This window comes from Pyrus communis, chromosome 3 (genome assembly GCF_963583255.1).
Source record: "Pyrus communis chromosome 3, drPyrComm1.1, whole genome shotgun sequence".
NCBI lineage: Eukaryota > Viridiplantae > Streptophyta > Magnoliopsida > Rosales > Rosaceae > Pyrus > Pyrus communis.
The window spans coordinates 14,080,377-14,189,268 of record NC_084805.1 but is presented as its reverse complement, the minus strand read 5'-3'; the positions used below and the strand labels follow the sequence as shown (position 1 = coordinate 14,189,268).

At 36.3% G+C, this 108,892-nt stretch overlaps 5 protein-coding genes, 1 long non-coding RNA gene, 1 other non-coding gene and 1 pseudogene across 9 annotated transcripts; 5 read left to right on the top strand and 3 right to left on the bottom strand.

The window, feature by feature from the left end:
- Positions 1-7,594: 7,594 nt before the first annotated feature.
- Positions 7,595-7,984, bottom strand: LOC137728235 (uncharacterized). Its single transcript, XM_068467081.1, has one exon. The coding sequence runs from the start codon at positions 7,982-7,984 to the stop codon at positions 7,595-7,597; it is 390 nt and encodes a 129-aa protein (XP_068323182.1).
- Positions 7,985-23,134: 15,150 nt separating this feature from the next.
- LOC137729118 (uncharacterized) lies at positions 23,135-26,611 on the top strand. 3 transcript variants are annotated; one of them, XR_011067966.1, is made up of 4 exons: positions 23,135-23,423; positions 23,528-23,722; positions 23,811-23,895; positions 26,303-26,611. It is a non-coding gene; the product is annotated as an uncharacterized lncRNA (long non-coding RNA). The 3 variants fall into 3 exon arrangements; XR_011067967.1 differs by having other exon boundaries at positions 23,519-23,722; XR_011067965.1 differs by having other exon boundaries at positions 23,136-23,722.
- Positions 25,793-25,897, top strand: LOC137730374 (small nucleolar RNA R71). Its single transcript, XR_011068135.1, has one exon. It is a non-coding gene; the product is annotated as a small nucleolar RNA R71 (small nucleolar RNA).
- Positions 26,612-31,242: 4,631 nt separating the features above from the next.
- LOC137728234 (uncharacterized) lies at positions 31,243-32,596 on the bottom strand. Its single transcript, XM_068467080.1, has 2 exons — positions 32,422-32,596; positions 31,243-31,622 (listed from the first exon to the last, which is right to left on the bottom strand). Exons 1-2 carry the CDS (start codon positions 32,594-32,596, stop codon positions 31,243-31,245), a joined length of 555 nt encoding a protein of 184 aa, XP_068323181.1.
- A 3,997-nt stretch (positions 32,597-36,593) lies between these two features.
- Positions 36,594-41,057, top strand: LOC137729117 (disease resistance-like protein DSC1). Its single transcript, XM_068467948.1, has 4 exons — positions 36,594-37,168; positions 37,298-38,396; positions 38,584-38,880; positions 38,973-41,057. The coding sequence occupies exons 1-4, from the start codon at positions 36,594-36,596 to the stop codon at positions 41,055-41,057; spliced, it is 4,056 nt and encodes a 1,351-aa protein (XP_068324049.1).
- A 6,002-nt stretch (positions 41,058-47,059) lies between these two features.
- On the top strand, positions 47,060-49,810 carry LOC137728971 (uncharacterized). Its single transcript, XM_068467788.1, has 6 exons — positions 47,060-47,476; positions 47,984-48,183; positions 48,554-48,694; positions 48,790-48,870; positions 49,309-49,433; positions 49,539-49,810. The coding sequence occupies exons 1-6, from the start codon at positions 47,254-47,256 to the stop codon at positions 49,585-49,587; spliced, it is 819 nt and encodes a 272-aa protein (XP_068323889.1). The 5' UTR covers positions 47,060-47,253; the 3' UTR covers positions 49,588-49,810.
- A 14,737-nt stretch (positions 49,811-64,547) lies between these two features.
- LOC137730120 (cyanogenic beta-glucosidase-like) lies at positions 64,548-67,526 on the top strand (annotated as a pseudogene).
- Positions 67,527-95,491: 27,965 nt separating this feature from the next.
- LOC137728011 (5'-methylthioadenosine/S-adenosylhomocysteine nucleosidase-like) lies at positions 95,492-99,724 on the bottom strand. Its single transcript, XM_068466890.1, has 8 exons — positions 99,534-99,724; positions 99,354-99,417; positions 98,792-98,883; positions 97,859-97,965; positions 97,484-97,558; positions 96,448-96,522; positions 96,096-96,188; positions 95,492-95,941 (listed from the first exon to the last, which is right to left on the bottom strand). Exons 1-8 carry the CDS (start codon positions 99,625-99,627, stop codon positions 95,744-95,746), a joined length of 798 nt encoding a protein of 265 aa, XP_068322991.1. The 5' UTR covers positions 99,628-99,724; the 3' UTR covers positions 95,492-95,743.
- Between the last annotated feature and the right edge of the window lie 9,168 nt (positions 99,725-108,892).

Below are 108,892 nucleotides of genomic sequence, written 5' to 3'. Positions count from 1 at the left end.
CTTCGGGTTCCGTAGGAACTCCGAAGTTAAGCGAGAAGGGAGCTAGAGCAATCCCATGATGGGTGACCCACTGGGAAGTTGCTCGTGAGTTCCCAAAAACAAAACCGTGAGGGAATGGTAAGCCAAAGCGGACAATATCGTGCTACGGTGGTGGAGCGGGCCCGGGAAGTGATCCGTCCCGGGCCGGGATGTGACATGGCATATCTCCTAGCATGATTTATATATATGTATATATTCTATTTTTCTGGGAAGTATACAGGTTTTACGGTGAGGGGTTAGAACTTTGTTTATGAAATGGTTTTTAAAAAGCTTTGTTTTTGCCCACTCACGTTTTCTGTTCTGTGCCCCTCTAGGTTCTAGTTGGCTAGCACTTTTGGTGGCTCCCCAGAGGATTTCCCCGGCATATCTGACAGATTATCACCAGTGTAGGACCACCTTTGGGTGTGTTTTTGTAGTGTTGTTTCTCCCGGACTGCATTAGGCCTTCGTGTTCTGAACTTTGTTTTCACACTTACGCTTGCACATGTATGTTTATACACTGTGTATAGCTGGTTTTTATTTATTCGTACACTGTGTATAGCTGGTTTTTATTTATTCGTACACTGTGTATAGCTGGTTTTTATTTATTCGTACTTTTATTATTATTTTATTAGCTTCCGCACTGTGCACATGAGTACGTCACTTCCACATGACGGCCAGCATGCCCTGATCTCGGTCGGGGTGTGTCACTCCCCCTTAGTGTAGATAATATCATTTGTTAAAAAAAAGAAAACAATCATTTGACAACTAATTTAATCACATTATTATCCGTGTGCGAAAGATCTTTTTTATAACCGGCATTACATGCCTCTTAAGATGTTTTGAACGTGTTTAAAAATAGAAAAAATAATATTTAATAAACAATTGGTTGAATCTTATTATTGCTAGCCCATTGTGAAGCTAAGCCCACCCCCTCCCCCTTAGTTTAAATAATATCGTTTGTTAAAAAAAGAAAAAAAATCATTTGACAACTAATTTTAATCACATTATTATCCACGTATGAATGACCTTTTTTATAACCGACATTACACGTTTCTTAAGATATTTTAAACGTGTTTAAAAATAGGGAAATTGAATCACATTATTACTAGCCTATTGTGAGGTACTAATTAAAAAAGTACTGTTAAAATGATGAAAATACCCCTGCCTTATTTGATGCATTATTTCGGGACGCCTTTGAAGTTTTTTGTCATGGGGGCATTTTTGTCTAAATATTTTTGTTGAAGTTTGTTGACACCAAAATTACTATTCACTTTTCCATTTGGCTTTATATATAGATAATGGGGGAGTGAATGTTTTGGTGGCGTATGAAGTCATTTCTCTTTATTTATAAATTATTAGCTCACACATATAGAAAAATAATCATTAAAAAGTAAAGGAAACTATTATTAGCATTTTAAAATTTTAACTCTTTCAATTTTTTTATAACGAGAAAAAAAATACTCTTATGAAAAGTGTACAATTAGATTTTTAGAGTGCGACTAACAATTCTCAAAGTACCGAAAGTTATGTATAAATTGTTTTTGTTTTGTTGTTGAATTTTTTTAATAATAAGAATTTGAATTTTTATTAAATTTTTATCTATTAATATGATTGGAGCACAAAAAAAATACATTTATTATGGATGGGTAAAGAATTTTGAATGGTAACATAAATAATAAATGTGCTATAACTTCTTATATGGTAAATTTTAAAAATAAAGAATGTGTCAACAATGTGATCAATCTAATATATTTGCGAAATTTTTACTTTGAGAATTGTTAGTCGCACTTTAAAAATCTAATTGCACACTCTTCATAAGATTTTTTTTTTCTAGTTATAAAAAAATTGAAACAGTTAAAATTTTAAAATGCTAATAATAGTTTCCTTTACTTTTTAATGACTATTTTTCTATATGTGTGGGCTAATAATTTATAAAGGGGTGTGTTATCCACACACCCATTTTTTACTTCTCACAAACCCCTTGTTAATTTTTGTCTGTTGATTTTCTTTAATTCATTCGATCCAACAGCCGAAAACCAAAAAAGTGTGAGAGAAGTAAAAAAGGGTATGTGGATATTACATCCCTTTATAAATTATTAGCTCACACGTATAGAGAAATAGTGACACACCCCGACCGAGATCCGGGCGTGCTGGCCGTCACGCGAAAGTGACGAAGCCACGTGCACAGTGCGGAAGCTAATAAAATCGTAATGCAAAAAGTACGAATAATTAAAAACTAGCATACATAAGGTGATAGAAATAAGTGCTAGCGTAAGTGAGACACAAGTTCAGAGCAATAAGCCTACAGCAGTCCAAAAGAAAATGATACGACAACAGTACACCCGAAGGTGACCCTACGCTGGTGATCGTCTGTCAGAAATGCCGAGAAAGCCCTCTGGGAAACCACCGAACCTGTTAGACAACTAGAACCTGGAGGGGCGCAAAACAAAAGCGTGAGTGGGCAAAAACAAAGTTTTTCGAAAACCATTTAATAAATACTTTCTAACCCCTCTCCGTAAAACCTGTATACTTCCCAGAAAATAACCATATGTACATGTATATAGATATACCAATTATGCTCAAGAATATGCCATGTCGGAACCTCATAATGAAATGCAAGTGCTCAGGTATAAATCATATCAATAACATATAATCTGGCAGCCGGAGTCACCTAACGTGACCTGTACGGCTGCATATAGAGCTCAAATCTCAATCTCAATACTAAACCTGCCCATGAGTCGGAACCACCTAAAGTGGTCTGTACGATAGGCATGAGTGTAATACATATAAACGCTTTAGTGCTACGATCACGTGAAGGCTGTGCGAATAATCGCAGGTCACCTACGAGTCGGAACCACCTAAAGTGGTCTGTACAACAGGACTGTGCACCTAACTTGGATCCAAGCTGAGCGTGTGGTGCGGGAGGTAAACATCACGTGAAGGACTGTGCCCTACTCTGGGCGGGAGCACTAACACCGGGGGTGCAGGTTATGAGCTCTCTACGCATCTCGAATCGCTACTGAATGTAAATATGAATAACACTTACCTAGCACTTACCTATGCGTCCACAGCACCCGATATGCATATGTGTGTGTATATATATATATATACACACACACAACTAATAATGCACGTAATGATGCATAAACAATGATAATATAGTGCATGGCATGAAACACATAACTCTTTCAATCAATTTCTGGGAAAATAAATGTATATAGGTATATACGGAAAACCAAAAGCCCACTCACTAGTATGTGGAAGGGTCGTAGCCCCCTGCCTCGAGTGACCACGCTCGTCCTCGGGATACGTATCACCTATATGCGAAACAACTACAAAAACGTTAATTTTAAAGCACATAACCAACCTTTCGTAATAATTTCTTATACAATGCTCAAATGGGGCAAATGAATATACCAACGTGCTCTACTCAACCTCAGGATCACACCCAAATTTTTAGAAAAATTTTCCACTGCCGCACTCGCCCCCACACGCCGGCCAAGGCACAGCCACGCGCAGGCACGTGCCTGGCACGCTGACGGCGTCAACTGACGCCGTAGGGAATATTCCGTCAGTTTTGACAGATTCCGTCAACGGCATCAGGAATATTCCGTCAGACTTGACGGAATATTCCGTCTCCTTCTCCGGCGAGCCTCCGGCGCCGTCGCCGGCGCCGGAAAATTGGAAAATTTTCAAACTTCGATATCTTCCTCGTTTTTCACCCAAATTTGACAAAATTGGTACCAAAATGAAGCTTAGAACTAGAGGAACACAATTATACTACTTTCAAGGGTTAAAAACCACGAAATCTCACCTGTCAAAACAACCCAACTCCGGCCAACTTCGAATCTATTGATCCCGACGTCCAAATCCTTCAAACGAACCACTCCGAGCCTCCTTGGGACCCCACCAAGCTTCCTACAAGCTTGAAATTTCCTAAAACGTGAGAAATCACGTGTGCATGAACAGTACCCAAAATCGGACGTTGTGGATTCGACGTGAAAACGATGATGTTCTTACCTGGAAATGGTATAGTTGCACTCCTGCAAGTCTCACGAGCTCGAAAATGTGCTTGGTTTGTTCGATCTGTGGAGGTTTAGTGTGCTTGTGTGTGTGTCCGTACGTTTTCAAAGGAAATGGGAGGAATGGGGCTCGGGACAATCACAGGGAAAGGGACAGAAGGGTATGGAGTGTGGGAGTGTGAGTGTGTGGTCCAAAACATGCCAACACCACACAAAAACAACCAATAAACGTAAAGAAAACGAACTAGGGGCAAAATTGTCTTTTCACACGTACGTTAAAATGTTTTTGGGACGGGCTGTCACAAATAGTCATTAAAAAGTAAAGGAAACTATTATTAGCATTTTAAAAATTTAACTGTTTCAATTTTTTTATAACTAGAAAAAAAATAATCTTATGAAGAGTGTACAATTAGATTTTTAGAGTGCGACTAACAATTCTCAAAGTAAAAATTTCGCAAATATATTAGACTGATCACATTGTTGACACATTCTTTATTTTTAAAATTTAACATATAAGAAGTTATAGCACATTTATTATTTATGTTGCCATTCGAAATTCTTTACCCATCCATAATAAATGTATTTTTTTTGTGCTCCAATCATATTAATAGATAAAAATTTAATAAAAATTCACATTCTTATTATTAAAAAAATTCAACAACAAAACAAAAACAATTTATACTTAACTTTCGGTACCTTATTTTATTTATAGGTGTGGAAGTATCGATACATAAGTTTTGGTACAAATGTATCACTACATAACTTTAGGTACCTTATTTTACTCATAGGTATAGAAGTATCAGTACGTAAATTTCGGTACAAATGTATCAGTACATAACTTTCAGTACGAATATATTGATATAAATGTGTCAGTACAAATGTATCGATACGTAACTATAGTATCTAAATATACATATGTACGTAATATGCATATACATAAATATAAAGAAATTTACGCACAATGAAAAATATATGATAATATATGATGAATAACATTTTTAATATGGGAATTAATGTATAACCTATATGTCACATCCTGGCCCGGGGCGGGATCACTTCCCGGGCCCGACTCCACTACCGTAGCACGATATTGTCCGCTTTGGGCTTACCATTCCCTCACGGGTTTGTTTTTGGGAACTCACAAGCAACTTCCCAGTGGGTCACCCATCATGGGATTGCTCTAGCCCCCTTCTCGCTTAACTTCGGAGTTCCTACGGAACCCGAAGCCAGTGAGCTCCCAAAAGGCTTCGTGCTAGGTAGGGATTGGAATATACATTTAAGGATCACTTCCCTGGGCGATGTGGGATGTCACAATCCACCCCCCTTAGGGGCCCGACGTCCTCGTCGGCACACACGTGGCCAGGGTTAGGCTCTGATACCAAATTGTCACATCCCGGCCCGGGCGGATCACTTCCTGGGCTCGCTCCACCACCGTAGCACGATATTGTCCGCTTTGGGCTTACCATTCCCTCACGGTTTTGTTTTTGGGAACTCATGAGCAACTTCCCAGTGGGTCACCCATCATGGGATTGCTCTAGCCCCCTTCTCGCTTAACTTCGGAGTTCCTACGAAACCCGAAGCCAGTGAGCTTCCAAAAGGCCTCGCGCTAGGTAGGGATTGGAATATACATTTAAAGATCACTTCCCTGGGCGATGTGGGATGTCACATATAAACTAAATAACTATCACAACCTATTTAATATTCAAAAATTACAATTAAATTATAAGGATTAGAATTAGTTTTTAATCTTAGACAAGGTTTTATTCAAAAGCTAATCTTACACAAGGATTAAAATAGAATTTTTCATAAATAATAATGTCATTTAATAAAAAAAATCTACCATTTTGTAGGGTCCGATGATTGAGGCAACAAATCAAATGGTTGAAAACATAACAACATTTACTAGATATTATATTAATCTATTAAAAAAAATCATTTAATCAATTGGACATGTGTTGTTAAATTTGATAGTAAAAAATTTTGCCTTCAATTGACTCAGAGCCACGTAAGAAATTAAAAGATCGGTTGAAAAGAGTTTGCTATTATTTTTTACTGTTGTAAGTCTACATGGTAGTTTTGAAGTCCTCTTTGAAGATGTTCTAAATGTTATTATTGTTTCTTTTTTAAGTCGATATGATTAGATATTTGATTTTAAGTTTTTTTGTTTCTATTGCTTAGTGAAGTTGTTGTGGGGTTTTGATGGGTGAAGTGGAGGGGAATGCATGGGGCCACAAGAAAAAGAAGACCCGTAAGATAAGAAGACCTCTTTTAACTTATGCATATGTGGATACCTGCACCGGCCGAAAAGAAATATCCTAAAGGTAAAAATCCAGTGATTGATAAGAAATATATAGTTTATTTTACATAATTTAAGCTTCTACCACTTATTATTCAACAAAATAGGACATAATGTTTGACGATTTTAATTGTTGTTTTAAACTTTCATGATTAGAAATGTCTTGGAGGATTTTGTTTGGACAGATTTTTATATGGTGATCCACAAATGAATCTCATAATATTGGTTTGATTAAAAAGATCCCTACGTGTGTGTTTTCCAATATTAAGTTTTTGAAAAATTATAATTAAAATTCAATTGTCCACGTTCCTTTTATTTTTTATTATTTTTTTTTTATTTTTTATTTTTTTTCTGGTTTGTATCCGAGGAAATTGAACTTTGAACATATTTTAAAATTGAACTTTTGACACTAAAGAAGGGTCAGCCCTGCACATAGACTTATGACTTTGCAGATACATATATGCCTTGCGAACCCCTTTTTTCAAGAGCCTCCCAAAATCAAGTTCCTAAAAGAGAGTTTTACAAAGAAACATCTTATTCTCCCTAGTTACTTTTTCATTAACAGCAAACTGATCAAGAAAATGAGTCATTTCATTGCACACGCGAGGCCTGGACAACATTATAAATATTTGTAAAATTTAACAAACCCTTAATTTCATCACGAAGGTTCACTCCAAAATAATTAGCAACGCAATCAGAAAATTGTCGAATTTTTGATAAATCGTTTTCCAATGTGGGGTAATTTTTTGCATACTCAAATATGTTACCTACTTATATATTTCAATTTCAATTTATATGATCACTTACAAACTACAACCACCCTAGCTTCAGTACCAAGTTTGTCTATAATTTGTAACAATTAATTATTTCTTCCAAGAAATCAAATTCGGCTAATGAAACAATTAAACAAACATCATATAGAATGATCCAAAAACCAAGATGATCATATTGTATATGAACGGAATAATTAAAGGGAAACGTTTTATTGATAGGCTCTTTGAGAACATAGCATATTTATATTTTAAATCACTAATCATGTTCATTTTTTTTTTGAACGTGTGATCTAAATTCACAATTAGACAACATAAAATCTACATCTCTTTCTTATGTAAAGTGTGTATCGTGATTAATATGAAAGTCAAAAGCAGTATAGAAATTTGTAGAAGAAGATCTAGTTTCAGTATATACAACTCCAATATACACATACAAAACGTAGAACTTAGAGCATAAGAAAACGGTACTATTACATACACTTACTAAAAGAGCCAACTATCACGAAAAGCTGACTGGTAATTCAGCAAAACAAGTAAGAGCACAATGAAAGCAGCAACACCCCAAGGTGAGCTTCCTTCTGAAGGTATATCGTGAGTCCTCCGCCGTTGTTCCCACAACGACATGGAGAAGAGCCAATCAGGATCCATATATGAGAGCCCCTTCACAATGAGGATGAGAACTACTGGTGTGAGCAACAACACCCAATTGAATTGCACTCCAACTTTGTCCACAACTGTCTCAATGGAGGAGTACCATGAGATGCCTAAGAAGATGGAGATTACTGCTAGGATTAGGAGAACTGGGTAGGGCAGAGGACTTAAAGAAAACCCTTCTAAGAAGGAGCTGGTTGGGCTTTTTCCATAATAAGCCATGGGATTTGAAGACAAGGTTTTTTAGGTGTTGAAAGATAGGCACAAATTCAAAAGGAGGTTATGAATTGAAGTCTTTTTGGTTTTATAGACAAACTAGCCTTCATGCACACGCTCACGCGCGTGCAGAAGACATTTTTTGAATCACGGCGTGCTACGCGCGACTTACACATTTTAAATGTATTTATATGTGTAAATTGACAAAAAAGAAAGTCAAATATTTGGAGTAAATGAATAATCTTAGATCAAGCTAGACCAAACCCCTCATAAACCAATTAAAACAACTGAATCCATATAATAAAATTGGTCTCTATAGAATTTACATTAAGAATAGAGAAAATTATATTTAATAAACAACTAACTGAATCACATTATTGATAGCCCATTGTGAGGCTAATCCCACCCCCTCCACTTAGTGTAGATAATATCGTTTGTTAAAAAAAGAAAACAATCATTTGATAACTAATTTAATCACATTATTATCTGCGTGCGAAAGATCTTTTTTATAACCAGCATTACACGCTTCTTAAGATGTTTTGAATGTGTTTAAAAATAGAAAAAATAATATTTAATAAACAATTAATTGAATCATATTATTGCTAGCTCATTGTGAGGCTAAGCCCACCACCTTGCCCCTTAGTTTAGATAATATTGTTTGTTAAAAAAAAAATGATCATTTTGACAATTAATTTAATCACATTATTATCCGCATGCGAAAGACCTTTTTTTATAACCGGCATTACATGCCACTTAAGATGTTTTGAACGTGTTTTAAAATAGAGAAATTGAATCACATTATTGCTAGCATATTGTGAGGTACCAATTAAAAAAAAATAGCACAGAAAAACTAATTAAAATGACGAACATTTTTGGAATCACAGCATGCTACGCGCGACTTACACGTTTTAAATGTATTTATATTCGTATATTGATAAAAGGAAAGTCAAATATTTGAAGTAAATAAATAATCTTAGATCATGCTAGAAGAAACCCACCATAGATCAATTAAAGCAGCTGAATTCACATAATAAAGTCGATCTCTATAGAATTTACATTAAGAATAGAGAAAATAATATTTAATAAACAAATGATTGAATTACATTATTGCTAGTACATCGTGAGGCTAAGCCCACCCCCTCCCTTTTATTGTAGATAATATCTTTTGTTAAAAAAAAAAAAAAATCATTTGACAACTAATTTAATTACATTATTATCCGCGTATGAAAAACCTTTTTTATAAATTGCATTACACGCCTCTTAAGATGTTTTGAATGTGTTTTAAAATAGAGAGAATAATATTTAATAAATAACTAGTTGAATCACATTATTGCTAGCCCATTGTGAGGCTAAACCCACCCACCTCCTCCTTAGTGTAGATAATATCATTTGTTTAAAAAGAAAAATCATTTGATAACTAATTTAATTACATTATTATCCGCGAGCGAAAGACATTATTATAATCGGCATTACACAACTCTTAAGATGTTTTGAACATGTTTAAAATAGAGAAAATTATACTTAATAAATAATTGATTGAATCACATTATTGCTAACCCATTGTGAGGCTAAGCCCACCCCCTCTCCCTTAGTGTAGATAATATCGTTTGTTAAAATAAATAAAAAAAATCATTTGAGAACTAATTTCATTATATTATTATCCGTGTGCGAATGACCTTTTTTATAACCGACATTACACGCCTCTTAAGATGTTTTGAACTTGTTTAAAAATAGGGAAATTGAATCATATTATTGCTAGCATGTTGTGAGGTACTAATTAAAAAAAAAAAAAACAGAAAAAATTAATGATTAAAAAATACTGTTAAAATGATGAAAATGCTCCTGCCTTATTTGATGCATTATTTTGGAATGCCTTTGAAATTTTTTGTCATGGGGGCATTTTTGTCCGAATATTTTTGTTGAAGTTTGGTGACACCAAAATTACTATTCACTTTTCCATAGGCTTTATATATAGATAATGGGGGAGTGAATGTTTTGGTGGTGTAAAAAGTCATTTCTCTTTATTTATAAATTATTAGCTCACACGTATAGAAAAATAATCATTAAAAAGTAAAGGAAACTATTATTAGCATTTTAAAATTTTAACTCTTTCAATTTTTTTATAACTAGAAAACAAATACTCTTATGAAGAGTGTCCAATTAGATTTTTAGAGTGTGACTAACAATTCTCAAAGTAAAAATTTCGCAAATATGTTAGATTGATCACATTGTTGACACATTCTCTAATACAAATAGCTCTTAGAAGTAATGTAGTGAGTTTGCTTAACTAAGAGCTTCTTCAAAGGATGTGTCAAATTTTAAACATCAAAACGATATTTGATGGCTTATGTGGCAATTCGACATTTTATATAATATTTTGCCCCACCCAATATGTTAAATAATAGGGGCTTTTAGATTTTAGGGTTTCAATAAGATTGGTTTTAGATTTGAACCCGAATGGTTTTCAAAATCTAATAAGCCATTATTTTTAAAATTTACCATATAAGAAGTTATAGCACATTAATTATTTATGTTACCATTCAAAATTCTTTACCCATCCATAATAAATGTATTTTTTTTGTGCTCCAATGTGACGACCCGTCCCTAATTTTATGTTCTTACAAATTTTAAAAGCGTGATTTTACGAAAATGCCCTTAGAGGCGAGGGTCTTGACTTTTGTTGATCAACGTATAGTGAGGTGTATGAAATATTCCTTTAGCATATTCCTGAAGTACTTGACGATACAAACGTGTAGGCACAAGTAGAAGCACATTAATTATTTATGTTACCATTCAAAATTCTTTACCCATCCATAATAAATGTATTTTTTTTGTGCTCCAATGTGACGACCCGTCCCTAATTTTATGTTCTTACAAATTTTAAAAGCGTGATTTTACGAAAATGCCCTTAGAGGCGAGGGTCTTGACTTTTGTTGATCAACGTATAGTGAGGTGTATGAAATATTCCTTTAGCATATTCCTGAAATACTTGACGATACAAACGTGTAGGCACAAGCAGAAGCGAATTGGGAGCTACGATTAAAATTTTATGGAATTACAAACCCGAAAAGTATTTTTGTAAAGGTTATCTTTACTATTATATATATATATATATATGTATGTATGCATGTATGTATGTATGTATATATATATATAATTATATTACTATTTTATTTCATTTTAGTTGAGAAAGGAAAAGAGGAGGTGGCGGATGAAGTATGAGAATGAGGAGAAGAGAGAGAACCCCATTGATTGGAGAAAACATAACGAATCAGGAAGGAGAAAAGAGTAGAGGGCCAATCTGAGAGATGAAAAAGGAGGGAAAGGAGAGGAGATGAAAGGCAGCAAATTGGGTCTTGGACGATCCATCTCGTCGACCCGACAGCAGACCCGATTTTGGGTGGCGAAATCCGGCGTTTTCCCTCGATTTTTCCCACGAATTCTACCCAACCCTTACTTGCATACGCAATCTTAACCTCCATTCTCTCATTTCCACTTAAAAATCTGAGGGTTATGGCCTTTATTTTGCGAAGAACGAAGCTGACAGCTTCAAGGACACCCGACGGCAATTCGCCATTTTTCTGCAACCCTTCTCATCGATCTTTACCATCAAATAGCTTCTCTAAAGGTTAGGAACATAACCCAAGCATTGATGGAGGCGTTGGAGCGTGTATGGAGGTCGAATCGAAGCACACTCATTCTAGGGTTTCCGGCGGGTTTGAGTAAAATTGGAGCTCTTCCCAACCAAATTGGTTTTGGCCATAGGTAAAAAACTTGCTCTACTCATTGAGATCTTTATTTCTATGAAGTTTGGGAATTTTTTGAAATAGTTGGATTTTTTGGTGAGTCGGGATGGCCGACTGCCACCCACGGCAGAGCATGGCCAAGGGCCGTCAGTGTTATTCTTAGGATAAATTAGTTGTCTTAAGTTCAGTTTTGGTAATTGTATAACGTAGGTTGATCGTTTGGACCTAAATTCATTAAGATACGTTACTTGGTAAAGATGTAAATCGACGATCCGACCGTTGGATCGTCACCAAACTTTAATACATTATAGTACGTAGTACTTGAGGACTATAGGAACTTACGGATCGGGAATCCGATATACGGATCTTCCCGAATTGGATTTGTAAGTTCATAAAATAAAATGTTAACCGCCACTTGGTTTTGGAAATTGGCGGAGATCCGACCATTAGATCGTAATGGAACTTTAGGATGTTGTTCTGGAAGTATAATGCGGATCTTCCGAATCGAACTACGTACGGATGTGTGTTATGTAAGTTACATATTTTATTGATAAGAATTCTGAGTTGTGATTTGATAATTGTTCTAGGCGCCAATCGTTCGTGACGCCTCTATGGTTATGCTAGGGAGTTGTAGCGTGAACTCCAGGTGAGTGGGCTTTTGTTTTCAATATATATATGTATGCTTGGTATTTTTCCCAGAAAATGCGTTTAAATGGAATTATGTTTTGAAATGCCATGCCTCATGCTTTATACTTAGATTATGAGTTAGTATAGTATGCATAAATGTGATTTGACGCTATGGACGCTCAGGTAAGTACCAGGTGAGTTGTAGATTGTTTATGTAAATTGATGATTATGTGAGATGTGTTGAGAGCTCATAAACTTGCACCTCGGTGTTAGTGCTCCTGCCCGTGGTTATGGCACAATCCTTCACGTGATGTTCACCTCCCGCACCATACGCTCATCTTGGATCCAAGTTAGGTGCACAGTCCTATCGTATAGACCACTATAAGTGGTTCCGACTCGTAGGTGACCTGCAATTATTCGCACCGTCTTCACGTGATCATAGCACTTAAGTGTATTTATTTACACCCAGTCATGTCGTACAGACCACTTTAGGTGATTCCGACTCGTGTGTAGGTATATTTTTTGAGATGTGGATTTGGGCCATACAGGTCACGTTAGGTGACTCTGGCTATATGGATGAGCTCTAGATTCAGTCGTACAGGTCACGTTAGGTGACTCCGGTTGACATATCATTTGCATTGATTGATATCACCTGACTTACATATTTAATGCTGAGATATTTGACATGGCATATATGTGGATTTTGCTAATTCGAGTATGGTTTCGATATATGTATATATTCTATTTTCTAGGAAATTATACAGGTTTTACGACGAGGGGTTACTACCTTTGATAATTGAAATGGTTTTTAAAAAGTTTGTTTTTAATATGGGAATTAATGTATAACCTATAAACTAAATAACTATCACAACCTATTTAATATTCAAAAATTACAATTAAATGCCAAGGATTAGAATTAGTTTTTAATCTTAGAGAAGGTTTTATTCAAAAACTAATGTTACACAAGGATTAAAATATAATTTTTCGTAAATAATAATGTCATTTAATAAAAAAATTCTACCATTTTGTAGGTCCGATGATTGAGGCAACAAATCAAATGGTTGAAAACATAACAACATTTACTAGATATTATATTAATCTATTAAAAAAATCATTTAATATATTGGACATGTGCTGTTAAATTTCACAGTAAAAGGTTTTGTCTTCAATTAACTTAGAGCCACGTAAGAAATTGAAAGATCGGTTGGAAAGAGTTTGCTACCATTTTTTACTGTTGTAAGTCTACATGATAGTTTTGAAGTCTTCTTTGAAGATGCTCTAAATGTCACTATTGTTTCTTTTTTAAGTCGATATGATTAGAATTTGATTTTAAGTTTCTTTGTTTCTATTGCTTAGTGAAGTTGTTGTGGGGTTTTGATGGGTGAAGTGGAGGGGAATGCATGGGGCCACAAGAAAAAGAAGACCCGTAAGATAAGAAGACCTCTTTTAACTTATGCATATGTGGATACCTGCACCGGCCAAAATGAAATATCCTAAAGATAAAAATCCAGTGATTAAAATTAAAATTCTATTGTCCACGTCTTTTTTTTGAAAAATTAAGATTAAAATTCTATTGTCGACATCTTTTTTTTTATTTTTTATTTTATCCAAAGAAATTGAACTTTTGACACTGAAGAAGGATTAGCCCCGAACATAGACTTACGACTTTACAGAGACATACATACCTTGTGAACCCCTTTTTTCAAGAGGCTCCCAAAATCAAGTTCCTAAAAGAGAGTTTTACAGAGACACAGCTTATTCTCCCTAGTGACCTATGTCGGCTTCCATTACAAAACCCTTTCATTGAAGGCCCTTAGAAATTTTTTTGTCAATGGTTGAGAATTTTTATTTAACAAAGTTTAAATAGGCAAATTACATTCTACATAGCCCTAGAAAGGACTAACAAACAAAAAGAAACACCAGTTATGCAAACAAAGCATGAATAATGATTTGTTTATGCAGTGATTACAAAATAATACATAAATAATAAATGAAGCTAAACCACAAACATACAACATCAAAATACCCAAAATAAAATTGAAATTTATCACCAAATTAACCTACCAACCGAAAGAAGCAGTCAAACATCACAACTATATCCACCAACCTGGGATCAGCAAGAACAAAGTTCCAATGCCGACATTAATTCAGAACCAAAGGAGGTGGGGCAAAGCTCCATTGGTTTTGCACACCTTCAATTGAATGAGCGACGATTCACAGAAACTCGGCCAAACTTCTCAAGGTTGGAACTTTTCTTTTTTAGGTTTTCTCTCTTAGATTAGTATAGGTGGCTTATATTAAGGGTAAAGTTCGGAAGAACAAATTTTTAAACTAAATGATGTATCAACAATAACAAACAAACATGTTAATTAATGTTCAGTTAATAATCCAATTATCTACAACTATATCATTTGGTTTGTCAATTTAGTTTAAAAAATTTAGTCTCTCTAACATTATCATTATGTTAATATGATTTTAACGGTCACTAAACCTATTTTTTTGTTTATCAAAAAAAAAAAAAAACCTATTTTCTTTATGTCGACCAAAGTGCATGCATCCACATCTGTGCGGTCTCCAAACATAAAGTCGGTGGAGTCGTGGAGGCACTTTAAACTTTTAAAAATATCAACCCACTCAGCCATACGATAATTACGATACCAATTCAATTCTCCCACCAGAAGTCAAAATTAATAATGAAAAAAACAGATGGTGTGGGCATTAACCCGGAAGCAGATTTTGTGACAGATATCGAAAACCCTTCTGTCGATTTCATATTTTTTTGCGCTGAAATTAGTAAAACCATTTGCAGATTTTGCAACTTGAGTGGAGTAAGATTTTTTCAAATTCCATTAGATTTTTTATTTTATTTTTTTATCAAACAATAGATTTGTTAAATTAGATATTAGATTAAGAAACCGACAAGGTTAGAACCCACACAATGGTATAAGAGCAACACTCCTCTTCATCATTGTTGTAGAGAGCTACTTGCCAATTCCTTTATAAAGAACACACTCAATGAACATTACAAAAGCATGCGGAGAGGAATTTGTGAAATTTTTACTTAAAATATGTCGTTTGCAAATCTCTCTTACATGCTCTTAAATTTTTCGTACAAAGATAACCTTGGAGTTTTAATGAGGTTCTAAATTCCTCTTGGGATCCTAAAGCTAGCAACGGCTGATGTTGTATTAGGCACCCGGCCTTTGTTTTTGTGTTCATGTTTTTTCCATAGGTTCAGAGAAAGCTGCAATCAATAGAATCTTCTCAATCCTCCCACCCCCGGGAGGAAGAACATGAAATCATAGAGGGGCGTCGAACAAAAAAAGAAGTGTAATAGACTAAAAGCTACTTAGTGGAAACTTTGTATTTTGATTATGTTGTACTACCAAGTCACCACGTAACGATAGAGTAAAATACAACAAAAAGACATTCAAAATTTACAATCAAGACTCGAATTTTCAATAACGTTACAACGACCATAATTAACCCAAATTTGACATAGTATTAACAACTTTAACTCATTACGTACAATAAATAAACCAAGGACATCAATCCTCTTACCTAAAATGAATACTAGACAAACCAACTCTCATGAAACGCAGTGTTTAATGATACAGTGGATAAATAACACAACCATTTTAGTAATAGCCACACTTGCAAGCGTGCCTACACTTGCAACACGGTGGAGGCACAAAACATGGCGCCTTGGGAGTTTCTGACGACAACCAATGCACAACCGCTAGCAACAGCAACGGAGTGGCTATGAGCCCCCAATTGATCTCAAATTTCGGGGTTTCAACATCGAAGGAGATCAAAGATGATAGAAGAAGAAGCACTGCGGCCACCGCCAAGAAAACCAGAACCGGGTACGAGGAGGGGGCTTCTCTTTTGCAACAGTGATGATGTCCCATCAAAGATTCAATGGCCTTTGTCAATGGAAGTTGATGTTTCTGCAGAAAAACAAAGTGGATGGAATTTGAAATTTGAAACCCAATTGACATATAAACAAGGATTTGTGTATAGATATAGGTCTGATAATCTCAACCGCACAAGTATTTGGTGTTTTCTTTTGGACTCAGCATTTGGTTTGGTGGTTGCTCTATCAATCGTTTTCATACCAGCTGCCTAATCATACCATTTAGGAACATAACACCACTATATAATCGAAATGAACGGGGACCAACTGAATAAGGGGGCGGGTTGAGTACATTTTAGGCAAAATCCATCATGATCATATAGTAGAGTTCGTAATCAGTGCAGTTCTCAAAAAAAAAAAAAAACGTTTGTAAGCAGAAGTGCTTTTTACGTTTGCAAACAGGCTCTAATACCGCGAATCAAACTGAACAAAAATGTGGAAACATTTGACGATGCATCATTTACACTTAAACTTATGCTTCAATTAGCAATAAAATTCTGACCCCAAAAAGGATTAGACGGCCGATTAACATACATATGTTAGGCCCAAGTCCCTATTATGAACAAACAGCTTTGTTCTTCGATGAGGATTTGCTACCAATTGTAGCTCAAAGAATGAGAAGGGTATGACTACAAAATTTATGATCTCATACACATGTTATCCTATTTGTTTCAACTTACATGTTACAAGAGTTGTACAGTCACGTCAAATGACGATGCCGGTATAGCCCACCATAGGAAGAAGCTTCGGTTAGACTTTTCCCTGGTATTGGAAATTGAGTTAGTAATGATGTTTTAGAGCTGCCAAGGTGTTTCTGCAAGGACCCTCTGCACAAACAAGAAGAAAATGTGGGACTGCTTAAATTCCCTTCAAGTCGATAAAATAAAAATTATTTACCTCCAAATATGGTATGAAGACGTTGAAGATCATCTGGCGAGCAAGTATCTATTAATGCATATACACCTACCTGGTCTTAGAGCTTCGTCTATTTCCCTGAAAATTAAACATAAAACTGTTCAGCTAGTTCTGCATGACACAAATGTATTTCGGTCACCCCAAGATTATCCACTCCAAAAGATAACCGCATTTGGAGATTGTAAATTGTAATAGGTCACTTGAACGTACTTTTTCTTTGGGTAAAAGTATCCTCCCATTGTATAAAAATTGGAAGGCGATAACATCATTTCGAAATCAAGTTTCCGGAAAAGTTTTAAGAGGGAGGAAAATGGGAAGAAAGTGACTTAATGAGCATAGGATCTCGTTTTGTTTTCCCTTTCGATGTAATGGAACATACCCAAAATCTAAGATGATAAAGACAACTTTAGTGAAGCATGTATATGCAAAGTTACCTACCTCTTCGTAAATCCTTCGGAGACTACCAGCACATTTGACTCCCTCAGCCACTTCCCATGAAAAGAAACCTTTCTTGAAGACTGCATCAGCGTCCACTGTCTGCGAACAATGAAGAAGTACACGAACAGAAGCTTCAAGTATAGCAACGCACCGTTCATATTCACTTGAAATTTCGAACACAGGGATCTCAACCCTCTTCAATTATCAATTTGCGAAAAATGCATATAAAAGATAAAAGCCATTCTTCTTCATATTCAGCCCTTTACTTTCATGTTTTCCAACTTGGCCCAAGGTTAATAGTAAAAGCAAGGTTTTTCATACGAAAGGAATACACTTACCTTTTGTGATGCTTCAGAACATTATGCAACAACCGGCAGCAGGCAGAAAACAGGTCAACCGAGTATTGCCCATCTATGCCAGAGAAATGTAAACTTGTTACTGGATTAGAAACTTGGTTATTTGGAATTGTTGAAGAATCATCAGGAGCGGGAGCTTCCGGAAGTTTTAAAAGATGGAAGTTTTGAAAAAGTGCTGAAGGTATACGTAAAGATTGTGCTACATGCCAGGGCTCCATTTGGTACAGAGCATGTTTGCCAGAAATTCTAACCAGTACATCAACACACATAAGAATGACTGATCCTGGATCTGGATCATTGTTAGTATTACCTTTCCTCTGGATCACTCTCTCATAAAGGATTACTGCACTTTGCAAGTGTAGAATAACATTGAAGGCGCTAGCAATGAAGCTCTGGATATGTCTTTGAACGACCTTCAAACTTTTGCGTCCTGAAAGGAAAACAAATGATCAAAAAAGCAAGTCCCAACAGCCTTTAGTCATATGCACTTGAAATCTATATAAAATACGTACTAATAGCAAACATGACCATTACACATAACAGAGTCGTGACAAACAATGTGATTTCATAGAGCAGCATCAATTACCTGGAATCTAGAAGGATAAGTATTATGAAATATACGTAGCAAACTTTCATATTTTTTTGCACAAACATTATGACTAGTAGAAGACATGTAAAGGCAAAGATGTAGTTCACAGTCCCTATGATCCAACACTGGACCAGTATCTTCCAATATAGGTTCCAAAATGCTCAAATGTTTTGTTGTTATGTCCATTTGAAAGTATAATGTTTTTAAATTACATTCATGATATGCGTGCAAAAGGAAAGAGGTTCCTTAACATGAAAATATATCCCAATATGTATTACAGTGTCTCCATTTAATATATCCCAATATTAGAACACCTGGAACTGAAATTTAAGTTAGAATTCAGTTGCAAATGCTACGTGAACAACAGTCACTATAGACACCTTAGACAATATAATAGAACCATATCATTCAAAATTATCATAATATTCCATCCATAGATGTGTTGATTACCTGAAACAAACTCCAGTACCAAATCCAAGCAATCCAGGCCAGCAGCAACAAATGAAGAAACCTTTCCCCCATATACACTTCCAGTATGTATGTCATAACTCATAGTGCACCCTTCCCGCACACCGACTCTCTTTATAGCTTGTAGAGCACATAAAAGATGCAACTCTGATGGTTTCTTTATGAACACTGTGAACGATGACGTCAACCTAGCTTTAAGTTCATCCAATAAGTATGGTCAGCCAGACAGAAAAGCTTCAGAAAATCCCATAGGACAATGGATCATTTTGGTGCTCGACTCTGTCTCATGAGATACCAGGGTGGCTCTTTTTCCCTGTAAAGTTATGCATTTCCCCAGTGCCTGTAACTGTAGCTGAACCATCTTGTCATACAAATTTCTGGTTAACGTAGGATTAGTCAGAGGAAAATGATTCGCCAATTCTTCCACGTACTTCAGAACACCATCTAAACACACAAAATAAAAAAAGTGCGGCACCTGATCCATGTCCACTGATTCCAACAACAAGAGTTGTGTGATGCCAGTAAAAATATGCACCAAGCTTGGGGACAGGGGAGCACTATTCATATGCAAACTTAACCTCAAAATAGCTGACGATGCAACAAACTGCCTGAGCAAAAACGATGCATCTGGGTAATCATCTTTTAGCAGGCGTCTCAACAAGGGCTTATTTAAAAATTGCAATTCAAATGAATCAACATCAGTCACTGCACTAGCAGCCAAAACTGCACCTTTCAAATGTAACTTTCTTCTACGGACACTACCAGACCCCGAGTTACCATGGATGTCAGGTGATGCTGAGCAGGTCATTGCAGCTCCTGATTCATTATGTAGTCCGCTGCGTGCATTGTCAATCTCAACACCAGTGCCTTCTGGTAAAAACTCCTCTGCACCTGAATCTACGTTGCAGTATGTCTTTTGAACATTTCGAGCATCACATAAAGTTCTGGACTGTTGATTATCGTCAAAAAGCAACATTTGCAAGAGAAGTCCAGAAGATTCTGCAAAAACATTTGTACAAAGGTTGAGTTCGGTGATGGGTTCGAGTTTCCAACGTGATGAGTTTGCTTCATGATCACTATTTCTCGCATCTGTATGGTTCATGATAGAGATTTTACCACACATGCAAATGGGTTAAAAACTCCTATATTACTTGCAAGAATGACAAGGTTGTTGTAGTATAAGCGGTTCTCGCAAGGTCGTTCTCCACAGGGATTATTAAATAATTCGAAACAAACTAAATTTCAATTAATTACTGTAAAGCAGAAAGTTGAGATGATTGGTTTTATAACTTACCTAAATTAAAACGAATTTAATTAATAAAAATAAACTAATATGCAATATTAAAGATGAAAGGAAAATAAAACTGTTTTGGAAAAATCAAATTAAGAAAACACTAGAGTTCCACCATCACCTTGCAATCCTATGTATTTTTATCAATTACTTATGATCTACACATGCCACTTTGAAGGTTAGGTTTTTCTAATTTATATTCTACTTGGAACCTCCAACATAGAACGTATATCTAACATGCAACCCGTCCGGACGTTCGGATTAAATCTGAACATGAGAGACTCATTATGCTTTATAAAAACCCTTTGAAAAACCATGCAACCCTTAAGACGTGGTGTTCATCTTAAGTGAAATTACAATCATTAATCACAAGAAGCCAGCATCAATTTCAGGGAACCTTCCGACCAAAATTGCATCAAATTACTTTTCTAAAGATCATAATGGTGATCAGGCATCAAGACAATTAGATAGTTTTAATCACGGTGATCAATAATTCAAAGTATGCATGCAATCAATCATAAGCAATTAAATAAAAATCACATATTCATGCTAAGGCTTACGGCTTCACCCTAGCAAAAGGAATTAGTTATGCATATTCATAATTGAAATCATAGAACATATTATTAAGAATAAAAGGAATGAAAACACCTTAAAGTAGAAAATCTCTAAGAACCCTAACCAAGTTCTCTGTCTCCCAAAAGTTGCATAAAAGAAAAACTCCAAGATTTAGAACGGCTGAGCCTTTTAATATCTCCCTAAAAGCTAAAACACAAACCCTAACCCTAAGGTATTTTATTCCCACTAAGAAACTAAATAATAATAAAATAAAATAGAAAATAAAGCCTAATTAAACTAGGAAAAACTGCACAGAAACTGTTCAGCCCCGTTTTAGCCTTAAATCTTCTTCAAATCCGGCCCAAGATAGCTTGTTTTAAAGATAATAACATTCTAAACACATCTCCAGAAGGCCACAAACCCATCCGAGGTCATCTTGGGCTCCAAAAATGCAATTCAAGCCCGAAACGTCACTATTCCAGCACTGCACATTGCTCCTTTATTTTATTGCCAGAAAATCATCGCTTGGTAGAAAAATCTGATATTTTGACAGGATCAAGCTAAGTGACTCACGAACGTCCTCCAATTAGAATTACTCCAAAATTCGTCCATTTGACCATGTTTTGCTCCAGAGGAAGTCGAAAATCCTATATTGGAAATATAATTCAAAGTATCAAAATTCTTCCAAATTATTAACCAAAATATACTAAGAATAGGGTTAAATATATAATATAAAATATACTCATCAAAATACCCCCAAACTTAGCTTTTTGCTTGTCCTCAAGCAAAACAAAATTAGAAAACAACAATAAACACTAACAAACTAGAACTTAACTAAAACTAACTGACAAAAATTTTCACCTTCAAAGTTGCAATCCATAGAACATGTTAAAAATCAGAACATCTTTTCAAAAGTTCCAACCAATCCCACCACAGAGTCTAAGCCATTTAGAATCAATTAGAAAAGAATTCACGAACTTCCTTTGGTGTAAAGTGAATCAACATAGCTAAGGAGACTCGACTAAAACCCTTACCTCTTGTCCTTCTTTATTTCACACATACTAACTTTAAATATAACTATTTTTCTTTTTCTTCTTGATCTTCTTCTTTTTTTTTTTTTTTTTTTTTCTCCAGTAACAGTAGTGGTCGTGCAATGTCAGTTCACTTAAGCTTTCGATCCAACCCATGTAACGAGCTTTAGGTCAATGACTCCCAAACCACTAGGGCTTTAGGGCACTAGGTGTAGAACACCCCTAAGGACTTATTAACCCGAGCTGAAAAGGCTACGAAACCAACTAACCACCCTGCCCCATGCCAAAACTCTACTGTTTGACGCGAGAATCACTGCTGATTAGGCAGGACTGGCCCGGTTACTAGGCAAAGTCTCGGGTGAGACAATTATTACTTTATAACACAAACTAACTTTACTTTATGTAGAACAAAAATTAAAAGTGAAACTTAGACTAAAAGTAAGTGTTTCAATCTCACTCCCCACAAACATGTTGATGTGAATGTGCAAGTTGTCAAAGTATAATTCATGAATTAGTGTCTAAGCAACGATAAATAGAAAAGACTTTAATGTGAGATTAATCTTCACCATGTCCATTTGTTATAACGTTTAAAATAATCTATGGATATTAACTTACAAAGAATGAAAATTTTAACTTGACACAAAAATTAAAAGCCTAAAATGTTATTTCCCACCCCCAAACTTATTTCACACTTTGTCCTCAAGGTGTGGAAAATAAATAGAAGAGACAAGAACATAAACAAAACTACTGAATCCTAGAAAATGTAAAACAAATATCAAAAATAAAGAAAATACCCTAAGAAAACAAAATAGGAAAGAGAAACAATAAAAGAAAATAAAATAAAATAAAACAGAAAACAAGAAAGAAAAGAAAAGGAAAGAGAAACTAACACACCAGAGATTTGAAGAGGAAACTGTGAATTTGCCAAGGTGTGCTGACCAAAAATGTGGAGAACAAAAACACTACTGGACACTTTGGGGATTCGAAAGCAGGACCTGGTAGTTGGGACCAGCGAATGCGCGCTGACCAATACGTACAAGTCCACACTTGTGTCAAAACCTAGCAACAGCCACAATATAAGCTGGTGTAGCAGCTGCATCCGTCATTTGAAAAAAAAACCTAGCTATTCTTGAACACGCTTTGGATTCCCTTTCACTAGCCTCGAGCCCAGAGCCAAACGGCTCTCTTCTGTCCATTCCCATCCCCTGTGCAGAAAGATAATAATATTATTTGTTGTAAACCCCGAAGCCCCTTGTTCTCTCTAGAAAAATGAGAGACATCTCTCACTACTCTCATTTCAAACCTATTCCTCTTAGCCCTTTCTCTCTCTAGAAAATCTGGAAAGGCTTTCTTTTCTCCATTTCCTCTCAAGTCCAGCGCCCATTTGTACAAACCTCCTATATGCAGCAGTTTCTTCACTCGTTCTGCAACAAAAAACCAAGGAGCATACACACTTCCGTGTCTCTCTAACCCATCCATGGTGGAGTAAGCAGGAAAACTGAGATGCATGAAAGTAAATCCCTCCTCCATGTGTGTCTGTATTTTGTTTTTCTTCTTTTCAGATTTATGTGGTAAACTAACACATGCATGTGTTTTCATCTGTGTGAGGACCCCCAGTCGTTCCAAATCTGAGCTGATCCACACCACTCGCTTGTCTCGGCTAAAACCTGAAATCAACCAGCTACGACATTGTAGATCCGGGTTTTGCAAAGGTGAAAATGTTGTTGTCCACCAGTGAGGAGACCCCATTTCTGAATGTGCTTCCTCATCTACCCCCAAACTTAAATACTGGCATCCGTGGCATTTTCAAATGTAAAAGCGATAAATCCCAAAAGTACCCACATTTGTTGATATATGAACATTTCCACAGTAACTCATACACTTGATTGCTGTGTTACAGGGATGACCCCAGATTGGCAAAGACACATTTGGCTGACCAAACTAGCGGCCTTCAAGGAAGAATGGTCGCGTAGCAAAATAGAGAGGTATAACATCCCGTCCCTGCTTGTGTATTACAGATGTGGTTGATGATTGATGTGGATCTACTACTGGATGCATGATTCCGTCTGAAATAATCTCTCTGTGCATTAGTTCTTGTTTTTCTTGTGTGCTGGCTGCATAAAAAAATTCAAGTGATGTAAGTTTTCAGAGATAACATGTAGAAGATGCTATCAGTAACTGAAATAAAACAAGTAAATGCAAATAATTTTTGTTTTCTTTCTTTTTTAATTTTTTTGTTTATTTATTTATTTATTTTTTTGATACCCTAAGAAATAAAATGCAGCTTGAAACTGAAAGTGATGAAATAAAAATGGAAGATAATAAAGAAAAAGTTAGAGAATTGGGTTGCCTCCCAATAAGCGCTTTATTTTAAGTCTGTAGCTAGACGTCGCATAAGTCTGGTAGTCAGATCACTGGTTCCTTTAGAGTCAATGACTCACTTGTACCAAATTTCCCAATGCATGGTTTAAGTAAATACTTCTTGACCTTGAGCACACAACCCTTGCCCTCTTTTTCAATGTCCACGTTACCGTTATGAAAAACCTGCTTCACCATATAAGGGCCCTTCCACCGAGACTCTTGTCTCCCTAGAATTGACTTGAAATTTGAACTTAACAACCATACTTTGTTTCCAGGCTGTATTTTTTGATAACTTGGACTACCATGCAACTTTTTATTCTTGCTCTTGACATTTTGGTGTTTTCGGTCCATCTGGTTGCTCGGATCTGTTTTTGATTTTTGCACTTCAAGCAATTGAACTTTGTGTTGCTGTGCTTTACTATCACACTCACGAATCACATTTTGAGTCTTTATGGGCAGATTGTCAATTGATGATCTGGTCACAAATTTGGCATGAGGCAAACCATCTAATGCATCAACACGCATGCATTCTTGCTTATCACATGGATGTGTGGTAGCTTCTGCAGTATTTTCGGATCTGTCTTGTGGCTGCCCTGAATTTGCAGAATCTGCAGAATCTGCAAAAATATTAGATTTTTCAACATTTCCCGAATCTATTTGTGGTTGTGGTGCTGCCTGCGAATTTCCGGCACAATTTTCATGTCTGTTGTCATAACTTTTGCCAGATCGTAAAGTCCGTATAGCATTGCATTCTTCTCGTCCTCTTGGATTAGGTACTGTTTGACTAGGAAATGTACCCGGTGCTCTTTCTGAAACCTGCAATGCAATCTGCCCAATTTGTTGTTCCATATTTTTCATTGTTGCATGCATATTTTGGATTTCTTGATTGGTCTGTGCAAATCTTGCATTTGTAGCAATTGCTAATTTTTCAATTGCAATCTCCCAAGTAGCCTTAGGTGCAGCAGGTTGCTGTACCTGTTGTTGAAATTGAGGCTTTGCATGTTCATCTCTATCCCACTTCAAATTAGGATGATCTCTCCAACCAGGGTTGTAGAAATTTGAATATGGGTCGTAACGGGGACGCTGAAAATTATTAAATGCATTAACTTGTTCCGCTGCAAACTCCGGATAAGCAGCTTTATGTGGACAGCTAAAAAAATCATGGGTTGTCATGCTGCAAATACTGCACGCAGCTTGTAAGGGTTGCTGTACAACAACCTGTGAACCTGGAATTCTTTGCAACAACATGTCAAATTTTGCATCAAATCTTTCAAGCTTTTTCTCCATTTTTTCAATTTGTGCTGACACATATGGAGAACCATTAGACATCTCAAAAACTGACCTAGATTGTGGCTGCTCAATTGCCCATTGCTGTGTATCTGTTGCCATTTTTTCAAATAACAAACAAGCCTCTTGCGCATTTTTATCCTTGTACGAACCCCCGCATGAAGCATTGACAAGAGTTTTTGTAGTCATATTTAGCCCTCTGAAAAATATGTGAATTTGATCTGTACTGCTAATACCCGAATGTGGACATTTTCTAATCAACTCTTTGAACCGTTCCCACGCCTCATGAAACTCTTCATTTGGTTTTTGTGCAAAAGATAAAATCTGAGTTCTCATGTCAAGAGTCTTTGAAGCTGGATAATACTTGCTTAAGAATTTTTCACTGAGTTGGTTCCAAGTGCTAATGCTTCCAGATGGAAGTGTGAGGAGCCATCTCCTTGCTTGATCTTTCAGAGTGTATGGAAATAAACGGAGCTTAATAGATTCGGCTGAAAATCCTCTCACCAAAATATTCTTGCATCCCATTAAAAATTCTGCAATGTGCATGTTAGGATCGTCGGTTGATAACCCATGAAATGTAGGTAGAATATTCAACATGTGTTGCTTTATTTCAAATGCAGACCCTTCCTCCACGTCCGGATAAGTAATGCAACTTGGTATGTTAGTGGCATGAGCTGTTAATGAATCCCCTAAAGGTTGACCACCCTCTGGAATAACAAATGCCATTGTGTTTTCACTGTGCAGATCCTCAGAAAACAAAGATTGTAGAAAAGTCCCTTGCAGGGAAGGAACCCATTGCAGATTTTGTTTCCTGCGTCTCCTCCCTAAAGATTGCTCAGGTTCTGGATCAAATGGAATCAATTTTTGTGCTGCTGATCTAGTTCTGACCATGCATAGATTGTTGTAATCTGCAGTACTGATGTAATCTGTAAAAATAAAATGAAAACGAAATGTAATATTTTTTTTATTTTTTTTTATTTTTATTTTTTTGTGTATAGACTGCAATAACTAACTGTAAATTTGATTAGAACAAATTATTTTAAATAATCCCCGGCAGCGGCGCCAGTTTCTTGATAGAGATTTTACCACACATGCAAATGGGTTAAAAACTCCTATATTACTTGCAAGAATGACAAGGTTGTTGTAGTATAAGCGGTTCTTGCAAGGTCGTTCTCCACAGGGATTATTAAATAATTCGAAACAAACTAAATTTCAATTAATTACTGTAAAGCAGAAAGTTGAGATGATTGGTTTTTTAACTTACCTAAATTAAAACGAATTTAATTAATAAAAATAAACTAATATGCAATATTAAAGATGAAAGGAAAATAAAACTGTTTTGGAAAAATCAAATTAAGAAAACACTAGAGTTCCACCATCACCTTGCAATCCTATGTATTTTTATCAATTACTTATGATCTACACATGCCACTTTGAAGGTTAGGTTTTTCTAATTTATATTCTACTTGGAACCTCCAACATAGAACGTATATCTAACATGCAACCCGTCCGGACGTTCGGATTAAATCTGAACATGAGAGACTCATTATGCTTTATAAAAACCCTTTGAAAAACCATGCAACCCTTAAGACGTGGTGTTCATCTTAAGTGAAATTACAATCATTAATCACAAGAAGCCAGCATCAATTTCAGGGAACCTTCCGACCAAAATTGCATCAAATTACTTTTCTAAAGATCATAATGGTGATTAGGCATCAAGACAATTAGATAGTTTTAATCACGGTGATCAATAATTCAAAGTATGCATGCAATCAATCATAAGCAATTAAATAAAAATCACATATTCATGCTAAGGCTTACGGCTTCACCCTAGCAAAAGGAATTAGTTACGCATATTCATAATTGAAATCATAGAACATATTATTAAGAATAAAAGGAATGAAAACACCTTAAAGTAGAAAATCTCTAAGAACCCTAACCAAGTTCTCTGTCTCCCAAAAGTTGCATAAAAGAAAAACTCCAAGATTTAAAAGCTAAAACACAAACCCTAACCCTAAGGTATTTTATTCCCACTAAGAAACTAAATAATAATAAAATAAAATAGAAAATAAAGCCTAATTAAACTAGGAAAAACTGCACAGAAACTGTTCAGCCCCGTTTTAGCCTCAAATCTTCTTCAAATCCGGCCCAAGATAGCTTGTTTTAAAGATAATAACATTCTGAACACATCTCCAGAAGGCCACAAACCCATTCGAGGTCATCTTGGGCTCCAAAAATGCAATTCAAGCCTGAAACGTCACTATTCCAGCACTGCACATTGCTCCTTTATTTTATTGCCAGAAAATCATCGCTTGGTAGAAAAATCTGATATTTTGACACGATCAAGCTAAGTGACTCACGAACGTCCTCCAATTGGAATTACTCCAAAATTCGTCCATTTGACCATGTTTTGCTCCAGAGGAAGTCGAAAATCCTATATTGGAAATATAATTCAAAGTATCAAAATTCTTCCAAATTATTAACCAAAATATACTAAGAATAGGGTTAAATATATAATATAAAATATACTCATCAGTTCACAACAAATGCTAGGCCCCATAAAAACCCACTAAGGCAAGAAATTAAGGATGAAAACTTGTTCAAATTTAGAGCATCAACATCAATCCCAAGTTTTCCGTTATAAGGGCCCTCCTTCAAATTAAATAGTAAGCTTTGCATCTGTTCTGTCAAACTGTTAGCAATAATGGCTACACTTTTCCTGGCTTCAATACATTTGAAAGGATCCAAGCACTGATCAGATTCACTTGAATTACTATGTTCATAGACAGGTTCAGCATTCAGTTCAGCAGCTTTAGGGAGATGAACAACATGATTAAGTTGGTTTTTACTTGATGTCAGAAACACAAAAAATGTGTGATCCATCAGTGACAAGATCATTTCATTAAATGGGCGACGATTATCTTTTGAAAATGACTCTTGAGTCCCAAGAACCGCATAAACTGACTTGTAAAGCCATAAAATAGGAAATGTATCCTCAAGGAACACTGAAGCATGTGAGGCTTGACTAGCTACTGTCTGCTCTTCACAAGCCAGAATCACATGTTTTAAGGCCTTACGACAAGACACAAACAATCTGAAGAGCTTGTGATAATGATGTGAGTTCAAAGCATTCTGACAATCTAATAAGCCGCCAACAAGAAGCCTGAAAAACACAGAACAGGTAATATTAACAAATATGTTCATTGAATGGCTACAAAGACTACACTTAATCAGAGAGCTTCAATTATTAAGCACATAAATGTTTTTCATGAGATATGAATTCTGTAGGCTGCTGGGGAAAAGGTGCACATGTGACTATAGAAAGAAAGTTCATAAGTTGAAAGAGTATGGCAGTGATGAGCTGTTCGGTGCAAAACACTTTCTGAAACGATTTTACAAGAAGCAAGATTTTAGCCACTTTACTCTTCTTACATGTATTCAAATGTATTATGTGCAAGAAAAACTGAACAACCAAATGATAGTATCTGTGCTAGGTTTTCGTAGAACTCAACTCAATTAAGTGGATATCTGTGTCTTATTGAGTACTCAAATTTGTGAAATAATTGTTCACCAGAAGATTTTTTTAATATTTTATGTTTATTGAAAAATAAAAGCAACAAAACTATTATGCGGACCAATGGTACTGCATCACACCATAAAAACTAAGTTGAAGGGATAACGTTCGTACCTTTCAAGGTTGAGAATAGAAGTCACATAAAGTGAAATTGATCTTGAAGTCAAATGACCTTTTGGCATGTGGCACAAAAGATTAAGTAAACTCCGGCAAGCTGTAAATTTCATGATGTTTGATGGTAGGGCTTTTTGTTCCTTGCAACTTCCTGCAAGCAGTTTATCAGAAGAATGAGTGACCGAATTTGCTACCGAGGAACAGTCAAATATGTTGTGTTTGTCAGAGGAAACAACTGCTGATGAGTTCTCCAGGTCATTTAAAACTTTCGGGCAATTAGGTGATGTTTTGAAATCAATATTGCCAGATGCAGCGCCACTCATGAATTATAATGTCAATTTCTCCAATGCATGGCAAAAACTCGATGCAAAACTGCGGACAAACTAATAAAAGAGATAGAATAAATAACCGGGTAGAAAATCTTTTTGTAAAGGCTCATTGAATGGTGTATGTGTCAATAAGAGAGAATAAAAAGTGTAAGAAACAAAAATTAACACAAAGTAGAGTCAACGAAGCACCACGTGATGTTTGATAGCAACTTACTCTTTGCTCATACAGAATGGAGTCGATGAAGCATTGTGATGAGATTCGGTGCAAGGTTACTTTCTTCATCCTATTCCTGTCAGCATGAGTATTGTAATGGGTTTTCGTCTAGGAGAAGGAGTAATGCGAGCTAGTTTCAAAGTACTAGATGATCCAGTCAGGAACAGCGAGACTTTAATAGCAGATTTTGGTGAGAGTGCGGTAGGAAGAGTTGCTCCTGTTTATTCTTGATTTTGGTGGAACATATTGCTTCGAGCATACACGAAATCCACTAGAGACTCTTAATTGGCTAAACTACCTGAATGCCAGAAGGTATGCTGCTTTTGGAGCTCGTAACTTAAGTCTACGACATATTGAAATTCAAATCATCCTTCCATGAGTAATGGTCTTACTGAATTTGCTGTCCACCCGGTCAGCCATCTCGTCTGTTTCATTATCAATTAAATTGCTGAAAAAGATTAAATAAGAAAATCTATATGGATTACATTTTCTTGTAATACAAGGCATTTCGGGCATGCTCTAACAAGCATCTCTAGATATTCATCATTTATCATTTCAAGTCGTTTTCCATTTATGTTTTGAGACAGATATGCAGCGTTTTTAGATTTTGTATATAAATTATGTGTTGCCTATCGTTTTCTTTTAGCTCACTTCTGTATTGGTTATGTGTTTTTAGGTTCTTTTCTTCATGGCTTTAATATGTGCTTTGCTTTTGGTTAAGCACGATGACGAGGGGGAGGAGTTTATAGAGCGCATATCAAAACGCCTTCATGCCTTGAGCTATCACATGAGATGATGATCGTGTTATTAAACTTAAGGACTTATTTTGTTGTAATTTCCATTTCCATCTCAAATAAATTTTGTGTTTGCTGATTTTGTTGTTCAGTTCAAACGAGAACACAAGATTTGGCGTTTTTAGTCCAACTAGGTCGTTCATATCTTTTGGTCATTGCAGTTGAACTATGGAGCTATTTGAGTTTTTATTCTTTTGTCGAATGTTCAATGTCAACTACGTGACTCGTCACTTCCACTTTCACGACGTCAAATTCAACTACGTGACACAGCCGCGGGGTCTACCACCAAGAACTGAAGCTTAAGAACCTCCACCTCGATGAGGACGGCAACTTGAAGGTCACCGCTATCGGAGTCAGTGCTTTCTCAGCACACTTGAAGCAGGGTCTCACCTTTGTCGCGGACCCCTTCGATTTGACTTCTTCTTTTCTGATTATTATGGCTGGAACTTTGAAAAGAAGAACTTATTTTTGCATTTACCAAACATTTTACACTGGAGATTTTACAAAAAGTTAAAGCAATCCCAAACCCGTACTGGGCTTAGGCAACAAAGCCTACATATCCAAAGGGAATAGACAAATTCAAAATGATATGGCACTCAGGCAAAAAGACCCATTCAGCCAAAAGGATCCTTCGGCTTCTGACTCATCATCACTTTCATTTAACTCAAACTGATTATAACTTTATTCACTGGCTTCTGAGTCATCATCACTTTCCTTTGCTTTATTCTTATAACTTGATCCACTGGGAGCTCTGGTAATGATTGAAGCCGCTTGCACCCAATTAAGCTTAGTCTATGCAACTGAGAAGCTTGTTTGATGCTTGCAGGTATGCTCCTGATCGTGCTTCTACTTAGATCCAAATCTTGCAATGAGGTTGAGCCAACGAGACCATCAGGGATTTCTGATATGCGGGTGCCATGGAGGTCTAGAACTTTCAAAGATAGCAAATGAATAGAGCCAGACGGAAATTCTTTGAGTTCGTGACAGCAACAAAATCTGAGAGTTTTAAGGTTGGTTAAACGGGACAACATTAAGGTTCCTGCACATATCAAGATCTAATGTTTCAAGCCCAATTAGATTTCCAATAGACGAAGGGAGCTCCTTGACCGCTGTCTTTTTCAAACTAAGAAAGTTCAGATGTTCCATTGGCTCCAAGATTTGAGGGAATTCCTAAAATGCAGAGCAACCTTCGAGATTAAGTGTGCCAAGAGATTTCAACTTATAGATGCTCTCTGGGATACTTGAAAGCCTTGTGCAAAGTTGTAGTTGAATGCTTGTTAGAGCAGGGAGAAACTCGATTGATGAGTGTAGCTCTTTAACCTCTATTCCACATAAATTTAAAGACTTCAAATGTTCCATTGGCTCCAAGATCTCTGGGAAGTATTCAAGGTTAGAGCACCCAGAGAGATTGAGTTCCTTTAGAGATTTCAACTTACAATGCCCTTTGGGATACTTGATAGCCTTTTGCAAACATGTAGTTGAATTCTTGTTAGAGCAGGGAGAAACTCGATTGATGAGTGTAGCTCTTTAAGCTCTGTTCCATTTAAATTTAAAGCCTTCAAATGTTCCATTGGCTCCAAGATCTCTGGGAAGTATTCAAGGTTAGAGCACCCAGAGAGATTGAGTTCCTTTAGAGATTTCAACTAACAAATGCTCTTTGGGATACTTGATAGCCTTTTGCAAACATGTAGTTGAATGCTTGTTAGAGCAGGGAGAAACTCGATTGATGAGTGTAGCTCTTTAACCTCTGTTCCATTTAAATTTAAAGCCTTCAAATGTTCCATTGGCTCCAAGATCTCTGGGAAGTATTCAAGCAGCATGAAGATGGCTGGTAATACCAAGGCGGGAGTCCTCACCTCTGAAACTGATGAACACATCATACTTTCCCTGATGAGGGGGGATATCAACATCTTCAGCATCACCAGCTGCAGGATCAACAGCAGTAGACGACGACGAAGATGAAAATGTTAACGATCTGCAGCACATCTGCAAGAGAGTAATGATGCACTCCATCTGAGTGCAAGATAATAATATATCAAAGAAAGAGAATGAAGCGAGTGCTTGATACTATATCGAAGAAAGAGAATGGATATATCAGAATGAATGAGATTTGCTAAGTTGCAATTGAGAAGAGAATCCAATTAAGCAAATCAAGACAGAGAGAGCTTGAAAGTGGGAAGCAAGCAAGAGAAGAGAGAGCAGTAGCCCGCAGAGACTAAATCAGATTTTAGTTCAGCAATTGTACTAGTTGACTTTACTGACTTGACTACTTACCCAGCTCATTCACCTTACCTTCCTAGAACAAAAATTTGTTCCGGATCTCTTCAACTAAAACCATCAAATTAAATGATTTGGATTGATTTGAATTTTTGAAATTTGATACAACGAATAAAATAGAAATTCTTTTAAAAGTTATAATTAGATCAAATTTTAAAGTCACATATCACTTAATTGAGTGATTTTGATGGAAGAGAAGGAAATGATCTCTTCCCCAAAAATTTAAAGCGTTCAGACACATTGAAAAAGACGGATGAAGGGCACATCATCACATGGCAATGGCTTCATCAGTTCACACCTTTTATTAATATAGCTGATTACTCACAAGAGACGCAACTCACCAATCACTGTGCATGGTAGCGGCAAACACAGTAGCCAATAGGCTCCCCTTCATGGCCTTACGCGCTTTGTGTACAAATTTAACTTTGATGCTGCATCCACTGATTTCATATTTCATCAGCAAATGCAATTTAATTTCTACAAGGACTAAACTAAGTTGAAAATGTACACGATGAAGAATTGAAATATAAAACTTTATTAATCGAAACTACATAACTGCCAAGAAGGCTATATACATTAAAGGAACTACATTTTGACTGACTTGTTATTCAATGAGTTACAAAGCAACCTATTCATAGAGAAAACGAATTCAAACCCTAATCTCTAACGGACAAGTAATCATAAACTTAATAGGCAAAAAAACCTAATCCTTGGCCCACAAGAAAACCCTGTTAAAATAACAATAATACTAAAAGTAATTTTCCAACAACTCACACCAGCACGTCACGTCATGTCGTGACCGTAACATCTAAGTGACATACTTACTAATGCATTATTAGTCTAGGATTTCATGGTGGCAATACTAGGTGTAAGTAAGTCTTCAATTGAAGATAAAACCAATCTAATGCATTTGAATTTTTAAATCAACGAGCGCAATCGCTTGAAATAGAGAACGCCCACCTCCAAATCGGTTTTGGTCGAGTCTGATTTTGAAAAGCAAGGTCCTCTCCATTCAATAGACATGTTTTCAGGAGTCATCGACCCAATAAAGGAAGAGTAAAGTGAAGAAAGAGAGAGATCAGGGGGAGGCTGTCAGTGTGAGGAGATGAGTTGGTTGGGTTATGGCTGCTGGTCTTCCAAGCTGTTTTTGTTTTTTGGTCGAAATGATTTTTGTTTTTTGATATAAGCAATATTGGAGGAGAAGGAAATTAGACATGTTCATAGAAGCAATATTTGAGTATAATAATTTGTATTTGATTTTCACAGCTTCTTGGTTATGTTACCAAATTATATTTATATATATTAAAACATAAATTAAAAAAACACTGTTCATTAATAGTGAAAGAACGGACATACCCTCGGGTTTCTTCTTTGTATAACGACTGTTTCATATTTTCTACAGGTAAACGTCAATTTTGCCCTTCCCGGCCACGCGTCTTTCATCGTTTCTTTCTTCCTCTGCTTCCACCGTATCGTTTTAAGTTTACCTTTAATAAAGAAATTATCTTGTCTGGAAGGTGGGGAAAGGAAAGAGAAGAGGGATAGTGGCTGGAGTATTTTGTTTTCATTCTAAAAAGGCAGATGTGGCTAGAAGAAATAAAGGTTTGTGGGTTGGGAGAAGGAGGAAAACGCCACCCTGTGCCTTTTTTCACCATCTACTTTTTCTGCACGTAGACAGAACAAGTGCAGCTTTCCAATTGTGATGAAGAAATATTCTGGTACCCTTAGTGTTCTGATTTTTTTTTAGAGAGTTTTAACAAAAAATTCACAGTACTGTACACTTTAACGAAAAATCATACTTTTACATTAAAAAGTCAATCCTGGTACTATTCACTTTACCCTTTATTTTATCCTTATCATTAAAACTCAAAGTTTTCAAACTATTTTTATTCGTTTTTCTTTTTTTCTTAAGCAGGACAAAATATGAAAAATAAAAAAAGGGAGAAAATGATGGATAAAAATAGGAAATCGAAAGCAAAAGGGCATCCGTCTACCACCACCAAAGAGGTGCAGAGCCATGTACGAATGTCGATGTTAAATAAAGAAGTTTTGTCGTGGAAGGTGATGACTGGGGTCCAGGCTTTACTTATCATCCCACCCACCACCAAAATCCACCACTATCACCAATTCACCATGGTCCATGACTGATATCCAACGAACGATTTGAATAACGTTAAGGTCATTTTCAATCGATGGTTGATCAGAGAATTTGCTTTAGTCCTCTGGTCTTTTAATATATTAATATTTTAATAACCAGTACAGAGCCCATTTGCCTCCGTCTCCAACCGAGGGCCAAGGGACCATATGGCTCGTTTTAGACCTGTCACAAAAAACCGTCTCCAACCGAGGACCAAGGGGCCAAACATAATTTATTATTTAAAAACTACAACGTAAATTCAAATTGTTTAATGTTTTTTCATGTTACCTAATTTAATTTAATATTGTATAATGGCTTAGGAAGTTATAGGAAAAAATATGAAACAAATTTTGTGAAATAGAAGATATAGGAAAAAAAATATAATTTAAAAAAAATCTGAAACAAATTTTATGACATAAAAGTTATAGGAAAAAAATAGAATTTAAAATAAAATGAAACGAATTTTGTGAAATAGAAGTTATAGGAAACAATGGAATTTAAAAAAAAAATATGAAACAAATTTTGTAAAATAAAAGTTATAGGAAAAAGATAAAATTTAAAAAAAAATATATGAAAAATAGAAGTTATAGGAAAATTTTGTAAATAAAAAATAATAGGGTAAAGTACAAAAAACTATTTCAACTATTGGGGTCACGGCAGTTTCATACCTCATCTTTTAAAATTGACAATGTCATACCGCATCTTACGAATTTACGACAATGTCATACATCCGTCAATTTTTCTATTAGTTTTTCTGTTAAGTGCTGATGTGGCAAGAGACAGGAACCACTCACTAATCCAGCTGGATTAAAAAATAATTAAATATTAAAAAAATTAAAAATAAAAAAACAAAACAAAAAAAAAATTTTATTGGTGCGGGGACCCTTTCCCCTCTCCTTCTTCTTCTTCCTCCTTCTTCTGGGTTCTTTTTTATTTTTTATTTTGGGACCACTATGTTGCCATTGATAGATGATATTGATTGATATGTTTCCTGTTTTCTTGAGATTCTTTGTGATCTCTGATTTTTTTGTATAATTAAATCATTCATTTTATGTATTTCTTATATAGCAATTATACTTGTAAATCAAGCTATTATACTCATGTAATTCAATGATAATTCACCCTCAAGACCATCGAGGTATTTAGCTACTTACCTACCAAAGCATGTTGTCTTGCGTGTGAGGTCCAATGACTACAAGTGCTCTACGTCATCCGATTTGTGTCGTACACGTGTTAGGCTTGTAAATTCATCACATGTTAGGGGGCGTATTGAAAGTATCAATCCCACGTCGGGAAAACAAAAGACCTTGCATGCACTTATAAGTCATTTGGCTACTCCTCATATTGCCATTGGTTTTATTGTGAAATCTCAACTTTCTTTGTCCACAAGCTAGTGATAAGTCAGACCATGACATTGTTTCCATTTGAATGGCTTGGCTTGAATGCATTAAAGGTTTCAACGTTTTGCGACTTTCTTGCTTGATTGGTTACATTCATCTATAATCAACCACTCGTTCCACTTCATTCTCTTTTTTAATTATACTCACAAACCGTATCAGGTTATTAGCTTGTGCGTTGGGAGGAACAGCGAAAGACATGGAGTGTATCATGACTCTGTTGTCTATGTGCCGCAGATCATTAACATTTACTTCTTCTTCATCTTCTGCCACTGCTGCCGATGCTGACGCTGGTGGTGATGTTGATATCTCTCCTCATCGGGAAAAGTATGATGTGTTTATAAGTTTCAGAGGCGAGGACACCCGACTTGGAATTACCAGCCATCTTCACGAAGCCTTACTTCGGAAGAAAATTGAAACCTACATAGATTACTGGCTTGTGAGGGGAGAAGAAATTGGACCTTCCCTGCGAAAAGCGATCGAGAAATCTAAGATTTCGGTGATCATATTCTCACAAAACTATGCTTCTTCCACATGGTGTCTGGATGAACTTGTACATATACTAAGATGCAAGGAAGCATATGGCCAACTGGTTATACCCGTCTTCTATGACATCAGTCCATCAGATGTACAAAAACAACAGGGGAGCTATGCAGTTGCATTTGCTCAACTTGAAAAACGTTTCAAGAACAGTATCGACAAGGTGCACAAGTGGAGGGCTGCTTTGACAACTATAGCCAATTTATCTGGGTTTGATAATTCAAACAAAACTGGGTAATTAAGTAACTCCATAATTTGTATAAATTTTTTTCTACTTGTTATCATTTGATTCATACAAAATTAGTTTAGGCATACTTATTACTAACTATTGTTTGTCCTTCATAATCATATTATACTTGCCAGGACAGAAGCCGATTTAGTCAAGAAAGTGGTTGACGATATTTGGAACAAATTGATTCGTGAATCATCATGTGATTTAAAGGGCCTGGTTGGAATTGAAAGACGCATTGAGCAAATAGAATCTTTGTTATGCATTCATTCACCAGACGCTTGCATCACTGTAGGAATTTGGGGGATGGGTGGTATTGGGAAGACCACCCTTTCTGAAACTGTATTTCACAGACTTTCTTCCAAATTCGAAGCCAGTTGTTTTCTTAGAAATGTTAGGGAGAACTCAGAACAAACAGATGGACTATATCGCTTGCAAAATAAACTTCTAAAAGAGATATTAAAGGAAGAAGGTTTATCCATAGGGTCAACTTTTGTTAGGGAAAGCCTCAGTCGTACAAAGGTCCTCATTGTTCTTGATGATGTGAGTGATTCAATGCAAATTGAACATTTAGCTGGCATTCGTCTTCAGTATGGCACTGGAAGTAGAATCATTATCACTAGTAGAGATAGGAGCACACTTAGGCAAACTGTTGAAGAGGATAAGATCTACAAGGTTGAGGGATTAAAACCGGATGATGCTCTTCAGCTTTTCTGTTCGCGTGCTTTCAAGAATAACAGTACTCGTAGAACAGATTATAAGGAGTTGGCAGAAAAGGCGGTGGATTATGTTGGAGGCATTCCTTTAGCTCTTGTACTTTTGGGGTCCTCATTCCTAAATTGTAAGAGCAAAGAAGAATGGGAAGATGAATTGAACAAATTGAAACAATTTCCCAATGAAAATATCCAGAGAGTGTTGAGACTAAGTTATGATGGATTGGGAAGAAATGAGAAGGAGATATTTTTGGACATAGCTTGTTTTCATAAAGGGAAGCATGTGGATTATGTAAAAAAAATGTTAGCTATTCGTGGATTCTTTGCAGGGGCTGGAATTAGAGTTCTCGTTGATATGTCTCTTATATCAATTCATTCAACAAAGAAAACCATAGAGATGCATGATTTGCTTCAAGAAATTGGAAGCACAATTGTTCATGAACAATGTATTGAAGATCCCGCTAAACGTAATAGGTTGTTCAATGATGTCGATATCTATCATCTACTAAAAAGTAACACGGTAAGGGCCAAATGAATTCAATTTCCTGTTCTTTTTATTTCCTTTTTTAAGTAAAAACAAATAGAGAAACTTTAGATGAAAACACACCAAAGAAAAGCTCATTTATATAAAGACGTCAGATTACTACAAATTTAATTATTAATTGAATTTTGTTGTACATGCATTTAAACTTCACTTTTATTGTCAGGGAACTCCGATTGTTCAAGCCATATTGGTTAACTGGTTTAAGATTGAAGAGCAAACATTGAAACGTGCAAACTTCAAAGTGATGTCTAACCTAATGATGCTAATTGTTGTTAACTCTGAAAAGTTTGGCACTTACTGGAAATTAACCACTTCTCTTGATCTTCCCAATTGTCTTCGTTATCTTTACTGGCGTGGATATCCTTTGAAATCTTTGCCGTTAAATTTTTCTCCTGAAAATCTAGTTGAGCTTCATATGCCTGAAAGCCAAGTTAAGGAGGAGCTTTGGAATGAACCCCAGGTATAAATATACTTATTTTTGTTCTTGTAAAGAATGCAGTGTAGGAAGTCTTGCTTATTAATTCTCTGTAGTTTTCTTTACTTTTTTTACAGAGACTTGTGAACTTAGAAGTGATCAATCTAAAATACTCTAAATATCTAACAGAAGTTCCGAATCTCTCTTGGAGTCTAAAAATTGTGGACATAAATCTTTGTGGCTGTGAAAGTTTGGTTGAAATTCCCTGGTGCTTTCAACGTCTCCACAAACTTACTCATCTTGATCTTGCAAGATGCACAAGTCTTAAGTATCTTCCAGAGATGCCAGAGAATATTGAAATCTTAGATTTATATCGTAGTGGTATACAGGAATTGCCTGAATCAGTTTGGTCTCACGAAAAAATTTCTTACATGGATATAACAGATTGTAGAGACCTCAAGAAACTTCCAAGCAACAGGTGTAAGCTGAAAGTCTCTGGTTGTTTTGATCTACAGGGCTGCACATCTCTTGGCCAGGTTTCTGAGCTTCCCAGGGATATAAGTAAATTATCATTGGTTGGTTGCAAGAGCCTTGTGAGTCTCCCAACCAACATTTGTAAGTTGAAATATCTCAGGGAACTCGATCTCTCTAGCTGCTCTAAACTTGAAAACTTCCCAGAGATCTTAGAGCCGATGGAATATTTGGAATATCTTTGTTTAAGTCGAACAGCTGTTCTAGAGCTACACTCATCAATCGAATTTCTCCCTGCTCTCAAAAACATTCAACTAAGAGACTGCAAAAGGCTTTCAAGTATCCCGAGGAGCATTTGTAACTTGAAATCTCTTGAGAGACTTGATCTCACTGGTTGCTCTGCTTTTTACGAATTCCCTCCAGTCTTGGAGCCAATGGAACATCTGAACTTTCTTAGTTTGAAAGAGACAGCGCTCGAAAAACTTCCTTCGTCTATTGGAAGTCTGATTGGGCTTGAAACATTAGATCTTGATATGTGCAAGAACCTTAACGTTGTCCCAAGAAGCATCTACAGTTTAACCAACCTTAAAACTCTCAGTTTTCGTGACTGTCGAGGACTCAAAGAGTTGCCATCCGGTTCTGTTGGTTTGCTCTCTTTGGAAGTTCTTGACCTCCGTCGCACCCGCATATTAGAAATCCCTGATGGTCTCGTTGGCTCAATCTCATTGCAAGATTTAATTTTGAGTGAAACCAGGATCAGGAGCATACCTGCAGGCATCAGACAAGCTTCTCGGTTGCATAGACTAAGCGTAATTGGGTGCAAGCGGCTTCAATCATTACCAGAGCTCCCAGTGGTATGTGACCTTGAAGCACATGGATGCACGTCGCTGAGTACAGTGTCAAGTTCATGGACAGCACTCATACAAGGTTGGGATAAATACGACTCTTTTGGGAAACTCGATTTTTCTGATTGCCGAAAATTGGATCATAATGCAAGGAGCAACATAATGGATGAAGCACATATTAGAATTATGCGAGTGGCAACTGAGCCATTAAAGAACCCTTATGGGAACCCTTGTGTTAGCATTGTATGTCCTGGAAAAGAAATTCCAAATTGGTTCAGCTTCGGCTATCAAAGTGAGGGATCTTCAGTTCATATCAAGCTTCCTCCAGATTGGTTTCGAACAGGTTTATCAGGTTTCGCTCTCTCTGTCGTTGTTTCTTGTGTTTCCAACTGCCAGGGAGACTTAAGGGTAAGAGCTAGTTTCAATGTTAAATTACTGGGTGAAAGCCATGAACTGTTCACTTCTTTATTCTACATCCCAATTCGGAGATTGAATGGCTACTGTTACGACCGACATCACGTGTATGTGTGGAATAAGGCCTTTATAAGTGAAGAGGTAGCAAAAAAATGCTCCCCTGATGTTTACAAACTTGCCAATGAGGCCTCTGTTGAGTTCTACCTGCCAAAGTTTTACGAACAACACACTCCCGGTGCGAAGGTGGAAAAGTGTGGTATATGCCCGTTTTATGTTGAAGATGCTGAGAAATTCAAAGTTGATCATGTCTTCGTATCAGGGGAACCAAAAATACCAGAAGAAACAAGACAGGATGAAAATTTGGAAGCTTGTGGATCAAGTTACGAGAACAAAGCAAATGAAAGTGATGACGAGTCATTAGCCAGTGAATCAAGTTATGATCAGTTGGAAGCAAATGAGAGTGATGATGGTCAGAGGCCTAGTCTTTTTTGACGACTGGTGTTGCTGGAGATCACTTGGACATTAGTTCTGTCCTACACGGATTACTTTTAGCTTTGTACTATTATAAATATCAATGAACGGTAGGCTCGCTCAGTCATTGAGTTGAGATCACAAACTTTTTTATTATCTTTCACTTTTTTAGGTTTTTGTTTTCTTCTCTTTTTTGTTTTTTTTTTTTTTTTTTTTTTTTTTGGCCTGACATATATCGATATAAAACTGAAGAGTACTCATATACAGCAGTCAACAAGTTCAATGTGATACCAGTTTCTCTTCCGGACTGGGCCGACTGGGTCTTTGATTTTATGCCAACTCGTGGTGGTTGCTTTATTAGGAATAGCAGTCCTGCCAGAATGGATTTCCGTTGGTTTTGCTTGGGTAATTATTTAGCGATTCTTTCATCCTTGGCAACCCCTGAAGAATCCATGGCAATAATGGATCTCATAGAATCACGATGGGAGGAATTGGCAGGAGTAATGCCACTAAAGGTTTGTTATCCAGCAATAGAAAATCATGAACGGAAGATTGTAACAGGCTGCGTTTCCAAAAATACTAGATGGAACTACCACAACGGAGGCTCTTGGCCAGGTATGCTTTCACACTATATTCTCCTCTGCACAAACTCATAACGTAAATGCTGACTGTTTATCCGAACCATCCCGACCAATATGTCAAATAACAATGGAGTGGTAAAAAAAAGAAAAACGCCTCCTCTCCTCCCCATCCTCCTTCCACTCCCTTGATCATGAGTTATTAGCGATAGACTGAGATAAAAAAGGTAGTATTTTTTCTGTTTTTAAAGGGTGATTACTGTGACACAGACACACCTGCCTATACTTCTTAGTGCTTACCCTGATAATTAAATGATGCGGTAATGATAAGTTATATTTGGTGCCATTTTTGTTTTCTGGCCAAGTAACATGTTGTCGTTGTGGTCTGTACATTGCTCTTATGGCTTCACTGCTGCATCCATCAAGACCGGGCAGCCTGATTGCTAGACGTGCCATTGAACTTGCCGAGAGCAGATTGCTGAAAGACATCTGGCCTGAGTACTGTGATCGATGGGCGGAGCTACACCCACGACTAAGGTGGGCTGTAGCAAGGAAGCTTTAGTTTAAACTCTTGCCAATAGTCTATGTATTAACCTACTTTAACCTATTATACTTTTATATAGTCCACCCAGTACTATTAAAAATGATAATTTAATATGTAATTAATGAAGATTTTTAAAGTAAAAAAATGAAATTGTATTACCTGTTATGTTAGTTTGGATTATTATTTCAGATTTTAGAGTATTATATTCATGTATCACTATATAATTTTATGTAGGAACAAAAAAATTATGTTACTTTATAGTAATTATTTTAGCCAGCCCACCCATGAAAAAAATCTTGGCTTCGCGTTTTCTTGGTCGTTACCTGATTAGTTGCAGGATACTTGGTCGCTAAGATGATGTTGGAAAATCCATCTCATTTGGGTATGACAGCGCTCGAGGATGACAAACAGACGAAACCGGTAATGAGGAGATCAAATTCATGGACTTGCTAATTCAATCGTGGTCAACCTATGACCTAATTGGCACAAGGGTTTGGTTTAGGGGTTAGGGGCGTTGATGGGGGACCAAGAATTTGATGAAGTAGTACCTTCTTACTTCTTTAATTTTAAATAAGTTACTTGTTCGTAGTAGTATGCTTGGAGAATGTCCTTTCCCTAGTGCAAAACCTTTGGGTTTATTTTTTTTATTTTTTTATTTTTTTGGTCGTAGGTTTTTTCTCCATCCGTGTCTGATTGTGATGGATTCCATATTATGTCATTACTGCCTTGTAGAGGTGCGATTTGATGCCATGGACTTTTCCCTGACAAAGACTTGAGCCACATAAGCACTTTTGGCCACGGAAGAACTGTTGAGTGGATCATGTTGCTGCCTGCTTTTGAGTTTGGAGTTGTTATTTTCCATTTCAAGTCTGATCACAAGGGGAACTAGGAATTTGGTCCACCAAGTGCAATATTGAACGTAATGGATGAACAACATCACAATGTCAAGGTGGCATATTGTGATTGGTGTATCACATATGTTTGTTCCTTATTTGGTAATTCCTGTTGTCAACTTAGAGATTTAAAAAGGACATAGCTTAGCAAATTTAAGTTTTGATTGGATTGGTTTATAATCAAATACAATTTTTTTTCTTTATTTGGTTACAAATGAGGGTTTCGAATCTTGCATCTCTAGTCTACTTCTACGATCACCATACTCATGCTCACCGCTGAGCTAAATAAATTTTTGTCGTTTAGAGATTTTAACTCTTTCCTTCCTCTTGTTAGACCAACTCTAGGGCTCAAAGTCAAATTACCCCTCAAAATTTCTCCCCAAACCCACTCCAACCCAAGGGGAAATTTTGGGCTAAATGCTAAATGCTAAGAGCAACTCCAGCACTGGAGCCCTCCCCCCAGGCAATGTACTATTCAATCCACCTAATGAACAGTAACTGCCCTTAATGAACAGTAAATAGCCCTGTCAATAGCATTTGCATCTCCACCGTTACACTTCAATAGCCCTGGCAATAGGCAATAAACCAATGCCAAATTCCCCCCAAAATTTAGCCCAGAAATTGGAGTGGACTACACCCAATATTTATCGGAATTTTATTTTTTTTTAGAGCAACTCCAGCGTTGGAGCCCTCCCCCCTGGCAATACACTATTCAATCCACCTAATGAACAGTAACTGCCCTTAATGAACAGTAAGTAGCCCTGGCAATAGAATTTGCATCTCCACCGTTACACTTCAATAGCCCTGGCAATAGGCAATAAAATATTAGTATTTTATTTATTTATAAAATAATACAAAATAATTTTAATTGTAATATCGGATAAGATTTTTAATCGTTATCGCTGCGCCACGTGTCATTATCCGAAATATTATTAAATAATACAAACAATAAATAATAAATTATGTAGGTAACAAATAAATAATACAAACAAATAATTATAATGTAAATTTGGGTATGAAATAAATAATATATTGTTACTTGATCCGAGTAATTTTCCCCACTTCGAATATTACTACTAGCTTGTGCCAAGGCGTCTCTCCACGTATTAAACGATTGGCTAAGTAATTTCCAACGACTGGACATCGATTCTTTGGTTCTTTTCCCACCAATTTTCTCAAGAAAATTGGTATGAATAAGACTCCACATTTCTCCCAACTGCATCTCATTAGCCGTAAGCGAACTATGAGTAACTTCAATCCAGCTAGCACACAACGCAACATCTTCAATAAGCAACCAATTCGTACCTGCACCAGTGGTCATTTTGTTGAAAAAAAAGGATTCAAACTTTGAGACAAAAAAAGGAATGTGATTGAAAGTAGTTGAGAAAATATGAAATTGTTGTGTAAGGTAGATGATAATGAGAAGGTATTTATAGAAAAGTAAAAACAATTTTTTTTACAATTTTTTTTCAGATTTTTTTTTGAATTTTTTTGAATTTTTTACAATTTTTTTTAAATTTTTATTCAATTAATTAATCTCTGCCGTTGGATATAAAAAAATTTGAATTCCAACACTCCAGATTGTGCCACGTGTCACAACGGTAACTTTTCAGATTTTTAAAACTATTTTTTCTTTTATTTTTTTATTTATAAAGCATTTTAATATCCACCGTTGATCTCAGATCGAACGGTGGATATTAAATCTGACCTTTTTTTTTTTTTTTTTACCGTTGAGATTGAACGGTCTAAATAAAGTGACCGTTGAGATCTAACGCACCGTGGGACGCCACGTGGCTTCCCAACGGTAACTGACAGAATTTTTTTTCTTCTGATTTTTGTGTCGGCGACTCGCCCCCACGCGCGCGGGTGGGGTGCACGCGCCTGACACAAAAAAATTTAAATATTGCGCTGACGCCACCCTGGCGTCAGCCTTACGTCACCCCCACCTCGGGCTCTAGGGCTGGCAATCCCCCACGGGCCAGGAGCTCAGGCCTCCCCCTTCCATCGGGCTGGGCTACGCTGGACCTAATCCCCTGGCCCTTGGGCCCTTGGTTTCTCCCCTGTCCCCCGAGCAAAACCCAACGCTTGGCTTGCTCTTAGATTAAAATGTTCATAAAATTAATTTACGATAGTCTACATATTTATTTATTTTTTAAAAAAATTAATTTAACAAAAAAAATAGCATAAGTTCATTATTTAATAATCCCGGGCTAAAATTTTAGGTTATAACGGTTGGAGCAGAAAAGTTGTTTCTGGGCTAAAAAGTTTGGCTTTTAGCCCAACCATTGGAGATGGTCTTAGGGCTGGGTTCGATTGGCAAATTGTGTCAAATTTTTGGTGCCACCTACTAGCCACATATAAATAATTACCAAAAATTAGTTACCGTTAGGCAACCGTCTTCTTGCGGTTGCCAAAAATCGGTTCAGCCAAAATTATTGGTTGGTTCTATTGGTAAATGGCACAACCGATGATTTGCAAATAAGCTGCAAAAACAACAACTCAAGACTATGCACTGATCCGTACACAACAAACTAGAAAAGAGAAAAAGAAGTTGCTGCTTCAATTTTTCAATTGTAAGCCAACATAATCATGACTTAACAAATTAAAATGAAAATCAAATCGAAACTTAATAAGCCAACAACAATATCAACAAACATAATTCAAATAGTTATAAGTTCACAAACTCAAAAGCTTAACTAACATGATTGTTTAAATTCAATTGTAGCAACTAATGCATAAACAAAAAACTCAAAACTCAAAAGTATGGTTCTGGTTATAAGATTCCCTTATTATAATCGCAAAACAAATAACTTGTTGTTTTTATAAAGCAACATCACTGAAGTAGCAGTAACCAATGCATGTGAAATCTTTCATCAATCAATTCAATTCAATTAAAATGTTACATAAAAAAAAAAGTATGATTAGAATAAGAAGTAAATAGAAAAAAAAAAAAAAGGAAATTGTTATTAGCACTCCAAAAATCTCATTTGGCACTCCAAACTTTCTATAATTAGAAAGAAAAATGCATTTGTGAGGAGTGTAGAATGAGATTTTTAGAGTCCTAATAATAGTTTCCCAAAAAAATAAAAAAATAAAAAAAAATAAAATAATATATATATATATTGGCAGCTATGGCATACTTTCAGTATACATAATCCAATACCAAAGTTATACCATTAATTATCAGTTCGGAATAATGCCAACCGATTATGAAAAAATGCCAAAACTATACCATACCATTATGAACCGACCAGTATGGTTCGGTTGGTAAATTGGTTTATGGAAAAAATTTCCCACCCCTACCTCTTGTTATGTTATCAAATATAAATATTGTACAATATACATTTTTGATAGATTTCTTCTTATTGTCACTTGGTATTATAGTTTAGTGGTATTTTTTTTCACTTGTAGGTGAGAGGTCTTAGGTTCTATTTTCGCCAATGACGTATTTGAACCACATTATCATGGCTAGCCCAATGTGAGGCTTAGCCCACTTCGCCACCCCCTTAGTATATATAATATCGTTTGTTAAAAAAAGAAAACAAATTGTCGATACTAAGGGGTGGACTTAGCTTCACAATGAGCTAGCAATAATATGATTCAAATTCGACTTTAGCGAGAATCAAATCTAAGACCTCTCACTTACAAGTGAAGAGGAATACTTCTACACCGTAGTACTAAGTGGTTGGATATCGTATAATTTAATTTGGGAACTGTTATTGACACTTAAAAAATATCATTTTGCACTCCAATATTTTGATAATTAGAAAGAAAAATAATGATTCCTTTTAATTTAAGTAATTAATTTCATATTTTGATTACGTTACGGTTCTGTCTGCTAAAGCAACCGAGCGTCAAGGTTTTTCTCTCAAGACAGTGCCTTGTCATCCAATCCACTGACCACATGCCACATTGACATTCAACTAAAACGACATGTAAAACATGTCGTACATGTTCTTTTATTAATACCGGAACAAAAATGGTCTCTCCTTTCCCATTGCAAAACGGTGCAATTAAGCAATGCAAAAATCTCTCGCTCTCTAACTTGTGAGGGATCCTGTTTCCGCACCACAACAACACGCATTAATTAGTTTTACCTCACTTTCTGTCCTCCACATCAAACTTTCCGGGAAAATCAAGGGGCCGAGAAAATTACAAAAGGGGGAAAAGAAAAACAAAAGCAAGAACAAAAATAAAACCTCATGAGGGCTCCGAAGAGGCCGATCCACACCGTATGGACATGGGCGCGACGCCAGCCGTCCAAAGTTCAGGCCTTTCTGGCCGTCGTTTCGGGCATGGCGGCGCTGGTTCTGCTCCGATTCATCGTCCACGATCACGACAATCTCTTTGTTGCAGCTGAGGCTGTGCACTCGATTGGAATCTCCGTACTTATATACAAGCTCATGAAGGAGAAGACTTGCGCTGGTAAAGTTTCGAGCTTTCTAGGTTTTTTTTTTTAATTTTTTTAATTTTTATTTAAATGGGTGGAAAATTTGGGATTTTAAGGATTGTTGATGCAATTGATTTGTTGTTTTTTTTTTTTTTTTGCTGATTCGACTTTGGTACTTGCTTTTCTGTTGTGGGGAATGGGGGATTATTATTATTATTATTTTTTATATTTGTGGAATTTTGCATGCAAGGTTTCCTGTATTGGGTATGTTTGGTTTGTGAGAAAATTGTTATCAATGGAGGGAAAATCTAGGTTTTGTTGCTTAACCAAAAAAAATCTGGGCTGGATTTATTTTCGTGAAAAAAAATCTGGGTTTTGTTGGTTGGTCATATAATTGTTTCAAAATAATTTCATAATTCTATCAGTTCAGAAATGAGGAACTAGACTAGTGTTTCTGTTCCTTGTTTTACCAACCTGTTGAATATGTTTTCCGCTATGAAACTCGTGGAAGTTTGATTGGAAAATAATGGAATTGTTTGCAGGGCTATCACTCAAATCGCAGGAATTAACAGCTATGTTTTTAGCTGTGAGATTATATTGTAGTGTTGTTATGGAATATGATATACACACCCTGCTAGATTTAGCTACCCTGGTGACGACCCTCTGGGTTATTTATATGATCCGGTTCAACTTGAAGTCTAGTTACATGGAGGATAAAGACAACTTCGCAATATATTATGTCGTAAGTTTCTTTCTTCGTCAATGTTATCTTGGTTGTTCTTTCTATTTTTCAGTGAAGTGTTATATGTGAAGGGGGATTTCTGCATTTATAAAATTATACAAAAGCATTATTTTTTTCTTTATCGCTTGAGTTTCTGTTGAAAGTGATAAACATAATTTTTGCAAATTGGAGGTGTGTGATCTTGTTAATCTGTGTTGCTGCACATTGGACAATTGTAGGAACATGATTACAAGGGCAAATTGATTGACCTCCTTTTTCTGTGATGATGCATCATGAAGTTTATTCTTGATCAAAATATTAAGTTGCTTACTAGTTGTCATGAATAAGTTCCGTTCTTTCTGCTACTAATTTCTTTTTTGATTTTATGCAGGTGGTACCATGTGCTCTTTTAGCCTTGTTTATTCATCCATCAACTTCTCATCATTTGCTGAACAGGATTTCCTGGGCATTTTGTGTGTATCTGGAAGCTGTTTCTGTACTGCCCCAGTTGCGGGTCATGCAAAACACAAAGGTCAGATTTCATAGAATGAAAAACTTGAATGTTTATGGTTTCACAACTTTGACTGCTTGCTTACCTAATGGTGTATTTTATATTTATAATTTCAGATTGTTGAGCCATTCACAGCTCATTATGTGTTTGCACTGGGTGTCGCAAGGTTCCTCAGCTGTGCCCATTGGGTTCTCCAGGTTCGATCTTTATACATGGTTTATTTGTATTAGTTTGTTTTGTTTGCGGCATTTTGGAAAAATGGTTATTTTGCAAGACACTAGATGAGTTTGTGGATTGATTCTTAAACGCTGTTTGTGATGTGTTTTGAATCAATTCCCATGTAGGCACCTCGTTGGTCGGCATATTGATCATAAGCTAGCAGTATATAACAACTTTTCCTACTTTAGTTTTTTGTAATGATGAAGTGAGACCCTTTTCGTGTCATAAGTAGCCTTTAGAAGTTGTTGTCCATCCTTTTGTGCTCTGACACTTGCTCTAGTTATATAAAAGTGTATGAGCATTTAATTGATCAAAGTCTTAGAAGAATCGTACTTTCCAATTTGTTAGGTTTTTGCTGAATGGTATAAGCTCACTGCAACATGCCACTAGTAAAACTTAATCTATTGCTCTAACAGGTATTAGATACTCGCGGACACTTGCTTGTAGCCTTGGGCTATGGGTTATGGCCATCCATGGTTCTTATTTCAGAAATTGTCCAGACTTTCATATTAGCAGACTTCTGTTACTACTACATCAAAAGGTTAGCCTCAAATCCATTATTTTAGTGCCAAGTTTCCTTTTCTTTTCCCAAGTGTATATTCTTTCATTCAACCTCTACATACTGTGGACATTTTTGTTTTGGCAGTGTTTTCGGAGGGCAGCTTGTCCTGCGTCTCCCTTCCGGAGTTGTATGAGTTATCTCCAGTTCTGCTTTGGTCTGCGAGCACACTGCCGTCAAAGACGTTATAGTAGCTAGGCAATGTGGCTGGTGAAATTGTTGTTTTAAGTTCCCCTTTTTAGCTCTCCACAAAGGTTCTAAGTTCTCTCTTTCTATGAAAAAAAAATCATGACTGGGGATGGTGTGGGTTGTTTGTAAAGTCGGAGATGGAGTGGATTTAATTTAATATTTATATCTTAGACATGAATTTTTAGAAATTGGTTCATGTTTTTTTTTTAGCGAGTGCTAACATTTTGCTAAAAGTTTACTATATATTAGACTTGTTTCTTTCACCCGATGACATTGTTCTACAATATAACAATGGATAAAAGTCGCAACACAAGCCAGGATCATTCCCCATTCACCATCCCCTCCCCCTTCCTTTGTCGTCATCTTGCTCTCTTCAACGATGGACTCAAGCACATACACTGGTGTTACTGCTACGGTTGCCATAATCAGCCAGAGCGCATCTGCTCGCGTTTAGCTTCTCAGGTGACAATTCTCCGTCCGGTCCAAGATTGCCGGTCCTTATGGATGGACAGCCCAAAACATCTTCATGTACTCCTCGTTGAACACTAACCGATGTTGGTACAATGATGATATGTACATTTTGGCAACAATGGCCAAACAAATTCTCTACATCGATGACCCAAAGGCCGGGAGGGGAAGAAAAGTTGTTCAAAAGATTAATCATAAAGGGGTGTTATATTCCGGAACGAGATCTTGATGACGGCGATGACAACAACTTTGTTGGCCAATAACTCGAAACTTTAACAGAAACTGGTGTAGAAACACTTCGGGATACAAATCTTATCCAAAAACTATTTCATGTAGCTGGAGTTGCTAAAATCGAAATACCGATAGAGTCAATTACAATTGACATTGGTGATCTGCTAAGATACAATGCACTTGAGGGCCGGAATGATGATCTTGATGTACCAACCGACGAGAAGGAATGGGATACCGAATATGATGAAAGCGACAATAGTGATAATATTGATGATAGTTCTGACAAGGATTAATGTAAACTTGTGAATTAAATTCAATTTATATTCTACTTATTCTATTTTATTTTTTACGTAAATAAAATTTAACTTATTACATTTGTAATAACATGAGGGATAAATGAAAAAATTAAATAGAACTTGCACGACGAATAAATACAATTCGTCTCGCAAAGCGATTTTGCGTGACTAATAGGATGAACTTTATATATTCGTCATGCAATTGTTATTAATTCTGATTGGCCGCCAAAATTGGGTGCGTATTAAAATTTTGGAACCTCCATGACGAACTTTTAACTGTTTCGTCGAACGAGTCCTTTTTGCGCGAAGAAATTACTATATTCAACGCGGAAAAAGTTTTAAATTTAAATTGAAATGAAAACTTGGGCGAGCGAATTAATTTTAATTTTGGAACTTGCACGATGAATAATCATTATTTCATCGTGCAAAGGTTTCGTTATTTCATATTAAAGAGGAGGTGTTTTTAAATTTTCATCAAACGTTGCGCTTCGTTGTACAAAGTGTATCGTATTAACCTTATGGAGGGTCCTCTTTCTTCCATTTTTCGCAAACACTTCGTCTCTCTCGCGCTCTCTCTCAAAAACAGCTTTCTCTCTCTCTCTCTCACGCACTCTCTCTCCAAACCTCTCTCTCACGACCTCCTTTGTTTTGGGAATCCTCTGCCTCATCTCCGCCGCTGCACCACCACCTCCAGTTTATAAATCCTAATGAAGGTAATTTCAATTTGTTTTTTAGTTTCTAATTTGATTTGTTGTTTTAGGGGTTAGGGGATGTATGGATTAGGGGATTACGGAATTACGCAATTAGGAATTTAGGGATTAGGGTTTGGGGTGAGGGTCGGACTCAGCGATGGGTTAGGGTCGGGGTTGGTGTAACAACCCGTCCCTAATTATTACGATTTTATAAAGTGAATTTATGAAAATGCCCTTCAAGGCAAATGCGTTGACTTTTGTTGACTGCCTTGTCGAGTTATGTAAGATTCATTTTCTTGGCGTATCCTCGTAGTACTCGTCACTACGAACGTATGGGCGCAAACGGATCGTGATTTGGAGTTATAACAAAGGAGATATTAACGTTTAAAGTCGGGGGCATTTTAGTAAATTGGTTATTTTCTAGAAAGCCCCAGATTTTTGGAGCTTAATCTGGACAGCCACGTGTGTGGCCTAGATTTAAAGAAAGGAAAGTTGGGCGGTGAAGATGAAATATAAAGGAGAGAAAGGAGGGAGGAACCGGACCAATGAGAAAGAAGAGAAAGAGATAGTGATGAATGGGAAGAGAGAGCAAGGAAGGGAAATGAGAAAGGGGGAAAGGAAAGGAACCGGCCGGGTTCCCCTTCGACCGACGACCGAGGTTGTAACCGGTGGGTTCTCCGACGAATTTCACCATTTTTCCGATGAAATGGGCCGATTCATGATTTCAATCATCAATTATAGTCCTCCTCTACCATTTCCACTTCAAATTGGGTTTGGAATTGAAGGGTTTTCCACCGGTGGGTGCGACGGCTACGGGTTGGTGATCCACCAAATCCGAAGGTACCTCAGCCAACCACCACCATCAATTGACTTCCCTTGAGGCTTGGAACAAAGCCCATGCATTGGTTGGGGCGTTAGAGTTGTTTTGGGAGTCGAATCAAGAACACCAAATTCAAGGGTTTCCGACGGGTTTTCATGAAATTGAGGCTTTTGCCGGCCAAATTGGCTTTAGTCATAGGTAGGAAAGTTTCTCCACTCATTGAGATCTTCATTCCTGTAAAGTTTGAGAATTTTTAGAAATAGTAGAATTTTCCGACGACTCGGGGCGGCTGACCGCCACTTGTGACGGCACATGGGCCGAGACGTCCCTTAACCTTCCTAGGCTAAATTTTAATACCTTGATTCCATTGGTGAAGTCCGATTAACGAATTTCTGTCATTTGAACGTAGTTTCATTAAGGTCTGCCGCTTGATTATTATAGCAATCGATGATCGGACTATTGGATCGTCACCAAACTTTGATACGTTATAATACGTAATATTTGAGGATATTAGAAACTTACGGATAGGGAATCCGATGTACAGATCTTCCCGAATAGGATATGTAAGTCTAGGAAATCCGATGTACAGATCTTCCCGAATAGGATATGTAAGTTACATGTTCTATTGATGAGAATTCTAAGACATGATTTGATAATTGTTCTAGGCGCCGATCGTTCGTGACGCCCTGATGTCTGTATTAGGGAGTTGTAGTGCGGATTCCAGGTGAGTGGGCTTTTGGTTTTCCATTTTTCCCAGAAATTGTTTTAAGTGGATTTACATTTTAAGTGCCATGTCATGCTTACATTTCATTTTATTATATGCATTGGTATGTATATGCATATTATTGTATGATGCTGCAGAGGCCAGGTAAGTTTCTGGTGAGTGCTGTATGATGTTAGCGGTTGCATTGGTTATGGTTATACATAGAGGCATGTAGAGCTCATTATCCTGCACCCTGGTGTTAGTGCTCTTGCCTATGGCCAGGGCATAGTCCTTCATGTGATGTTCACCTTCCGCACCGCACGCTCACCTTGGATCCAAGTTTGGTGCACAACCCTGTCGTACATACCACATTAGGTGGTTTCGACTCATAGGTGACCCGCGATTATTCGCACAGCCTTCACGTGATTGTAGCACTTGAGCGTACTTATTTACACCCAGCCCTGTTGTACATACCACAATAGGTGGTTCCGACTCGTGTGCAGGCATATTTAATGAGCTATAGGTTCAGCCGTACAGGTCACATTAGGTGACTCCGGCTGGCATATCATTTTACATTGATTTATTTCACCTGGCTTACTTATTTTATTACTGAGATACTTGACATGGCATATACTCGGTTTTCACTAATCTCGAGCATGATTTTTATGTATGTATGTACTATTATTTTCTAGGAAATTATACGGATTTTATGGTGAGGGGTTATAATGTTTTCAAAAGGTTTTTATTAAAAACTTTATTTTCAGGCCCACTCACCCTTGTTTTTACGCCCCTCCAGGTTTTAGCTGTTGAAAGTTCGTATTGATGAGGATTTGTGGCGAATCTCAGTATAGGTGGCTACCTCTGAGGCATGATCCTTACCCACACTACTGTACTTTACTTATGCTCTGATGTCGCGTGTGAAATGGGTTCATCCCTGCTCACGACGCACTCGTCTCTAGGCACTTTTAGGTTTAAATTTATTCACATTTTCCACATCATTATACTTTATGGCTTCGTCACCTTCCTGGTGTCGACTAGCACAGCTCGATTCGGAGTCCTAGTGGACATTCTGGGTCGGGGTGTGTCAATTGGGGTTGGGCTTAGGCTTGGGATCTAGGATGGGTTTCTAGGTTTTTATTTTTTCTCTATTTTTGCAATATATTTTTTTTTTTTTTGTGTTTTTTAATTTTTGTTAAATATTTTAATTTAGTAATTGTTAATTTTCTAATTCTAGGTTTAGGAATTTTGTTTTATTTGATAAATTTAAGATTATGATCTTAGTTTTAGGGTTAATTTAATAAATTTAGGATTAAGATTTTAGTTTTAGGGTTAATTTCAAAAATTTAGGATTAACATTTTACTTTTAGGGTTAATTTAATAAACTTAGGATTATCATTTTAGTTTTAGGGTTAATTTGAAAAGTTTAGGAATAAGATTTTAGTTTTAGGTTAATTTAATAAATTTAGAATTAAGATTTTAGTATTAGGGTTATTTAACCTTCCAATCTCAACCGTTTATGTCATCTCTACGGACCAGAATAATCTCACAGTGCCCTAGGCATTCACCCTATCTAATCTCACTAGGTTTTTACTTTCACTTTTGGTGTCGTTTATCCTCATTGTTGTCCCTCACAACTGTAAATCTTCAAACTTTCTTCACCAGGAAACTCCCCACTATGCATGGAAACAACTTCTCATCCCATCACTTTGGTGCTCAATCACCTCTCCCTCGTCGTAAGACTCGTTCCCAAACTGCTACAGATGCCTTTCATAAACCCTCTGTTGAAGAAATTCCAACCTTTCTCACCACTCGCGCGAAAAAAATTCTTCAAAATTGTGGCTGCTTGGAAAGTTGTTCCTAAGTGTACGATCATTTAGGATGATCTACTTGTTCATGATGCCATCCTCTCTGACGACCTCATGACCCACTGTAACTTACACAAGGTAAACTAACCTCCTTTTGTCTTCAATCTGTCAATGGTCCCAAGAGTTTTATGTTAATGTCTTTTCCAAGTTTTCTAAGTCTGGTGGCCAAGTTTATGTGCTTAGAATGTATGTTCCATTTGATTCCTTGGTTATATGTGAGGTCCTAGGTCTTGAACCCTCATCCACTGCTGATATGTGTAATTTTGACCTCATCACTTGTCATTACGACATGAAAACTTATCATCATGAAGCTTATCTAAATACATCCATTCTTTTTCAAAAGGTCAAGTGTCTAAGTCTCGCCTCAAGCTTTTCTATAGGAATTGGTCTGATTTTCTTTGGCGAAACATTTTGTGTACTTCTAATAATGGAAATTCCACTTTAGAGTCGGTCAAAGTGTTGCATGCAATGTTGAGTCTGTGAGATGTTCTGTTTAGGTATTTAATCTTTAGGTCCATTATGTCTAAAATCAAGTGTCCTAGTAAGAAACAAAGAGGCTTTACAATTCACCTGTGTCTTATTACTCTATTGTGTCATTATGTTGGTGTTCCATCTCATCTCAATGATGTTTGTCCCAGGTCCACAAAGGATTTGGACAAAGGTCCCATTGCCATGAGCAACATGATGTGTGCCGTTGCCTATGGTGATCCTCGTCCACCACTTCCACCTAATGCCTCTTAGGGAAGAAGATTGCCCATCTTGAGTCTGAGCTTAATTTACTTCAAAAACAATTTGTTGAGTTTTAATCTTCAACGGGTCAAAACTACATCCTTACCTCACATGAGTCACTCATCTCTTGCACAGTCTATAAGTCGTACTTCTCAATCATCAATGGGGCAACCCTCTTTTGTGCCTAAGCCTTTTGTGTGCCCTTCTAAGTTTGTACATCAATGTCATGTAGCCCTATCATTGACTTCTTATTTCTTTATTGCCACATATGGTCATTCTGGTGTTGTTGATGCAAAAATAGTTGGCATCTATATTGCCAAGGGTGAGGGGATCTCTCGTGAAGTTCATCAATTTCCCTTTCCTCCTATCTCCAAGGCAAAGCATATAAGGTTTACCTATTATGATAACGGAGATGATTTTGTTGATACTGTTGAAACTTCCTCCTTTGAAGGTATCATTAAGAAATTGGTGCATCATGATGGCCCCTCTCAATCTGAAGAGCTCTAGGTTTATGGGGGAGCAAGTTTGTGAGTGTAGGTTTTTAAGAGAGCACATATTATATGGGAGTTCATTTACAGCTAAGTTGTTTTCTTAAACAATGGTGCTTAAATTTCAAGTTGAAACTCTCATTTTGTAAGTTATTGGGTGTGCTACTCTCAGTTTAGCTCTATTTTTCCGGACAAGTTACTTGCTTTTCTTATTTTGGTATCGAGAATTGTACCTTGTGCTTAATCTTCATTGTTATGTTATGTTTTTGGTGATGGTTCTTATAAACTTCTGTTTATTGTGGATATCATGTACTTAACAACATTGGATAAATGATTAAATCCTTTGTCTCTGCCATGACAAAATGGGGCAGAAAAAATTAACATTAAAATTGTGTTGCATTGTTACAATTTACATTCCTTGCAAATGCTTTACCCATGATAACTTTTCACTTGTTCTTGTCAAGAGTGCTTTTATGCATGATTCATTCTTTGGGTTCTCTTTTATGCAGGATTCGTTCTTTGGGTTCTCTTTTGAGTGAGGTTGAGTGAACTTAGTTATAGAGTTTGGATTATTTTGTCAAGAAAAGTCAAAGAACGAGATTGTGAAGTCTAGAATTATTGTTTGGCTTCCCTTGTCATATCTTGTAAATTGTACCACACATGCTCTAGATAGTCTTAGGGTTAAAGTGATACTTTTGGGATTATTCTGTTGGAAACATTTTCTCAAGAGCTTAAATTCTCACATTAAAGGTTTGTTCATTCATATGCATTTCATGGTAATTTTTTCAGTACATTCTATCTAGTGATTCTGTCTCGTCAAAACTTCTCGCTGCTTTCATGCGAGCTAGGCACACACTTTAAGACAATACACATGGGCCATCTAACAACTTTTTCCCAAGAGTGTTTCTCAACCTTAAAACTTTCCCAATTGTATTTGCACTTGACACGTGTCTTCTTTGGTCCCCTTGTTTGAAACATCAAGCATTCTTTAAAAGCTCAATCTAGGGTTTCATTTCAGCTTGGCTATGAGATTTACATTTTTAGGAAAGAGTTGTTTTAGTTTTGAGCAGCCTCTTGTGTTCATCATCAAAAACCCTAGCCACAAAATCACACTCATCCACTAAACACCCAAATCGTTGCATATTAGGGTAGCATTGTCTTTGTGATTTTGTTTTAAGTTTGTGGTCAAGTTTTTCCAAGTTTCAAATCTTTAAATTGACATCTTTTTGCATTCACGTTAGTTTTATCTTTCAAGTGTTTGACTGGTGAAACTGACTGGACATTGAATCTAACTTTGCATCAACTTTATCATAACTTCATTTGCGTAAGTGGATTTGATTTCGATGCCACAAGTGAAGAGTTCAGCAGAAATTGCCACTTCATAAAGACCGAAAGAATTCATCTTGTGTAAGGTAAGGTTGCACAAAGGCACAAACTGCTAAGTAGATTAGGATCTGGGAATTGATCTTGTGTGGTTAATCTGTAATAATCTTGTTTACACTAGTGGATTGGACTTAATGGAGAGTCCTCGGTTTTTCAACCCAAATGTGAGTTTTTCAGGTCAAAAACATCCTGTGTTGATTATTGCTTTTCTTGGATTTATATTTGACTTCTTGTAAATGATACATGATCACCTTGACATGCACATAGACTTCTTCATGCAACTAAGCTTAACAAGGTTTGCATTTACACTGAATTAGACCTTAGTTAACTAGGAACATTTCAATAAACCTAGTTTTAAACTGACTAATTCCGCTACTGGTTAACTGACAAACCTGATCTTAGTTGACTAGTATTGTTGACTAGTCAGTCAAGTATATATAAAATTTGGGTTAATTACACAAAACTATTTCAACTTTGAGTTGAACTACAATCTCATACCTCATGTTATAAAAATTACAATGTCATACCTCATCTTACGAATTTGTTGCAGTGTCGGACATCTGTCAGTTTTTTGTTACTTTATCTATTAAATGTTGATGTGGCTTATAGCGGGTCCCACTCTCTAGCCACAATTGGATTAAAAAACCAATTAAATATTAAAAAGTCAAAGAAAATTATTTAAATATTTTATTAAAAATGTGGAACACACCCTTTACACACCTATCACCATCACCAAATTAATCTCTGTAACCAATTTCAAACAAAAAACCCCAATTCCACCCAAACCTAACCCTAAGTTTCAAATTCTTAGCCTTAATGATCCTCACAACAATGTCCACACCACCACCACCGTTATCACCCACAACCTCAATCTCCACCACCATAGTTGTTGCCTATGGCCTTAGTCTTTGCCTTGCCCCCAGTCCTAAATTTCGAATTCGCCTGTTTCAGAGAAAGCTTTGGGTTTTGCTCAAGGGTTTGTGGGTTTTGGCTCAAGGGACGGGAGGCAATTGCGCTGGGGTTTTGGGGTTAAAGGGAGAGCGGGTTCGATTGGATTTTTGGGGTTTGGTTTGGGGTTTGGGAGAAGAGGCGGGGATGAATTGGTTTAGGGTCTGGGGAAGCAGCTTGAATGAGAGAACCATTTGGGATTGGAGGCAAGAGAAGAGTTCGAGCTGGGTAGTGCGTTAAGAAAGGGTGGTGATTGGCTGGTGAGGGTTGCGGTGGGGAGTGGTTTTGATTTCGGATTGGGGGCTGATGAGTGTGGGGAAGAAGTGAAAGGGTGATAAGGGGTGGTCCCACATTTGGTTATAAAATATTTAAATTATTTGATTTTTAATCCTTTAATATTTAGTTAATTTTTTAACCTACTTGGACTATGAAGTAGGCCCCGTCCCATAATCTTTTAACCTACTTGGACTATGAAGTGGGCCCCGTCCCATGCCATGTCAGCATTTAACAGATAAATTGACAAAAAAACTAACAAAGGTTTGACATTGCAATAAATTCATAAAATGAGGTATGACATTGTAATTTTTTAAATATGAGGTATGAGATTGTAGTTCGAGCATAGTTAAGGTAGTTTTGTGTAATTTATCCATAAAATTTTAATTACAGATTATTCCACTTGATACTAATTTCATCCACCACTCAGGCTCACGACGTTTGTTTTATAGGATGGAGGAGCAATGTCAAGTAAACATATATTTATTTTAATTTTTAGTACATTTTAATCTTTAAACACAATTAATAAGATATTTCTTAATATTTTTCAATTGCAGGTGAGGTGGTTGAAGTTTTCTAAGATTGACATATTCAATGAGATTTACGTGCGGCTCGGCAACGAGCTGACGAAGTAACTCTATGTAAGTATTTGTAATTCTTACATTTAGAATTATTATTAATATTAATCATATTTTATATAAGGGTAAATTACATTTTACTTCTTTAGGTTTGGATGCAATTACAACTTCATACAATATCTTTTAAAACATTTCAATTTTATACATAAACTTGTATTTAGTTACAATTTTATACCTCTATTAGTCAAACTATTAATTTAATAACCAGGTGACAGTGTGGCAATTGCAAGTCCCACGCTTTTGTGAACATGACACATAAGATAAAATACAAAATAAATATTTTAAAAATATCATGTTGTCCCACTCTTCCTCTTCTCTCTCATTTCTCCCGTATTCCTTCTCCCTGGCTCCCTTTCACGCTGCAATAGCAGCAAAATGCAACACCACTGGTGGCACTGCTCACCATTTCCCATAAAATCGACTGATAACAAGAAAGGAAATCTTAGGAAGACGAAGAGTCACGCTGATTTGAACAGCAGAGATGGATTTTTGCCAAAATAATTATGGGTTCAAATCAGAAATGGGTGGAAAAGAAGGAGAAATTGAAGGATGAGAGAGGTTTTTCTGAGTCTACCTCTATCTTTCTGTCTATGTATTTGGAGAGAGAAAGATGAGATAGAGGTTTTGTAGACCAATAAAGACTGCGTGGAAAGAAAGGGGAAATCGAAAGGCGCCCCATGTTTGAATTCGGATGATATCCTGCAACAGAGCTTGTTTGGGAATCTCAACATGAATTTGGGGCTAATCGAGATTTTAGGGTTTCAATTTTCAATTGATTTGATGATTATAATTAGCTAAAAGAGAGATTGGTGATGATGAGGCGATGCAAACGATGGAGGCAAAGAGGTTAAAGGAGACGAAGAACTGAAATCGTTGCGATTTGCACATACAAATCACCAAATTCGTACGAGTTCTCTCTACCTTCCATCTACTTCAGAAATTTAAGGTGAAATAATCCAACCCAACACTCATCTCCCGGTTGTAAACATGTATAGCACTGATAGGCGAAGACGATGTTGCAGATGAAAAGGTCGTCCATGGTGGTCTCTTCGAACAGGGCCTGGGCATGTGCGAATCAGCCCAGTAGAGACAGCGACGAGCTTTTTGACGATGGGTTAGTGAGAGAAGGAAAGGCTTACCTTCGTGAGGAAAGCTTGGGCGAATTCGACTTGCGCCATGGAAGAGAAATGTAGAAGCTGCAGAAGCTTGGAGATGTGCCAGATCGTTAGATCTCAGTGCACCGAATAAGCAACCGTGAGATAGAGAGAGGTTGCTAGAGAGCATCGGGAACAGAGGGAAGGGGAAGATGAAGCCCTTTTGATTGTAGTGGTGAGCATGAGGAGGTCGGAGAGAGGGAGGTCGACAAGGGCGGATATGAGGGATGCCGATGAATTGAAGGGGGTGGGGCTTACTCATTTTTTCTTTTATTTAAATGATTATTAACCATATTTTATATAAAATATTAATCATATTTTATATAAATATTAATTAATTTGTCTTTATTGTTACAGACCTCTATGGTAAGAGCCAGGCAGTTCTGCAGGAGGCAGATTCGTAGCTTCCCCTGGACACCCTGATCGAGGCTGGCGTTTCCAACCCAGATGTGGGTCTTCATATCATTACAGACACCCTCGATCATACCCTTGGTCGTGAGCCAGGGAGGGTGTACGAGGCATGGGGAATGCTCGCCATTATGAGATGGTTGCCTCCTCCAGCACGAGCACATGACAGGTCGAATCACTGATGACGCAAGTTGCGAGCCTAGAGCAGCAGTTAGCGGCGTACAACAGCCGGATGAACCAGCTCATTGACTCTTTTTGGTCGTCCAGTTCCAGTTTCCCTCGCTAGTTGCACCTCCTCCTCATGCACTTTCAACCTTCCAGCAGCCCCTCGACCCAGCACATATAGAGCCCACCGCCCTCGATGTTGACCTCGACTATTTTGTTTTGTAGTTTTTATTTCTATATACGAATTTTTTAAAATTTTCCCCACATTGTATGTACATTTTCTTTTTTATTTGATATAAATTTGTTTTTTAAAATATCCACATTTTTTTTTAAAATTAAATTCAAAACAATTTAAAAAGAAACAATTGCAAGCCAAATTACTTCGTCGCACTAAACTAAAGGAAAGGAAACAATTCGTCGTGCAAACCATGTAACGACAACTTACTTACAATTTAATAATATTGAAATTAATACAAAATGAAAAATTATTAAAATGTCCTAATGTTTGAACAACAAAATATTTCGTCGTGCAAATACCTATCCAAGAAAATGCTTTTGTAGGCATTACTTCAAGGTTGCGACAAGTTTTGTGGTTCTAAAGATTGGGCAATGAAAAGACCTTTGTGGTGTTGAACGTTGCGACATGAAGTATTTGTCTCTTCAAACTTAGTGCGACAAAGGTTCTTTTGTGGTGTTAAATATTGCAACACAAAGTCCTTAGTCCCTTGAACCATAGTGCAATGAATAGTCCTTTGTCGTGATACATATTGCGCTACGAAGGTTCTTCGTCCCGTAAACCTTAGTGTGACAAATGTTAATTTTGTCGTGCAACATACTTTGCGTGACGAACTTCGTGTTTTTGTCGTGCAAACCCTAACTTCACGAGCTTTGCACGACGATACTTTGGCGATGAAGGTTTCATTGTGCAATTTTTTGCCCAATGAAAATCTTCTTTGCACGTCGTCGCGATAACTGTTAAACGTAGTAGTGTAACAAAAAAAAATATGAAACTATTTTAAAATATCAAAGTTTCCTGAAAACTCTTAAAACTCGATTTAACTATTTAGACGAGATTACTTTGCCGAACTTTGCTTTGTGCTTGATTTCTTAAAACTCGATTTAACTATTTAACTATTCTAACTTCTTACTTCTTAAACAGTTAGGCTAAACTTTTCTTGAATGTACGCATTATCTATTTAACTATTCTAACTTCTTACTTCTTAAACAGTGTGGCAGAACTTTTCTTGAACGTACGCATTATCTATTATATTAAGAGAACCATCTTTGTCAACTTTTTGTCATTTTTTCCAATTTTGCCTTCACTTTTGATACACAATACTTACAATAAGGAGGGCAAAATAGTAATTTTGTATCTTTTAAGAAAATGACAATCATATCCCCATTTTTCTTATTTTACCCTCATTTTTGATACACAATATTTACATAAATAGGGCAAAATGGTAATTATATAATATTAAGAAAAATATGCTCTTATTAAGAGATCTCATCATCATTGTCTCGTACTCTTTTAAAAATTTTAAAAACTAAACACACTCCTTAATCAAAAACAAAAAAGAAAATGAAATTGTTCACACACAAAGTATGTGCTCATCTTCTAGTGTTATTTTGAAATTAATACAAAATGAAAAATTATTAAAATGTCCTAATGTTTGAACAACAAAATATTTCGTCGTGCAAATACCTATCCAAGAAAATGCTTTTGTAGGCATTACTTCAAGGTTGCGACAAGTTTTGTGGTTCTAAAGATTGGGCAATGAAAAGACCTTTGTGGTGTTGAACGTTGCGACATGAAGTATTTGTCTCTTCAAACTTAGTGCGACAAAGGTTCTTTTGTGGTGTTAAATATTGCAACACAAAGTCCTTAGTCCCTTGAACCATAGTGCAATGAATAGTCCTTTGTCGTGATACATATTGCGCTACGAAGGTTCTTCGTCCCGTAAACCTTAGTGTGACAAATGTTAATTTTGTCGTGCAACATACTTTGCGTGACGAACTTCGTGTTTTTGTCGTGCAAACCCTAACTTCACGAGCTTTGCACGACGATACTTTGGCGATGAAGGTTTCATTGTGCAATTTTTTGCCCAATGAAAATCTTCTTTGCACGTCGTCGCGATAACTGTTAAACGTAGTAGTGTAACAAAAAAAAATATGAAACTATTTTAAAATATCAAAGTTTCCTGAAAACTCTTAAAACTCGATTTAACTATTTAGACGAGATTACTTTGCCGAACTTTGCTTTGTGCTTGATTTCTTAAAACTCGATTTAACTATTTAACTATTCTAACTTCTTACTTCTTAAACAGTTAGGCTAAACTTTTCTTGAATGTACGCATTATCTATTTAACTATTCTAACTTCTTACTTCTTAAACAGTGTGGCAGAACTTTTCTTGAACGTACGCATTATCTATTATATTAAGAGAACCATCTTTGTCAACTTTTTGTCATTTTTTCCAATTTTGCCTTCACTTTTGATACACAATACTTACAATAAGGAGGGCAAAATAGTAATTTTGTATCTTTTAAGAAAATGACAATCATATCCCCATTTTTCTTATTTTACCCTCATTTTTGATACACAATATTTACATAAATAGGGCAAAATGGTAATTATATAATATTAAGAAAAATATGCTCTTATTAAGAGATCTCATCATCATTGTCTCGTACTCTTTTAAAAATTTTAAAAACTAAACACACTCCTTAATCAAAAACAAAAAAGAAAATGAAATTGTTCACACACAAAGTATGTGCTCATCTTCTAGTGTTATTTATGTAATTAGGTTGTTTCGATTGCGTCATGTTGCAATTATATACGGGTGCTCCTGGTGTTGATTATATATACATACTGGAAATGCTAATCACATTTGACATTCTTGTTCAAGAACTGCTGGGCTTGCCTGATTTATTAGCGCGCGCGCGCACACACAACAACCCCCTCCTTAATTTTGTGTCATTTCTAAAATTTCTTACCTTCTTAGCCATATATGCGTTTTAAGTTACAAATTAAACAACCAATATGACTGATTCAATATTAAAACTCTAACAACAATAACACTGATTCAAGATTTAATTCAAAGATTTAATTCTTCAATTTTATTGGAAAGAAGAGCTTTCTATTGTTTGAAGAACTCCTAGTAACTGGAGCCTGGCGTTTGCGAAAAGCTCATCGTTCTTACACATTCAGCATCACCCTTAAAAGCCTCCAGGGCTTCACGTAGACATAATTCTAGCTTAAAAATGACTCTTTGTTCCCGAATCCACATACATACAGTTCTGAAAGCTCTTTTCTTTTTCTTCTTTTTGGTTGGAAAATTCAAGGATCTAAAAATTGATAATTACAAACCAAGATTAAATTAAACAATTTTTGTGCACGTGCGATGTTTTACATTTCACGGCCTCACAAGTACATTATCCATTCTTTTACTTAAACCTTGAACCTTGGACTTTAACCTAGGACTTTCAGAGCCACTTTTGTTTGCAAAATTTAACCCTTTTACTATTCTCACGAGCAAGTACGTATAGCATCCACATCCCACTCCCTTCCTCTCTATATAAGCCCCATGCATTATTCCAGGAAGAGCCAACTTAATTATCTCGATTGATATATCACCAAAATCCCCAGTTATGGCAACGCAATATTCACGACTTTTGGTCTTTGGTCTGCTGCTACTCATCCGCTTTGCATTGACAAATAGCAAAAGCTGCTAATACTACAGTTCCACCCGTCCATTGCGAATTTCTCAACCAGAGTAGTTTCGAACCAGGATTCGTATTTGGCACAGATTTAGCATCTTACCAGGTCAATATCGATGCAGTATCCATGCATGAATTATATGTACTGTTGACATCTTCCTTTTGTATATTTCAGTATGAAGGTGCAGTAAAAGAAGATGGTAGAGGACCAAGTATTTGGTATACCTACACCCACAAACATCCAGGTCTGTGATCTAATTAACCAAATAATAATCAATTAGTGGTAGTATGAAAATTGAGCTACTCCATTTCAAACGAGCATATAATTTATAATTAGCTCCTCAATATTATTTTCTTTGAGGGCGACTAAGTATATACCTACATTCCAACCTCTAGTAGTACCATGCACTTGTTGGTTCGCAGAAAGGATCGCAGATGGCAGCAATGGAGATGTCGTTATTGATCAATATAACCGCTATAAGGTTCAAATCTCTTTAACTTTATTCTCTTGACATTTTGTACTTGATGAGATTCTTAATTTTTAACTTCTTAGTATTATTATATAAATCGCTTGTGCATTATAGGAAGATGTGAGGATTATGAAGAATATGGGGTTGGATGCTTATATGTTTTCTATTTCATGGTCCAGATTGTTACCAAGTAAATTGATCCTTCACATCCTCATATTTGGTTGGGACGACCAATGTCAATATTGTGCATAAGAATTATTTTTCCAACAAGGAAATTACTCTATATATTTACTCTATATATTCTTAACTGAAGTAATGTGATCAAATTGCCTACTGTATAACCCTTATTTTTCTTGTTAATTTTGTTCTAATTATTAAATGGAACGTTAAGTGGGGCCATTAACAGAAGAGGAATTGATTATTACAACAATCTTATCAATGAACTCCTACGCAATGGTTAATCATCCAACCTTAATCATTACATGAGCTCTTAGAACATCCTTGTATTAAACTTTTAATTGATTTTACTGATCATGCATGTATAGGTTTAAAGCCATTTGTGACAGTTGTTCATTGAGATTTTCCCCAAGCTTTAGAAGATGAATATGGTGGTTTCTTAAGCCCTCGTATTGTGTAAGTGAACAAATTTTATTCTTCATATAATGTTGATAATTCGATAGAATACATACGTACTATGTGTACCCATTTTCAAATGTGTATCTATAATGATCATTTTAAAGACTATGCAGAACTTTGTTTTAAGGAATTTGGTGATCGAGTCAAGTATTGGATCACGTTGAATGAGCCATATAACTTTAGTGACACTGGTTATGCTATTGGGACTCAAGCACCGAGACGATGCTCTTCTTGGCAAAACCTAAACTGCACTGGTGGAGATTCAGCTATTGAACCATACATAGTGACACACCACCTTCTTGCTCATGGAGCGGCTGCAGAATTGTACAAGAATAGATATCAGGTTCAGTACTAACTTTTTTTTTGGGTCAGATTATTGGCTCCTAATTGAGATTTTTATATGATCATTATATATAATTGACTTCTAACAGAAGAGAATACTTTGTATAGTGAGATAATTTAAGGTTGTATCTTTTTCTAGCTCCTATTCAACCAAAAATCACTTCATTTGTGTATAGGCATCTCAAAATGGCGTGATAGGAATAACATTGTTGTCACACTGGTTTGAGCCTGCTTCGGAATCAAAGCAAGATAAAGATGCAGCGTTACGATCTTTGGATTTTATGTTTGGATGGCAAGTGTTTTATTAACTTATATGTGAACTCAATTAGATGTTTACTTATGAATTGCAACATTGATACTAGCTAGCAGTACTCTTTATATATGACGCTATAAGCTCATGTCTAGAATTTTTCATGTGTTTTTGGATCCGTTAACACGTGGTGACTATCCACACAGCATGCGATCAATTGTTGGAAAAAGATTACCAAAATTCACAGAACAACAAACCAAGTTGCTAAACGGATCATTTGATTTTCTTGGATTAAATTATTATTCTGCTACGTACGCAACTAGTACACCTAAGAATAATTCAGTACATGCAAGGTACGTAACAGATCCTCACGTTGATCTTACAAGTGAGTGCAAAATGAAAATTTCTTTGCATATATAGTTTTAAGTTCTTTGTTTTTATTGTCCTAGTTTAAGTTCTTAGAATAATTATATTATGATATTTGTAAATATTGTGGCAGCTGAGCTTAATGGAGTACCTATTGGCCCACAAGTATACATCAAATTTATTAGTTTGAGCTATTTGCATTTGGAGGATTATTTGTTTTTGCCCATCATTTACTTATAACTGCTAATAATCTTCATTATTTTCGAATGGTGTTACAGGCTGGTTCAGATTGGTAATATGTTTATCCCAAAAGAATTCACGATCTTGTACTCTACACAAAAGAAAAATATAATGATCCACTCATTTATATTACTGAGAATGGTATGAAATACATACTCTTAAGCCTTGATTGGTTGAATGAGTTTCACATGTATAGTGGTGTACAATGAAGTTAAGTGTTGCAAAGTCCAAACTCAGACTAAATACAAAATTTTATTTCTTAGAGGAAATAGTAGAATTGACTACTACTATCGTCACCTGTGTTACCTTCAAGTAGTGATCAAGTAAGTAGTTATTAACAAATTCATTAAGTATATACTGCCTAGACTTCTTAAGATATGGTTATTTGATCATTATATTGACACAATCCAATTGAATATTTTGTGTGTGCGTAGAAATGGTGTGAAAGTGAAGGCATACTTTCCATGGACATTGTTAGATACCTTTGAATGGGATTCTGGATACATTGTTCGATTTGGTATAAATTATGTGGATTATGATGATGGGCTGAGAGGACACCCAAAACTCTCAACACACTGGTTCAAAAGTTTCCTTAAGAAGAGTTGAAGAAATTCAAAGAAAGCTATTGTTCATTTCATAGACATTTAAGTAGATAATTTTCTTTTTGCTGTCTTTATATTTTAATTCCATTTGTATTTCCTTGCAATAGTGTAAATGTTCTTTGAGATTCAATAATCCAACAAAAATCAATAAGAGTTGTGAATGTTACAGTACAACCTCTCTACAATAATATTATATAAAGGAATAACATCGTTGTAGTCATAAATCAACTTGGGCCAGTTATGCATAGGAATAAACTCCACATTGTAAGAAGTTATAATTTTTCTAATTCCCTTGTAAGGAAACTCACCTCCACATAGTAATAATTGTCAATAAGTACAAGAATATGAAATGTCACAAATGAAAGTTTAAGATGAACTAAAATATTTCTCTAAAGTTGTTTGAGACAGTACTTTATCTTTTAGAGTTGATACCACATTCTTGAGCTTGCGGGTACATATGCAGCACCTTGTCAACATGGACATCTTCTTATTGAAGCCAAAATATTTTTAACCCCTTAGGATTGTCTCCTTCCCCTTCTTGCCTAATTATAGTAATGATTTCTTCTTCAATTAAAACACAATTAACTTTTTGCACAACTCAATGCGAATATTTTCGGTTTGCTGACTTTGCATTTGCTCCCTCATGGGGCATTGTAAGTATTTATAAAATATGCTAAATTGGATTAATAGTCGCTATGGTGAGAGGGTAATCGGAAGATAGCCCCTGTGGTGAAAAAATTCGGATTTAAACCCTCATGGTGAACTTCGTTAGGATTTAAGCCCAAAATTAACATATTCCTCATCTGTTTGTTAACCCATTCAACTTTCATAACCAAAAGAGAAAAAAAACTCATTCATCCAAGGTTATGAATTCGTTCAGCACAATGATACAAAACGAGAATATCCAACTTATAACGATACAAATAGTTTGTCGGAGGATTACAACCACTAGCTTTATTATCTATGGCAACTTAAAAGTTTGACTGTTCAAATCTAGTCCATTTACACAAGATTTCAAATCCCTGGGTTAAATATAATGAACAGTGTGGCCGATTATGTACTTATCACTAAGCAATTTGGAAAGCCCAAGAATCATAGATCCAATGTGATCAATGATTTGAATTTGCTCATTCAATTATGTTGAACAATACACAAAGCAAACAAAAGGGCAGATTCATTGAAATTCGAATTCATGTATTTTGAATAAGATCTCAAACTGTAAATCAGGAAGCAAGGAAGGAAGAGATGAGACTCACCCTCGGCGGAGGAGTTATCAGCATCCATTTCAGGGTGGAGCTTGGCGTAGAGTTGGGGGTTGTGGTAGACAGAGCTGAGGGCAACGAATTCATAACCTTGGATGAATGAGTTTTTTTCTCTTTTGGTTATAAAGGTTGAATGGATTAACAGACAGATGAGGAAGATGTTAATTTTGGGCTTAAATCCTAACGGAGTTCATCACGAGGGTTTAAATCCGAATTTTTTCACCATGGGGGCTATCTTCAATTACCCTCTCACCACGGAAACCATTAATCCAATTTAGCCTATAAAATATACTTAGATAGAAGCATTAAAAAGTGTGCTACATAATATATGCACTAACTTTCAAGGATTAGATCTCTCTTTTCAATTTTGCATCTTGAAAATTGGTAAACACTAGACCACTATTAATGTTGTTCCTTGTATCCATACAACTTTCTCAAGGGATAACTAAGCAAAAAAATTAATATCTCTACACCTCGTTTAAGTAATAACCTTCGGAAAGTTACAAAATTGATTTGGTCCCATCATTATGACTAGGGTTGGAAAAAAAAATAGAAAAATCGAAACCGAACTATTAATATCAAAAAATTTGGTACGGATATTAGTATCACACATATGTTAACTCGGTAAGACTAAACTAAACTGAATTAAATAATATTATATATATATAATGATTTTAATTTTAAGATTATAAATTATTATAGTTGTCGCATTGATTGAGATTTAATCCTAACCGTTCAATTAAACATAACTCTCTCTCTCTCTCTCCTCCTCCCTCTCTGTCTCTCTGTCTCTCTCTCTCTCTCTCTCTCTCTCTCTCTCTTTGACGCGATGCCTTCTCTAACTCTCACTATTTCCTTTTCCTGCCACACCACACCACACACTAGCGATACCACTACCGCGATGCCTCCTTTCTCACTCTCTATCTCATTTGACGACACCAACTATCTCTTTTTCACCTTCGTAGTACAAAAGGTAAGAAATTTCAACCTAATTCGTCAAATTTAATTAGAATTTCGGTTTGGGATTCTGAAATAAGGATTAGGGTGTGGAATGATTTTGAAATTGAATTAAGATTTTGATTTGGGGATTCTGAATAGAATTAAGGTTTCAATTTGAGATTTTGAATTGTAACAACGATTTCTATTTGGGGATTATGAAATAGAATTGGGCTGAAGGCCCCTTACAGATACTAACTCGAAAAACCAAACTATTTTCGTATTATTGAATTTCATTAAACTGAAATAATCAGTTTAGTTTCGGTTTAATTATAACACATTTGTGATTGTGTAAATCACTAGTAGATTGTATTTAGGTTACAAGAATATCTTATCTCTTTATGATTGTATTACTTGCAAGGCAATGAATCCTCTCAAGTATACTATAAAAAAAGGTACTAGACCAGAGGAATTATGAAATCCTATCCTCCTATTTCACTATTTAAATTTTGTATTTTGTATTTTCAGGAGTTAAATATTTATTTTGTTAGTTCAGAATTGTAGTTACAAAGTTTGATTTTTCTCACTTAGTCATTAAAAATTCGTAGAGCTTTCAGGGTCATCTTAGAATTTTCGAATAAAGCTTGATCCTATGAATGCATAGGAGAAAACTGTTCAGGAAATGGAGTTGTAACGAAGGAGAAAGAAGCGAGCAAAGGCAAGGGCAAAATGGTCAACTAAAACTCTATAAATAGAAGGTCCATATTTGTCGGAGTAGTGGAAAGGCTGACCCACGAATGACCTGAAATTCCCCCTCGACCCACAACTTGACCCATTTCTTGGGTGAGCTTCGACGACTAGGCTTGCCATGACCACACCACTTTACTCCACTTGGGGCGGCCCTGAGGGTAGCCGAGGTAGGCAGTCGCCTAGGGCCCCCAAGTTTCGGGGGGCCCCAAATTTTTTATACATCTTGTATATAAAATATAAATAAAGAAAACATAAAAAGCATCACAATTATTTCGTTGGTGTAGTGGAAACGGTTCCACTCCGTTTTCATTGGGGTGGACAGTTCGAAACACCTTGTAGGCATTAGTTAAACTAATGCTTTTTTCAAATCTATAAAATTAAACATAAATTGCTCTTTAAAAATTTTAAATTACAAGAATCAAAAGGAGTTAAAATAATTCAACAAATATTAATTTTGAATGAATTTAAAAATTTCAACTTCAGAAAAAAAAATAACAAAACCTCATGTTAGTGGGTGGTTTATGTTTAAATTCTTATTTATTTTCAAAAATATTTTAAATAAAAATAGTATAAGTAGAAAACTTGAGTTTCTTAAATAAAAAACATACAAAGGCCAATTGTCATGGGCCTACGCGTGTGACAAGAGGCTAGTGAAATTAATGGCCTCAATTGTCCAAATGCAATTTTTTTTCCTTTTGCTTTTGAAAATAACCTAAAAAAATAACAAAAACCAGAATAATCATAACTTTGTAATCCTTTTTCTTTCAACTTCCCAGTCTTTCTATTTCTATTAAATGTTTAAGCAACTATCACTTGGTCCTGAAGATTGTAATTTGTGGTAATCATATCTTTGAATTTAAATTTTCTTTGTCAATAATTTGTTGTTAAACTAGGTTATTCTAAAATTTGATTCGCTAGTGTGTGTTGATTTTAGAAAGAACACAAGTTGTTAGATCCCACATCGCCCAAGAAAGTGGATCCTCTATGCCTTATATGTACATGCCCACCTCTATATAACACGAGGCATTTTGGGAGCTTACCGGCTTCGGGTTCCATCGGAACTTCGAAGTTAAGTGAGTTTGTGCGAGAGCAATCCCAGGATGACTGACCCACTGGGAAGTTCTCGTGTGAGTTCCCAGAAACAAAACATTGAGGGCGTGGTCGGGGCCCAAAGTGGACAATCTCGTGCTACGGTGGAGTGGAGCCCAGGATGTGGTGGGGGCCCGGGCGGGGATGTGACACAAGAGAATCACTTGGCGTTGTTGAATTATTATATTTGTCAATCAAGTTTTATTGTTTTTTTACACTTAGTGCATTTGTGTCTGAAGGCATGTGACATGTAATATTAAGTAATGTTAGTATATTTTTTTCTTTTGATATTAATTTTTAATGATATTCGATGAAGAAATAGACTTTTTATGTAATTAGTGAATTATTTTTACTACATACCAATACACAAAGAGTCAGAGGTCTGAGAACTTTAGGGCCCCACTTTGAAGACTCGCATAGGCCCCTAAATTCTTAGGGCCGGCCTTGTACTCCACTCATACTTAGAAAGAAGCATTAAAGAGTGTACAACATACATACATACATACATGATCTAACTTTCAAGGTAGGTCTCTCTTTTCAATGTTGCATCTCAAAAATTGGTAAATTAATTTAGTTATTTGTATCCATACAACTTTCATAAGTGATAACTAAGTTAAAAAAAGTAATATTTCTTAAATACACCTCTTTTAAGTAATAACCTTCTTAAAGTTATAAAATTTATTTGGTCCCAACATTATGACTAGGGATGGAAAAAAAATCAAAAAAATAGAAAACGAACTAATAAAATATTGAAACATTCGATAACCCAACCCGAACCAAAACAGAAAATTTGGTATGGGATTGATATCACATATACATTAAGTCAGTAAGACTGAATTGAACAAATTTAAATAATATATTATATAATAATTTTAATTTTAAGATTACCAATTATTATAGTCATCGCATTGATTGAGAATTAATCTTAACCCTTCAATTAAACTCAACTCTCCCTCTGTCTCGACCTCCCCTCGTTCTATTCTATTTTTTGTGTGCGCGCGCGTCTCTTGTCTCAACTCTGAAGTGACGCCTTCTCTAACTCTCACTACCTCCTTCTCCTTCCACACACACCACACATCGGCCACACAACTGACACGATGCCTTCTCTTTCACCCTTTATCTTCTTTGATGAGTCCTAACTCTCCCTCTTTCACCTCCGAAGGCTGCAGTACAGAAGGTAAGAAATTTCACCCTCATTCATCAAATTTAATTAGGATTTTGATTTGGGATTCCGAAATGGGGATTAGGGTTTCGAAATTTTACAAATTGTGGTTTTTGAAATTGAATTTGGGTTTTGATTTGGGAATTCTAAGTAGAATTAAGATTTCAATTTGATATTTTGAATTGTAATAAGAATTTCGATATGGGGATTGTGAAATAGAATTGGGCTAAAGGCCCTTTACAGATACCGACTCGAAAAACCAAAACCATTTTGGTATTATCGAACTTTGATAAACTGAAATAATCAGTTCGGTCCCCGTTCCCGTACCGCTTGGTACGATTTTTGGACTTCCCTTTTCGATTCAGTTTTCGAACCAAAACCACACTTAATTATTACTATATAGAAGTTTTACTGTATATTTTTCTTTCTAAAGATCTCATAGGTTGACCTTTTGACGTGCTTAAGTATATAGACGCGGTCAGTTTCAAAAATTCATACACAACTAAGCTAACTCATAGTACTTCAATTGAAAACTCAAAAACTAATGCAAGCTAAAATTCCTGCTAGTGAACACCTTATGTCATGAATATTTAATAAATGACAAATGTTGAATGGTTGTGATGTTAATTATAGCATATGTGTGATTGTGTAAATCACTAGTAGATTGCATTTAGGTTACTAAAAGATCTTATCCCTTTATCATTGTATTAATCGCAAGGCAATGAATCCTCTCCAGTTTACTCTAAATAAAGGTACTAGGCATGAGAAATTGTGAAATCCGGGTCACTCTTAGTATTTCCAAATAGAGCTTGATCCCAAGAATGCGTAGGCGAAACTGTTCGTGAAATGGAGTTGTAACAAAGGAGAAATAAGCGAGCAAAGACAGGGTCAAATTGGTCAATTTGAACTTTATAAATAGAAGGCCCCTAATTGTTGAAGCAGTGGAAAGGCCGACCCACAAATGACCCGAAATCCCCCTTGGACTTGCGACTAGACCTATTTCTTGGGCAAGCTCTAGCGAGAAGGCTCATTGTCACCACCACCACCACCACCACCACTTCACTCCGATTAGACCCATTTCCTGGGCGAGCTATGGCAAATATTTGATCGTTATGAAATTTTAGTCACTTATTATTTGAGGATCTTAGGAATATACAGATCGAAAATCCCATATGCAGGTATTCCGGTTTGACTAATTGGGGTAGTTAACCTTATTATTGACCACGTTGACCGAAGCTTGACTTTTGGCCAACATGTTTCGAATTGTTAGTAAATACAAAAATTAACATTACTAGAGACCTAATATAGTCTAGTTGGCCTACCTTGGTTAGTGTGACATCTTGGGGATGTGTGCTTTGATTGTGTGCTAGTGGCACCTTACCGAAAATTATGTGGTTACTGAGCTTCTAGGTGAGAGTAATGAAATGTGTTTTGTGATGCGTAATTGAAATGTTTGTGAAATGAGAAGGATAGTAAAGAACTATTAAACCATTGTTATCATGTGTTGTGACATTGAACTCGTGCCATGTCTAGTTTCATTAAGTTATTCTAAACTAGGTTTACAAAGTTTTACTCGATTTCGTTGAGTTGGTCAAGAACTGTGTTCTGTTTGGATTTCGTTGAGTTGGCCTATAATTCTTCATTCTTATTCTATTCTGTTAAGTTGGTCTAGAACAGTATTCCATTTAGGTTTCATTAAGTTGGTTTGAAACCCTGCTCCGTCTAGATTTTATTGAGTTGTTTTGAAATCCTGCTCCTTCGTCAATTTTGTTGAGTTGGCCCAGAATCCTGTTGTGGGATTATGATTTTCCAGGATCGGAGTAAGGCGGATCAGAATACGAATGCCTTAGAAGTCCAGTCATGGACTAAATTGCTTCCTAACAGATTTGAATAAACAGAGCTAATTCCTTATCCTAAGGATTGGCGTGGATCGTAAGTAATCACTCCTAATAGGATGCAAAATCCACTTCCTAGATATCATTTGGGATTCCCCCAATTTAATACTGATTCCCTATCCTAAAAGGTCTCTACCTCGACTGGTATAATTAGTCTTCTAGGGTTTATCTCTGGTAACGCTATTATTGCATATTGCTTACTGCTTGACTCTCATAATATTGCTTACTAACTTAACGGTCAAAGAGCCTTTGACCAGCACACCAACCCTCATCTGCCTTGTGCTATTTGGTACTTGCATTTGTATATTATTTTTCAGGTAAACAGATTTACGCGTCTCTACTAGTGGGACCATGATTTCCAAAGCTGGAATAAGGCGGATTGAAGACAGTGACCTCAGAAGTTCAGTTATGGTCTCAACAACTTCAAGCGGACCTGGATTAACGAAGCAGTGGTGCCACCATCATCCTATTCTGGAGCAGTGGACGAAGTTCGAGCGACTTCGCTGAGAATGACCATACTTATTCCATTAGACATAGGGATCTGATCCAGCATGGAGTCAGCCACGCTCTATATATTCTTGGAGTTCTTACAATCTAGTAATTGGCGTGTGTGGGACCATTATTTTATATGGCTAGAGTAAGGCTGATCGGTCTTAGAAGTCTGGCCATGGACTCGGAGCAATGGTGCCACCATCACTTTGTTTCGGAGCAAGGGGCGAAGTCTGAGTGACTCCACTAGAATGATCATGCTTGTTCTACAAGACACGGGATTTGATCCGGTTTGGAATCAGCCAGATCTCAATATGTCTTGGAGTTCATACAATCTAGGGATTGGCGTGCACCACAAGTAATCACACTCCTAAAGAGAATGCAGTATCTACTTCTAGATATCCTTTAGGATTTTCCTGGCTTAGAACAAGGATTTTATCCTTAAAAGGTTTATCTCACAATTCGTATACATACACATATATAGGGTTTGTCTCTGTTAACACAATCTCTACACTCTAATTTTCTCGCTCGCTACTTAAGTCTTATATTTTCTTACTAACTTGAAAATTGGAGTCTTTGGTCGGCACACCTATTTGGCCTAAGTCTTGCTCACAATTGTTTGTTATTTTACAAATTACTCGGATTTATGCATCTCCACCGCTCATGGTGGTGCGCAAATTCGGTTCCAACAATTGATGCTTTCATTGAGAGTGAACTCATATTCCTTTCGATCGAATCACTCACCTTATTGGAAACGTTTTCTAGGCAATCACATGACGACCATACCATTGCTGCATTCGATGCAGACTCTTTCTTCATGGATCAAGTATGGGATGGTTAGTTAAAGATATGCGTGTCTGTGAAGGATCTCCAAAGAAGTTCACAGGCCAGAGAACGAGCGAAACTTAACAGACTCGAGACACGAGTGAAGGACATTGAAGACATCGTTTCCCACCTCGAGGAGCCAACTGTCTAGGCTAAGCTTGCCTAGGCTTCAACAAGAAATGTTGATCTGAACCTATACACACAACCTCAATGACATGCTCCCAAAATGCAACGCAGGAGGCCAATAGGGCCAAGAACCTTTTTTCGACCAAATCCTTGGGAAAAAAACTGTTCTTTGAAATCAACCGCATATGCAGAAACCAGGGACGCCTAGGAGGAGAGCGAAAGGATGAAAATGCAGCATGATGGAAACCTCTAACGATGGCTTTGACCAATGAACCACTCATCGATCGTAACGCATGATGCCCCTTAATCGAAATTTGGAAACCTATTGCTCTCCTCGTGACGACACTTTTAATCGTCATACTGTAGATCTCCAATACTATGGTTAGTCAAGCCTTAATAGATAATCAGGAATTAGTGTCATCTTTCAAAGGTACGGCTGAAAGAATGGGCACCGTCAATGATGTCGACAAGAGGAGAACTACCTCTACTCTATCAATGGCGTCACAGCGCAAACCATAGGAACAGTGAAATTGATCGTTCAAGTGAAACCATACAACTTGGTGACCTTCCAAGTCTTAGATTGCCCATGTCCTTACAACGCCATTCTTGATAGAAACTGGTTGCACAACATGGGAACTATCCACCCAACCAACCACTAACTACCTCATTATCTAGCCCCAATTGAAATTTACAAGAGGCAGAACACCGTGAAAGGCATAAAAGCTGAATCTTCAAGAAAAAAGACCCCCACCATTGAGAGGTAGGTTCCTCACATACATATCCACATCACCTAAACAAATACAATCCAAACTACACGAGTTTGATTCCCTTTCAGGGATATACATCTCCATGGAAAATTCATTTCCTTAACATCGCATCATAGGCTTATCGTCAAAGATTATCCCTGATGTAATTCTTATGTTATATCCAAAGGTGTTTCCAATCGCATGCTGGGGACCAAGTCCCTAAAGAACTTTCGTTTAAAATTCACTAGGGACGAACGAGCAATTCGAACTAAGGGTAACATTCCCTCTCAACGTCACGTTGCAAGTCGTCAAAACCCTTAAATGAGGGGCAAGAAGAGGTATCATCTATCTAGGCTTGTTATTTAGCCATCTTTGAAATGACTTCTGAAGAGGTACCATCACTAAACACATGGTTAATTGGTTCTAGTGCAAGTGGAAGATTATTGGAAATGTACCCCAAATCCAATCATAAGATGATTCATTACAAACATTTCACATGTTAAACTAAACTAGTTTAATGTGAGTGCAAAGTTATTGTTTAAAGCCGTCTCATTAAATGTTATACATTTAAATGATAAGCCCAATGCATATGTAATTAAGAGAATATGATCTAAAGCAGTTAGATTCACAAAACCTTACTCTTTCATGCACATATGCCAAATGTTCTTGATCATAGGACTGAGAAATGTGCATTGACAATTCGGGTAGATCAATAGTGGAGGAGGACAAGTGTGGAGTTATCACACTGTGCGTTGCGGGAGACTTTTGTTTTTAGCTCGTTAAAGCGAGCTTGCATTGGTTGGAACCCATAGGGTAACATTAACTTGATCATGACTTTGTGTATCATGTGCTTATAAGTTGTTGCGGCGCATTGTGCGTCGTTTGATGTGAGTTAATAGGAAGAACTTAAGGAATTATGTAGAGAATTCCAGCCTGCACTCTGAGTGGTAAAATGACGATAATGTTTTTCATGTAGCTTAGAATTGTGTTCCGCAAAATTTTACATAAATCTGACATATGTATCTTTACAATGGCGATCAGGTCCACATTTGCTGCTTTCAGAATTAGCCAAATCCGGCTGCGTTATTCCGTCCGTTGTGTGCTAAGTGAATCATTCCAAACTAAGCATTTAGTCGTAGCTTGTATTGGGAATATCACCTTGTTTTGATCCGATTTAGGGATCCTTTGGCATGGACACGCTTCGAGCCTTTCCTAGGAGGAGCTTTCATGTGCTCCTTGATGTGAAATATTCTAACACTCAAATTAAAATCCTATGATTGTAGTATATGAAAGTAGGGATCGTTTTAGGCCGGGGATTAGAAGGGAGGTTAATCAACACAATTAAGACTCAAACACTAAATTAGACTCTATAGACTCTAAACTAACTTAAAACACTCAAAACAGCAACAAACACTGAAAAAGACTCAATTTTAGACCTAACAAGTGTTTTGGACGAAAATAAACCTTAACTTGACTCAAAAGACTCAAAGAAAACATATTTTGACTCAAATAACAAGACTAAATGAAAGGGGGATTGTTTTTGACGAATTTAAAACTTAAAACAAAAATTTTGTGGAAAACACTTTGTAAAAAACGAAATTAGGTGAATTAAATGGGTGAAAGGCTAGTTAGAGGGTCCTTCTCCACACAGGATATATGCATATAAACCAATTTCCAGTTATTTTTCCTTTAGACTATGAATGACAACGCCCTAAGTTAATTGCATCGCACAACTAACCATCAGATTTTCCTTATTTCATTGAATTAGATGGAATACGCATCTAAACCAAATTATCTTTCTCAAGTTCCCTATATGAAACGCATAATAAAGATACATATAAAAAGTCATTAAGTTTTGTGAAAATCATAAGCATTGACAAGGCATTCATCACCATGAAACGCATGAGACTCATACCAAGGATTTACTTAACACGATTGTGACTAGCAATCTCCAGTACTTGTGAATATAAGCGAATAACTATTACATGAAACCCCCTTATACTCTAGCATCAAATTCATGCATGCAAATTAAGTGTCGACCCTCAACCCACATATAAGCAAATCACATTCATGCCTTAAAAAACAATAATTGGATGGAATCAATTCATATAAAACATATAATCATGACTTCGAATTCACCTCCAACTAAAAAGAAATTAGTTCCACATGTTCGCAAAACAAAGATAATTAAACTTAAACATTAAAAACAAAGATAGAATACACCTAGAAACAATCCACACTCCAATGGTAGATTTCGAACCCTCCTTGGATGGCAGATTGCACAAGTCTTCTTCTCCTTCATTCCTTGCTTGTGGCACTAGGGTGATATGATGTGAATTATGGTGTTTGATGGCTAAAAGTATGAATGAATGAATGAGTGAATGGATGCCCTGAATGGTGCGGCATAGGGTTGTATTTATAGGGCTTAAACCTTAGGGAAATCAGATTAGGGTGTGGTAGAAATTAGGTGGGAAAAGGTTTGCACAATCCTAGGGTAAAAGGACTAGGATTCCACGGCAAAGACTAAGGAAGAAAGGGAAAAGGATTGCAGATTCTAGAGCTTCTAGAATAGGGGGAGGCGCCACTTTTGTAGGAATTCTAGAAACAATGTGTTTTGTGGCAGAAATTGGACTTCTAGAAGGTATAGGGGGTGTGGCACCTTTGTAGAAATAGATAGGGTGTTCTAGAATCTAGTTTATGTATTCAAATGTACATCTAATCCCTTCTAAATAGCTAAAACTATTGCACAAACTGATTTGGATGAGATAAGATAGGATATGATAAGGTTTGTTAAGATAAGGTAAGATAAGGTTGGATAAGGTTCCTTATTTCTTGCTATTTCCTTATCTTCTTTGCATTTGAACTTCTTTCTCCAGATTTGTAGCCTTTCCTAGCCTCTCTTGACTTCAATTTCGTCCATCCATTTTGCTTCATAGTTAAGCTATCCAATCCATGCCAAAAACTGCTCCAAATAGCTTCAAAATGCACTTTCTTGCTCCTTTTGCCATTAGGACCTAAAAACATACGAAAATAGCTTAAAAGACTTTAATAAGTAGTAATTAACTATCTAAATGCAAGGAAACAACATAGCTAAGTAGCATAAATATGCTCCTGTCACTCCTAATGAGATGCCTCAGGTTCATGTGGTTTGGTTTCAACATGAAGTTATGGAGCTGTGTTGTGGAACCATCATGGGTCTTTGTTTTGTTCAAAGCTCCGATCGAACTCGAAACGAAATTTCAGAGTTAAACTTTATGCCTTTTCTAAAGGTGATTGGCCCTCAGAAATTTCTTCCTAGTTTAAGACTTTACCATGCTAGTCAGAGCGATTATGTTGTTGTCAGAATTATTGGCTCCACCATAATAGTTTTGAACTGAGTTTGTCCAATGCTGCATGATCTGGAAATAAGAGGGGATGTGTAATCATCACATATCCCTTTCGCAAAACAATAACAAATAGTTCGATTGTGTTCTTAGTTATTTCATGTTAAAGTGATTTGAACTTTTCAAAGCAATAAGATATTGAACGGAATAACTGAAGGTATTTGAAATTGGTACCAGGCAGAATATCCTATATAAAAATAATAATATGCTGGACTAACTAGTCAAGTCCGCTAGTCAACTAAGACAGAGTTGTTAGTCAAGAAATCAATGATTTAATAATCAATTTCAAATACCATAAGCTATCCTAGTCAGCAAAACCTCAGTTTGTTCTAAGTTATTAATGTGTTAAATGAGCATGATTGTGAGCACATACAATTATATAGTCAAGAGATACATGTAGCATATATATGTATGTGAGATATGTGACACAAAATAAATAACTTTGAACACAAGATATTTTTGGCCGGAAAAACCCACCTCTGGGTTAAAAAACTAGGGACTCTTCACTGAGTCCAATCCACCAGTGAAATCAAGATTCTTACAAAGTAACCACACAAGCTCAATTCTTAGATCCTAATCTATGAAGCAGCTTGTACCTTTGTGCAAATGGACTCCTTTCATGAAGTGGTAGCTCCTCTTGAGCTCTTCACCTTGTGGCACCAAGACCAACACACAAGCTATGCATATGATGGTATAGCAATGGTATGCAAATTTGGATCCAAATTGTCTAGTCAGTTTCTCCAGTCAAATAGTTATAGGAAGAAACTAACGAGAATCCTAAAATAGGCCAGTTTTAAAGATTTGAAACTAGATACACTTGACCAAAAATTTAATGCAAGTCCAAAGACAATGCAATGACTGGTGTTTAATGCATGAATGACGGTTTTGCAACTAGGGTTTCATAAATGAGGAGGAGGAAGAAGGTGGAAGCATAAATGCTCTCTCTCTCTAACTTTTCTCTCTTAACCATATAGTCTGAAAATCCCAACAAAGAAAAGAAACCCTAGCCAAAGATATAAGCAAAATGGATGTTTCATTACAGCTAGCAAGGATAAGGGACATGTGTCAAACTACAAAACAATATGGGTAGATCCACGGCTGAAAGCTGGTAACCAGTAAAAAGGTGTCAGTCAGCCTATGTGGGCAAGTCTTAATTTATGTGCCCAATTGCTGGAAATATGTGCGCACGGCTAACTAGACAACTAAACTAGTCAGAATGAAACATGAAAGTAGACGTGAAATGCATATGTATGAACAAACCTTTTGAAGTGAGATGTGCCACATCCTTGAACATTTCTTCCTAGTAGACAGTCTATAAACAGATAAAAGCGTAAAACTATAATGAGCATGTGGTATATTTACAATGTTGACAAGGAAAGCCAAACCAAAAAGTCTAGACTACACAATCCTCCCCTTTGGCTTTCCTTAACAAAACACCCCAAGCCTAAAGCTAATTTCACTCACTCACACTCAAGAAATGAACGCAGGAATGGATTTTACAAAACAACAGATCTTGGCAAGACCAAGTGAAATTTATCATGGGTAAAAAAGCTTGCAAGGGATTTAAACATAAAAAAAAAAATTTCGCCCCATTTTGTCATGGTAAGACAAAGACAAGGCAGAATACCACAAGCAACCTTCAAATTTGTAGCAAAATACAATGCAAGAAAACATAAGCACATCGAATAAGGAATTAGCAATAAATCATATCAGCATGTTCAAGCAAAGTGAAGGAACCAGTAAACACATGTAAGTGACCCAACTCCCCTAGAAAAGACGTATGCAATGAAATTGAACTCCCCCAGAATTGATGCTCTTCATGAAAACACACTCCCCCATAATCCTAAATTACGACTTCATTTTTCTGACTAGAGACAATGACTCAACAAAATATGAAGATGTCCATTGACGCACAAATTTGAGCATAAGCAAAGAAAAATGTTCCCAAACAACTAAAGGCAGCTCATTAAGATGACAGAGATCAAGATAACAGTTGAATCTTTGCACCAATAAACTACAGCTAAAGCACAAGCCATGAAAGGGATAAGAGAAGGTAGTTTGAATATCAATGCTTGCAAGAGATATTGATAAGACAAGTGTTTGACAAAATAATATGCAATGTAATTCTGAAGAGACAACTCTTCAAGGGCATACAAAGACAGTAATACAGAGATGAACACGTGCTCGTGATGCAACTGTGATGTGTCAAGGTAAGGGGATAGGATTGAGGATAGCCATCTTGAAATCATGGAACCAAGCACATAGTCTCAAAAGCATTCCCAAAGTTAACCAAGGTTTTAATAATCCATTGACTTTAAGAAACAACACTTCTTACATAATATGGACAATGGACAAGACTCGCAAAAAGCAAGGCATAAGCCTTGGAAGAAAAGCTAATTTTGGTGAAGAACTTTGAGTGAGGCACCAATTTGAGAAATGCCAAGGTCATTTGGATGAAGGTGAAATTTTGATGAATCTCCATTGATATTTCAGAGAATTTAATATATGACCTACGAAGGCGGATCTTGAAGCAGTACTCATGACATTGCATGGAAGGCCAAAATGAAGGGATTTTCCCATGTGATAATATTTACTTTCTTTTGAAGACCCCCTTCATATAATACTCTCCCGTTTGAATTTTTGTTTTGATTTTAGGGAGAGGACAAAAAGAAGAGAATTGACACATGATCCAGATTATAGAGTAAGTAAAGTCACTACCACTCAATTAGGACCAAAACAACATTAAATTCAAAAACACCATTAGATTTGGATGATTGGAAAAATGATTTTTCAGAGGCCATCTGAGAGAATTGGGAAAACCTTTGACATCACAATGAAAAATTATCCAAGGCTAATCCACATATTACTAACAACGTATGATAGATAAGAGATGCATACAGAGAGTAAAATGAGATTATTTTATGAGATAACTGACCACACAAAAACATGCATAGAGACTAAACAAAATATTCAATTATTGAAAGCAAGGGTATACAACCTATTCAAATCATATCACAAAGACCAATAGACCATCGAAGATCTTCGTACCTTCGATTATCTAGGGCTTTAGTGAAAATGTCAGCTAGCTGTTTTTCAGTTGGCACAAAGGTTAAGGTAAGAATTTTACCTTCCACAAGATCTCTAATGAAATGATACCTTATGTCAATGTGCTTGGTTCTTGAATGTTGGACCAGGTTCTTGAAAATATCAATAACACTCATATTGTCACAATAAAGAAGAAAGGTGGATTGAGAGATACCATAATCACTGAGCATTTGCTTCATCCACATTAATTGAGTGCAACATCTACCGGCAGCAATATATTCAACCTCAGCTGTAGACAAGGAGAACGGAAATATAATTAAATTTATAGTTTTGAAAAGGCCAAAAGATGCTTTGTATACATATTCATGTTAGTCTTTAAGTGCTCCTGCATTTAATCTAATTAATATTGATTGAACATCTAATTGGCTTTTACTTAAAATAATGGGAAGACATCTTATTATGTTCTTGACTGGGGGTTAAGAAAAAATAAAAATTGATTTTTGTACTTTATTAAATCTATTAGAATTATATCACATAGTTTTGTTTCTTGCTATGCCAAGCTACCAGATTGTTCCCAACATAGAAACCTCCCCTAGAGATGCTATTTCGATCATCAATGCACCTAGTCCAATCGGCATCACTGTATCCAACCAAGTTGGTGTTGGTGTCATGCGTATATTGTAGCCTAAAATCAGTAGTTTCACCTACATATTTGATAATCCTCTTAACTGTCAATAGGTGAGACTCTTTAGGACAACTTTGAAACCAAGCACACACCCTAACTGCAAATGCAATGTCTGGTCTACTTGCCGTTAAATAAAGTAGGCTTCCAATCATACTTCTGTTTGCTCAACATCCTCGCCACTCAAGTCCTTGTGAATTTTGGCACATGTACTCATTGGTGATCTAGCAATTTTTGATCCTTCAAGACCAAATTTCTTCACTAAATTCTTGGCATATTTGGCTTGAGAGATGAAAATTCCATCATTTTCTTGTTTAACTTGAAGTTCAAGAAAGTAGTTTAGTTCACCAATAAGGTTCATTTCAAACTCACTGGTCATCATATCAATGAACTGCTTCACAAGAGAATCAGAGATGGAGCCAACAACAATATCATCAACATACACCTGAGCAATCACAACATGAGACTTCACCTTCTCTACAAGCAGTGTATTGTCAACTGAGCCACATATGTAACCATGAGCAAGAAGATGAGAAGAAAACCTATCATACCAAGCACGAGGAGCTTGCTTGAGACCATAAAGAGCCTTCCTCAATTTGTACACGCCGTTAGGATTATGAGGATCTTCAAAGCTTTTAAGTTGTTTCACACTTCTTCATTAAGATATCCATTAAGGAATGTGATTTTGACATCCATTTGAAATAACTTGAACTTTAAATGGTATGTCATCAAAATCAACACCTTCAAGTTGAGAGCATTCTTGAGCAACAAGCCTGGCCTTATGTTTGATCACATTTCTTGACTCATTAGACTTGTTCTTGTAAATCCATTTTGCGCCAATAACATTAATGTTCGATGGATGATCAACAAGGGACCAGACTTCATTCCTCTCAAACTAATTCAGCTCTTCCTGCATAGCCAAAATTTATTCCTCATCAATTAAGGCAACTTTGACATTATTGGGCTCAATATGAGACACATAACACACATTGACAACTTCATCAGCAATTTGCCTTCGAGTTCTAACTCATTTATCAACAAGACCCATTATTTCCTCATTATGATGACTTCTGGCCCACTTTGTCTTATCCTTAAACAGAATACGAGGATCTTGGTCAGGCTTGATTCATTCTCTGTGTCATTTTCTGACAACTCGCTTGACTCAACAGAAGTTTCACCTTTAGCCTTCAACGGAAAAGAGAACAAATCAACATTTTCAACATCATGAGCAGGAAGAATAATGGAATCATCAACTTCAACATTTATGAACTCCATGATGGTTTTTGTTCGTAGGTTGAAGACCTTATAGGCCTTACTGGTGTTGGAATACCCCAAGAAGATTCCCTTATCACTTTTAGTATCGAACTTGGTAAGGTGTTTTCGATCCTTCAAAATATAGCAAACATTTCCAAACACTATGAAGTACTTCAACATTGGTTCTTTACCTCTCTAGAGTTCATAAAGAGTCACATTAGTGCCTGGCCTGAGAAGCACACGATTAGAGATGTAACATGCAGTATTCATGGCTTCAACCCAAAAATGTTTTGCCAGATTCTTGCTATTCAACATTACCCTAGTAATCTTAATTAGAACACAATTTTTCTTTTCAACAACCCCATTTTGTTGAGGAGTGATATGAGCAGAAAATTCATGTATGATGCCATTGGTTGAACAGAATTCATTAAAAGGAGCATTCTCGAAATTAGTTTGATGATCAGTTCTAATTCTAACAAGAGAAGGACAACCAGTCAGAGATTCATTTAGCATTACTTTGTACACAGTAAGAAACTGTTGAAACATATTTAATTTTTCCCTCAAGAAACATACCCAAGTATATCTAGAGTAGTCATCTACAATTACCAGAATATACTTTTTTCCTCTAATAAACAAAGATTGGATTAGACCAACAAGATCCATATGCATTAATTGTACAGGCTTGGAGTTTGCAATATCATTTAGTCTCTTGTGAGCCAATTTGGTTTGCTTCCCTCGTTGACAAGATCCACAAACATAATAGTCTGAGACTGAAAGATAAGTTAAGCCTCTAACAACCTCACTATTTGACAATTTATGAAGATCTTTGAAGTTGACATGACCAAGTCTTCTGTACCACAACACATTAACATCATCAATAGTTTTGTTGCACTTTGAAAAATCACCAACCTTTGAAGCATCAAGAATGTAACAATTGTCTCCAAATCTAGGAAGAACCTAAATATTGTTTCCATGTTCATCCACAATTCGATAGTCTTTCTTGGAGAAGCAAACTTCATCTGTCACTTCATCGCACAATTGGCTAATGCTAATGAAACTCGACTTCAAACCTTCCACATAACTAACATTCTTGAGCTAAGGAAGATCAGGGATATTAACAATACATTTTCCAATGATTTGGAACTTGTCGCCATTACCAAAGACAACCCCACCGCCTTTGAAGGGTGAAAGAGATATGAAAGCATCCTTGTCCCCAAACATATGATCAAAGTACCACTGTCAAGATACCATACATTTGGTTTGGGGGCACGGAGAACATTAAGAACAACTAAGCATTTGTTAGAGACTTTCCGAACCCATTTGGAACGAGGTCTCACACTTTCCATACTGGATGACTGCACAAGTTGAGCAATTATGTTGACTTGATTGACCAGTCGATCCACCTGGTTTTTCAAAATATCATTCTTCCCAGAGTGAAGTTTCCTACACTTAGGACGAATGTGGCCCAATTTACCACAGTGATGACATGTGGGAATAAATCTAGACTTTGAGCTTGGATTGACTTTTTGTGCCATAGGAAAATATTCCTTCACAAATCTTGATTTGGTACCCGTTGAGTTTGAGTCATTTTCCACGTAACCAATGCCACTTTTGTCACCATGAAGTTTCCCAAGACTCAGTAACTTGTCAATTTTTTCAGCCCAATGGTAAGACGAATAACCTTGTCATTTGCTTCAACACATGAATTTGGTTCATCAAGTTTTCTTGAGATTCTCGCAATTTTTAAACTTGAGCTTCAACAGCAGCAATAACATCATCTTTTTCCTTTTTATCATTGTAAGTAGAATACTTCTCATTCAGCTCCTCGATATGTGCCTTAAGATAACCAATCTTTCCATCCAGTTCAGTTCTGACTAGATGAAGAAACTTATTTTCTTTCTGGAACTCAACAACCTTCTTGGTCAGCTCAATATTTTCTACTTTCGTAGTACAAGTCTCGTATAAAAGATTATCATACTTGATGCACAATTTATCATACGTCATCTCCTCATTGTCATTCTACACTAGATCATCATCACTCAAAGATACTTTCTCCATTAAAGCAACAAAAGCAACAATTTTTTCTTTATCATCTAACGGCTCATCAGAATGCACAGACCCTTCACCTTCACTTTCACTTCCAGTAAACATCATTGCTTTATCCCTTTTTTGACTTGATTCCCTGTTGTTTGCACATTCAGCAGCATGATGTCCACTACCACATAAGAAAAATATAGACCAGATTCTCCAGATAAGGATTTTACCTCCTACTTGTGAACCTTCCTTGTTTTATACCGAAAGCAATCTTTTCATGTGATTGGTACTTTGAGTTTACAGAGGACTCCCCAACCTTTTTTTTATCTCTATTCCTTTATTATTGAGAAATCTTCTGAATTGGTTGACAAATAAGGCAACATCATCTTCTTGAGCTTGCTCACACGGTACATTAACAATCTTTGCATTTTCAACAATGTGAAGAGAAACATCACTCCTTTTCTTGGCATCATCCTTCTCCATATCCAGCTCCGTTTCATAAGTGATAAGCTTACTCACCAGTTTTTCAAGTTTGATCTCATTCAAATCTTGAAATTCTTGAATGGCAGCCTTCTTAGATATGAATATCTTGGGCAATGATCTCAAGATCTTCTGAACAATGGTGGTTTCCTCAATAGGTTTGCCCAACCCTAAAGCTTCATTTGATAACATTTCAACTTTTTCTTAGAATGCCAAGGACTTTGATTATTTCATCCTCAAGTTCTCAAACTTTGGAAGAGTCAATTGAAGTTTAAGATTCCTCACTTGTTTTTCTCCTTCATGAAGCATTCTGAGCTTGTCCCAAGCTTGCTTGGCCGTTGTGCAACATCGAATATGTGCAAATTGAGTTGGATAAATGGCAGTGACAATGGCATTTCTTGCTTTTCTGTTTGCCATGGTAGAGCTAACTTCATCAGGAGACCATTCTACTTTAGATTTAATCACAGATTCACCGTTAATATTTCTTGATGGCGTTTTCCATTCAAGAGTAAGATAGTCAATAACAATTAAGTCTTGAGCTTCCAGAAAGATTTGATTTTTCACTCCATGTAGCATAATTAGATTCATCAAAGAATGGAGGAGTATTGCAAGATGTACCAACACGATCATGATCCATGGTGAGATTCCACCCAATACCAGTAAAACCTAGAGATCACTCTATGTATATCAAGAGAAAAGCTCTAATACCAATTGAAATTGGTACCAGGCGGAATATCCTATATATAAAAATAATAATCTGCTGGAATGACTAGTCAAGTGCGCTAGTCAACTAAGATAGAATTGTTAGTCAAGAAATCAACGATTTAATAATCAATTTCAAATACCATAAGCTATCCTAGTCAGCAAAGTCTCAGTTCGTTAAAAAATTAGGGACTCTCCAATAAGTCCAATCCACCAGTGAAATCAAGATTCTTACAAAGTAACCACACTAACTCAATTCCTAGATCCTAATCTACGGAGTAGCTTGTACCTTTGTGCAATCTTGCCTTTCACGAGATGGACTACTTCGGTCTTCATGAAGTGGTAGCTCCTCCTGAGCTCTTCACTTTGTGGCACCAAGACCAACACATATACTATGCATATGATGGTATGGCAATGATATGCAGATCTGGGTTCAAATTGTCTAGTCAGTTTCTCCAGTCAATCAGTTGAAAGAAGAAACTGACGAGAATCCTAAAGTAGATCAGTTTTAAGATCTGAAACTAGATACACTTGATCATAAATTTAGGTGAACATTAATGAAAAGCTCCCAGTACTGTTCATTTTAACGAAAAACCACATTTTTACACTAAAAAGTCAATCCTGGTACTATTTACTTTACCTTTTATTTTGTCCTTATCGTTAAAACTCAAAGTTTTCAAGCCATTTTCATTAGTTTTCCTTAAATTTAATGCAAAACCAAAGACAATACAACCCTATTCTTCAATGATTGGGTGTTTAATGCATGACGGACGGTTTTGCAACCAGGGTTTCATAAATAAGGAAGAGGAAGAAGGTGGAAGCATAAATGTTCTCTCTCTCTCCCTAGCCAAAGATATAAGCAAAATGGATGTTTCATTTTAGTTAGCAAGGACAAGGGATATGTATTACACTACAAAACAATCTGGGCAGATCCACGGTTGAAAAATGGTAACCAACAAAAAGGTGTCAATCAGGCCATATGGGCAAGTCTTAACTTACGTGCCTAGCTTGCTGGAAATCTACACGCACAGCTTACTAGACAACTACACTAGTCAGAATGAAACAGGAAAGTAGACGTGAAATGCAGAATTGTTCTTGGTATTTCAGAGGACAGATTTTTCACTTGGAAAGGTGGATGGAGGAGTTTAGGGAATCTAACCCTATAACTTTCTTGACGTTGTGAGTTCAAATCTCTCGAATACCTATCTAGTTTAGAGTTGGTTCTATAAACATAAGGGTTTGTTTCATAAATTGTCACAAACATTCATTCAATATATAAATTGTGAGGGATGCCATTGAAGTCATCCAAAAACAAGTAACAATCTGGAAGGAGATTAACAAAGAATCCCCAAATACATGAAATTCATCCAAAACAACTACAAATGTGGAGAAATAATTTTAAAACATCCCTAATCAACCAATTATCCAATACATTAAATTCATCTGAAACAACTACAAAATGTGTCAACAAATGGACTCCAACACCACATATCAACAATATAATATTTGTTTATGCAATAACATTGTTCGTCACCAGTCATTCTATACTAACATTGTTTCTACACTAAAATTGTTAATTACCACTCATTCCACAGATTGTGTACCCCGTGCAACATGTCAATTGTCATCCTAAGTCGGAATGCAAGGACATTGGACGACGTAATTACATCTAAAGGAAGTCTAGTGGACAAGAACTCAATCACTTTTAAAGTAAAAATACCACAATCCCCTATGCCATACAACAATTCAACAAGTTTCTCTGACAACTTAATAATTTACCTGAACTCACTAACAAATCAATAAAATTTCAACTCATCCGTTGTCTGGGGACCTTGGACTTACCATGATCAGCCAAGGTCCTTTCTTCCCCTCCCTTGACAGGCTTTGGAGGATATCTGGCAACACGTGGGCGATGAGAGCCAATTTTGTGCATGCTTGGCACGAGTGGGTTAGTGTCTTCATTGACTATACGCAATTATTCCCCCAGCTTTACGATTCATCTCAACGGCAACCCAATAGTGATCAAGGTTCAGGGGCATATAAACCCTTTCGACATCGTCTAGCCATGATCAACCAAAATCCACCCCTCCCCCTTCATTGTTTCCAACAACACCGACTAAAATTATTTGAACAAAATGTCTTTTATGCCTTTAGTTAATCTTTCAACCGTCCTCGTATGATGGTAGCATTCATAGTAGGTCTATTCACAAGTATAAAATAAATAAAATCAACATGTACAACACTTCATCAATACAAAAAGACACTCAATATCACATTTGTCAAACTTTTCAATATTAGGAGAAATTTAGTTGGATACATTACTAGAAACCAGTCTGTTATGTTAGTGGTCAACATTCTCTGTACCCTTCGAGCCTAGTCCTGATGTTTTAGCAAGCGATAAAACAGCAAGTGAATGTGCTGCAATATACAAATTTTAATTAAACTTTCACCTCGATGCAATCTGAAAACATTTATATCACACCATAACAACTAGGGTTTAGTCACTTACATCGGATGACAATGACCCTTCCTTGTCAAGGAACCACCTCTGAAAATTGGTGTCTCCACTGTCATAATCTCAAACTGAGCAACCGAACTAACAAAGTAACTAAAAAACAGTAAGGATCATCATTGTATTCATTTAATGAATGTAATTTCCCATACATAAAATCCAAACGTTAATGACTAACTTACTTCTTCTCGTTCTCCTTCAGCTTCATGAAGTGATAGAAATACTTCATCACCTCAACCATGCAGTTTCTATCAATGGCTTGAATTACCTATTCTCTTTGCACAACATCCTCCTTAGGCTCACCAGCATGGAATTTTTTTGCACTCTGTGACGTCAAATATCAACATCGTAAGGCGAACTACTTTCATTTTCTTCTTCTGCCCCCTTTTGATTCCCACAAAATTGACGGCATCCTTGTGTACAAGACCTTCCTCTTGGTTCCTAAATGCTCACCCTCAAGTGTGTATATAACCACTTCATCAACATCATCAGAACTTTTACATCTCCGTACTAGAGATGGAACACCATGAAAAACTATTGAACCTATCCATATCCTCCACGAGGTAGAGGTTGTCTAGATTCACAGTGATATTGGCCTTTGCCCTAATCAACACAGCCTCAGCAAAGTATACCAAACGTAGCTTGAAGGCATCCTCCTTGTTCTTGCACTCTTTAAAGGCCATTTCAAACACCCTATAAGTAACATATATTTTTTTGGTGACTTTCTTCGAGGTGGCCTTGGCTTTACCTCTGCCCTTTTTCTTTCCTGCCCTCACTATTTTCACCTACCGACCCTAATTTATTGGGATAATACTACCCCAGCAACCTAATCCTTTCTGGCTCAACCTTTACGTCACAGGGTTCGTCACATCGTAGCCCGGTAATGAGGCATAAGTCCTGCTTTGTGAACCTGGTAAATTCACAACCTATTAAATAAGTTAATCCCTCTAGGTCCTTAATCCCTCGATGTGCCACCGTATGGAGAGACAGCTCATGGATCAATTGCTCACTAAAGGCCAATTCATCCACACGCTCAAGGTGGCCAAACCAGGATGCCGTAAAGGCACCAAGCTGTGCCTCATTAAAATTTCTCACTATCAATCCTAGCACATGGGGGGCCTGGGATAGGTTGTAAACCCTTCCCCTATATGAATCTTCTTCTTTGGTTGCAAATTGAATACCGTGGATTGTCATATCATGTACACATAAGAATACACACACAACAACAATCAACAACACATAACCTTACAACAACCTACCATGAAAGTTTCAAAGCTATACATCTACTGTGAATAGAGCATCATGACTTAAGCAATTACAAGTCCCACCATAAATTAACAATAATTTAGATATAAAAATTAATCCCAACTCAAAACTTCAACTTTACCAAAATAACAATTAAAGACCTAGCCTCTACACAACCCATCAACATCGCTTCATAACTTCACAATGCACCCACATTTCCCAAAATTCACATGTATCCACCAATTTCAACTAATTACATCAACAAACATGGATCATTAACCTTCAAACTAACTTAATTAATCATAATTAGCATAAAAAAAAAATTAAATTTTAGTATTCCATTTTCAAAATTCACCAAATTTGAAATTAACTGTGGGGATTCAAATATGACGTCAGTTATCATGCAATGACTTTGAACCCAACTCAAATAAAGCAAAAAGCACGTCCTTTCTATGGGATTGCAATGAGGTCGATTGGACACCCCTGAACCAAATTCCCCTAATTTTCTTAAATGTTGTCTAGAATTGCAGTGACGCCAAAGAAGACAAGCACATCACAACTACAAATGGGTTTGGAATGGGAAGCAAGTTTTCAAACAAGAATGAAGGTTTCGATGAGAAGGATGTTTGAGCATTCACGGTAGATGGAGAATTTTGGGAGGAGAAGACAAATTTAAGAAGGTTAATATTGATGTCGAGGAGGGTGAGAGTTTAAATAAACAATAATAATTGAATTGATGCCAAGTACCATTTTTATTTAGTGACAGGTCATTTATAACCCGATTTCACCCTAGCTCATTTTGATGGATTTTTTTTCGGCCATTCAGATTTAATCCAACAAATCACATTCAGTTTGCGTGCAAAGTCCACAACATGAGGCCTGCACCTTAAAAAGCGCGATAGAAATAAGGTTAATTATTTCCAACCCTTGGGTTAAAACCTAAAATTTTTAACTCAAAAAATTTAGGTTTTAACCCAGAAACATATTTTCTGCTCCAACCCTTATAGGTTAAATTTTTAGTCCGAGATCATTAAAGAATGAATTTAGGATTCTTAAAGTAAATTTTAAAAAAAAAAATTATGTACACTATCCTAATTTAATTTTATGAACATTTTAACCTAAAAATATTTAGATTCCGATAAATATTGACAAATCACTAAACCGACATCATGAAACTCGTGGAATACTATGAAAGAATAAGAAGTCGATAAAAAAATTTATTATTTTAGCCGTTGGATTTAAATTTGGACCGTTAGATCTTTTTCTTTTTACCATTAGATTTGATCATATTAGATCTTAGCCATTGAACTCAATAAATTTATAAATATAAAACAACAAAAAATACACATATACAGTGGCGCAATCCACTAACCCAGGGAGGATTTTGGGCTAAATTTGCCCTAAAAATGAGTTTTGGGTTAAAACTCATATTTGACCCAGGGATTAGAGCAAGTTGATGTAGGTTTAGAATCTAAAATTTGAGTTTTACTCCAAGGGCTGGAGTGGGTCTTAGAAGGTTTTCTGTACAAACCTGGCAGGTCCAGCTGCAGGCTACAAGCTTTTTACTTACTATTTTTTAGGCTAAAAAGCCTTTTCTCTTAATGTCGAAATTTGAAATTGAAGAACGTACAAACATACTCAAAACTATTCACCACCACCCGGCTACCCCTGACATCTCCACCCTCTTCCCTCACCTTCTCCTCCATGGAATTATTATGTCTCCTTTTGAAGTATCAACTATGTGCGTGTGTTGTTCAGGTAGAGAGCAACTTGCATGGAACGTGTTCATTGCTACGTGGTATCCTGATCTAATAATACATAGACATGCGGAGAAAAACTTGTACTTAACAATGTATTAGTGGATACATAATGTCACATGATGGTGAACTCGTTCCATGTAAGCTCTTATTGTGGGGAGAGAGCAAAAATGTGATCCAATATTTGGCAGATTTTGGTATGTTGGTAGTTTATTGGGAGAAGTTGTTTAGTATGGCGGCCACCAACTTGGAAACTGAAACTTTTTTTTTTCGTCAAAGGAAACTGAAACATAATATATAGTAATATGGATGGAGTCGACTTATAATTTTAATATATAATATAAACAAACATTCACAAATATTATAACACAACTGGACCAGTTATACCATGTGTCGTTGCTCCAAAAAAAACACAATAATTTCTATTTGTCTGTATTTTTAGCATAAGATGACTCTTCAAACAGGGATTAAATCTTCAAATGGCTTCCGAATAGGTAATAGACAGTTCACACCAAAAATATATCTACTTACAAAGCCCAAAAGAGAACATGTATTTTAATCACCATAAATCTACAATATATAAAGCCAATGGAAAAGTGAATAGTTATTTGGTGTCATCAAGCTTCAATGAAAAGATTTGGACAAAAATGCCCCCAATACCAAAACCTTCAATTGCATCCCAAAATAATGCATCAAATAAGGTAGGGGCATTTTCATAATTTTAACAGTATTTGTTTAATAATTAATTTTTTTTGTGTTTTTTTTTTTTTAAGTGAATGGAAAAGGTAAATAATATTTTGGTGTCACCAAGCGTCAACAAAAATGTTTAGGCAAAAATGCCTCCAAGACGAAAAACTTCAAAGGCATCCCAAAATAATGCATCAGATAAGGCAGGGGCATTTTCGTCATTTTAGCAATATTTTTTTTAATAATTAATTTCTGTGCTTTTTTTTTTTTTTTTTAATTAGTGCCTCACAATAGGCTAGCAATAATGTGATTCAATTTCTCTATTTTTAAACACATTTAAAACATCTTCAGATGCATGTAATGCCGGTTATAAAAAAAAGGTCTTTCATGAATAATAATATGATTAAATTAGTTGTCAAATAATTTTTTTTTGTTCCTAACAAATGATATTGTCTACATTAAGAGGGAGGGGGTGAGCTTAGTCTCATAATGTGCTAGCAATAATGTGATTCAATCAATTGTTTATGAAATATTATTTTCTCTATTTTAAACACGTTCAAAACATCTTAAGAGGTGTGTAATGCCGTTTATAAAAAAAGTCTTTTGCACGCGGATAATAATGTGATTAAATTAGTTGTCAAATGACTTTTTTTAAACAAATGATATTATCTACACTAAGGGGGAGGGGATGAGCTTAGCCTCGTAATAGACTAGCAATAATGTAATTCAATCAATTGTTTATGAAATATTATTTTCTTTATTCTTAATGTAAATTCTATAGAAACTAATTTTATTATGTGAATTCAGCTGCTTTAATTAGTTTACGAGGGCTTTCTTTTAGCATGATCTAAAATTATTCATTTACTTCAAATATTTAACTTTCTTTTTGTTAATTTACGCTAAATACATTTAAAACGTGTAAGTTGCGCGTAGCACGCCGTGATTCAAAATATGCCTTTTACACGGGCGTGAGCACTCGCATAAAGGCTAGTATTGTTTAAATACATAGTTACACAAACTATGATCAGTTCTTCCTGGATCTTTAAAATAACAACTTGCAAAAATCTGCAGAAACCTAACGAATCGCAGTTTGGCGGATAAACTTTTCGTTCTTTCATCACATAATGTTTCATAACTATAATATGATTGAACGAAATGCTTCAAAGATCAGAGAGGCACTTTCCATTAATAAAGTCAATGACTTGGGTGACCCTCTCTTCAAGAGCAGCAGTTACAGCTGCCAAATTTTTCAAGAATTCTTCAGCAGTTGGTTTTTCACCGTCTACTATGTCAGTCACGGCTTTAACAAATATGATTGGGACTTTCAACAGATCTGCAACGTAAGCAACAGCTGCCCCCTGAAACGCAAAAAATTTCAAAGAGTTGCTTTAATGGATTATGGAAGTAAACTTCAAAATTACTTTAAGAAACACAGATAGGTTCGATACTTTTTGCACGAAGTAAGCAGTGATACTAAGATTTAATACGTTAAGAAGAATATGCTAATATTACCTCCATGTCTTTAATTGTAGCATCATTTGCAATGATCGATGCTTCGTCCTGTGGGGACATATCTAGGGAGTTTCCAGTGGACAGTTTACCAACCTGAAGCATACGCACAAATGTCAATGACACTGAGCACTTGCGATGCTATCAAATAAAGGGAAAAGGAAATCCAAGATCGTGATAAATAAAATCTGCACCATAATTTACATTCGTATGCCTAACCGCATTAGTGTAGATAATGGAGAACACCAATTTAAAACGCAAACCGAGCAGCAGTATATCAAGTGATTTGGAAGTAATTCAATTTAAGGGGTGACATATTTAAATAAGTCCAAGCATTTTTCTGCATGGTAATTACCTTCAGATTAAGTTCCTTTTGAAGATTCGGTGACGCGCAGGCTTGCCGTAAACCAACTCCATATAGATCAAAGACCTGTAGAAGACATACATACAAGGCAGAGAAAAACTGAGTACAAAATTTCAAATACGTAATTACCATGCAAATGGCTACATCAATATTCCAATACAGCAGGAAGGTGGTTCGTAGCGAAACATTATTCCCTTTAGCTAGGAATAGATATTGCATCTTCTGCTAAGTCGAAATAGTGCTGAGATGAGAAAGATTATTGTGGTTTGAAACATAATTTGATTAAGGCTTCTAGTTGGCGTCAACCACATGACAATACACAATATGGCTTTCTCCTCAACTTTCAATTCTATGTTTGGAGTATCAGAAGTGTAGATACTCAAAAGTTTAGTTGAATTGAACAAAGGGTCAAGGCTAAAGTGTTAACATCTTCCGATAAATTATGAGTACTTTACCCCTTCCAATTAGAACACCAATTTTTTACTGCTTTAATCTTTCTAGGCCACTTTTAAAAGCAGCAACCATTCAGTTCAGTCTACAAGATCATACAAAAGTCACTGACATTTACTAAAGGCACTGGACTAAGATTTTGGGGCCTCTGTATTTGTAAAAGGACTGCTGTTATCAGAAAATACTGCAAACAGGAATTGTTATCTATCGTCCAATTAAGCACACAATTTCCTTACAATATGTTAAAGAATCAATCAGGTGACCGTTGGACATGTGGGGACCAAATATGTGCCAAATCATCATACTAACAGAATTTTAAACGGAAATTGACGGCAAGGACCAATGGTGCACGTTTTGCTAAATTCAGGGACTTAAATTAACAAGTTTTAAGTTAATTCTAAACTAGCTTGAAAGTTCAGGGATCGTCTATCCCTCTTTCCCTTCCCATCCTTTGCCTGCTTTCAATTTATACTATACTAATAAAGGCACCCAACTTATGCACGAACATAAATTTAGATTATTTGCTCTCTTAAACAAGCACGAAAGCACTTCACTACAAAAACTGAGAAACACTCACAGGAATAGGTATCCTTCTGTCATGGTAAGCAACATCACATGCGAGATACACATCACCGATGCAAGCTCCTTTGGCCTGAAAGCATCCATCAATCAGTCATACATAATATGTCAAGATGCTTCATGAATACACATGTCAACATACTTAATAAATAAGTTGTGTGTGTCTGTTTGTGTGCTCGGTGATGCAACTATGGAATTGTGATTTACTTTAATTATATCATGATCCCCGACTCCCTACAGTGTAACAGTTGAAATCTTCAAAATTTTCATCTTTTATAGGAAGCTACAAATTCTCCAATTAATAGTGCACTGAGAGAAAATAAAAATGAAACTTAACACTTATCCTATAAGGAGAAGAGCAAAGTGGGTATACCTTAAAACCACCAGCAGTGCCTGCATTGATAATTAGGTCAGGTTGTAATGCTTGAATGGAAGCATAGGTCACAAGAGATGCAGAAACTGTGCCTACACAATCAACCCCTGCAAAGAAATTTGAGGAAGCACCTCTTCATTTAAGTTCTGATTAAACAAGAGTGACCAAAACGAAGGAAGAAACAATCATAACATAAGATGATTTTCAAGGAGTGGTAAAATTTTAAACACAAACCTCATCTTGCTTTAGAAAGAATCTCATGGATTCACTGGATGATTTTGATAGACTGATACAGTAGAAGTTGAGTACTGAATTGAACTTTAGGGGTAGTTAATTAAGGGTAGTGTTATTCACACACCCCTTTTTACTCCCACACACTCCTGTTAATTTTTGTCCATTGATCTTCTTCAATTTATTCAATTCGACGGCCAAAAAGTGAGAGGGTGTGTGAGAAGTAAAAATGGGTGTGTGGATAGCACCCCCCTTAATTAACTACAGGCTAGGCCTCTTGTGCTATCAGCTGTCTGTACTAATTAGTGATGTATATGGGATTCTCATGGTCGCTAAGTTGGCTTGTTTCGTTTTTTCCTAGATAGTCCTACACAAATGACATATTACAATTACTCGCAGCATCATCTTTATCTTTCTTTTTATATTTGCTTATAGTTTAGCTTCTGAGCTGTTTTCCTTCCCTAAAATACTGAAAGCCTAGCCCTGCATATACCTATTATAAGAGAAAGGTCAAACCATTTATACTAAGCCACTCACAAAATCCTCGCAGTCATGGCAGCTTGGTTCTATAATTTACAGATCCTATTAACAGATTTAAACTGTGTTAGACTCTTTCAACATGATATAACCAAGACAAACAATCAATTTATCAAAATCTATCCTGACAAGAAAAGCCAAACCTCAAAAGAGTAAAAAACTCACCCAAAGAAGAATCTTTTCCAGGCCAAACTAGATTAATCTGAAGATCTTTGTAAGAACCGTGATACCGAACCCAAGGCACCCCGTTTGGGAACCTGCACCATTCATGCATTAAACATCAGAAAAATTAAGACTAACTAAAAAATCTTAAATGGGATATATAACACTATACCTAATACTCAAACTTCAATTCACAATATAGCCAAAGATGGTCATTTCTCAAATAAAAAAAATCAGATTTTAACAATCACACATAATTAGAGAACTGTAAAGTGATCATAATGGTCTTGAATGGGGCACAAAAACGTGAATAATATGCAAAGCAACTAAGCAAGTAATAATGAGGACAATTCCTATTTGCTGTTTGTTTTCTGAAAATTGAAAACAAAACAAAAGCACTTTTTTGATGAGCAACAAAAGCACTTTTGCTAAATTAAACAGCACATAAATTTCCATATGAAAAAGTGGAAACAAGGAATATTCAAAAATAAATAAATAATTGAATCACCCAGTACCCAATTTAAAAAATTTAAGTCAAAGTCGAAACCAGAGATTTTGAACTCACACGGAGTCAGGATCCTCTGTGAGATTGAACTTGTTCACCACTGGAAGCGCTTCAGTCTGCATAGCTGTTAATTCACTCCAAAAAAATCATTACTTTATACAATTAAAATCGGAATAATAGCTGAAAGAGGTGGAAATATCAAATAGCGAGAGTGGAAGTATCAAAACGGAGCAAACATACCGATGACGAGGAGGATGGTGGAAATGGGGCGCTTCTCAGCTTCGGAAACCAAGGCTTCCTCGGTAGCGTCCGATTTGTCGCCGTGAGGAGCCATTAATTTTTCTTTTTCTTTTTCTGGATTTTTCCTTCACTTTCTCGGCCGATTTTCTTTCTTGCCAAACAAACTGAGTCGAGCGCAGAGAGACTTGAGAAGACGGAGGCTGAGAGTCAAGGACAATTCGATAATTAACCAATCAGAAGGCGCCACCTCGGATTTGATCGTCGACCGTTGATTGGTGGTTATGATCGACGATTAGAGGGTATTGGTACACGTGTTCTCATCCGCACGATTGCCATTTTCTTGGTTGGTTATTTGGGTTTGTCTTTTAATATAAAATAATAATGAAATTATTGTAGGCCTATCTGTTTTTGTTATTCAAGAATGCAAGAGAAAGTCACGTTTTTAACACAAAAAAGGAAAAAAAAAAAAAAAAAAAAAAAAAACACAAAGTCATGGACTCATCTTTCATGTTAGTTGTCACATAATACTACGATCTAGTGATTTTTTTTTACTTGTAAATGAAAGGTTTTAGGTACGATTCTCGTCAAATACGAGTTTAAACCACATTATTGATAGTTCATTATAAGGCTAAGTCCACCCCTTCTCCTTATTGTACATAATCATTTGTTAAAAAAAAAAAGATAGGCGCTAGCCGGGAGTGTAGGCATCTAGGGGGCCTAGACGAGAGCCTAAGCGAACTAGGCGAATTTAGGTAAATTTATTATATATTTCTTAAGTGTTAATTATCATCGTTATTTCTTATTGATATTTCTTATTGGTGATACATTATTTAGTATGTAAATTTAGTATACCTAGTATTACTATATCACAAGCTTTTAAAAAGTTAAAAACTCCACGTAGTGGGTGATTTAATAATTAAAAGTCATTTAATAACTCTTCATGTAACTTGTCCACCCCACCTCTCTCACATCACCAAAGGTGGAGCCCAGATCGTTACCATCTTTAAACCCCTTGGAAAGTGAAAAACCCTTCATATTAAATTTTTATCATTTGTTCTTCATCCTTAAGAACCTCAAAATGGATTTGAAATCCAGCTCGCGCTGCCACGAATTTAAATGTCAAATAGCACTCTTTATTTTCCCTCATCTACACACAGACAACGAGCTGCAGAAATTTTGTTGAGGCTCTGTTGATACGATATGAGATTAGGAGTTGCAGAATCATTGCGAGAGTTGTAGCGAGTTTAGGAGTTGCCACGAGATTCAAGCTGCCTAGCGCCTGAATCTTTCCTACCTTAACTGAACGCTTTGGCCTAAATCTGGTCGGGGCTCTATGGCCCAGCACCTAAGCGGTTGGCTAAATCGATTTTTAGAACACTGGTTTGTAGGACTATTGGTTTGGTAGTTTTAAATGTGTTCCCTTTTGTGTTTTCAAATTTCAAATTTGTTTGCAAACACGAAAATTCCTCCAACGAATAATAAAAGAATGTGTACAAAATAATATTTGTCTAATAATGAGTGTTCAGGGTTTAATTTCTGTGTAGCTATTCTTTTTGAAAAATATTCCTCTGATTCGATCTCCAAAGTAGAATTTGATTCAAGGGTGGTGAACACATGGTGCTGAATCGGGCTTGTGATTCTTCAAGGGCCATGAAGGCTTACTCTGGCCAAAGATTCTTAATCATATCATAGAGTACTCTCCCTCAATGGTTTGAAAGTTAAAGATCCATTGTTGTGCATTCACCTGCCTCCATGGCTAGGTAGCTTAACCCTAACTATAACGGGGACACTAGGGGTGGGCACTTGAACCCGAAAACTGAAACCAAAATATGAACCAAATTGAACCACACCGAACGGTTTGGTTTTGGTTTGAAACTGAACCGAATGAAGGAAAAACGGTTTGTTTGCAGTTCCGGCCATCTAAAACCGAACCGAAACAAAAACTGCATAGCTTTTTTAAATGTTAAATTCTAATTGGTTATTTCATTGAGTCCATCCATTTAGTATGGACTCAACCACATCATAACATGGCCACATAATCTCTTTCTTTTCTTTCTTCTAGTCGTAGTCTGTAGACTCTGTACTCTTTCTTTCTTGTTTGCAGCTCTCGGTCTCCCAAGACTCTCTCCCTAGACCTTCTCTTTTATTTTGGGTCAATGATGATGTTAATGTTTTTGCTCTTGTTGTGTTCAAATTAGCTGATAGCTTTGGGTTTCACATGCATGCTTTTTGTTTGTGTGCTTTGGAAAATAGTAGCATGAAGAGCAACTATACGAAACGATAAAATGATAGCTTGAGAAGCAACCATACAAAAGGTTCTAGTTCACAAGGATCAATGATTTCTCATACATTGGTTTTAAATTTACAACATGCAAAGTCTTCTTCAAGTATCAGCTTCTCAAGTCTGTTCACAAGTTCAAAGACTTTCTAAACCTTCGGCTAGTAAGTGTGTAAAAGGAAAGGGAAAGACAAATGTTTGAAACTTGAATAATGCAATGTAAGTTGAAATACCAAAACTTTTTTATTGAATTGGATGAATGCTATATTGAAGACATGCTTGATTGAATTTTAATATTGTATGCATGCTTGAACAATGCAATAATAGAAGTGTATATCAAAGGAAAAGGAAATAAGATACAATTAGGTAACCATAATAGCTTTTTCAAACAATGAAACCAAACCAAAACTGTTTAAAACCAAATGGTTTGGTTTTATTTCGGTTTTAGCTTCAAAACCGCACCAAACCAAACCGCGCCCACCCTTAAGGGACACCCTCTGATGAAGTGCCTTCGACACAGTTAAAGATCAAGTAACCACAAGACAACTATGATGCCTCATGTCAAATGACTGCATTGCATTATCCCAACCATGAGTTCTCATGTGACATAAGTATGAAAACTCCTTACTGATCGCGTTCAGTGGACTCATTCTCTATTGAGCACCTACATACTTATCATGGTGTCAATCGCACCAATGACTCGAGACCAATCACTCTCCTGGAGAGAAGATATAGCATGTACTGATCTTAATAGGTCATCAATGTCCAATTGGCAATCCTATAATCAAGAACGCTTAGGATATGCAAAAGAAAATGGTCTCATGAATCTAACTTTTTAAAATCACATTCTCCTAATTACATATTTCTTGAATTAATCGTTTAAGGGTATAAAATTCAAGGAGATGGCTTAAAATAATAATCTTTGCCCTTAAATTAAACTAGTTAGTTAAACATGTCATCCTATTATTGGGTTTAGGGTACAATTCCAACACTCATCAGTTACACCTTTGACAACCTTTGCTACCATGTCTGTTTCTCTTAAGAATAAGTTCATAGTATTTATAGGTAAAGAATTGGGTTTGGTATGGAAGACCTAATTTCAATCCCGTAATTTGTGGGATTAGGTTCTAATTTGATTTAATTTGAGCTAATTATTTAATTAAGCTCTTCACTAAATTAGAATCTTTAATTTAAGAAATTAAATTGTAATTGATATAATTTGATCGAATTAGGGTTAATTTGTCCCCTTTTGTATTTGATAAGTTAGACTAGTTGGTTTAATTTAGTTATTAATTAAATCAGAATCGTAAATTAAATCAAAATCAGTAGTTTGGAATTAAACCAAAATTGAGGGATTTGATCAATTAGGGTTAATTTGCTCTTTTTTACTTAATTTGATTTGTTTCACGGATGGCTCAGACATCGACATGTGTCACTCTTGATGACTCATTCGACTTTAATACGTCACGCGTATGTGCGCAATTTGGCAAGACCCATGATGTGCACCACATAAGCCCTAGCGAGTCAAAATTTAATTTGTTGGTGAACATTTATTTCAACAAAATTTCAATATTTATATGGCAGCAAATCTCCACCATCTTCAATCTTGACGAAATTGTACGTACAAAACAAATAACACCTTTAATCAAAGACCAAAGTTTCACGCACCCACGAGGTGGGGGGTGGGGGAGGTGTTTGGCCAATGGATCTCCGATGCCTAAGTCAATAACTCTGAAAAAAAAGTGAAGTTTAGGGTTTGTATGGTTGCGAAAGCTTACCAAAATCTGGAAGATATGAGGTATTTATAAGGAGGTGGCCGGCTTAAGTGTAGGGTTTTGCCCTATGTTGGGGGAATTTTAGGTCAAGGTGGACTTGGGCTTTGAGAACATCCTATTGTCTCCATTGGTTCGGTTTCATACCAAAACCTGGAATATCTCGAAAGAATTAGCATATCTGAGGAAATATCTCAGTTGGATCAATGACTTGAAGATAGTATGATTAAGCAAATAATGGCTTGCTCAAGTAAGGCATGGTGTGGAAGTTAGAAGTTCATCAATTTAACATGTTGAGAGAGAGTTAGCATGGTTGCATGGCATTCTTGGCTGAACGATTTGGACTTTCCTAGGGTGATAACAAGGGTTACGATGGCTAGGATTTTTAGTAGAAGGTTGTGGAAAATACTAAGGTTGCATGGATCATGATTCTTAAGGCTGAATGGATGTTTATGGGCTAATGAAGTTCTCTGGGTATGTTTCCTGGGTGGTGCTCCTTGGTTCTGTCCCTGTTCTCCCTCCTCCTACTTAATGGATCATGCCCTCCTTTTGTAAGTGAATGGTCCTGCTCTAGGCTTCAAAGGGATCTCCTTTTGTGGTTTGGTCTTCCCCTTCCTTTCTCCCTAGCTTTCCTACTATTTTCCTTTTGGTGTAAGTTACATGTACTGTTGAAACCTACATTTTGCTTCCTCTCGAGGCGCGGCTTTCCTGCGCTAGCTTTCAGCATGCACTACTTCAAGTAACGTGCCTCATGGCTCTCGGGCATCGGTTGTTTGTGCAAGCTAGGAAAGGAAGGTCAACATTAAATGCTTGACTTGCTGGGCTTAGAGTGCCTTTAATGTTGGAATCTAGTTTAGTCCTAACTAAGAGGGTTGGCTAGCTAGGAAGAGGCAAACTAAGCTAGTTCTCTCTCAAACTTACCCATGCGGAATACAAAGGTTATGGACTTGGACTTTTGGGCTCCCAAGCAACCCAAAGTCTTTCACAATCTTGACTTCACCTAGGCCCAATGAACTTCTGCAACCATACACACTACAATTCACTTGAGAAGCCTCGTGCATGTGACTTGGGCTTGAATAAAGGGTTGCACGACAATTGGGTTTCAAGGCTTGGTCGGGCTTGCGTGTGACAGTTTTTGGCCTCAACACCCTACATGTGGCGGACCAAGGTTATGCATCCATAGGAGCAATGAGGAAATAATATTCCCAATATATCAATTAGGAGATAATATCTTGGGATGACGATGGAAGTATCCTTGATTAATTATGATAAAGATTCCTTACTTGTTTGAGTTGATCTTCAATTGGGAATGTGTTAAAGATATTATTTAGTAATTAATCCTATATTCAATGCCGTTGACTTTTCCATGTCATGAGCTAGGGAGTGTTGAGATGTCGTCGTCCGCTGCTTGAACTTCTAGGGGTACTCAGCTGTGTGTGGGAATATAGGCGTGCCTTGCCCATTTAATGAGGCCAATCTTGTCTTCTTCGAGATACAATCCACGTGTCGCCTTCAGGATTTTTGGGATCATTTTTGGCTCCACAGTCTACAATATTCTATGTTAATGATATTTTTTTGAATTAAGTACCTAAAACCCTTCAACCTTTTAGTGTAATTCTAAATTGGTCTCAATCTTTTTAAACATTCTAAACAAGTACCTAACCTATTGAAAATGTCACATCCGTTAAAAATCTGCTAAATTAACTAGGGTTTACTTTGCCTCCAAAATCAATACAAAGTCATGGAAGCATAACCTCCACCACCCCATAAGGCCATCACCTCCAAACCTAATGCAAAACTACCAACTCTGCCCTACAACTCAAGTCATCAACATTGAGAAGAAGGTCATGGAGGTTGCTTAAATGGTATGTACTGCCATGATGCGGCCACCACCATCTTCACCGCCCACAAAGAAGAACTTGAAGCTTTCCGAGCCAAGAATTGATGAATGAGGAAATCGCATGAGTAGAAACATGCTCCTTGAAACCCTATCTGAATTTTTAACCCTCTTCCATGTTGGAAGATTGCCCTTCTGATGTAATTTCAATTTGGTTCCTTTTTCAATTCAATTCAATATTTGTTTGATCATTGGGTTCCATATTTTATAATCTATGTTTGAAATTTAGATTTTGAAGCAAGCGATATTGATGTTGACCATATATACTCAACTGGTGGGTTTTGCATATAATCTATGTTTGAAAAATTTACTGGGCTTAGCGGATGTGATATTTTCAATAGGTTGAGTAATTGCTTGGAATGTTTAAAAAGGTTGAGACCAATATGGAATAACACTAAAATGTTGAGGGTTTTTAGGTACTTAATCCTATTTTTTTTATACAACAATATTCTATTTTAAATTGGTGAAGAAGAATCAAGTAAGGTTACACAATAGGTTAGTCGCTAACTAGGTATTGAACTCAACACAAATATAACACGTCATCATCATCTATGTGAGTTGAACTTGAAAACTCTCACTTATAGCTAGTTATAAGTGAAGAGAAATATCATAACTCCGTAATAATAAGTGGTCTATGTTGTGTTTGGTTATCAATATCGTAGAACACCTTAGTATTAATGTTATTTGGTTTAGCCAAACTTGCTATTATTTTGTAGTGTATTTAATAGTAGTCTTTTGGAGCTTATTTGGTGGGCTAGTTGGAATATGTTGTGACCAATTAAATTGGACTTGAGTCCAATCCTTCATTTGTTGTTTAAAAATAAGAGATTGACAGAACTTGATGTGACGAGTTATGAATCCACAATAGAGTAGGTTGTCTAATCTATTTTTATATATGGTTTACAAGTTCTATCTTACATTGCTCTGCCAATCCAATTTTTTACCTAAAGTCCACTCTCTCTTCCAACCCACCAAACAGGCCTTTATAATAAAGGGTAAACGAAGAGTTTGTATTTAGATGTGGATGAATTCACGAGTCAAGTACGTATTAGGCTTTTATGGTTGAAAGACCTCGTAGCAAGATTATAAATAAATAAAAGAACCCCGTTTCGTGAGAGAACTGGTACTATTACTTTATGGCAGAAAATTTGCATAAATACCACCTGGACTTTTAGAGCGATCAGTGAGCAAATACCACATACACTAAATTTTTGTTTATAATGATACGAAAGGACAAGAGACTGTCAAAGAGGATGCATGCATGTATATATTAATTAAGCTGAGATAGACACTAATTAATGATGATAATTGAAGAAAAATAAAGAACAAATTATGAATTAAATAGCAACAAATTATATATGATCAGGAAAATAGTGTGATTAACATTATCCATTGGCATTAGTGTTACATTGTACAATCAGCAAAAACATTAATTGGAAGATAATTACAGTTCACATATATGTAAAAATCCTGTGAAAACATGTACTAAAAAGTAAAGTATTTGTAATCAAGAAAACCATCAAGACCACAGAGCTGCATGGAATGGCTTACGTATGTTGTTGAAGAAAAACAACTCACACACACTCAAAAAGCAGGCATATGGGGAAAAAAGTTCATATTTATTTTTTCATGAGTACTGTGTAAAAACTAAAGTTTGGGAGATGAAAAATATCAAAAGAAGGAAGAGGAAATGTGATGGTTTGGGTTTGGAGTTACCATTTGGCAATGTTGGGAAAGTGTCTGATAAGGGCATCTCACAGTTTTCCCCATTGAAATATACTCTTCTGGGGAAGGCCCGTCCATTTTTGAATGTGAAGGAGTCTGAGTTCTTTTCCAGAAGTATCTCTGTTGAGACTGAACCAACTTCATCCTCAGTAGTTGTAATCAGCTCTTCATTGAAGTAGGGTATGCCCAGTAGAGGGCAGGTGCATCTGCAAGAGTCCTTATTGGTTGAGAAACTAGAATTTGTTTGATTAAAGTTGTAATAGAATATATGCGGTAAAATTCTATTGTCAGACTTATGTCACCAGACAGAATGTAACTTTCAACCGTCAAAAGTTGCCTATTGACTGAGGGTTTAGACTATCTTGTGAGTCTTGGCCAAATCATAATCAATCTTCGGCCTCTCTATCTAACACCGTAGCAAGGTAACCTCACAACATCATGGTTCCACGTCATGTGAGAATGTTGAGGGGAAAAGAAAAGGTTGGTTTCTAAAGTATTTTGTCATATGATTTGAAAGGATACATGAATAGCAACCCATAATGGCAAACACGGTACATTATGTAGTTATTCGACTATTTAGCAAGACAAGACTGAATTTAGATTATTGATGAGGATGATTCTATTTAAATTTGTGACCCAGATTCACAATGAAACACGATATAAACATATTTTATCTACTTAAACTTAATCTACAAAACCAACTTGATCATGTTCAACATTTCTTAGTTTTACTATCAATATTATTGAACAAAAAGTAAATAAGTACCTCTAAACCTAGCATGAAGCATTATACTGTTGAAACTGTATGCTTTTGTTTCCTCGCTCAGACCAGGGTGCTGACCCAGTACATTCCAATTTGAGAAGTTTTTCATATAGTTGTAGTTAGTAATTGTAAGTTTAACTCCCCAGTGAGTCAAGTAGTTAGTCTTAACATGCCAGTGAACACGAATTGGGCACATACGATCAGTGCATTTCACCGTGTCGAGACCATCCCCAAAATCAGATTCTACTGAGGGTTGCATGTTATCATAAAGAGGAGAGAAATATAGAAACGAAGGATTAGTAGAATTCAAATTAACTTGCATATTTGAAGTACAAAACTTAACAGCGCACCAAATGCATGTATCCATCTTTTTGTCTGTAACTGTTATGCATCCACGGCTACACTTGGGCCATGATTTGATCCCAGGATTGTAAAATGAAGAGAGTGAAACACAACAGACTGGAGAATCGTTAGCTAAAAAACTGGAATAAGTGCATGTTGCTTTCCATGTTCCTGGAAACAAGTAATTGGTGATGTATTAACCTGACTATATATATAATCAACGATTTTGATTCACAAATTGTCAAGCAAAAATCTCACATTCCATATCAACAAGTATATGTAGGGTACATAATGTTCTCTTAGTAGACTTGTTTCTAAGCATATGCGATATACCTACATTAAAAGACTTTAAACATGGACCACACATACGTTCTAACAAAATTGACTAAATCCAGTTTTCCAGTCTTTGACATATGCATTTTATGTTATCAATTAGTCTGACAACAGAACAATTTCATTTGTATATATGCATGTATTGGCCAATTAAAATGCTTACTGAAAACTTGACGTTGGCGTCTACCCCCAAAATCCCTAGAAACTGTCGGATCAACATTCAAAAGAGGTCCACAGGTGTAACCAAGA

What these genes read in the sequence shown, in the direction of transcription:
- LOC137728235 (XM_068467081.1), bottom strand. Translation starts at nt 7,984, where the DNA reads ATGGCTTATTATGGAAAAAGCCCAACCAGCTCCTTCTTAGAAGGGTTT.
- LOC137728234 (XM_068467080.1), bottom strand. Translation starts at nt 32,596, where the DNA reads ATGGAGTGCATCATTACTCTCTTGCAGATGTGCTGCAGATCGTTAACA. An exon ending in AGGTGAGGACTCCCGCCTTG is followed by an intron (nt 31,623 to 32,421) that starts GTATTACCAGCC and finishes TGATATGTGCAG; the next exon opens with GAACCTTAATGTTGTCCCGT.
- LOC137729117 (XM_068467948.1), top strand. Translation starts at nt 36,594, where the DNA reads ATGGAGTGTATCATGACTCTGTTGTCTATGTGCCGCAGATCATTAACA. An exon ending in GATAATTCAAACAAAACTGG is followed by an intron (nt 37,169 to 37,297) that starts GTAATTAAGTAA and finishes TATACTTGCCAG; the next exon opens with GACAGAAGCCGATTTAGTCA. An exon ending in AGCTTTGGAATGAACCCCAG is followed by an intron (nt 38,881 to 38,972) that starts GTATAAATATAC and finishes CTTTTTTTACAG; the next exon opens with AGACTTGTGAACTTAGAAGT.
- LOC137728971 (XM_068467788.1), top strand. Translation starts at nt 47,254, where the DNA reads ATGAGGGCTCCGAAGAGGCCGATCCACACCGTATGGACATGGGCGCGA. An exon ending in ACTTCGCAATATATTATGTC is followed by an intron (nt 48,184 to 48,553) that starts GTAAGTTTCTTT and finishes GATTTTATGCAG; the next exon opens with GTGGTACCATGTGCTCTTTT. An exon ending in GTGCCCATTGGGTTCTCCAG is followed by an intron (nt 48,871 to 49,308) that starts GTTCGATCTTTA and finishes TTGCTCTAACAG; the next exon opens with GTATTAGATACTCGCGGACA.
- LOC137728011 (XM_068466890.1), bottom strand. Translation starts at nt 99,627, where the DNA reads ATGGCTCCTCACGGCGACAAATCGGACGCTACCGAGGAAGCCTTGGTT. An exon ending in CACCATCCTCCTCGTCATCG is followed by an intron (nt 99,418 to 99,533) that starts GTATGTTTGCTC and finishes GTGAATTAACAG; the next exon opens with CTATGCAGACTGAAGCGCTT. An exon ending in GCACTGCTGGTGGTTTTAAG is followed by an intron (nt 97,559 to 97,858) that starts GTATACCCACTT and finishes GGATGCTTTCAG; the next exon opens with GCCAAAGGAGCTTGCATCGG.